This window comes from Indicator indicator, chromosome 14 (genome assembly GCF_027791375.1).
Source record: "Indicator indicator isolate 239-I01 chromosome 14, UM_Iind_1.1, whole genome shotgun sequence".
Taxonomy (NCBI): Eukaryota; Metazoa; Chordata; class Aves; order Piciformes; family Indicatoridae; genus Indicator; species Indicator indicator.
The window spans coordinates 4,809,314-4,936,821 of NC_072023.1; the positions used below are offsets into that span (position 1 = coordinate 4,809,314).

A 127,508-nucleotide genomic window follows, 5' to 3' on the forward strand; every position below is an offset into this window, starting at 1 on the left:
GGGCTGGGTGATGCCATAGGCACTCCAGAGGCATTTCTCTGTGTGGTGCATATGTGGAAGAAACAAACTGTAAAGCACCTCTAAACAGGGGAAAGTTTTGGAAAGACTTCTTCAAATCTATTGTCTTAATAAGTTATTTAAAGGCGACAGCCTTAAGTTCAACACCTCAATAGTTCAATTAGAAGCAAATGCAGTTAAAAATAAGCTCAATCACTGCATTATTCACGTTATGTAACATCTTTAGACAAGTTTAACTTCCAGAGCAAAGTTTGCAGGAAAGTTAGTAACACTTCTCCAAAGTGTGTGTTCTTTTGAGATATCCCAGCCACTCATCCAGTGATATTTTTGTTTCATTTGAAATGTGGGTAAGTAAAGATTTCCTTTTGTGCTTTTGTAAAGGAAGATAGGATCAGTGTGATCTGATGGACTGGGGGTTTATAATTGTAGCTGTAGTGTTCTTCTGATAGGCTGTGTGTTAGGGTGTTGCCAGGTGAAGTCAAGATGAGGAGACTCTTATTGTGAAAGGCAAAAAGCATTTATTGTCTATGTAAGCAAAGCACTAAGCACAAGCAAAAGCATGAGCAAAGCAAGAGCTTAAGCATAAGCCTAAGCCAAAGCCTACTACTGTGTTACATAATCAACTTACATACTTTTCTATTGCAGAGCTGTCACATCCCAGCTGGCTCTCCCTTTCACTGCCAGGGGTCCAAGCAAAGTACACAATAGGTTAATACTGACAAACAAGCTTCTCAACATAGCCACTCAACTTCTGCCTAGTCTTTCTCTTCAGTTACAAGGTGTTTACATTCTTTCCAACTCAAAGACAAAACATAGCCTTTCAAAAGTTGTTCAGAGGTTTGCTATCTTCCTACAGTTTGGGTTTTTTTTTTGTTTGTTTGTTTGATGTACACAGGGTCCTGTCAAGAACATTGTTTTAAATGCCAAAGGCAACTGAAAGCTTGACAAGGGGTTTGCTCAGCGAGCAGCTCAGCCAGCAGTTCATTTACAAAATACTACTGAAGCATGGGATTGTGTCTGCAGGAAAGCTGACAGCAGCTCATGCCAAGTGACTGCAAGCTGAACAAAAATCTTCCAAAAAAGCAGCAGCTGTTGTGAATTACCATGAGCAAGTTTCTGAAAAACTGGCTGGAGGACTGACCTGATGCAGGTTGTCAGATTTTTCCTTCCCCAACGCTCCTGATAGATGGGATTGTAACTAGGTCACAATACTTCCCATGGCATCCATCAGCATGTAACAAGATCTAGCACACAGTGTTGACACTGAGAAAGTTGGATTTAGGGTTTGCAGCTGTCAAAGGTGCACCTTTACTGTCATGTTGGGGCTGCTCAATCTGGAGAAGAGAAGGCTCTTAGGAGACCTTATTGTGGCCTTCCAGTATCTGAAGGGGGCTCCAAGAAAGCTGGGGAGGGACCTTTTAGGATATCAGGGAGTGATAGGACTAGGGGGAATGGAGCAAAACTAGAAGTGGGTAGATTCAGACTGGATGTTAGGAAGAAGTTTTACACCATGAGGGTGGTGAGACAGTGGAACAGGTTGCCCAGGGAGGTGGTGGAAGCCTCATCCTTAGGAGTTTTTAAATCCAGGCTGGATGTGGCTCTGAGCAACCTGCTCTAGTGTGAGGTGACCCTGCCCATGGCAGGGGGGGTTGGAACTGGTTGATCCTTGAGGTCCCTTCCAACTCTAGCAATTCTATTATTCTGTGATTTTCATTTCTATAGAAAGGGTGAACTGATCACAAATAACAATTGTAGTTTTAAAATTAAGAGATGAGCTGTGCTATAGTGCAGTAAGGGAGACAAGAACTTTGTTTCATACATTTATGGTCTCTTGTTCTTGTATAAATCAAAAGAAAGAAGTCAGGGAATTATCTCTTTGCAGGAATTAAGAACGTTTATGGCCTTTGTATTCACTGAATGTGAATGTAGCGTCCAGGAGAATAATCACTGGATTCTAAATTGTGGATATTCACCAAAATTGGATTAAAGCAACTGCTTTGAGATTGTTTTTTTAATTGGAAATTATACATAAAACATTTCCATATAATCACAGGATGGTTTGGATTGGAAGGGACCTTAAAGATCATCTAGTTCCAACCCTCCTGCCATGGGGAAAGACACCTCCACTAGACTAGGTTGCTCAAAGACCCATCCAGCCTGGCCTTAGGATGGGACATCCACAACTTCTCTGGGCAGCCTGTCCCAGTATCTCACCACCCTCAGAATGAAGAACTTCTTCCTTTTATCTAATCTAAATTTACCCTCTTTCAGTTTAAAGCCACTAGCCCTTATCCCATTACAGTATACCCTTGTCAAAAGTCCCTCTATCTTTTTTATAGGTCCTATTTAGGTACTAGAAGGTTGCTCTAAGGTTGCCTGGAGGCTTCTCTTCTCCAGGATGAACAGCCCCAACTCTTGCAGCCTGTATTCATAGGAGAAGTGATCCATCTCTCTGATAATCTTTGTGGCCCTTCTCTGGATTCTGTCTAACAGGTCTATGTCCTTCTGGACTGCTGGGGTCCCAGAGCTGAACACAGTACTCCAGGTGGTGTTTCACAAGAGCAGAGTAGGGAGGGAGAATGAACTCCCTTGACCTGCTAGTTATGCTTCTTTAAGACATATACCATTAAATTCTAAGAAGAAAAAAGCATTTATGGATCTGATAAAGCACCAAGTATGTTGAGGACATTTGTACAGCAATTTTTAGAAGTTAAAAATTCCTATGAATCATCATTGCATTTGATATAATACTGAGGTTCTTGTGTACTTACCTATAAAATGGATTTCTAACTAAAAAATCTGGGAAGGAAAATAAGGAAAGGTTCGATATTGTTGACAATGACATTTTCTTTATCTTGGTTGGTTTAGATTTACTTTTCTTCAAGTCCAAGTGGAGACTCAGAACTGAAAAAGTGCATCATGAGAAGAATAACTTTGACAGTTGCAAAGGCAGGAGCAAAACCAAAAGCCAGCAGTTTGTTAAAAAGGGAGAGGATGTAACAATCATTTCTTTGTCATGGCTTGGTCACTGAAAGAAGTCTTTCTGGTAATCATAGAATGAACACCATGCCCAATTTTCAACAAAGCATCATGTCACATAAGGAGACTGAAGATGTCACAAATTTCATCAGGAACTCAGAGGAAATGGTCCCTGCCAGGTTATATTCTTAGCTGATGTTCATCTTCTCACAACACTTTCTCCACTCCAATTCTGTTGCATCTACTCTTTCACTCCTAGGCACATCCTTTATTGATTGAAGCATTAAAATCATCTTTGGAGACCTATTTCCAGATTGCTCTTTGTGCAATTTTAATTCTGGCTGCTGTGATCCATTAATAGCCTTTTGTAAGCAGGCTCATACTGCTTTGTAAATGAAGGCAAATGGTTCTGGTTGCTTGTTAAGTTCTCAAAGGAATTTAACAAGAGCATTATCTCTAGACCAAACCTTTCCAGGATTTAGGTTTGTGTTCATACAGGATTAGGAAGAGATGAGTCCAGTTGCACCCATAATTTTCAGTGCTATTTTGATTTTGAACTTTAGGTACATATTGCTCTTTCTTTCAGGGAGTGTATCAGAGAATCACAGAATGCCAGGTTGGGAGAGACACCAAGAATCATCTGGTACAACCTTTCTAGATAATAGTGGAGTTTAAAGGAGATGGCCCAGCACCCAGTCAAGCTGAGGCTTACAACTACCCAGTGTAGGGGAATCCATCCTTTGAGAGATGATTCCAATGTCTAACTGTTCTCATAGGGAAAAAATTTCTTCTGGAGTCCAATAGGAATCTTCCTAGGATTAACTTGTACCCATGATCCCCTGTCTTTTCCATCTGACTCCTTCAAAAAGGGAATCTCCATCTTCTTTGTAGCCACTCTTTGTGTACTGGTCCATGGTAATAAAGTCTCCCTAAGCCTTCTCTTCTCAAGGCTGAACAAACTCAGTTCTCTCAGCCTCTCTTCATATGGCAGGGCTTCCAGTCCTCTGCTCATATGGACTGGAATGATCCTCCAATGAATGGAGGAGATATATAAGACAGCTTTTTGTAGTTACATCCTTCTAGGCATTTCTCCAGGGAAAGAATGAGGTAGATGAGTCAGTTTGTTGGGGTTATGTGGTTGGGTTTATGTGGTTGGGTTTATGTGGTTGGGTTTTATTGGCTATTCTAAACAAAACAAAACAAAACAAAAAAAGGATTTTGCATCTGGAAGGCTTTGATGTTATTTTTTTGTTTGTGTGGGGTTTTGGTTTTGGGGTTTTTTTTCATTGACTAGGCTGCTTATCAGGGTTAAGAGTCCTACTAATGGACTTTACTGTGCTCTTGGTTTCCCAGCACACTGCTGCTCCTGTATTTGAGTTTTCTCTCTGTGGATGGAATATCATCATGGGAGCAACCATCTGTAATTGTTCAAATGCTTTATATTGCTCAAAGACAGTGCCACTTAGTGACCTGTTAAGCTCCTCTCAGAGTCACTACTAGCAAGTTTCAGCATTGTATAGGCAGTTTTGGCAACAAAATTTCAGTTTAAGAGTGGTTCCTGAAAATCCCACCCTACACATCTGTTCATCTGCATGCTCTTGACTCCGGGCAAAGTAGTATCTGTGATGAGAAACAATCTCTCTTCCTTAACTGGTTGCTTTGAATCTTCAAACCTTCTGTGATACTCAGAACAAATTCAGCAGCATTCTCATATTGGGATGTTCTTGAAAAAAATATAACTTTCAATACATTTGCAATGCTTACAACTCTGAAAAACTTGTTCCATGTGTCTGAGGTGGTTTTGGTTTGGTGGTTTGGGTTGTTTTTTTTCAATTTTTACTTTCTGTTCATGCTTTTCAAAATGAATGAACAATGATTGGGCATGGAGTGTCAGAGGTATGAGTGAAGAAAGGAAGAGTTTTTTATGAAAGATTATTTGTGAGTGTCCTTCCACTGAGAAGACATCAGCCACAGGAGCTAAATTTAAGCACATTTCTTTTTATAGGCTCTTTCTGTAATCAGGATGGCTTAGCTGGATTCAGAAAATTTGTGTCTCTTTTGTGCCACTTCTTAACTTTTAGGAACATCCAGCTAAACATCCAGTGTTTTATTTAGTCCAGAAAAGCAGCTTAAAGTTTATCTTGCATACTTCACATGCTTTTCTGAATTGCTAATGTATCAGATAATTATTTAGACATGAAAGAACAGAGGGCTTTGCCCTTGCACAAGGCTGTTCAATAAATGAGCTAGAGCATGGACTTTACAAAAATAGATCTCACATCCTGCCATGCAGTTGTTGCATTTTTCTGATTCTACTATGAAGAGCTCATGAAATTACACCAGTATTGATCAGTTTGTACTCATGTCAGTCACTGTCCCTGGAGGTGTTCAAAAAAGGATTGGATGTGGCACTTAGAATCATAGAGTCAGTCGGGGTTGGAAGGGACCACAAGGATCATCCAGTTCCAACCCCCCTGCCATGGCCAGGGACACCTCACACTACAGCAGGCTGGCCAGAGCCTCATCCAGCCTGGCTGCAAACACCTCCAGGGATGGGGCCTCAACCACCTCCCTGGACAACCCATTCCAGGCTCTCACCACTCTCATGGGGAAGAACTTCTTCCTCACATCCAGTCTGAATCTCCCCACTTCCAGCTTTATTCCATTCCCCCCAGTCCTGATAGCCTAAAAAGTCCCTCCCCAGCTTTCTTGGAGCCCCCTTCAGATACTGGAAGGCCACAAGAAGGTCACCTCAGAGCCTTCTCTTCTCCAGACTGAACTGCCCCAACTCTTTCAGTCTCTCCTCATAGGAGAAGTGCTCCAGCCCTCTGATCATCCTGGTGGTCCTTCTCTGGACACCTTCCAGCACCTCCATATCCCTCTTGTAATAGAGGCTCCAGAACTGGATGCAGTACTCCAGGTGGGGTCTCAGCAGAGCTGAGCAGAGGGGGAGAATCACCTCCCTTGCCCTGCTGGCCACACTTCTCTTGATGCAGCCCAGGCTCTGGTTGGCTTTCTGGGCTGCAAGTGCACATTGACAGCTCATGTTGAGCTTCTTGTCCACCAGCACCCCTAAGGCCCTCTCCTCAGGGCTGCTTTCCAGCCAGTCACTGCCCAGTCTGGATTTGTGCTTGGGGTTGCCTCGACCCAGATGCAGGACCCACTTGAAGCCATGGTGTAGTTATCCATGAGGTGCTGGGTGATAGGTTGGACTTGATGATCTCTGAGGTCTTTTCCAGCCTTGTTGATTCTATGTCCTCCCTATGTACACATCTGCCAAATTCAGACAATCATTTGGTGATTACCGTTGCCCTTCAAAGTTTCTTGGTCTTCTGTCAGCAGCACAATCTAGCTCAGAAGTGAAATAAGCAAGATCTGTGCTTTGTTCAATCCAGATCAGAGTAAGCTGAGAACAGGCAGTGGGATCCCTGTGAGGAAGGTGTGTAAGAACACAGCAGGTTTACATATTGGCAATTGCCTGGAGCCTGGCCAGAAAGATGAGGTGACAGATGAGCACAGATTGTCACTGGCATCTGCTGCACACTGCAGCTGCCATCCCTTCTGGGGATCACCATCACTTTATGACCATTTTGAAAGCTTGGCACTGTAGACTTTATTACAACAAAAAGCATGACTTGGAAAGAGAAAGAACATGCTGGAAATTAACATGCTGGAAATGAACAGTGCACAAATGCAAGAGCAGTAGTACAAAAGGGCCTCAACATTTCTGGTACACTGGCCTTTGTTAGCAGGTGTTTTCCATGGAGGAAGCTGTGGTGGGTTGGAAATTCCCTTCCACCCCCTCCCCCCAACATGAAATTTGCCAGACCAGCTCAGTTGGAAGCGAATGGAAGCTGTATTTACAAGCAAAACTGCAATCTCCAGTGGAATGTAATGAATATGTACACATATACAGTATTTACAATATTGACAGGGATTTACAAGTAATAAACAGCCCCTGGCCAAAGACCAGGGGAAACTGCAACAGCTTCTCCCTTCCCTGCCTCCTCCCCTACCAACTTGTACACAAGGGACAAGAAGCAGAGAAGTTAATAGAAGTCAAAACAATGCAGCCAAGGTCAAGCAGAAGCAAGTTAGTATCTCCCAGCCTGAGGAAGCAAGCAGAGAGAGAGATTGTTTTGGAAACCAAATCTTGTGGTAGATATCTCTCTGATGGGATTGTTTAGAATTATCTTTGTTTTCCTTTTTACACCCAAGAGTGATTTATTTATATTTTACTACTTTTTGTTCAATATCTGTTAAAAATTTTAAAGGCTTAGCCTAAAATTACCACAGAAGCTGATGGTAGACTAAGATGTTTCAGTAACTGGTTTTGGAGGGTGGTATTTCTTTGCAGAGTGGTGATTGTCCATGGTTAGATTGCACCACAGCATGTTCTTCTAGCCTGCAGCACAGCCCCTTCTCCAGGAGGCAGTGGGACATGTCTGAGCCTCTCTCCCCCTTCCATAGGAGGGAGGAAGAGGCTTCTGGACCTGTTTCCAGCTGGGTTCTGGCTCCAGATCCTGGATATGTGAAGTACTGGGTACCTGGGATCTGCCCATGTGTCCCAGGCTGTAGAAACAGCCTGTATGTCTATAATGGAGAGTCATTTCAGGTCAAAACCTTTCCTACACATCAGACTTGACCCAGCATGTGAACTTGTTTAGTCAGATATTAATCTGACTTTAGAAGTATTTTATTCAAGCATGATGCTTTTCTACAAGATGGGATTTAAGGTGATTTTGTTGTTGTCTAAGATTTAAGATGATTTTGTTGTTGTCTTAGATTTAAGATGATTTTGTTGTTGTCTTAGATTTAAGATGATTTTGTTGTTGTCTTAGATTTAAGATGATTTTGTTGTTGTCTTAGTCACTGCCCCTGAATACATTAACTGTGCAGGGTCTAATTACATTTATCATCAAAGTTAAAGTCAGCTGATGGCTAATAAAACTACCTGTGGGTAGAAAGCATTTTTGATGCCAAACTTGTAAAAGGCTCCATGGCTGAGGCCCAATCTGGCCAAAGATGGGAGTGTGTGTTCAACCTGCTGCTTGCAGGCTCCATGGAGGCTATGGCTGGGGCTGGCCTGGTCTTGGAGAAATGAGAGTAGCAGTGGTGGACCAGTTCCTTGAAACAGGACACAAAAGGACAAAGTTAAATTAAGCCTGGTTTCTGTGCTGCAGGTCATTACTGTTTGGACCTTGAAGGCAGACACACTGAGATATATCCTGAGCTTTCTTTTTCCCATCTATGAACTCCCCTGCTTTTCTTCTTTTATTCTCCTCTTTCACAGACAATGTCTCAGATTGATTGCACTGTTCTGCATTTTAGAGAATATCCAATTAAATGAGATAAAATGAGACTTGTGGTATTTGAAATGTAGCAGTTGACATTCAGCAGCATGTTAAGATGTAAGGGGAAAAAAAAAAAAAAAGAAAAAAAGAATTCTCTGCTTTTAAATCTACCTACACTGGAAATAGATATGCATGGCAAGTGCTTCACTTCATTCTTCAGCCAATAAAATGCATCTGGGGGGTGGGCTGTTGCTTTGTTTCACAGAGTTTATGATTTTCCCTCATGTTTGTACTAGGGCTGTGTGTGCACTTAGCTTTTATTGTACACATATGGGCAGAAGGCTCAAAATCAGCACCATGGGCTTGCAAAATGCCCCTAACAATCACCAGTAAGTCACCAGCAACTGAAAAGAGCTTTATATTCACTTAGCTAAGCTTTTCTCTTCATTCCTGCCTAAGGAAGACAAGTGGGGCTTCAGACTGTCATGCAGACCATTAAAGTAGGACTATTATGATTCTCTCAAGATGTTTTCATGACTTCAGGTTATTACCTTGCATCTCTGAGAGTACTGCAGGAGTTTTTCAGTCCTGCTAGATAATCATTGCTGAGTGCTAGCTTGTTGTCATTTACTAAACCACCTTTGGGGCTATAAAAACAGCTCTCTGATGGTGGGCCTAAGGTAAGCATGATCTTTTTATTCATTAGGACTTTGGCAGACTTAAAGTAACACTGGCTCTGGATGCATTTATATCACAGGTAATGTGGTCACCTTTGTAGGGGAGAATCAGCTGTTCTGGCCTAAAGCACATTTGCAAGTGCAAACCTATGTTCCTCTGCAGTTTGTGGCTCTTGAACTCCTTGTTTCTAAATCTGTGCAGATAAAGCTGTGTAAACCCAGCATGTGCACAAGCTCCTTCCCCATGGAGCCCTGACTCTCTCCTCTAGAACGTGCCTTTGATCACAGCTCAAAACATAGATCCTAACAACCAGCAATGACTGGCAGGCATGGGGTGAGGCTGCTCTTCTCCTCTTGAAGGAGGGTAATTGGAAAAACAAATGCAGCAGCAAGAAATACATCTTCAGGAAGATTTGTTTTGCTGATGCCAAAGGGCTCTGCAGTGATGCTCTTACATGAGACCTAGAAAGCAAGTGAAGTGGAAAAAGATACAGCATAGAAATGAGAGGAATAATGTGATATTGTTTCCTGTAGCCTTTGCTTGACCTCGAGCAGTTGGGTTAGGAAGGAGATCCCTGGTTCACTGGAAAATTGCCTGAAGAGCTAGCAAATGTGACAGGGAGGCAGAGCCCATCTACAAGTAGCTTGGGCAAATGAAATTGCAAGGGAAAGAACAAACCCAGATACATCACTGTGCCACTGTGTAAATCCTCATTGAAAACATGGCCTGAGCATCATGAGCGTTGCTGGTGCTAATTCTTGAACCTTTCTTAATGTGCAGTTCAGGTCTTCATTTCCTGAAAAAGGAAGGGGACAGAGGAGTGACCAGGGATGATCGGAGGCATCCAATAGCTTAGTGGTGAGGAGTAACAGTGTAAACCAGGTTGCCTAATCTTGGGAATAGAAACAACAGAAAGGGAGTATGATGGAGCTCTGTAGCATCATGAGTGGAATGGGGAGGTAAAGGGAAGTGGTCATTCATGATCTTTTTCAATGCAAAACTTTGGGGATGAGAAGCTTTAGAGAAGAAGAGCTATTCCTTCACAGGCTGTGTATTTAAGCTCTGTGGTTACTTTTCATGGAAGATTATATATGCTAAAACTTTGTGTCAATTCAGAATCCAGCTGGGCAAAACTTTTTATAGGAAATGGCAACAAAAAAATAGTATCATCTAAGGAACAGCTTTTGGATCTTCTACAGCTCTTACAAATCCTGTCAGCTTTCCAATATTTGCAAGGGATCAAGGAGGGGAAGGCCATACAAAGCCTCAGACAACTGAACTTTTCAAGTGTCTTTCTCCCCAGCCAGTCCTGTTCCACCAAAGTTCTGTAACTAGTAGCTTTTCTCTTCCCTTATTTAAAGGTTTGCAGCTGTGGATTTTCTTTACATCTGATGGAGTCAGAAGTGTTTGAACATTCTCAAAGCTCTATTTGACATGTAATCTGGGTTTAGATAAGATTTCATGAATCATTTGTTACCAGTGGCATGGGACTTGGTGCTGTGGTAGAGAGGTGATATTTAAACTTCCAAAAATGATTTAATCTCACTTGGGAATCCTAACACTGTTGTAACACTTGTCCCCAGGGTATAGAGAAAGACAGCCATGCTTCTCTGTATGCATTTATCATCTAAGTAGGGCATAAGGTGGGGGAGAAAAGGGGTCTGCCTTTAGCCTCTGCTGTCAGGCATGTGTACAAAAGGTGAATTTTTCTCTCATGCTCATTTATTTCCACCTAGGATTCAAAGCAAGCAGGAGAGTCTGTCATGGCAACAGGCAGAGGTGCCTCTGCTGAGTCTCAGATGAAACTGGGTTTGCAGGGGAAACCTTTTATGTTACTCAGCCTTTCTGAGCTCTGCTTTATCAAGGCTAGCTTTAAGAGGTAAAAAAGCTGAGGTGCCTAGAGAGCATCTTTGACTTGCATGGGAAATATGGCAATTTGCACAAAGTGAGGAAAGGGTGCTCAGCTTTTTAAGGTGTACAAGTCAGCTCCTTTTCTCCTTTCCTGGACATAGAAGTTGAAAGGAATTAAATATGTAATTTGCCTATTTATACACTGCACCTTAAAACCTCGTTTTCTGCTCTCTGCCCATGCTTTCAAAGTGCTTTCTTATGGCCTGTGCCTTGATAACTGTAGGCTTTCCAGAGAAACTTTACATGTGGCCTTATATGACACTGCACTGAGATTTTCTTCCTCACTTCTTGGTGTGTGCTTGCTCTGCTCTGAAAGGGGCCTCAGAGAAAGGGTCTACCTCGGTCTGCTCCTAGGGCCTCCACATAGGTCTGGAGCAGAATAGAAAACCCACATAAAAAAAAGAAATAGCTGGAGTAATTTGTGTGCAGTGTGAGCACTGACACTCTGATAATACCAGACTGAAAGGACTTAACAAACTGCTGCTGGCAGGTGCAGTTATACCAGACAGGGTCTACAAAGGGGATCAGGGCACTTGAGGCTAATTAAGCACAGTTAGCTGAGGGATTGTTTATGCAGCTTCATAACTCTGCAGTGCATTAATACTGCTTATTCATGCCCATATTGTCTCTGGTTAGAGACAGACACATCAGGAAGGAGCCTATAAATACATGCCTGTACCTTAAAGTGGTAGAGGATGGAACAGAACTGGAGCTGATCCAAACCTGACAATTGCTACAGGGAGGTGTTTTCCCAGGTGGAGAGGTGTCTCCAGTCCTGGCACAGTATAATTTGGATAACCAAAACAAATGCCCCATCAGATACCTTGGTAGAGTGACTTCTGAGTAGTGCAGGATCCTGTCTTTCATCACTGTAGCATCTGACAAGTCAACAAAACAAATATCACCATCACATGAAAATTTATGCTCAGGCACATTGGTAGTGTTTTAAACTTTTAGTAATTCCTCCCTCCTTTTTCTCCTTTATGTTTGATTTTATTACTTCCTGACTTGGAAGTACTTTATTTACTCCTCTTTTGAATTTTCTTATATGCAGGTTTTATCTGAAGCATTATAAATTCTTTAGTGCCATAAGTACACTGCCACTTTCTAAAAGGCTCAATGTAAAATAAATGTTGCTTTAGAAAAATGTCTAATAAAATGGCATAGTTGGGAGCAATAGAAGTTAGCCAGAAGCAGGACAGAAAATGCTTTTTGCTGCTGCCAAGCTGCACAGCTGAGATGTGCTGGTGGGAAGGGAGTGAAAGTGTTTCTCTTACATGAAACTGCAAGCTCTACCAGAAGCTTCAGAGGAGAACAATAGGGCAGCAAGAGGAGCAGCTCCTCATGGAAACAAGAAGCTTGTATGAGGAAAAAGAGATATAAATATAGGTAAGGAAGAGAAAGATGTGTGAAGATTTGAAAATGCAGAGAAAGAATTTTGCTGCATGCAGGAAAAGAGATGAATGATACCTGTAAGATTTGAAGGTTCAAACCTCATCCAACTTCAGAACATTAAACTACTTCCCACTTAAATCCTTAGTCTGCAGGTGAAGGAGCCTTGTCCAGAAGCCAGTCCTCCAAAGTGAATAATCAAAATAGTGCTTGTGATCCATTCTATTAAGTCAGAGAGAGAGAGACAGGAGAAACTCCTGGGTTTTGTCACATCTCTAGGTGGCTATCAGAGCATGGCAGTGTGCTCCTACCCAGCTCCTGAGGCTGCCAAGCTCACTTAGAAATGACCATGTTGCAGGAACAGGTACGGTAAGAGGCCACATAGGCAGGCATGAGGCTGCACTGGGATTTTGGTGTCAGCCTGAAGGCAGGAGGAAAACTCCACCAAACATAGACTGAAGACCCACTCTGCAGTGCACTGCCGGAGAACTTAGCTTTCTTTCTAGATATCTTGTGTGTGAACATTGCCATGCTGCAAAAATGTAATTGAAGTCATCCTTAAATTCTAGGCTTCAGAGATCTCTGCACTGTTTTCTCACATCTCTGACCCACAAAGTCAGGATTCAGCAGCAGTGTGGGTTGTTTGCAGGAAGGATAGGGCAAGTTTACTCTAGAGTTTGCTCAGTGCCAAGAGTTCACCAGGGTTTCATCTCCCAAAAGCTACATGCGCTATTTCCTGTAGCTTTTCTACTTCTGATTCCCTCTCCTTTTGCCTCTGCTGTTCTGTATGTTATCTGAGGATGTATTTTCAACTGTCTGTGCCTTTTAAAAGGACTTTCACCCACATGAGAACAAGGTAATATCACAGCTTGCTGCAACATTACTGTCTACACCTTTTCAGGCTTTTAGTTTAACAGAAGAAACATAACAAAGCAGGATTTGGTCTCCCTCTGAAATGGGTTACTATATAAGCACACTTGCATCTTTATCCTGTACCTGGTTCTCAGGAAAATAATGGAAGCTCACTCTCCTAGTCAAGAGAGAGAAGTTTCTTCACGTAAGTGAAGAAAATAACTGCAGTGTCAAGGAAAGTGACTATATAAATAGTTTACACCTTTGCTGTAAGCTATGGTAGGTTTTGAGCACTTTTAGGCATTAAATGTGTCCAAAGAATAGTCTGTAAAGTTCACAATAATGCTGGCACGTTGTTCCTCATGTAGTTTGGTGTTCTAATTTAAATAGCACATCTCTTTAGTGGAAGAAAAAAAGAAAAGGTTTCATATAACCAGAGGCAAGTGTTTGCTTTAACATCATTTTAGATATCTTCAATCTGCAAATTTTGCAGTTCTTAGGGACAACAACCTGGCTGCAGTATCCTTTATTTTGGTGTCTGGGGAAAAAGAAAACAACAAACCCAAACCCTGCTGTACCAATAGCGTAGGAAGTTGAGTCACAGCTGCACAAGAGTTTATAGACTGTTTTTGGAAAGTGAAGAAGCAATTTACTTGAACCTCAGAAAAATGTAGCAGTTTATGTTCAGAACCAGTTCCTAAAATAGCTCATTCATTTCACAACCAAATGAAAGCACAGCCTTGCTGAGATCCAGCCTAGTGAGTGTGTGCCTATGCCAGGCTCATGCTCAGCACTGGCAGAGTAACTCCCTGTCTGCAAGCTTCAGAGGGATGGCTGTTTTAAGTGATATGACAACCAGTGGTGATGCTAAAAGGAAGCAGTTGTGGTTAATTTTTGAATCCCTTAAGGATAACTGCACAATATTTTGAGCATCATGAGATTCTAGTGACTGCAGAAGATGTAAAGATCTCATTTTACAGCTGGAGCTTAGCTTCTCTCTGTTAAAAGCTCCTTGTGGCTAATCTATATGCTAACATGGTCAAAGAAATGTGTTGTCCAGACATGCTCATTGTCATTCTGCTCACATGGATTAGATTACTATGCTGCCTTTCCCAAGATGAATCAACTGAGTAAGGTGACTGGGATTGGCTGGCTGTGCTCAAGAAGATGTGATTTCAGCAGTCTAGAAACACCTGGCAGTTATTTATGCCCTGTAAGGAGGAGGTGGGTAAGCAGTTGCTGCGAGGAGTCCTACTCCCTTCACACTTCCTGCAGGAGCCCAGCTCTGGTGAAGGGCAGCACAGTCAGGTAGTGATTCTGAATACACAAAGCCTTTCCTCACCTGTGCAACCCCACTCTTTCCATAATTTGCATACAGAAGTGGCAGCTCTCTTCCCCTTGGTGTAATGTATTATGGATCAAAGTATATAAATGTTTCAGAGACTCAAAACCTCTTCCATGACCTGACAGTTCACAGACATTGACTTTCAGTGGAACTGGAAGAACAGAGTGGTTAAGGCAGTCTTGGACCTTTCAGTGAGGGACACCTTTCACACAAAAATGAGCAATCTGATCAGTTATGTCTAATTATTTTGAGGTAGTGCAACTTACAATATCCGTATTTCCAGCTTTTAAGGTTTGCCCTTCTGTCTGCTTCTCAGTTTGTCAATGTTCATCTGAGTTTTTTTTTTTTTGTTTTTGTTTGTTTTATTTTATATTATCAAAGAAAGAGTGGTTGCTGACAAAAGCAGAGCTGCAGGTTAAATTAAACATAAAACATTCAGCTTTGTTGCACCAAACAGGTTGTCTAAAGGTTTTCACCAGAGTATGCTGAGAGGAAGTAAATTTAAGTTGGAGCAATTGCGTCAGTGGGAATGTAAGGAATTTAGAATCATCATTTCTCCTTGTCAGGTAGTATTTCTTTCTAAGAACTGTGCAATGGACACACAGGAAATGTCAGCTTTGCTTTTTCTCTTTGGAAAAAAAAAAAAGCAAGCCTATTTCTCATTGAAGTTTCTATTTAGAGATTGGCTATTTGACAAATTTGAGAATGTTTTATGAGAAAGCCAATTTCCAGTGTTGCAGGTGATGTTTCACAAGACAGGTGAAAGTGGAATTGTTTCTCAAGCTTAAGGTCATGTAACTGTTGCTTGTAGCCTTCCTCTTTTCATCAGAAAACAGACCTTTATTTTTTTTTTCTTAAAAAGCTAGTGCCCACCTAAAGTGTAGCAGCTTTTCCATATAGTAAGAATTCTTAACACTTGTGAATGCTCAGAGAAAAGAAACCATTCGTACCAAGTTCTGGTCCATCAATAAGAAAACTGCCATTTAATAAACTCTGTCCTGAGAGCTGCATTAGTTTTTTGAAGGGATGGAAAATAATTCCTCCTGCAGGCCAGTAATGCAGCAAACCATGACTGTGTATTAATTTAAATATCTATTAGTGTGGCTGACTCTGGTGTCTGCAGCACAGCAGAAAAGATGTTCACATTTTTGATTTTCATAGCAAATTCATGGGGTTTATAGTTTTCTTAAAAAAAAAATCAAGGCAGTTTACAGTTTAAACCACGGTAAATTTTTATATTTTACTTATTCCATGCTGCTCCCTTGTATCTAACAGGACTAATTCTTATTCCTGTCAGGTATAAGTTTATCTATTCATGGGGCTGAAAAGCAAATCTGTCAGAGGAGAACTGCAGCAAGCTCCCCAGTGTCACAGCGTCTGCCTGTGGACGGGCATCCTTCGCTCCCACAAGTCAGAAGGTCAATAAAAATGGAAGCCTCGTCCTCTGGATCCAGTATTTCTGGAGTCACTGGTGGAAAAACAAAAACCCAGCAGCCAGGTAACAGATTTGCCTTGACACCTTGTTCAGTTCCATTTCTTGTGTGATGTGCCCATGATGATGAGAAGCTGGTGTTATTAGTAGCACCAGATCATGCTTGCATGGAGATGAGTCTGTTGATCATCAGACCTACTGATTGATGTCCTGTCTATGTCTGATACGTTTTTGTCAGTTGTAGAGCATGGAAAGTAAGAACAGTTGAGACAGCTGAAAATGGGAAATTAAAAATGTACATTTAATCATTAAAAAAAAATAAAGAATACAACACAAAATGTTGTGTTAACGAAATGTTAACAAAGAGAGAGCTTTGAGCTATTGTTTTTTGATGCTGCTCCACTAATGTACATTTAATTCTGATCAGCCTTGAGCTAATGGCAATGCTCTAGAGGCCACAGGCATCCCCAGTGGAACTCACTAATTGACACTAATGTTGGTTTTGAACAAAGGCACACTCCAGGGTGTAAACCAGAGTCCTGCTGCTAGAATGCAAGCAAAAACTCTAGATCTGGAAGACATTTTACAACCTACATCAGCTGGTTAACAAAATGAAACTTCTTAAAAGAAAGCCAGAACCTCCTGGGAGCCATCAAATTCTAATTGACATCATGAGTTCATCCCTTGTTATGTTAATTGGCAGAGCTATTTTAGAAGCATCTTTTCTTATGACAGGGGAGTACATTTGTGCTGGCCATGTTCAGTCACTCTTCACAGTGAAAACTAAACTCCTAATTTCATTCCTTGGTACACCACATGAAGGCTGCCCAAGAAGTCATTGTGTAGCTTCTATGTTGGAGATTCTGCATAATTATCCAGCATTGCTGCCTAGAAGAGCACATGATGCAGCTTGTGTGCAGCTCCCCAGGTGCTATGGGACAGAGTCTATTTGTGCAAGACAGAGAGCTCTGCCTGCAAACCTTTAGAGTGTTTCTATTACCTTGAAGATCTAGGGAATCTCCTGATTTTTGTACAAGTGGAAAACACAGATTATTGTTGGTGGTTGCTATGCAGGTCTGCTGCTATGAGTTTCATGCACCCATACTATTTAGTCACCATAGTCTTTGTCAACATGGATTAATTAAGAAATTGGAGTGACTCATAACCGTATGCTTTGTTTATTTCAATTCCTCTGTTCACTTGTTTTCCTTCTATTTTTTTTGTTTTGTTTTTGTTTTCAACTTCTATGTTTTTCCTTTGAAGTACAGAAATTAGTAGTGCAGAAATGTGGTTGCTGAAGATGTGTGATCATGACAGCAACATGTTAAAAGACTGACAGCTACCACCACCTCTCTCCCAGATCACAATTTGTGGGGAAAAAAAAGCAGATATCTTCATCATGCAAAATAACTATGCTCATTTTGAGCTGCTATACATTCTACAGCTAGGTGTTGATTTAGTATTAAATAATGTACAGGCATTATATGCAGGCTTCTGAGAGAGAAAAAGATCCTTTTTTAGGGTGTTTTCTAGGAGTATCCTAAAATGGAACTCATTAGTGAGCATCATTTGAATGATGATACTCTGAGGAATTTAGAATGGCAGAATAGCAGGTTGGAAAGGACCTCAAGGATCATCTGGTCCAACTTTTCTTGGCAACAATATGACCTAGACAAGCACCCTGTCCAGCTGAATCTTAAAAATCTCCCATGTTGGGGAATCCACCACTTCCCTGGTGAGATTATTCCAGTGCCGGATTGTTCTGATTAAGAAAGATTTTCCTTTTGTGTCAGATCAGAATTTCTCCAGAGGTGACTTGTACAGATTACCTCTCATCTTTTCCATGTTTTCATGAAAAGGAAGTCTCCACCTCCTTTGTAGCCTCCCTTCATACCCTGTGACATGGTGGTAAGGTCTACTGTAAGGCCACAGAACTGTCTTAAGAGGCAAAGCAAATGCATGGCTCTTGAAAAAGTGGCAATCAAAATTAAAGAAAAGAAAAAGAAAATGTATGTTTAATGAGCTTAGTCACAACTTAATGAACTTTGAGTCATCAAGGAAGCTAGAATTGAGTCCTTCAAAGATGATAATTTACCATACAAAGATATTCTTCTCTCCTCAGAAAGTGTGCACGTGCTTGTCAGTGCTCACATTTTAGAGTGTCTGTGTCACTTCGATGTGATTTGTTGGTTAAATCACATTCTCTTTCCTTTACTGTCTGGCAGGATGCACAGCATCACAGCATACATCTCTTTCAGACCACAAAAAAAAAACCAAGAATAAACTCCTGCAAATAATTCTGCCAGAAAGCTCTGTCATGCAAATATTTCTTGGCAGCAAACTCATTTGTGAAGTGGGAATAGTGATGTAAACTCACCTGAAATTTGAATTCATGCTGGCAGTAGTGCTCTTGTCTGTCTTGTTTGACCTTAGGGGAGTAGACTGTTCCGATATGTCTTCTGCTGGCTGTATGTAGAACTGCCTCCCCTGTGGAATGAAGCATGGAGAAAGCCAAGCAGACTTCAAAAAACTTTTGCTATTCCCTTCATTAAGCTAATTTTTGTGTTACCAAAAAGCATGAAATGTCACTATGCAGGAGGGACATTAATGTCAAAGAAACAGGATGATCAGAAAGGAGGTTGTAGACAGGTGGGGGTTGGTCTCTTCTCCCAGGCAATCAGTGACAGAACAAGAGGACACAGTCTCAAGCTGCACCAAGGGAAGTTTAGGCTCGAGGTAAGACAAAGTTCTTCACAGAAAGAGTAATTGGCCATGGGATGTGCTGCCCAGGGAGGTGGTGGAGTCACTGTCCCTGGAGGTCACTGTCCAAAAAAAGTTTGGATGCAGTGTTTGGAGCCATGGTTTAGTTGTCAGGAGGTGTTAGGTATTAGGTAATAGGTTGGACTTGATGATCTCTGAGGTCTTTTCCAACCTGGCTGATTCTGTGTGATTCTGTCCCTTCCAACCCAAACCATTCTATGAATTTGAAGTTATCCTGCATACTTAACTTTGCTCTTTATTTACAGCCTGTGTTCAACACAAGGCAAATTTAATGCAGCAAATTTCTCCTGTGTTTATACCTCAAGCATCAGCTGGAAATCCATCCTGATGAACACACAGGCAGTTCATTCTCCTGACTAGAGATGCTCTGGAGCATCGCAAAGCTCCTAGTGAGTTTGCCTCAGTTACAAGTGAGGACCTTTTGTCACTGAGCTGAGTGACAGGTTGTCACATGGTGATTATGCAGTACTTTGAACTTAAGAACTGAACTAGCTAGCAGGTGATGCAGAGCCTGACACCTTCTAGCACTTTGCTTAGTCATTCAGCCCATTTCATTCACCACTTCACTTTTCTAGGGCAAAAGCCACTTCTTTGAACATTCCTGTTCTTAACCTAAAGTCTCCTAAAATGTTCATTCTAGCACTTTGAAAAACAGTTTTGCAAACACTATGTTAGGAAAGGTGGCGAGGGGGAAAGCCAGGGAATAAAGCCTTGTCTGCTGTTTTTCAAAGGTCTCTTGTTTAATTTAAAAATAGTTTATTCAGGAAGAAATTGCATCCTTCTCTCTCTGTTTTGATGCTCTCCAGAGGTCCCTTCCAACCCCTACCATCCTATGATTCTATTTGTGCTGTATGTTACACACACAAGCACTGATCCTACCCAGGACCTGTGCCTGCCCTCAACAAGGGGCTTCAAAAATAATATTAATTATTTTAAGTGGTGGCTTTGAGAATGTTCTACTTCTCTGCAGAGTGTGTATTTTTAACCTCATCTCTTTTCAAAGCCTTCTGTTCTTCCCTTTCTGCTTTGATCAGTCTCCTATTTGCTGCTGTAAAACGATCTTTCATCCACTCCTGCAATCAATTATACATGGCTACTTTAAAATCAGTATACCCGCCCCTCAAAAGCTGACTGCTCTAGCTGTTGTTAGTTTACTACATGTAGTTGCCTCATGAAGACTGCAAATGCCACTCTGTGGATGTTCTTCATTCCACCCTCATTCCTCTCTCAAAGGAAAACAGGCAGCCAGGTGTTGCTTGGCACCAAAATCACTGATCCTAAGGCAAGGTTAGAATGTCCTGAGACCAATGTACCATAATTTTCTTATAGCAACTAAGAAAATTCTTGGCCACTCCAGCTCTTGGTGAAGAAAACAGGCAATATATACACTTTTTTTTTTTTTTGCCATGCTTCTGAGGGAGTAATGACCCATTGAAAAGACAGCTTATTATTCTAGAAGCAAAGAGAGAGACTTGGTGTAATCAGTTATTACATTCCTGTAATGCTTGACTTGAAAGATGTGGCTTTTTCTTATCTCTACAGTTCTTGCTTAAAGGCACCTTAGTGTTATGTAAGCCTCTATTTCTAATGTAAAATAAATTCCATATATTCCAAGGGGAAAAAAAAAATCATTTTTTCAGGTAGATTGTCAAAAGATGGAACAAGCTGGCTTCTACTTTGGCAGAGATGCTTTTAAGATCAGAAAATAGATTTGACTATGACAGGGCTGCACAGCAATGTGAATTTCCACAAAAGGGTTTTTATTCCAGTCCAAAAACCAGCAAGACCTCTTCCCTATCACCAAGCCTCGTGGTTCATTCTGAAATCAGAAAATTAAGCCAGACCTTTAAAAATTATTATTATTTTTTAAAAAGGGAGGGTGGGGGAGGGAGGGAAAGTGGGGGAGGCAAGGAGGGAGTTGCCTCCTGGGTAAAATGATATTGTATACAAAAGAGCATCCAAGCCTGGGAACTCACTAGAAATTCCAACTAGTTCAAAGAGCTGTGGTGCCAAAAAAAGCCCAAAAGAATTGCACTAAATTCAGCATCACTGCTTACAGCAGGTATAAGGGCAAAGCCAAGCAAAGGTGGCATCATTTTTGATGAGAACTCCCTTTGGGCTGTGCAGGCCACTGCCCTTCCCTGTGCCATGAGTGGCTTAATATCTTAGGAAATCAGAAGTCATCTGAGTAACTCCACAGAGGCCCAATATTTGCTAGACACATCCTTGGGGGATGCAGTTCTGTACCATGCTATGCTTCAGTGGAGCACAAAGAATGTGCATTTTTGAGGTCTTCATTACTGATAACATCCAGGGCACTTAAACAAAACAACAAAAAAGAAAACCCAGGGAGATGGCACTGCAGTTTATTACTTTATTTCAAGCTTGCTTTAGGAATGCACCTAGCACAGGAAAGGAATTCAGCTCCTGTTAGCCTGGTGGCATTAAGAGGTAACCTGCACTTTGATGAAACAAAAAGTTTTTTCAGGGTCATCAAGACTGCACATACCTGCAAGGTCCTTTGTGCTGCCAGAATGCTTGAAAACGATCACCCTCCCTGTTTGGATGTTCTCCTGCTGCCTTGTGAAGGAAACTCAGTTTAATGGCACGTACTGAAAATGATCTCTTGTGGATAGGCATTCCAGGTGAACAGCCCAGAACTTGTCCATGCATTTTAATGGCAAGGTGCTTCACTGCTCCTTTAGCAGGTCTTGGTAATTACAGAAGGTTGCAGACTGCATGAGGCCAACTAAACCAATATTTGGGACAGGACTTTTCCACAGTAAATGTGCAAATGTTGCCTCCATTCTTCAGCTCCAATTTGTAACTGAATGATTATATTTATCTTACCTTATTGGACACCTGACATCGTTGTAGGTAGATGGTAACTAAGGAATTTATCATTCCCAAGCAGTTAGACTTTTCAGACATGGACAAATGGTTAAACATATGCAATAGTGATCTGTGACAGCTTTGTGTTTAGATGTGTGCTCACAGTGGAGAAGGATGGAGGTGGCACTAAAAGACAATCATTCTTACTGTGGTTTTCATATAAATGAGAGTAATAGGGAGAAGACTGAACTCTTTGGTTCATTTAGACCTCAGACTTCTTTCTAGACTCTTATTTGCAGCTTACAACTCTGCAGAAATTTCTCTGCTTAGTTACACACCACAGCTTTGTGCCATTTGCAGGCTCTCCTGTGCACTTGTTCCAGGCATTGAAAAGAATATCTTGTGGCACTTGAAAAGAATATCTTTGTTCCCAGTAGGAGACCATACACTTTGGTGCCTTTCCCTTTGTATTATGAATGAAAAGAATTGCTTCTAGGAGGCAATTCCAAAGCTGGATGATAACTACACAGTGTTGGTGGGTCTGACTGTTCCCATGACCACAGTTCTTTCTTGGACCATGACTGAAGTAGACAGGAAAGAATTGAGGGCTAACAGTACCCTGTGTGCAGGCTGTTTTGGCAGTAGAGGAGATTTTAAAGGTATGGCTCTGCACAAGGTTTTACCCATGGTTGTCTAAGGAAAAGGCACACACAGCATGAGATATAAAGCACAAGCATGTAGGACTTCCCACCTCTCTATAATTAATTGGCTGAGTGGAATTCTCTGTGTCTGATGCCAGCCAGGGTCTAATGGGAGGGGAGAATGGACACCATTTGCCTTCAAAATATTGTACTCTGTGATTATGTAGTTATATTAAGTGTTTAGAAATCTCCCTTTCACTGCTGCTGCTTCTGGAAGATAAGACAAGAGTTTGTATTAACATAATTAAAGATATGTCATGCATTACAGTGTGTTGCAGTACAAAGGCAAACTGTTTTAAATTGCCTTGCAAAAATAATTCCAGTGCTGTTATTACCATGCCCTTGACATGACCATGCGCAGAGACAACTATCACATAGGTTCTTCATGCTAAAAAAGAATGACTTGGGGGTTGAGCATTTATTTGTTCTTTGTATTTGTTTTCCTAACACTCATTATTTTATCCATAATCAGTGAAGCCATGAAGATGAATGCTGTTTTCTATGCAGTGGGAGATTTTATTAGCTGTGCTGAATAGTGACAGAGATCATCCACATCATCCAGTCAGCGACCCAACACTACCATGACCACTAAGCTATGTCCCGAAGTGCCAGGTCTCCATGGTTTTTTGAACACCACCAGGAATGGTGACTCCACCACCTCCCTGGGCAGCCTCTTCCAATGCCTGACCACCCTTTTGGTAAAGAAATTGTTCCTAATATCCATTCTTAATTTCCCCTGGTGCAGCTCGAGGCCATTTCAGTGGCAAAGCTCCTTAAATTGATTGCTGTCCATTGCTTATTCCTCTTACCTCCACCCTATTATTCATAAGTCTTTTCCAGCAGCTACACTGTTTTATCTTGGTCCCTAGATTCTCTTTTGGGGCAAATCCTAGCTCCCACCTCTGAGGCCATCTGCAGATTTCCCTAGGCTGCTATTATATGAATAATCAGCTGTCTCACTTGAGAAATTCTCTTTGTTCTACATCATTAAATGCTGACTCCTGCTGCTGCTATGACAGATCACTTTGCAGGAATCTACAAGAGGAGCTGTCTCTGATGTTAGCAATGGGTCTTTGCTGTGCAACTAAAGAATATGCTGGGGCAAGCCTGAGGTGGCTTGATTTCTAATATTTTAACACTGGAAAATAAAAAAGACTGAAGCTGGTGTATTTATACGCATTTTGAGGACTGTGTTTCCAAGCAGTGAAGAAATAGAGTTGAGTAATTTTGTACCCAGGAATTAATTAGTAGCTTTTATCAAGGCAGTGGTGGCATAGTCATTTGGCAAGGGGAAGGGGTAGATAAAATGGACTAGAAATGAATTCAAAATATGACCAGCTTGTTAGAGGCAGAAGAAAGGAAAACACTTCCATCAAAAGCATGAATGAGAGCCTCTAGTGAAGGCACAGTAATGGACTAAATGACCTGAAGGTTTCCTCTTCCATCATGGCCTTTCCGTTGTGCAGTCCTTTCTCAGATCTCTCCCTGACTGCTGCAGCCCTTTGCTAGTTCTGTATATTAGTTACTCCAGAGCATCACCTCGAATGGATGTCTTTGTGAAAGGCTCTGCTGCCACTCTTTAGAACCAGCCATATTCCTAGCAGCAATCTCTCTTTCCCTGGCTGCCTCCAAGTACCCTGTAGCCAGCACCTTCAGCCTCTTTGTCCACTTCCTTTTGCTGTCTGCTCTTGATGTGCACCTCCCTTTCTCTCCATGGAAAGGACGTGTTTTCAGAACCTCCTGCTTGTTTTGTTCATGTTGTAAGAACATAAAAATGGGCAAATTTTGTGCCTCTCTGCATTCACTGTGAGCCACTAGCTCAGGTTTTCATTCTGCAGTGCTTTTAAACAGCAGCCATGACATACCAGTGACACCTTTTGAAATGGGCTGCAGTACTGAAGTGCTTCCTAGCCCATGGCATGCCACCAGCTTGGCACGTGAGAATTAAGGTGTCCTGGGGCTGAAACATGCTCTTTTTGTCCTAGTTGTTGTTGTCTGTCTTGAGATTGAATTCATCCTTTGTGTATTAGTGTGTTTTATTTTAGCCTGGTTGTTTCTGTAGTGTTGTGTTGTCTGTTTGGTAGTTTTGTAGATGGTATGGTGAGGGAATCTCATGGCATGGCAGCATGTGTTGATCTGAACAAGGGGCTTGCCAGGGGTGACTCTGCATCACTGCTGATAGCAGAGGATGTTGCTGTTTCATTCTGTTTAGTTTTGAATCAGTCCATGTTCCATCTAAAGTTGCTTGGCTTGAAGTAAAATTAGTTCTATCAGAGGAAAAAAAAAAATTAAGTAGCTTTATTCAATGTGTACATTCCCTCACCTGAAAGCCCTTTGGCTGGATTTTCTGCTCCACTGTCACAAACCCCATCAATCTCTTCAATTTCTTCAGAAGGAAGAGAGGATTTGCAGGTTAACCAGCTGGAAACTCAAACATGGATAAAGCCAGACATGCAGAAGACAGACGTGGACTTTTCAGAAATTCTTAATGCAATACAAGAAAGTAAGTTGTTCCTTGGATGCAAAATTTGGTTTATGGTGGAAGAGTCAGCTAGGATGAATGGAAATTATAACTGAAAGAGCATAAAAAGTGATGAGCTGGGTGATAAGTGAGTATGCATTACTAAGATCTCTGAGAAAGATCAATGACTTACTGAAGAGCAGTAAGAAATCTACAGTCAGAGGAGTCATAGTGATATTGGAATTGTTATGTGCCTAAGGATTCCAGCAGTATATATTTCCCACGCAGAAGGATTAAGATTACTGATACTTTAATCCATTCTTTATACCCTTGGGTGGGTGTCTGAACTACTAATGTCATGCAAACGCTGCAGTTTAGGACCTAAGACTGGATTGGGAGTTACAGCTGTTCCAAAGTGTTTGCCTGTATTCACAGTTTAGCAGCTGCTAGTTTGGGGAGCAGAAATGAGGAGCTTGTCATAACTGAAGGTCTGTGTATCTTAGATCTTCATCAAACCATCTCTTTTTATGTCTAAAGTGTTCTTGTGGGTTAAGAATTGCTTGGTCCACCCTTCTTACATCCAACTACTGAATGATTTCAGGACTTGTGCTAGAAGGACAAGTGAGGGACTTTTTAGGATGTCAGTTAGTGACAGGACTCTAGGGGGAACAGAGCAAAACTGGAAGTGGGATATTCAGATTGGATGTTAGGAAGAAGTTTTACACCATGAGGGTGGTGAGACACTGGAACAGTGTCTCCATCCCTGGAGGTTTTTATGGCCAGGCTGGATGTGGCTCTGAGCAACCTGATCTAGTGTGAGGTGTCCCTGCCCATGGCAGTGAGGGTTGGAACTAGATGATCCTTGAGGTCCCTTCAATCCAACCCTGACAATTCTATGGTTCTAAATACTGCTCTTGGTAACCACAGCAGAAGACACAAAAAACTAGCCCCCTATCCCAAACTGGAATCCAAAAGAATCTGGAATTCCCAGTGGGCTGAGAATCACCATGCACGGCAAGGCTTCCTGGTTTCCCTCTTTTCCAATTTTATTTTATTTTTGTGTTGCAGTTTTTAAGGTGAGAAACAGCAGCTCCCATTCTTGGATTGTAAGAGATGTATAAGAATGTGCAAAACTCTTCACTTGATTTTTGATAGATGAATAAGGGATCAGGTAGGATCAGGTCATTTAGTGATGGCATTAGTTCGGGGGTGGAAGGAAAACTCTGAGGTTAATATGATTACAGAGTAATCATTTGAAATTGAATCACCTCTTTACTTCAGCTACAGGTTTAGGGAGAGCCCTCTGTTTCCTGACTTAAAAAACTTTTCCCATCAGGAAATCTTAACATGAGATTTTGCTTTCTCCCCTCTTCTCCATACCCACATAGCTTCTCTTAGACTGAAGATAAAGATTTGCTATGCCATGATTTACTTTCTTGTGACTTTACTACTAATACAAAAGACCTAAAAGTCATTGGTACTGCATTAGAGCTAAATTCTGCATTTTAGTACCATAGCTCATGATAGAGTCTTATACATGTTTTCCTAAAGTCTTCTGGGAAGTCCTTCATAAAACAGTTTCTTCTTCACCACAGGATATTCAGAAATTATCTCTGAGCAAGCAGAGACAGTCCAGAAACACTAATCACTTATCTGAAACTGCCCATAGACATACACTGCAAAACAGGGGATTTGCACTGGGTGTAAAATTGCAACCTGGAAATCCATCTGACCTAAACCACACTTGCAGACTAAATAGCTGAGACAGTTGAGACTAAATTGCAGACTACAGAGCTGTCCAGGTTCCACATGAACCTGTCAGATATAAAAATTCCCTCTTGTTGCCTGCTCACAGCCTGTGTCCATACTACCAGGAGCCTAGGAGCACCAGGAGCAGACCCAGACAAAATACCTCCCTAGTACAGTCGAGCCTCAGCCAGGCAGGGCAGTGCTGTGAGAAGCTGTGGGGTCAGGAGCTGACAATCCTGGGGGGCTGAAATGGGGTCCTGGGACCTGGGCAGGGGAAGGGGAACCCTGTGCAGGGGAAGGACAGTCAGGTTTCAAGCTTGTTTTCATTGCCATTGCAGCAAAGTTAAAACTCTTGGGTTTTTTAGAATATTGTTCAAAAACTTCTGTCCTCCGACTCTATTTCATAACAAATAATAATAATAAAAAATATCTGATTTTCTCTCTTTAATTGTCATCATCTGGAAGCCAGAACTTAGTGAATTTGCTGAGACAGAGTTGCTAATCCATCGTGTAGTTACTGAATTCAGCATTTAATGTAATAAAAGGTTCTGGGCTGTGTGGTATCTGTAGACTTCCTGAAGCAAAGATTTGTAAATTGCATCTGTCAGCCTTGCTGAAAAGTGCAGAAAAGTGTTGTGTTCCAAAATCCAAACAGATGCTGTAAAAACACAATATGGTCCAAAAAGATACAGAAAAGTGCTTGAGTTTTCATGCCTGGCACTTTAGGAAGCAGCAATTCTAGTATCTTGAAGGCTTCCCCTTTTGTACTAAGGCAGTCTTAATGGCAGGGAAAAGCCAGTTCAAATTCCCTTGAGGTTAGCATGCAGGCAGAACTTTCATTTTTAGATCTTTCATTGCCTCTGTCTGCAACAGACATAAATCTTGCTTAATCTTCAGAAAGCTTCACCATTTCATTATTTCTATATTTGTCACAGTTGTTTTTGGAATGTATTAAAGTGTTGGTCATGTGCAGGTTCATGTGTTGCTCTGATGGAGGCAGTCTGCTGAGTTTCAGTTCAGTGCAGTTTCAAGTAATTAAAGCTGTTTTCTGTTTCAACAGTTCTTTCTTTTGAGTGTTCAGATGAATTCTTCTCATGTGAAGGTGAGAAAAAGCTGATCATGAGATCAGATTATTATCTGGTGGGGTGGAACTGTTCCAGTCTTGCCCTCTGAAACAGCCAGGCCAATGAAGAGCAGGGTTAGTGTGTGATGTCTCTTGGTGGTTCTCCTGTCTTTGATAATTATCTCTAGTAGGATATGTGTGAATCAACGTGGCAAACAATGCTTTAGCATCACTGCTGTGTGTGCTGGAAATTGGAGTCTGATTTTTGCTTTCTAAGTCTCCTAAAGCCTCTATAGTTTAGCTTGTCCTAAAACCTCTATAGTTTAGCTTGTCCTAAAACCTCTATAGTTTAGCTTGTCCTAAAACCTCTATAGTTTAGCTTGTCCTAAAACCTCTATAGTTTAGCTTGTCCTAAAACCTCTGTAGTTTAGCTTGTCCTAAAACCTCTGTAGTTTAGCTTGTCCTAAAACCTCTGTAGTTTAGCTTGTCCTAAAACCTCTGTAGTTTAGCTTGTCCTAAAACCTCTGTAGTTTAGCTTGTCCTAAAACCTCTGTAGTTTAGCTTGTCCTAAAACCTCTGTAGTTTAGCTTGTCCTAAAACCTCTGTAGTTTAGCTTGTCCTAAAACCTCTGTAGTTTAGCTTGTCCTAAAACCTCTGTAGTTTAGCTTGTCCTAAAACCTCTGTAGTTTAGCTTGTCCTAAAACCTCTGTAGTTTAGCTTGTCCTAAAACCTCTGTAGTTTAGCTTGTCCTAAAACCTCTGTAGTTTAGCTTGTCCTAAAACCTCTGTAGTTTAGCTTGTCCTAAAACCTCTGTAGTTTAGCTTGTCCTAAAACCTCTGTAGTTTAGCTTGTCCTAAAACCTCTGTAGTTTAGCTTGTCCTAAAACCTCTGTAGTTTAGCTTGTCCTAAAACCTCTGTAGTCTAGCTTGTCCTAAAACCTCTGTAGTCTAGCTTGTCCTAAAACCTCTGTAGTTTAGCTTGTCCTAAAACCTCTGTAGTTTAGCTTGTCCTAAAATCTCTGTAGTTTAGCTTGTCCTAAAATCTCTATAGTTTAGCTTGTCCTAAAACCTCTGTAGTTTAGCTTGTCCTAAAACCTCTATAGTTTAGTTTGTCCTAAAACAGATTGGATGCAGCCACAGTGACACTGAGAAGCTGCTCCTCATCACATAGAGCAGAACACCATCAGACATGATCTTCTCTAGACCTGTCAGTGAGTTCACTCCTAGCTCGGGACAGGATGGTGTGAATCCAAAGCTGGGTTTAAAGTGAAACACTCCCTCCTGGGTATTTCTTCCTAATGCTATCCTGACACTTCTCACAAATGTAGGATAAGGAAAATAAACAGACTGACAGTAAAGCCAGCTGCAAAATGGCAAAAGAAACTTAGTAGTTGGGGAGGAAAAAAATAGAGAGATTTTATCTCTCTGATGTATTCACAGACTATGATAATACACACAATATAAGAGAGAGTGAAGCAGGTGAAGTAGTTGAAGCTGTTACTTCCAATATCTCTACAAAAAGCTGGATGAGATCTTGCAGAGCAGAGGGAGCTGTCTAAAACTGATGAATTATGATATGAAGTGTTAAGCAGGGATTAAAGATTGCTCAATACTAATACTCATGTACAAAGAATGTTATGCTATCCACCTGAAGAAAAAAAGAAAAAAAAAAAACAGAACAGCTGCTAAAAGTATTAAAAACTCACAGTCTCTGTTAAAAAGTATCCTGCTTTAGTTAGTTCATTATCCTAGTATCAGAGTAGATTCATTTGGATGTGAAGGCTTTCCTGTTGTTTCTGAAATTTTAAGTGACTTTCTGTGATGAAGTATTGCAATCAAAATTAAAATGTGTGCCATTAACCTTGGCCTTGTTTTAAACAGAAAAATGAAGAAGGCTTCCTGAATATTTTGATAGAACTCTTTTTTTTTTATCTATCTACATGTGTAATAACAGACTTCAAGTACTGTAAAAGACATGTACAAGAGGGATGAAATCTCTGTGTTAATGATTGATAGGAGAAAGAGGAATATGTTTAAATTACAACATAAAAGCATATTCAGGAGAAATATTCTTGAGAAAATTTTCTCATGATTGTGATAGTGAAAAATAGGCCACCTGCAAACAAAGTCTGTGGAGTTGATAGCACTGGAGACTTTTTTTAAAAAGGTTTCTTAAACTGGGCTGTGGCCCCTGAAGAAGGGAAAGGTGAAAAGGAGGTCACAAAAAATGCTCATAGTGGCATTTAATTTCTGGCAGGTCTTCAGTCTCTCTACAGTGGGAGAATGGATTTTTTACACCTACAGCTATTAGTTAGAAATGGAACTAAGTTGCTGGCAGCAATTAGAGAATTTTGTGTGTGTGTGTGTTTGTTCCCTGTTAAATGAAATTCTCATCAAGAGGAATTACAACTGCCTGTCACTAAGTTCAGAGGAGGTGTGGAGGAGCAAAAAAAAAAACAATCAGGAGGTTATTGCATGAAAGATGAACAGTTCCACAGATCAGTCAAGTCTGCAAAAGAAGTGTGAGGAATAGTAGGTTAGACAAACTTCTGTCAAGAGCTGCTAGACACTTGATCCTGCTTTACTCAGGTGAATAGGTTCAGTAGCTGACCCTTGGGGAGGTGTTCTAACAGTTATGACTGCTGCCATAGTTCTTGAGTGTGCCTATGAAACATGGAGGTGGAGAGATGAAGTCTGTCCATAGTTTAAGCCTGATCCTCAGCTGAGGGGTTTTATTTCTTCCCACACACATTTCTGCATTGCCCTTTTGCACCAGACCTGTGTGGGGTGAAACTGTGGACCTCACTGGCTGCACCCTGCCTGCTTTGAGTCTCTTATCCAAGCAGCCACTCAATAGATCAGTGGCCCTGATGTGGGGCTGTATACTTGCAGCAGCTCTTCCCACAGCTTCTTCTTGTCTCCTTGCTCAGCAGAGCAGGGAACATCACTCTAAATTTAACACTGCTCTAATCTTGAGTATAGTGCCAACCTTTGACTCAGCTTTACTTTAACTTCTAGGGGTTGGTTGTTGATTGTTTGGTTGGTTTTTTTTAATCAGAGTAAAATTATCACAGGATGTGGCATTACAGGAAAGATGGAGGAACTTTAACCCACTTACAGAAGCAGAAAGCTCCTGTCAGGGCAATGCTGGGGCTGGGGATTTCAGATGGAGGGTGACAGAACCAGGTCTGTCCCACTTGACCTGGGCACAGAGGATGCCAGGCCCTGCCCTAGGAAAGAACAAGCCAAGACAAGGCTAGGACATCATCCCATGGGTTGACATCAGAATCAGGCCTGATCAGGAGCACCAAGGTCAGAAAAAAACCTGGGATGGCAGGGCAAGGAATCCCCATAGTGCTGTCTGGGGGCCTCTCAGAGAGCAGGGGGTGCTGAACCCCAGTGCCAGATCCCCAGGCTTGGAGGAATGTGTTCTCCTGTAGCTCTTCACTTGTTATCAGGGTTGGGTTTACTAAGCACATCTGTAGATTTAAGCTGTAGTTTCATTTGTGACCAAAGACTGCAGTAGACAGAGCTGAATGTGCCAGATTTCCATGCATCAAACCATGCTGAATTGTGCACACCCAAGCTTCTGCCCAGACTCATTTATTCAATGCCTTTCAAATAACAGAATTTATTTGAGGTCTTCTGCCTCTAATTGCACTACAGGTCTGTGCAACTTTGTGGTGGGTTGAAATTCCCTTCCCACATTAACAATACCAGACCAGCTCAGCTTGGAAGCAAATGAAGCTGTATTTGCAAACAAAAACTGCAACCTACAATGGAATGCAATGGATGTGTACAAAATATACAGTGTTTACAAATATGTGTGGCCAGCAGGTCAAGGGAGGTGATTCTCCCCCTCTACTCAGCTCTGCTGAGACCCCACCTGGAGTACTGCATCCAGTTCTGGAGCCTCTATTACAGGAGGGATCTGGACATGCTGGAAGGTGTCCAGAGAAGGGCCACCAGGATGATCAGAGGGCTGGAGCACCTCTCCTATGAGGAGAGACTGAAAGAGTTGGGGCTGTTCAGTCTGGAGAAGAGAAGGCTCTGAGGTGACCTTCTTGTGGCCTTCCAGTATCTGCAGGGGGCTCCAAGAAAGCTGGGGAGGGACTTGTTAGGCTATCAGGTAATGATAGGACTGTGGGGAATGGAATAAAGCTAGAAGTGGGGAGATTCAGGCTGGGTATGAGGAAGAAGTTCTTGCCCACGAGAGTGGTGAGAGCCTGGAATGGGTTGTGCAGGGAGGTGGTTGAGGCCTCATCCCTGGAGGTGTTTAAGGCCAGGCTGGATGAGGCTCTGGCCAGCCTGATGTAGTGTGAGGTGTCCCTGCCCATGGCAGGGGAGTTGGAACTGGATGATCCTTGTGGTCCCTTCCAACCCTGACTGATTCTATAAATCTATGTACAATTAACAAAAACAGCACAAAACCCTCCTGGCCAAAGCCAGGAAAGCTGTCCCTCTGCCTCTCCCTTCCCTGCCTTCTCCACACCCTGGCAAGAGGAAGAAAGGCAAGAAGCAGAGAGGAGGTTAGCCAAGGTCAGTGTGCAGGTGTGTTATCTCTGAAGCAAAGCCAGCAGAGAAATGCAGAAGCACCCTGCTAGACTGCCCAGCACAAAAACACCAGACAGACGGAACTTTGTTTTGAGAACTGAATCTTGAAGGTTTCTATCTCTCCAATGGAAGTGTTCAGAACAATCATTATTTTGCTTTCTTACATCCAATTGTGATTTATTTACATTATTTTACTTTTCTGCTCAAACTCTGTGAAAAGAAATCAAAGGCATAGCCTTAAAACCACCACAGGCATCTAACTTGATATTTTATGTAGGTAGGTTAAAACCCTGCTTCTTTGTAAGATATTTTCAGGCACTTTACTAATCCAGAAAGTAATTGTTTAAGCCACTTACCCCAAGAGATTCTGAGGAAATAGTTAATGTATTGCTCTACCATGGCAGAAAATTGCTTATTTATCATCAAAGGAGTGTTGTGGTATTCTAAATCTTTGTGCAGCTCACTGGTGAAGAAAGTGCTCCACAGGTATGCATCAGACTTTGAACTTCACATCCTATATTCTTATACCAGAACTAAAAAGTGGACTTGCTGATGTGTTCCTCTTGGTGTCTCCATTTGGTTCACTGCTGATTTTAATGTTGTTTTTTTTTAATTTTTTGTTTTTAGTAGCTAAGGATGTCAACATTTTTTTTGATGAGTTAGAAGGTGTGAACAGCCCTTCCAAAGATGATGACTCCCTGCTTCACCATGGTAACTTGACCAGTACTTCTGATGATGCCAGCAGGTTGGAAGTTGTGGGAGAGGTAAGGACACAGAGAGTTTTTTTTAATATAAGAATTATTCACACCCATTAGAAAAAGGTAATAAGTTTCATTTGATTTAAAATCTCATTCTCTGTGAGTCAACTTGTGTCTGACCTTTCCAAGGGGGCCTAGTTTTCCATCCTGAGATTGCAACACTGAAATGTAAAATCTCTCAAGTTAAAATTGGTTTCATATACCCCCAGTGAGAAGTCTATGCAGGTATTTGTTGTCTCCTTTTCTGACCCATCCAAGTCCAATGCTTGATTGCTTCTGAAAATAATGGACAACTTTTCCCTGACAGGTTTTGTGGGCCAGAGGGGTGATTGGCACCGACCAAAACTGGCAGGGACCATACAAAAATTAAAAAGCATGGAAAAACACAAGCAGTTATGAGGAAAGACTGAGGGAGCTGGGTCTCTTTAGCTTGGAGAAGATGAGACTAAGGGATGACCATGATTGTTAATGTTTATAAATATGTAAAGTGTGAGTGCCAAGAGGATGGAGTCAGGCTCTGCTTGGTGATGCCAAATGACAGGACAAGGGGCAATGGGTGCAAGTTGAGGCATAGGAAGTTCCATGGAAACATGAGGAAAGAATTTTTTACTGTGAGGGTGAGAGAGCCCTGGAACAGGCTGCCCAGGGGAGTTGTGGAGCCTCCCTCCGTGGAGATATTCAAAACCCACCCAGATGCATTCCTGCTCTGGCAGGAAGATTGGCATTGAGTGCACCCTCAGCAAGTCTGCTGATGACACCAAGCTGTGTGGTGCAGCAGACAGGCTGGAGGGAAGGGATGCCATACAGAGGGACCTGGAGAGGTGGGCACAAGCCAACCTCATGAGGTTCAACAAGACCAAGTGCAGGGTCCTGCATCTGGGTCGAGGCAATCCCAAGCACAAATCCAGGCTGGGCAGTGTCTGGCTAGAAAGCAGCCCTGAGGAGAGGGACTTAGGGGTGCTGGTGGACAAGAAGCTCAACATGAGCTGTCAATGTGCACTTGCAGCCCAGAAAGCCAACCAGAGCCTGGGCTGCATCAAGAGAAGTGTGGCCAGCAGGTCAAGGGAGGTGATTCTCCCCCTCTACTCAGCTCTGGTGAGACCCCACCTGGAGTACTGCGTCCAGTTCTGGAGCCCCTATTACAAGAGGGATCTGGACATGCTGGAAGGTGTCCAGAGAAGGACCACCAGGATGAGCAGAGGGCTGGAGCACTTCTCCTATGAGGAGAGACTGAAAGAGTTGGGGCTGTTCAGTCTGGAGAAGAGAAGGCTCCAAGGTGACCTTCTTGTGGCCTTCCAGTATCTGAAGGGGGCTCCAAGAAAGCTGGGGAGGGACTTTTTAGGCTATCAGGTAGTGATAGGACTGGGGGTAATGGAATAAAGCTGGAAGTGGGGAGATTCAGACTGGAAGTGAGGAAGAAGTTCTTCCCCATGAGAGTGGTGAGAGCCTGGAATGGGTTGTCCAGGGAGGTGGTTGAGGCCCCATCCCTTAAGGCCAGGCTGGATGAGGCTCTGGCCAGCCTGCTGTAGTGTGAGGTGTCCCTGGCCATGGCAGGGGGGTTGGAACTGGATGATCCTTGTGGTCCCTTCCAACCCTGACTGATTCTCTGACTGAACTAGATGATCTTTCGAGGTCCCTTCCAACCCCTAACATTCTGTGAGTTTGTGGAGTTCCCTGTCCTGACCTTGTTTTGTTTACTAGTTTAGATAAAGTTTAGAAGATATAATTATAGAGTACATCTTTTTCATGAGCTAGAGGGTTTTGTGGTGCAAGTTCTTTTGTGAAACACTGCTGAGAAGAGAGAGTGATTCTCGTCGTGCTAGAAATTCAGCCCATAGAGAGCTGCACTCGTGGAATGTTTAGATAGATAATTAAAGCAACAAAATTTAGGGCACCCAGAGATATGTTTAACCTTGCTCACAATTTCATCTTCCCCTTTACTTGTGGTTCTTCCCCAGCTTCACATATCACTCACAAAGGGCCTGATTTCCCTGCTTACTCTCTAAGAGGTTTATCTGATGCTATATTCCTGTGTTACATTTTGGGATCATGTACCATATAGCCTTTAAGGAAAGGAACACACATAAAAGGCACATAAACTTTGCAAGTTAAAGAAGAAAAATGAACAGAAAATGGTCAGGAGGCCAAGGGATGATACAGAGCAATGTATTTTGCTCTTAATTTAACAATACTGCAAAGGTTTTTTCTTGGTTTTGTTTTTTGGGGTTGGTTGGTTGGTTTTTTTAACTCTGAGGTATTCTTGTTTGTTGTTTTCAAGGAAAAGAGAAAACACCTGAGGAATGTAGGAAGTACAAATGGCAATTCTGTTTTGCCAGTGGAGTCACTGCTGCATGCAGGAGATGAACCATTCCTCGTGGTGCTCTCTGGATGGGTCTATGACAACATTTTAGTTCAGATCAGGAGTGTGTACATTTGAAGCAAGTCTCCCAACTTTTATGCTTTGTTTGCATTCCAGAACAGCGTTGGATTTTAAACCTGCATTCCTTCTGTATGCAAATGAATTGTGAGATGCACTCCAGTGTGTCTCCTAGACCAAACAAACTAAAGTAGGGCCAATGCCCTGAAGTCTACATAGTGTGGGCAATAGATCCTCAGCATAAATTGCCTTCTGTACAGATCCTTCAGCAAGCTGTACTTGCTGAAATACAAACAGTGGATCTGGGGCCTGCAGAACAAGAAGAATCTTTCATCAGGAGGCTAAGAAACCAGAGCAGAACTCCTAAGATGCCCCACTGTCTCTAACTCTGCACCCTTCCTTCACTGAAATAACCTTGAATACCCTTTGGGGTTGTTTTGTGTTTTGTTTTGTTTTGGTGTGTTTTTTTTTAATATCTTCTCAACACAGATTTTTTTTTTTAATGGAAAATCATAAACTGTGCTTTCTGAGCTGTTTTCATATTTAATGCTCTGTGAAAAACACTTGTGATATCTTGATAATATAATTTGTCAGCATGATGTGAGGTATAGATATAAATGGTTTGTTACTGGTTTTTTTTTTTTTCCTTAGGGCTTAAATCTTTCTACTTGCCTTCTTTTCCAGTTCAGAGAACTGTTCCACTATATCAAGTCTGCATTAAGCTGTGTCAGGACTAAAAGAATCTTAGAAAAATTCCTTCTTCTGCCTTCAGTAATCTGAATGTACCAAAGGGGATGGGACCTCTGGGATATTTTGTTGAGTTTTCCACTTAATCAAAATGCCTGCAGAGAATCAAGAAGATAGCTTACACTAAATTCTTTGAATTGGAATATTTGTTTGTTTGGGTTTGGTTGGTTGGTTGTTTTTCTTTTTCCCATAGGAATCATTTGTCCTCTTACTGTGTTCACTTTTGTCAATAGCATCAGGAAAATAGCTTACACTGAATTCTTTGAATTGGAATATTTGTTTAGTTGTTTTTTTTTTTTTTTTCTATAAGAAGCAATTGTCCTCTTATTAGGTCCACTTTTTTCAATTAAATTCAAAAGCATTTCTCCTATAGCAAAACTATCTTGGAAATTCCCTACTTTTCCCAAATGTGAATGGTAAACTATTCAATTTTTCAGAGATTTTGATCATAGGGAATGGCTGTTTCTGGCAGGAATGGTTGAGCAAATTCTGCATAAGCAGAGAGAAATTAGCATAACACTCACTTCAGCTTGAAACTGGACAGGTCTTGAGATTTCTGAAGGTCTCTGCCCATCATACTGCTCTGACAGAGGGCTGTTTGTTCCCATTGACCATTCACAGGGTACCTTTTTTGCAGGAAACCTTTCAACTTGCAGACTGCCACACAGTTTCAACTGGTCTGAAAGTGAAAGCTTAACCCCTGGGCAGCACTTGTGTTATCTGCAAGAGTTAAACTGTGAGGAGGATCTGTAGAGAGCCTCAGCTCATTAATTTCAGGGGGAAAAATAGAAGGAAAAAAAAGACCAGCAGTTTGGTCTTTAGATCTCAGGAGAGAGACCTTGATCTCTTCTTAACAGTGAAATTCAGTTGTGGTTCTGCATCAGAGCAAACACTTGAGCAGGCACATTCCTTGCAAACTTGAGCATAGAAGATTTCACCTCAACATGAGGAGAAACTTCTTTACAGTGAGGGTGACAGAGCCCTGGAACAGGCTCCCCAGGGGGAGTCTCTTTCTCTGGAGACTTTCCAAACCCACCTGGATGCATTCCTGTGCAGACTACCCTCAGTGATCCTGCTCTGGCAGGGGGGTTTGACCTGATGATCTCTTGAGGTCCCTTCCAACCTCTGCTATACTGTGAAACTGTGAAATAGCCAAGGAGCAGTGTTCATTGTGTTTATGTACTGCTAAACCAAACACCAGGAATTACCTTCAGAGAAATCCAGAGGGTTTCCTCAGCTCTTCCTTAAATCATACTCTGTAGTCTGATGGGGTATGGTGAGTTATGTACAGGATGTACTACTGTCTGTGTCCTGTAAGACAGAGGTATTAGAGTCATTACAAAGCAGTGAGAATCTGCACCAGGTGTGTTAGTGTTTCTTGCATTGTATATTCTTCTCACATGTATATTCTACCATGCTGAGTTCTTCATTTTCAATTTATGCTTCTGTAACAGTATTCTCTGCTTCATTGTGTGTGCAAGAAGTTAATTCTAACTTTATGAGAAGTGGGAGGGAGGAAGGTTGGTTTGTGCTCTTTATTCTCTCCTACCCCATGTGCCTATATAACCAAATATGTATCTAAGGCCTCTTGCTTTTAAACTGAGGAAGTCTGCACTGCTTTCAGCTAACCTCAGAGGCACCTAAAAACTTGCACAGGTGTAAAGCCTAAGACCTAAAAGACCTAAAGATTTGATAAAGATTAAAGACCTAAAAATTTGAACAGCTTGTTCCAGTTCCTTATATTTTCCTGTTGAACTGGCAAGAAACAGAAATGAAGCAATTACCAAGGCAAATAAACCTCACTGAAATGTCTGACTCTCCTTTCTTACAGGAAGTACCTGATAAGAACAAAACCAATGGACTGTATTTTAGAGATGGGAAATGTCGGATTGACTACATCCTGGTGTATAGAAAATCCAATCCACAGACAGAAAAGAGGGAGGTGTTTGAGAGAAATATCAGAGCAGAAGGGCTTCAAATGGAAAAAGAGGTAAGAGGACTTCCTCAAAAAAACTGTTCAAGATTTAAAGCTGTGTAGAATCTGAGGGTATGATTTTTTTGTTTACTCTGAAGTCCCTTTGCTCTGTTGTAGCACTGGGGGAAATGCTTTTAAGAGTGCCTGAACTTAGGCTGGTTTATTGCCAGAGTGGTTGGAAAGGGTAGCCTAAAGGAAAATCAGACATGTGGACTGAAGACCATTACAGACAATTACAGTCATCTTTTTCAACAACATCCACAGGCTTTTCCTCACCCACTAAGAGGGTTATCTTGTGGAAGGAGATCAAGTCCTTCAAGCAGGATCTGCCCTTCATGAACCTCTGTGTGTTAGACTCGAGACTTGCGCTAATATGCTTTGGCATGCTGCCACTGATGGAAATGGTAGAAGAATTTCAGGTTACAGGCTCTGGTCGTTTCTGTAGGTGCTGTACATTCTCTCTCTTTCTTTCATGGAACCCCTCCTACCTGTGTGCTTGAAAGGCACACTTCTTTGGAGAACACTGGGGAGGGAAACATGGAAGCTGCTTCTCTCTAGAATGATGAAAATGTTTCTCTTCTATAACTGTTTTTTAATAGATATGGGCACTGGTGGGTATAAGTGTATCAAAACATATCACTGGTTACATCAACCAGTTGCCATCAAGTACTTGTTCAGATAACCTGGAAGTTAGTACCTCTAGTGCTGCAGTAGTTGATGGATGTTTGCAGTGGCAGCCATTCTTCATTTATTGTCTTTCATGTAAACATACCACTGACCACAGTGCTGTAAGCCAGTATCCACATGACCCAACTCAACAAGCAGCTGTTCAGCTTCACATCCTACAGCTCTGTCCTGATTCCACCAGGAGAGAGGTTTCTAAAGTTTGAGCAGTGTAGAAAATGAGCATGGAATTAACCCTCCCTATAGATAGATCTGCCCAATGGTTTTGAACCAATTGCAGGTCTATTTCTGGGCTAAAGTCAACAGTGAAAGGTGTGAAATCACTTTATACTTTAAGCATTATGAAACTCATTGTAGTATTTTCCACAGAAAACTTTTTCAAGTTGATGATTTAAGTGCACACTATAGAATTTTCTTTCAAGCCCGTTTAATTGGACTTTGCTGCCTAGGCTGCACGAATGTCCTGCCTGTTTGATTATTCATTCCAGTTTCTGTTATGACACTGACATGAAGTTTAATTTCTTAATAACCTCATCTGGCCTTGGTGTGACTTCTTGCCAGCATCAGTAATTGCACATTTTCTAAACTCAGAATGATCAAAACGAGATTGTGTTACATAGGCTAATGGCTTTCAAATCTAGGGTAGCAATCTTCTTTAACATACAAGTCTGACCTAAAATTTGGCCCTACCATGTATATTTTATGATCATGTTATAGTTTGCAAATTGAAGGATAATCCTGAAGGAAATAGGTACATTCTTGGTCCTCTCCTTCCCTCTCCCTGCAGAGTTGCAACTGTGCTACGTAACACTTAGATTTAGCCTAAGCAATGTGACCAGTTAATGCCTAGATTATTTCTTATCAAATGTTATTTCTCATTTTGGTATGACTGTGCATCATTCTGAATTTCAGCTCTGGAAGATTTTAATAGCAGGTCTGTTTTCTGGTTGTTCATACATAATATATTGCTTCCCTGTGAAGAGTTTTCCCCTGAAAAAAATGAGAGAATAGTTTGTGGCTTTGGCCTCAGAACTTACACTTTCTCCACAGGCTGAATAATACTTTTTGGCTTCCATGAATTTTGTGTGGTTGATGGTTCATTCTCCTCTGACTATGGCTGTTCATATATTGTCATTCAGTGGTGTTAGTCCTGTCTTTTTCATGTGAAGGAAAAGAAAGGAAAACCAAACAGAGCTGTTCACACTGCAGTTTCCAAATCACATTCCTCAGTGGCATCACAAAGAGAAAAATGCACTGCAGTGGCTTGCTGACAGGCATAGCACAGCAAAATACCCAGAAAGTGGTGAATGCAGGGAGCAAAGTGTTCACTTAACAGCACGAAATGAGAAAGTGAGTTGGAAATGAATTCATAAATATTGAGATCACTTTGGGCACAATGTCAAGATCAGGCAGCTGAGAAAGGTCTGAGCAGGTATATGTTTCTGACCCTAGAGAAAGGTGATAACATTTTGCAGCTATTTCCCAATGCATTCACACTCTTCAGCTATACCACACCACTCTCCTGTGGAAGCTTTGCTAGGTTTGGTACTCTGTATATCCAGTAGTAAACAGTTAAGGGATTCCAGACTAAGGAACAGATCACTGAAGTAGTGAAAGTATGGAAAACAGAGCTCTAGGGGTGAATGCTAATCAAGTGGAGCAGCATAGATAATTTTCTGACCCTTTTCCCAGCTTTTCAATGTGTTTTGGGTCTGGATAGGATAACTGTGTTGTCCCAGTCTGACATGGATCACATCCAACAGGTCTGATCACATGCATAGAAGCTCTGGGTAAGTTAATTGCAAACATAAGTCACTCCAGGAAAAGAGACTGCAGTTTTCTTTTCACTCAGGTACAAAATTTCCTAGATTGATTTATACTTTTTCACAAGTGAGATAACTAACTATGATATTCTGATTCTGGGATTCTTCATGATCCTACTGATTCCATATTTTAGGACTCTTTGAAATAGATTTGTGTAATGGGTAGAATAGAGAGGGCAGTCTCCAAATGGAGCAAAAATATCAGAGATGAGGTACACTGATGCCTTCTGGAAATATGACATGAGACCCATACCTCCCAGAGCTGACTGGCAGATGCTTAACAGCAAGCAAAATACTACTTTTTACATTCTGAGAGTTAGTTTCATATTTATCCAAGTGCAAGTTAAACCTGAGATGAAGATCAGCCACTGACACTCAGGGCAAAAAAAAAAAAAAGGGGGGGGGGGGGGAGAAAACAACAACAAAAACCCCCAACCAAACAAAAAGCACAAACTTAGGATCACTTTTATATGAAGAGAAAATGCAGGTAGCATCTATCATTCCAAATACAGTGTTCAGCCTTCTGGGGACAGCAAAACCCCAGCATTTTTTTCTGGAAAGCCAGTCTTTTCAAGAGAGAATGAGAAAGAATCAAAACTAAACTGTGCTTGTGGTATTTTTCACAAGAATAAAGATTTATCTTGGCCAAAATCCAGCTAAGTCCTCTCATCCCAAATTATTCCTGGGATTTCATTTAATATGTTTTATTCCTTATCCTATATGGCCAGGTAGAACTAAGTTTCTGTAAGCTGGGCTACACTGTGCTGCTTCGTGGATACACTATCATAGACATCTTTCAGTAAGGTGCTTCAAAGTATCCTGCATTAGCAGGGCACCCACAGAGGTAGCCAGCATGAAGCAGCTAAAATACATAATAATTCACTTGGACCCTATTTAAACTGCAAATGCAATGCAAAAGTGGGATGGAGGTAAGGTAGGTCAAAGAAATCTATGCTGGATGAACAAATACAGAACACCTTTGGAGTTAAAATTTACAGAAGAGAAGCAAGTGATCATCTCAGACTTCAGTAAAGTTCAGCATCCAACATGAACTTGATGTTGAGTAGGATCTGATCATGCACCCTAGGTACAAGGCTATGCTTTGTTTGAACTTGGCATGTTTGGGGGTTTTTGTTTGCTTCTCATAACTGCACTAAACTAATTCATACTTAGTAGTTCTGCTACTAAAGGTACTTGGTCCAGATGGCTTAATGATAGTGTCCACAGTTCTTCATGAATAATTTATGTGTTGGTTTGATACAGTTTGTTGGAAAAGACATTTGACATGCTGCTAGAAACTGTAGTAAAGGGGAGCTTGTCACATAAGGAGTGAAAGTAGCATTCAGGCCCTTTTTTGGGTGTGTTTTCCCGATTTATGTCTACTAGTGTTTCAGTATAAAAGCAATGAGCTGCTTTAAAGGAATGCAATTCCTTAGTGCTTTAAAAAGCAGCTCTCCTCACAGCTACTGGATGAGGAATGTGTTTCAGGAACTAGTTTCAGATATTTCACAAAAGCAGTCTTCTGCTTTGGCTTCTACCCACACAATGATCTTTGCATCTCCCAGAGGTTAGTGTGATGAGCTAGTCCAGTTTTCAGGAGCAATCCAAACTGGTTTTTCTGTTACCATGCCTGATTAAAAATTGAAACATCACCACCACAAGCGTCAAGTTGTCACCAGGGTGTCTCTAATTGCTTTCTCTCCCAGCCTCAAGCAGTAGCTGACATTTCTGGGACAACATCTGGCAGCTGATATGCAGCTGGTGTGTACTATGGGCGGTAGAAATAAATATACAATAGGCAGTAGAAATATACAATAGGTGTTCTCTGGGGACAACACAAAAAGATAGGGTAGAAAAGCACAGTATAAGCTTCACTTTCCTTGTAGGAATAAATGTCTCCTAGCAGGTATAACCTGAAAGTTATGCTAATCTGAGTCTGAAAGTTTTGTTTGGAGATCTTTTTTGATGCCATGTCATTACAGGACACTGCTGTTTCATGACTTTTCAAGTTTGCAGACACAGATGGGTTCATGGTGAGGTAGTAGGAGTTCTACAAAGCAGTTTCTCTTATTGAGGCTGTAACTTGGTGCTAATGGGACAGGACTTCAGAGGCTGGAAACATGCATTCAGTAAGAAAGAGACTTATATTTAGCAGCAACTTGAAGCCTGGTTTAAAATGATGAATGTTGAGAGAAATTACAGATGACAGAAAGAGCACACAAGGTAGCATCTCTGTGACTCTTGACTCATCCCTGAGTGTAAAACCAAAATAGACATATGACCGTGTCAAAGTGGGGCAAAAGGTAGATATAAAGAATGAGTATGGGAAAAAAAAAAACCAAAAACAAACCAAAAAAACCCCAAAAAACCAAGAACTTCAAAGACTGAAGCTTTACTTTCTGGGCACAACTATATTTAATAGAGGTGTTATAATCAACACCTCTTGCTTCTGAGCATAGTCAATTACCATCTTTCTTTCTGGCAAAAATGGCATCTACTACTACTTGTTATTGTTGTTGTGAGTACTGCATGGCCAAAACAGTGATGTGAGACTGATCTGCTTTTCTCTGGTTTATGAGTCATCACTTCAATTGTTCATGAGACTCCTGTTACATAAATGCTATTGCTGGTTGTGATTCATAGGCAGAAAAGAGGTTGACATCCAGACCCCAAGTGGCATTAGCAGATCTGCATGAGATAAGGTGTTTTATAAACTAAGCTTATATAATCTGGTTCTCTGAGCAGCAGTGCACAGTAAAATGTCCTTGCCTTTGGAGTTTCCTCTAAGTTTGTTTCTCAGTTATAACTTTGGTTTATTCAGTTACTGAAAGAACAAGAACTTCTTTCTAATTTATTGCTGCTATAGATGTTAATTTGACCAACCATGCTTGCAAGTTCATAAAAGAAAACCCAGCCTGTGGGTTTGTAACTCTTTGCAGCTTGCCAGGAGAGTTTGTGTGATGGCCAGGAGAAAGCTGCAGATCAGCTGGGGAATCTTTTCCTGGCTGCTAGTTTTCCTTTGGGGTTCATCTCCTTTCCCTGCCACGTTGAGCTTACTCTGCACATACTAAAACCCCTTTATCCACTAAAGAAAAGGATGGCCACCCAAATTGCATTTGCTGTCCTCTGAGCTTTTTTTACAGAGAGAAAGTGCATGCCCACAGGTATCTATGTGAGAGGCATGCTAGGAAGCACTAGGACAGCTGTGCATGTGATGATCATCCATACTGTGCAGGCATGCTGGGTCAGGCCACATGGAGGATGTCATCTGTCACTAACAAGCTTCCCTTTAGGACAAACTGGCACTTGGCAAAACTAAGCCTTCTTGGTCTTTGGAGAAGATCAGATGTTGTAATGAGTTTGCATGGCTACATTCTGGTAGCAGAGGAAATTGAGGTGGCTTCTGTGAGCAGCTGCTAGAAGCTTCCCCAATGTCTGATAGAGTCTTATGTCAACCAGCTTCAGGATGGACCTGCAGGTCTGTAGCACATTCAGAACAAATTTCATTGGAGAAGTTCATGGAAGACAATCTCCTGTGGGCGAGGACCCATGCTGAAGGAGGGAAAGAGAGCAAGTAGAAAAGAGCTGTGTAAATAGTGATGAAGTGACTGTAACCCCCTTTGCCCTGTCCCTCTGCACCACTTTAGGGGAGGAAGCAGAAAAAAATCAGGGATTGAAACTGAGACTGGAAAGAAGAGAGGACTGGGGGAAGATCTTTTTTAAGACCTGATGTTTTTTGTCATTACCTGACTGTGATTTGATTGGAAATAAGTTACATTAGTTTCCCTCAGTCGAGTCCGTTTTGGTGACAGTGACTGGTGAGTGACCTCCTCTCGACCCACAAACCTTTCATTGTGTTTTCTCTCCTTGCTGCCCAGTTGAGGAAGGGGATTGACAGAGCAACTTCGGTGGGCACCTGATGTCCATCCAGGGTCAACTTACCACAAATTAGTTCAGTGTTAATCTACTACTCCAACTAAAACCAGGCATTCATTCAGCAGCTTTCTTGCACTTCAGTGAGTTGTTTCAGTCTCTCATTTTTCATATCCTGTTATTCAATATGTAAATATCTACAGTTAATGAACTTATGGTACAAATTATGCAGCCTGCAGGAGCTATGGTTTCACAAGCAGCATAATATTCCATTATTAGCAGGTGCAGTTTGTTATTTGATGTTTAAGCACTGTGTCTGATTGCATCTACAAATCATGGATGGAGACATCGAAGCGACATAAACTATGACTGCAACAAGGGAACTAAACTGCAATGCAGCCCCACCACATGTATCATGAGTGAAAGTACTTCTGTCTACGTAATTTAAAACACTGAGCTGTTCATGTCATCCAAAGTCAGTCAGAGCAAATTAAAACCAGACTGGTCTTCCAGAGATTTATTGTTAGTTCATTATCTAATGCAGTTAGCAAGTGGAGTTTCTTACAGCAAACTGGATAGGTATGAACAGAGCAGTGTCCTCTTGCAGAGAGTGCTCTGTACCCAAAGGCATTGCCACTAATCAGTGAGGGACCTTCCAGCTGCCTGGACTTCTGAGTCAAAATGGTCTATATTTCAAATCCTGTGTCCACTGTGTAACAGAGTGGTGATTTTGAAGAGGAGTGTGAGGAGGCAGAGGCTGGATTCAGATTTCTGTGTGCAGTTTATAAGTGTAACTTTCTTGAATGTCTGTGGCAGCCCAGAAATTAATATATTTCCAAGTTGACAAATTCCAGCCTTTAACGGGGTTTTGTAACAGTTAACAGACTAAGAAATTGTAGCTGAAAAATGGATCTACATTAAAAAAAAAATAGCATTTTCTTGGGATATGGAGGTAATGTGAAATATGTGTAGATAACTAAAAAGTGATTAAAAGGCCCTTATATTTCTTTTCCTTCAGAAATGTCAAATAGGATGGTCTTTTGGCAAAGAGTTTCCTAGAATCATATAATCATAGTGAGGGTTGGAAGGGACCTCAAGGCTCATCCAGTTCCAACTCCCCTGCCATGGGCAGGGACACCTCACACTAGATCAGGTTGCTCAGAGCCACATCCAGCCTGGCCTTAAAAACTTCCAAGGATGGGGCTTCTACCATCTCCCTGAGCAACCTGTTCCAGTGTCTCACCACCCTCATGGGGAAGAATTTCTTGTGATCAGTCTTCACAAATCATAAAGTCAGAAGCCTTTGAAGGGCACCAAGCTCATGGTGAAAAATAGGCAATAAATTGAAAGGTTACATATGAGATGTCCCCTTTATGTCAGAAGTCACCTTTCCCTTTACAATAATTGGTCTTAAGCTGCCGTTCTTTTTGAGATGTTGTTTGCCTGCCAGTGGCATCAGGACCATGCACAATGCACAAGGCTACAGTCACTTAATGTGCAGGGAGAGTTTTCATTGCCTGAAGGTGACATGGCAGTTTTGCAGCAATGCTCCCTGATTGTACTGACTTAATGAGCAGAAACCTAGAGCTGGCTTTTGGGAACAGAAAGACAAAGAGTGTATAAAAATGCCAGCAGTACATTTAATGTTCCCAGTTCCTGTTGATGATTTTGATCTTGAACTTCTTTAAAAGGTGGCACTGTATTTACAGAATTGTCCTTGAATGGCTTAGGTTGGAAGGGGCCCTAGAGATCATCTACTCCAACCTCCCTGCTATGGGCAGGGATGCCTCTCAACTAGACTGTGTTGCTCCAGGCCTCATCTAACCTGGCCTTGAACACATCCAGGGAGGAGGCATCCACAACATTTCAAACTATTCCACCCTTGTACTGAAGAATTTCTTCCTAATATCCAGTCTAAACCTGCTCTCCCTCAGCTCCAAACTATTCCCCTTACACACCCTTATGAAAAGTCCCTCTCCAGCTTTCCTTTAGCATGAACCTGTAAGGGAAATTGCCTTTCTCACCTTCTTTTGGCACTTCAGGTATTGGAAGGTCAGCTGTAAGGTCCCCTCCAAGTCTTCTCTCTCCAGGCTGAACTACCCCAGCTCCCTCAGCCTATCCTCATAGCAGAGGTGCTCCATCCCTTGGATCATCTTTGTGGCCCTCCTTTGGACTCACTCCAGCAGTTCTATGTCCTTCTTATGATGGGGACAGAACTGGACACAGTATTTGAGGTGGGGTCTCACAGGAGCACTGTAAAGGGGCAGAATCACCTCTCTTGACCTGCTGGCCACACTCCTCTTGATGCAGCCCAGGATACAATTTGCCTTCTAGGCTGCATGAGTGCATTGCCAGCTCATGGTGAGCTTTGCATCAATCAGTACACCCAAGTCTTATTTTACAGAGCTACTCTCAACCCACTCTGCACCCAGCCTTTATTTGTGCATGGCACTGGCCAAATCCAGATGCAGGACTTTGCACTGACCTCATGCAGTCTGCACTGTCCCACTTCTTAAGCCTTTCTGAGGGAGCTGGGATTGTTCAGCTGGGATTGTTCAGCCTGGAGAAGAGGAGGCTCAGGGGAGACCTTACTGCTGTCTACAGCTGCCTGAAGGGAGGCTGTAGCCAGGTGGGGATTGGTCTCTTCTCCCAGGCAACCAGTAGCAAAACATGAGAACACAGTCTCAAGTTGTGCAGTGGCATTCAGCCTGGATGTTAGGAAGAAATTCTTCACAGAGTGATTGGCCATTGGAATGGGCTGCTCAGGGAGGTGGTGGAGTCACTGTCCCTGGAAGTGTTTAAAATAAGACTGAATGAGGCACTCAGTGCCATGGTTTAGTTGATTAGATGGTGTTGGGTCAGAGCTTGGACTTGACAATCTTGAAGATCTCTTTTCCAACCTGGTTAATTCTGTGATTCTGTGGTTCTGTCAAGATCCTTCTAGATGGCATCCCTTCCCTCAAGTGAGTCCATTATGCTCTGAACAAACAGTAATGGTTTCAAAGAGCTGCAGTGCCACCTTGGTTTAGGGGACATTTGCATCTTCCCCTGTAGCATGAAGTGGTGTGGGGCTGCCCTTCTTGGAAGCAGTCCCAGAAGGGAAGCATGAACCTGTAAAGGACAATTGCCTTTTGGCACAAGGTCTCCTGAACCTCTTGTTGTCTATTACTTCCTTTATTATATCAAGTTATCAGTCATGGAGTGAGTGGAGCATTGGTGCTGTGTGCCTTGGATTAACTCTATTTTAATTATGGCAAGAGCCTTCCACGCAGAGCTAGGCAAATTACCCCAGTGCCCAGACTTTATTGAAAAAGATGTTTCAGTTTATGGCTCTCTGGGTACAAATTAAATGCAGCATTATCCACTGCATATTTGTTATTTGTTCCTTGCTGTCTGAGAGGTAATGAAGTGATGTTGTAAATAAAGTTTAATAAAGCCTGACCTGAGGGGGGAAAAATGCTCCTGAGGTAGCCACATCAACTGAAGCCTCTGTCAGCCAATTAGTTATGTCCCTCTGTTTAAAGTCTTTTCAGGTTTGCAAAACTTCCTTCTGTGCACAAATATCTTTTCTTATAGAAAAGCTTTTAAAAGACTCTCTAAAAAGTGCCTTCTAGGCTAAACTGTAAAGGCCTTTGTCCTTGCTCTTGGAGATCTTCATGGTATAGTGCTTAGGACTTTTCTTAAGTACAGCTTGTTTCTGATAATAGACTCCAATAGATCTTTCCATTTACAGCAAATAAGATTGACTCCACTTTCTAAAGTCTTCACTGTCAAGCACTAATACAAGAAATTTGTGCTTCTTTTTTTTTAATAGCATCTCTTATGCATTTTCAAAATTCCAAATTTTCCATCAAGGAGAAAAACCTCCACGGTGAAAGGTAGATAGGAGAAGAGCAAAACAGAACGAATAAGGTGAGGTGGGGGAAATAAATGGCAGACAAGGTCTTGTAAAATGTTCTGAAACACAGAGAGAGAGATTGGCCATTGGAATGGGCTGCCCAGGGAGGTGGTGGAGTCACCCTCCCTGGAGATGTTCAAGAGAAGCCTGGATGAGGCACTTGGTGCCATGGTCTTGTTGATTGGATAGGGCTGGGTGATAGGTTGGACTGGGTGATCTTGGAGGTCTCTTCTAACCTGGTTGATTCTATGATTTGCTGTCACTATGCTGTGTCCAGGCAAGTAAGCAATGAACTAGAGCCACCCATGAAGGGGCAGCTGTAGAAGCAATGTGCAGAAGTTGAGGTGGATGACGAGGAAGGTAACAGCAGTCCAGGGAAAATGAAGTGGCTGTACTGCAGAGCCCCAGAGTGAGAAGAACCATCATACTGACTGTAGCTGTTGGCAGTGAAGATACCTGGCTGGGGAGGAACAAACCCTTCTGGGCAGCAGGTCATTTAAATCTGAGGCAAACAGAACAAATTAAATGTACCCTGAAGGTGCCTGTTCCTCTTCACTGCAGACATCTAAACATATTTCCATCGTTGCCCTGAGTCACATCTGTGATGTCTGCTCTGTGAGACAGCCTTCAGGCAACTTCTCAGGATCAGTGGGCTTAGAGACATGATAAAGCCAATGTTTTGATACAAACACAGCAGCCTGACAGTGTTCAGCAGGGCAAACTGGAGCAGATATGTGGTACACACCATATCTATAAACTACTAAAGATAAGCAAATTTGTTTGTCCTGAATCCAATTGATATCTATGGACTTACCTGAGTGCCTCTGGGGATTGCAGGATCTACCCAATCCTGGTAGAGTGTCAAGCAAGCAGTTAACAGAATTGTGTGACAACTGGAAAGTTTAGTTCTAAAAGCCCCAAGCTGTGCAATAGATGAATGCTTCTGCAGATTTCCCGTTATTTGACACTTCTGTTCTTTGCTGTTTTGACTGTGAATTGATGAGTGCTTGCTGTGCCAATTTAGATTTTCATCTTGGCCTTTTTTTTTGTTTCTGTTGTGAAAGGAAACAGAATTCCTTCATTTTACTAATGCCAAAATGTACATGATGTAAAAATGGTGTGGGGAATGTGAGCATTCCTCAGAAAAGAGAGGGAAAAGGATAATGGTCAGAAAGCTTTAAACAGAAGTTAGTATCAAGATGTGGAGGCACATCCACGTTAAATCATGGCAGAGGAGTGAAAAAAGAGCCCTTCTCACTATGTAAATCCCCCTATGAAAAATCTAAGCATTAAATCTCTTTGGAAATGCAACACAAGCCCTTAACAACTTGAAACAAATCTTTTGTATTTACAGAGGATGTCTTAAGAGAAGGCAGGGAAGGGGAAAGGCAAGGAATTATAAGTCATTAATATAGATTAGATCCAGCCAACAGTTTTAGCTGAGGAAACTGGGAAGCATTTCTAAAATGTTGAAATATTTAATTTAAACAGATGCAAAATTAAGTGCCTGATATTAAAATGCTATGCTAGTTGATCACAATGAAGTCTGAAAAGAAATGCAGGTTTCTGTAGTTTGTTGTGCTCCAGAGGCTGCCATTGACAGAGGTCTGACGCTGCAAATGCCTCCATAGAGTGTCAGGCAGTGAAAGGTAGGACCAGTTGTCTTCTGTGGTTGAGTGGGGGACTTGCTAAGAGAAAAGTCAGGTTGACTTGGGGGTGCTGGTGGACAGGAAGCTCAACATGAGCTGTCAACGTGCACTCGCAGCCCAGAAAGCCAACCAGAGCCTGGGCTGCATCAAGAGAAGTGTGGCCAGCAGGGCAAGGGAGGTGATTCTCCCCCTCTGCTCAGCTCTGCTGAGACCCCACCTGGAGTACTGCATCCAGTTCTGGAGCCCCTATTACAAGAGGGATATGGACATGCTGGAAGGTGTCCAGAGAAGGGCCACCAGGATGAGCAGAGGGCTGGAGCACCTCTCCTATGAGGAGAGACTGAAAGAGTTGGGGCTGTTCAGTCTGGAGAAGAGAAGGCTCTGAGGTGACCTTCTTGTGGCCTTCCAGTGTCTGAAGGGGGCTCCAAGAAAGCTGGGGAGGGACTTTTTAGGCTATCAGGTAGTGACAGGACTGGGGGGAATGGAATGAAGCTGGAAGTGGGGAGATTCAGACTGGAAGTGAGGAAGAAGTTCTTCCCCATGAGAGTGGTGAGAGCCTGGAATGGGTTGTCCAGGGAGGTGGTTGGGGCCCCATCCCTGGAGGTGTGTGCAGCCAGGCTGGATGAGGCTCTGGCCAGCCTGATCTAGTGTGAGGTGTCCCTGGGCATGGCATGGGGGTTGGAACTGGATGATCCTTGTGGTCCCTTCCAACCCTGAGTGATTCTATGATTCTATGACTAATCTGGGTTTTGATTAGGTGACCTCTGGAAGTCCCTTCCAACCTCTGTTATTCTATGATGCTATGATAAGCAGTGTGTTTAGTTCCTCTATGTGATTTGTATGCAGAAGTTATAATGAGCTTGCCTTCACATTTTAGGTGTTTGAATGATTATAAAGTTTGTGGAATTAACTGCTGGACAAATAATAAATTGCCCTTTTTTTTTTTTTTTTTTTTTTTTTTTTCCAAAGCAATTTTTCTCCAATAAGCCTCTAAAAGCAAACATGAATATTTAATAGAAAATTCATTACATGCAAGTATTTTCACCTTCAAAAAGTGATTAATGGGACATAATATTGGTTTTATATTTTACATTGGAAATCAATCACAGAGGAAGCTGCCTGATAAAATGAAGTCCAAGGGTACAATGTATTTTTGAAGGCCTGTAATGCCAACAGTAAAATATTGCACAAAAGAGACCTATTTTTAGGCCCATAGTACATTCTAATATACAAACATTTCTAATTTGAAATTGCAGTGTATATCTGATGCCTCATGGAAAGAGACTTAGTGTCAAATCAAATGTTTGTGCATGACTCTGCTCAGAGATTTTTAGCTCTCTGCATTTTTTAACTCTGCAAATAACTAATTTCCCATGTTTATGCTACCTACCAGCCCACAGGAATTAAAAGATGCCTCCTATCTGTTTGTCAGATGAAATCCATGTGATCAGCTATTTTAATTTTCACAGAAATCTTCACCAGATGGGACAAAACTACCTTTATTCAGTATTTACTGTTGGGATCATCATGAGATGTTTTATCACTGCTCCACATTCAGATCAACCTGCTCCTTTACAATGGTCATGCTGCAGGGATTTCTAATCTTCTTCTGTAGGAAGTGGAGCTCAAGCCAGGGGATCTTGTTTCCATGGTAGATTTAGTTCATCTAAGTTGCCTTTCCCTGAGATCCATCCTGTGCATCACAAGTGAGTTCAAATGACATTAGTTAGAATTACCAGCATCTTCTCTCATGCTCTTTCTTCTCCCAGATGAATTTGTATATCTCTATTACAGGCTGTAAACTCATCATTGCACAGTAAACTTGAGCAAAGAGATAGCATTTGCATTTATTTCTATTTAAGCAACTTACCCTCTTCTTTCAGTTGCCCTCTCACTTGCACAGTTTTGCCTGCATGAAAGGACATTTGCAAACATTTCCCCATGCTACTAACTGTTCCTTTCCAGCATTGAGATCCTGTCAGCTGCTGCCAGAAATTAAGTACTGTAACAAAGACACCTGCTCTGAGCTGGATTAGATGACACACTGCCTGAATGGTGGCAACAGCCAGCCAACTGCCCATATTGCTAACTCCACTGGAGATGAACCTCTCAAAGTATTTTGCAAAGTAAAGATAAAGCTCTACCCCATCACCAAATTTTCTCATGAGATATCATGGTAAAAGCATTTTGCATTGTAATCATGTTACTGCCTCCTTCTATCAGGTTATTCTGAACTTGGTATGTCAGTGTCCTCTCATTTTAAAATGGTTTTATTAACAGCTTTCTAATTATTAGGGCTGTGTTTGTTAAAATCATCTTTTCATCCTTGCTCTACAGTTCCTTGAAAGTCAAAAGCTTCTCAAAATCCTAATGGAAATGTGAGCATTATATTCCTCATTCTCACTTAAACCTGTGACTGAAAGTATTTATGTGAGAGATACTGGCACTGTTATTCACTGGGTTCTTCCAATCCATCAACGTGAAGGTTAATGCTTGTGCCTATGCAATATTTTCCCTGAAACTGGACACATATTGACAGTACCTAAGTAATTACCCAGTGGTAATTGTATGCACTTTCAAAAAGTATTGGCAGGGTGTTACTGCTGCTTTTCCAGTTCTGCAGAATTACCCTGGTGAATTTACATTTACTTTGTTGGGTTTTTGGTTGGGTTTTTTTGGTTTTTTTTTTTTTCAGAGGAAGAATGGTTTAATCAACTAAAATTTGCTGGGTTTTGTTTTTCCACTTCATTCACCAGATGGCACTCAATCAATCTGTGCTCTTAACATAACAGAGTAATTCTCCAAAACAGTGGAACCTGGAGCAGTTACTATTTACTGGAGCAGTTACTATTTATTTTCTCCACTCAAACGTCATAGGGAACTTGATTACAGAAAGCATTGTTACTAGAGAAAGAACATTGATTTTTCTCTCCTTTTCTGGCTTTTCCTGAATTGTAGTCTTAACAGGAATAAGCTGTGTTTGCTAGAAATTAAAACACTGTTCCCATTCTGGTTTTTCAGCTTGCCTTGCAGAGTCTTCCTGAAGTAAGCAAAGTTTAATTCTGGTTGATGGACCTGCATCCAAATCTTGGTTTTACCTCCTTTTATGAATAAGGCTTTAACAGATGAGGAGAGCCCCAGTTTAGAATATTTCCCTCTTAAATGATGGGGAGATTCAGGCTGGATGTGAGGAAGAAGTTCTTCCCCATGAGAGTGGTGAGAGCCTGGAATGGGTTGTCCAGGGAGGTGGTTGAGGCCCCATCCCTGGAGGTGTTTAAGGCCAGGCTGGATGAGGCTCTGGCCAGCCTGATGTAGTGTGAGGTGTCCCTGCCTATGGCAGGGGGGTTGGAACTGGATGATCCTTGTGGTCCCTTCCAAGCCTGACTGATTCTATGATAAGGGAAACACCTTAATGGTCAATCCTGATTTCCATGTTAAAATGCATACATAAATGAGAGCATTGGGTTTTGGTGGTTTTTTTTTTTTGCAATTGCCTGCCTAATAGCCTGAAGGCAAATAAACAATTAGCTCGTTCAGTTGGAGACACTGTAATTTTATCTTTCTTCAAGGTTATGTGCTTGAATCTCTTTTCTCACCTTTCTTAACTCTCAGACTCAAGAAACATTTTGTATTAAGGTGAGCCCTACAGTTGCTTTTGTCTTAAAATGACTTGACAATATTATTGATAATGAACCAAAAAAATGTCCCTGTTGGAGGAGAATGTTGAAAAGGGTAATTGACAGAAGATACTCATCTCCAGCCTTGGTTCTGGAAGACAACCTGCAAATACAGCAAAATGTGGGCTTTTCAACAGATATTTGATGTCAGCACTTTGCTTCTATTCAGGCTAAGAGTGGTAACTCCAGAAGGAGCAATCAGGTCAATAGTGCATATAGGTATTGAAAATCTGCCATCAAAGGAGTTAGAATACCTGCAGGAGCACACATCAGTTTAGTAGCTGAGGCTTACACAGCACTTAACAACATTCTGTGCACACTTTCAGAAGGAGAATGAGAACCTGCCCTTTCCGTGGTGTCCTTGCCCAGCTGATGACTGTAGCTCACCAAATAAGGTGTTTATGCTTTTGGAGTTATGTAAATGGCCCCTGCTTTAATTAGTCCCACTCCTTATCTGGTGATACTGGAGAAGACTATGGAGTTTGATTTTAAACACATTTGTAGCTGGTTTGCTCTTTTGGGGAGGGGGGGGCAGATATGAGATGTCTGCCAAAACTTAAGGCTAAAAGAGAAGTCAGTCATTCCAAAAGGACAAGTCTATAATACATGGACCTATAGTAGTGCCTGTATTTTAGGGTTTGCAGTACTGAAGGGGGTTGTCAGTGAAGCTAGAAATGTTGGGAATGGATTGGTATCTCTGATATAGAGAGATGGGCTAGAGAATAGCCCATGCAGATTAGCAAATGCTGATCTAATATTTTCAGGAATTATGGAATATGATTCCCAGCTGCAAAAGGGGATTGAAGAGTGGAAAAAAGAAGGAGGAAAAATATTAGATTCATGGCACTGAGGAGTGAAACTAATTGTATATTGACTGGCTAGCTCAGTCCTACCATACCGAATTGTTTTGAAGATCAGGGAGTCATTAAACTCAACACACCTTGCAGGTGCTGCTCAATCAGAATAATCATTCTTCTAAAGTTCTTGCAAGAAGCTATCAGAAAGAATGCCGAACCTTTGGAATTTTCATGGATCTTTATGTCTAGAAACTTGTAGTTTTCAGCCAAGATTTCTCTAGAAAAGAGCACAATTCTTCCATAGGAAATACTCTTTTCTCCAGTCAGTTTCAATGTGTTGCCCAGAGGCTGTGAAATCTCTGCCTATGGAGAGAGTCAGGACTCAATGGGACAAGCATCTGAGCAATCTGATCTCACTTGGCCCTGCTTTAACTAGAGAGTTAGCCCAGGTGATACCTGGAGGTCCCTTCCAACATAGACCAGACTGTGTTCTGGCAAGTCTCTGCTTACACTAGGTTTGCACTGCTCCCAAGAAGATCAAGAATGTTATTACTGCCCAGAAGAACATCTGATTTGCTATAGGTATTCCTCCTTAAGAAATCAGCTTGAAACAACTGATTTATGTGAGCATTGTTGCCCTGGCAAGTAGCATATGGTGATAACTCTGCAGGCCTTGGTGCTGCAGGTCAGTTCTAAACACTGCTTTCATTTTGGTGTTTGCAGAGTGGTTTATCTCACTCTCTGTCCCCTTTGATTCCTTTGTTTTTCTTCCTTCGTTGTACAGCCATCTCTTTCCAGCAGATTGCTCATGTCAATAGTTGTCTTATTTAAACTTCCAAGGGAATAATGTTGCATTGATTTTTGTTTGTGTGTTCCCACAATGTGAAATTGAGTTGACTTCTCCCAATCACTTAATGAGCCAAGGCTCAGAAGTCAGTTACAACAGAAGGCTGTTCCTCTCCTCCTTATTTAGAAGCAGAAGGATACTCTGTCTAAATACTAATCTAATAAGGAGAGTTTAGCAGATTCCATTCACTACAGTATTTTTGTAACTAAGGTGGCACTCTTTGTATACATTTTGGTTTGGTTTTGGTTATTTTGATTAGCTGTTTTCTCCTTAGATTGAGCAAATGTTACATTTCATTCAATTACTCCTCCATCTGGATTTGTGCTTTCCCATCTTGTTTTTTTTCTCAGTCTTTCTTAGTGCTTTCCTTTACAAATACTTAACATGAACAAACCCAAGAGGAACAGATTGCTATATCAATAATTTAGCATTATTACCTCTTTCTTCTGAAAATAATTGAACCTTCCAAAGGTATTTTGGAATGTTCTTTTGACAAAGAGAACAATACCTTCTCTTGACAAAGCTGATAAAATAGCATTACATGATATTGAGTTAAATATATATATATATATATTCTTTAAGCATCTGAACTTATATTTGTGCGAACTATACAGATATTTTTCATGTTTCTGAGTGAAAACATATAACACATAAGAAATAAAATGCAGATAAAGACAGAGTTCACTTGTGAAACAGCATCTCCACAAGCCATGCCACTGTAGCTGCCATATCTGGTATGGATTAAGCTACAACGTACTGGAAAATGCCTACAAGCTTCCTGGTTAACAGCTCCCACTAAATTTCCAGGGTGTTTTTCATGAATGGTGTGTCAGGACCATAATTTCCCTCTTTATATTTGGTTTTTCAGATTATTTTTTTTGAGTTGTGGTAGGTTATGTTTGATCTATGTTTTTTTTTTTTAATCCCAAGCTGTTGATTGCAAAACTGCCAGTCCACTGCTGACTTCAACTCATGTTTGAGAGACTGCCTTGCAGGAAATTTTTAGAGGAGCAGAACTCAGCCTTGATTTCGTGGTATCAACTTGTAAAAGTCTCATGGGAAAATAAAGGATAATTGGTGAAATGTACCTAGAAAGAAAAACATCATTAAAGGCCTGATTTAGAATCCATAAAAGTCAATGAAAAGAGTGGAGCTGAATTCATTGCCTCTGAAGCAAGTCTCTTGGGGCTGTTTTGTTGATGTTTTATCATTTCACATTGAAATATTTTTTTTCTGAAAGTCATCAGCAAAAGAGCAACAAGATTTTTTTTCCTGCAGTTTTTAATACCAGGATGTCACTTGTTCCATTATCTCCTAAATCCTTTTTTTTTTTTTTTTTTTTTTTTTTGGTCATATGGGTCCAAAAATTTCCAGGTCTGTTTTTGAAGATTCTGGTACTCTATTCATTTAAAAAATTTTTTGTTTGTTAACTGTAGTGACTGGGTTGGTGGGATTTTTCTCTTTTTCCTTTTTCCTTTTTCCTTTTTCCTTTTTCCTTTTCCTTTTTCCTTTTTCCTTTTTCCTTTTTCCTTTTTCCTTTTTCCTTTTTCCTTTTCCCTTTTCCCTTTTTCCTTTTCCTTTTTCCTTTTCCTTTTTCCTTTTCCTTTTTCCTTTTCCTTTTTCCTTTTCCTTTTTCCTTTTCCTTTTTTCCTTTTTCCTTTTTCCTTTTCCTTTTTCCTTTTTCCTTTTTCCTTTTTCCTTTTTCCTTTTTCCTTTTTCCTTTTTCCTTTTTCCTTTTTCCTTTTTCCTTTTTCCTTTTTCCTTTTTCCTTTTTCCTTTTCCTTTTCCTTTTTCCTTTTTACTTTTCCTTTTCCCTTTTTCCTTTTCCTTTTCCTTTCCTCTCTCCCTCTCCCCCTCCTTTCTTTTCTTTTTTATGTGTTAAAGAAAATCATATACATGTATTTTAAGTGTTGGAGTTTTAATTCCTATCACATCTGGTGGTTTGAGGCTTTTAAGGAAAAAAAAAAAAACAACAAAACAAAATCATAGAGTTGAGGAGGACCAGAAAGGTCCAGGGATGGACTGGAAAATTGTAATTTTGTTATTAGGTGCCACAGTCCTGCTATCTCTTTATAAATTGACATCAAGGCCTGATGGAAGGGAAGCAACAGGACAGGGGAGAACATGAACACTGGGATTTATGGTTTACTTTGGCTGGGGGAAGGTTTTTTGGGGTGTTTCATGTATCCTGTACATGCATTATGTGTTAAGGATGCACCTATTCTGTCTTTTCCTGTATATTTTTGAATATAATTCTGTGTTTCTCTCCAATTCAATGAGAGTATCTTTATTTTTACCTTTTTGGGGAGTAGAATTATTTCTGCCTGCTCTTTAAATTATGACATCCCATTTACAGACTAGTAATAATATTTCAGCTGCTCTGAGGACATGAACATGCTGTGTCAGTGTTGATAATTTCAGCATCTACCAGGATAGAGGCAGAAAGAATCAAATAGGCATAAAAAGCATAAATGTCAGCCTCCCACACGTAGAGTCACTGAAGCATTCAGGTAAACAAGATTAAAGAACTCAGAGTGATTTCTGCTAACCAAAAATTAATATGAGAAACACTGAATATAGTACAATGTCTAAAAAACTAGGAAATCATTCCTAAAGCATACAATTTTCGTGCCTGATTTCCTCAGGCTTAGTCCTTGCCTTTTCTTATACCCTTTACACCTTTGCCATTTCCTTGGGTATTCCTCAAACTCAGCCTGTAATGATTGTCCTGCTAACATGATCTATTCTGTCCTTTGAAGCTGTACTGTGTAGTTCTGTGAGCATTTCATTGATTTTCATGGAAAACTAGAAGGAAACAGGTTGGACTTTGATGATCCTTGAGGTCTTTTCCAACCTTGTTGATTCTGTGATACTGTGAAAGCGAGTTGACAAAATGCAGCTGGAACTGCATGTGCTGGAAGAAGAATCACAAAGTGGAAAAGCTCACACAAGACCAGAAGAATAGATACTGACCATTGTACACAGTTTCTTTCTGCTTCACTTGAAAAAGTAAGCCCTGGTAGCTGTTTTGTTTTTCTTTTGCAGTCATCTCTAACAAACAGTGATATCATCTTTGTGAAGTTGCATGCCCCTTGGGAGGTCCTGGGCAAATATGCTGAACTAATGAATGTAAGAATGCCTTTCAGGTAGGTGTAGTTGTGTTTTTATCTCAGCCTCCAAAGTCACACTGTACTGTAAAGCTTAATGTACCAAAATGCACGTGGAAAAGCTCTTCTTTAAGTACCACACATCTTTAGAAAACATAAATGGAGTACCTTAGGTACCACATTCATTGCTCTTTCTTGTTTGTTGCCTGCCATTTCAGTGCAATACTGGTTTGAAATTAAGGTGAGCTGTGGAAGTGCAGCTGTTTTCATGGGGTATTCTATCCTTAGGCCCTTTAACCCCTTCAATGCTGGAGCCCCCTGCATACTTGTGCGCTGCTGTTTTTTATCTGGACAGTTCATTGAAATCAATGGGAGGTCAAGAAGATCCAGGTACGTAAGGCAGCGCAGAAGGTGCATGTCTGTTGGACGTATCTGGTATGTTCAGCACCTGCAAACTGCTTGTATATAGTGTGTAGTCATGGAAATACAGATCTTAAATAAGTATCCCCTCTAACAGGAGAATTGTCTGAATGACATTTCAGACTATAACTGCCTTTTTTTTTTTTTGCCTTTCTGTGGAGAAAATAAGGACCTTTCATCAAATCATCCTGATAAGCAAATTCGTTCCACGTTGTCATTCAGATTATTTTTGTCATTTATTGAATATTATTTGCATGTTCGGCTATGAAATCTTCTATGTAGAATGCTTATTTTACTCTGCTGTTAGAATAGCATAAAAGATTGCCACTGGAACTGACCAAAAGCCATGAACTGAGAGGTCTTGACTCTTCTTTCAATTAGCAGGGTTTTATAGATGTATAACTCCATTGATTTTAATGGAATAACTTCTGAGCAAGAAAAGGATCAGATCCAGAATATGGAGCTCCTGAGTTGGCATCCTTGTTAGGATTTCTTCTGCTTGCTTCTTACTTAAGGATGCAAAATGCCTCTGGTGTGAAACAAGCTGTAGCAGTTCAGAACTTGCTTGGGAAAATGGATATGAATTAAGGACAAAATTGCAGACTTGCTCTGTATGTATTTTGTGTTTCGTTTTCACAGCAAATCTTCAACTGTTCTTTTTTGGGCTTTAATGCTAAAGAGAAAACCAGAAAAGCTATCACAAGTCATGGCAATAGATCATGCTCTTTCTAAAAAGTGTTCTACTCATAAAATCAATGGACTGGAACAAAACTCTTCCTCCTTTGACTTTTGTTGCATTTCTTGAGATGAACTTGCCCTAGTGGGAGGATAAGGTCTCCTGATCAAGAAATACACCAAAACCTCAGATTGTAGTCACTGGCAGCAGCTTGTCCTTTCCTGATCTGAAGTCCCTTTTTTGAAATCCATCTCTCAGCAGAGATAGCAAAGTAGATGTCAGCGGATTATATAAAAAGCACTGAAAGTACTCAAAGTTTCTTGGCCTCCTTCAGGACCCCTGCTTCATTCTTTCCACAGCCACAAAGACAATTATTACAGTATTATTAGGAGGAAATCACAGTGATTTACTAATAACTGTTGGCCAGCATTTAAAACCAAGGACCAGCCTTTTACAAAACACCCACTAGTCTAGACTGCCTCTTTCCACATGCTCTTGCCTAACCCCTTGGTTTAAGGGCTGCTGATGGCCTACAGCTCCCCATGTTTGAAGTTGGAATTGCCCACTGCCCACCCATCAGTAAATAAAATGCTTGTTGTTTCAAAGCAGGGATGCCAAAAGACTGGATGCCTCTGAATATTTAAAGCAAAATATTGGATGGCACATTCAGAAGCACTTAACTTTGACCCTGCTCTTGCTAAGGAGAGTGAGATAAATCAAACTGTCTTGTGGAGGAGTTGGCCAGTGGAGGCTGATGACCATGCAGAGGTTTAGAAAATGTTACTTCACCAGCACAATACTGACAGAACATCATGTTGAAACATTAGGCACTATGTAAATTCTAAGTTATGAAACTTAACCTGGAATATTAATTTCCCTCCCCCTATAGTTTATAAAGCATCAGTACTGTCTTATTTTAGAAATGTCCCAACCATGCTTGCTTCCAAGGCACTAACAGCATTCCTACAGTATATTTATTATACACAATATCCACAATGCATGGGGTGTGAGCCCTTCATTTTCCAGAAGTGGTTCAGTTCAGTGTTACACGATGGAGCCTCACAGAATAAACAGAAATCACCTTGATTTAGCAAGGTCAGCCTCTGGAGGAGGTAACCAGAGATCAGGCAGGCACTCAAGTCTTCCAGTAAGGAATATCAGTCCCAAACCCACACCTAAAAGCCCTCAGTTTTGCTTACCTTTCGTGAAGATGTCATCTCTCTTCTGAAGGCAGTGGGTCTAATCCTGACAGCTGTGGTCTTATAGGCACATATGAGAACAAGAGCCACCAGCAGCAGAGTGGGATGGGAGATGGACTCCTGGTCCTGGATCTACACAGAATGGTTAGATCCTGCAGGGCTGGTCAGGAACCAGGCTAAAGGCGTGGCCAGCATGTGTCTGCTCCTGCACCCCTGTCTGCTCACTTGTTCCCCACGCGTGCTCCCACACAGCTTGTTGCACTGACAACAGACACCAGCTGTGCCTCTACAAGAGGCAGAGAGAGTGGCTGTGTACTTAGGAGGGATGCTGAGCACATACTCATTTGCTTGTGTCAGCCTACCTATATTCTGTTTCAAGGGATGTTTCCCCCACAGCAAGCACTGGTCCCTGTTGGTACTGCATGTGTTATGGCATACTGCAGCATCAAGTACTGCTTCCCTGGCTTTTCTGAGTGATTCTCCCATGTGTTTCACAAATGCTGCTCTAATAATTCACCAGTGGGTGTGAGATGATTTATCCATGTTTGTATCAGTCCTACAGAATCCCTGTAACAATTTTTGAACTTCTTTGAAGTAGAAACACCTTTGAGTCCCTGTCTTTCACACATGAAAAGGAGAAGACAATGGGAAAATTGTGATCATCTTGCAATTCAGATGCCACCAGCGTTTGTGTGGCTTTCCTGTGACAGTTCAGTTAATCTCTTTTTTAGTCTCTTCCTCCACCTCTTACAGGCTTCTGTCTTCAATCTCCTTTCCTTCCTTGCTAGTTCATACTGTAACTGACGATGGGTTTTCTTCTCGACTGGCTTCATTTTTGCTGTTCTTCCAGGAGAAAAATCTATTACCTGCACCGCCGATACAAGTTCATGAATAGGTGAGTACAGTTCTCATGCCAGACTACTGTATGTCCATTTGGATCCAAATATAATGGCTAAGGTCAAGCTGGAAGGAAAATGTTATTAGTTGTGTGTGTAGGAAGGGTAGAAGGAGTGTTTACACTCTAGGACATCTGCAAAAACAAATATAGACGTTGCATTTTTAAGGCACCTGAAATGTGAGTCATAGAGTCGTAGAATTGGTTTTGATTGGAAAAGACCTCCAAGATCATCCAGTCCAACCATCAGCCTAACACCACCATGGCTGTTAAGCCACATCCTGATGTGCCGTGGCGATAGGTTTCTTGAACACCTCCAGGAATGGTGACTCCACCACCTCCCTGGGCAGCCTGTTCCAATGTCTGACCACTCTTTCAGTAAAGAAATTTTTTGTCATATCCAACCTCAACCTCCCCTGGCACAATTTCAGGCCATTTCCTCTTGTTCTGTCACCTGATACTAGGGAGAAGAGGCCAATCCCCACCCCACTCCAACCTCCTTTCAGGTAGTTGTAGAGAGCAATGAGGTCTCCCCTCAGCCTTCTCCTCTCCAAACTAAACAACTCCAGTTGTCTCAGGCACTCCTCATAAGCCTTGTTCTTTAGACCATCAGTTTTGTTGCCCTTCTTTGGACACACTCCAGCATTTCAATGTCCTTGCTATAGTGAGGGGCCCAAAACTGAAGACATTATTCAAGGTGCAGCCTCACCAGCGCTGAGTACAGAGGCACAATCCCTTCCCTACTCCTGCTGGCCACACTACTGCTGACACAGGGCAGAATGCCAGTGTTGTCTTTTCTAGGAATAAGGAAATATTTTTCAATTGATGGAGCCTTTTAAAGAAGGGTAAATGTGTTAGTGCAGACTTTATCTCTGTATTTTCACGTAGCCCATTAGGGAGGTTCTTGGGGTTAAAGTACCACAGTTGCAGCTTTATTTTTCCATTTTCATGCACCTTACCTCTAATAGTGATGGCATTATTTATTTATTGCTTCCTCTGTGGGGGGTCTTAGTGCTTTGTTGGTAAAAAGCAAGGCAGTGAACCAAGTTCATCCCTTGTGTAACATTATTGAGCTTGAGAGATGAGCACTTTGAAGGACTTTCACTCAACTATTAAATACCTTCAAGGTTATGTTTGATGCCTGTTTTATGTCTGACTTAATGCAATGAAAAACTTAGTGCTGCAGTTTGTCTTTTCTTTTTTTGATACCTTGGACCATTACATGAAAAGGTCTCCAAAAAGCCTGAAAAATATATAGGCTTGGCAAAGACCAGCTCATACCTTGGCATTTAATGCCACAGTGCTGTTGATGCGGTTTTCATGGGTTTCTAACATTCTATTTGCTGTGTCACTCTTGAGGCCAGTGGATAGATTCCCAGGAACCTCTAAGAGACATGAGTTAAATTTACCAAAATGTGCATTTTGGAGCAGACAGCTGTATCACGATGCAGGTCATTTCAGTAGAGGAACATCCATGGGAAAACAAATCACATCATACCACTCTGCTGTATGACCATATTAAAAAGCAGTTTCGTACTTGAAATTGAATCACAGGTGCTGGTGACTTGAGAGTACCAGCACTGATCTCACTTTCTGGTCTTTGTTTCTTTACCTTAGTAAGCTCTCAGTGGACATTTTGTGGAGTTGAGGCATTTTCATCATGTTTACCTAGTCAGCACAGGCTAAGAGACTTACACAATTCTTCTAAAGACATTTGTCCTTTTGCTCTTCCAAGGAGATAGCTAGGGAGTGTTTTGCCTATGGATGGATGTGCTCTGTGTTCTGGGCCTTCCAGATAGGGTTGGAACTTTCTCAGAACCCTTTGCTAGCTTGGGAATGGCAAACCAGTCAAATTCTGGGTACAGACAGTGAGAAACCAACATGAATAATGCATTGCTCTTAAGTGGGGGAAGCACTCAGTGCCTGCGTGCATGCGTGTGTGGTGTGATAAACCTGCAGCAGGCATATCTCAAATGTGCACCTTGACTTCCAGGATGAATGGGAAAGGATTGCAGATTAGCAAGGGTGTTAATAGCTCAGAGAATTCAACACTGATTTTAGTTTAAAAATAAACATGGAATGGGATATTTAGACCTTTCTGCCTGATTCTTCTTCCTTTTTCCTTAAGGAATCACTAAGCCTGCTGAATACACAGTAATGCAGAGATTGTGGCCTTTACAGAGGAAAAACTGGAAGCCAAGGGACAGGGAATTTCCCTGCAGAGAACTTATTTTTTCCTTATCAAACCTATTTCAAGGCTCTAAGCCTGAATGCTGCAGCTGGAGGGTTGTAATTGATCAGGCAACCCTTTGCAACCCTGGGGTCTGACATCTTTCTTGCACTCAGGCACAAATGTTTGTAAACTCCTCCTGTGTTCTGAACTGCTGGGACAGTGCAAATACTGCCCATGAAGAGTTTATGGTAAATTTAGTGTAAGGCTTATATTATGTTCAGATACACACTGAAACAGGCAGAATGAAATGTGCCTGGGTCTGAAAATTGGCATTAGCTTTCTTATCCAAGATAAAAATACTTGATGGGAGAAAGTTGAATATTCCAGGAAATATTACATGTGTTTAAAATGAAAGCATGAAATAATTTTTTGTCACTTTCCCACACACTCAGCTGCTTGGGTATGGATTGCCCTTCCTCAAAGTGACTATGGAGAGCTTACAGAAATTTGGTGGCCACAGAGTTACTGCACTGACTTCTGTCAAAATGAAACAAACAGCTATGTTCCCAGTTCTTGAGCTTCATCCAGAACTGGATTTGAAGTTCAAAGAATGTTAATTCATGCCCTTTATCTCCACTCCTTGGACAGATTCATCCAGTGACTGAAGCATGTGCATAGTCCATAATTTGTGGTCTATGATTTCTGCTGCCAAGGGTCACTGGTTAATACCTGATGGTGTTGGGAGCTTCTGAGAGAGTAGGGCTCGTTGTGCCAGACATATCTCATCTTTCTTATGTGTTTTTCATTATAACACAAATTCAGACTTGAATTTGGTTTAGATTTAGCTCTGATGCTTCCCTTTCCTTTAATTTCCTTGTGCATCTTTGCATGAGTGCATTTCCAGTTAGATCTGCCCCTTTTCTAGCTTGATCTTAGTTTACTTCCACTTTCTAAACATAAGAATCTGTGTAGCAATCACCTCTAAATCTAGACACTGAGCATTGTGGTTTCATGGCCATTGTAGCCTTGCAAGAGACTACAAATTCAACCAAATAAAGTAACACCTTTTTTTTTTATATAGCATTAATTGTGAGGTAAGAACCTACATGGAGTGCAGGGACTGCTGGGATCTAGCTGCCAAAGCTCTCTCTCAGTCTTTGCTGTTCTCACATTTATGAATCCAAATTCTAATGTGGTAATTAAGCGTTGAAAATTAAACTGACTGAAAAGCTACAAAATAAAGCTTTAGAGAGTTGCCAAAAGCTTGCTGGGCTCAGTAAGATTTGCAGTGGCATGTACCATCAGCATTGCTTTTCTGCTGAGGCAAAATAAGATGCTCCTCTGCCGAAAGCTGGTTAGGATGAATTAAGTTCAGCATGTATAATCTGGTCTACCTTGAAAAAAGTCAAAACCCAGTGCATCTTTTCTAGTTCTGAACATGAAGTGGCCTAGTTTGCCAGCATGTGTTCTTTGTAAGTGCTCTGTAGTACAATGAAAAAACCACTGTCTCAAGTGCTCACGCTTTCCATGTGCTGCAGGATCGAGAAACAAATAAGCAGGTTTCGAGGATGGTTGCCTAGAAAGCCAATGAAACTGGACAAGGAGACACTACCAGATCTGGAGGAGAATGACTGCTATACTGCTCCATTCAGCCAACAAAGAATCCATCAGTGAGTATTTTATTATATCTTAATTTCAAGATGAAAACTTTTTTTCTTCTGGATTGATCTTGGACAAAATTGATTTCTTAGTTCATGTCCTGAAGTCTAGTGCTTTCAAATTAGTTCTTTGTCACAAAAAGGGAGTTCTGACAGAGTATAAAGTTTGTCTATGTTCCTAATAATTAAAGGTCCAGCTCAAAGCTAAAGGAAATCAATGAAAAAAATTTCCTTTGAATTCAGTGGAATTTCAATTACACCCCTAAAGTGGTCAAATGGCTAATTCTCTTGCAGGTCAGAATTGCACTTTGTTAAAGATGTGATTAAAACTCCCTAATCAAAATCAGTCATTCCAACAGTGATGGTGAAAAGAAACTGACGCTGCATTTTATTTCTTGTTACAACTAGAACAAACAGAACTCTAAAGAAAGAAGAGGATTTAATTTTGTTTGTATTTCTCTGGTTTTTACTTTTATTTAAGCAAAACTGCTTCCAAAATGCCACTGTTAGAACCTGCTAGTGACTGCTGTCCAAGCATACCAATGGCACTAATGTGACTAGAGAAATCAGCTGAATATTTGAAGCCTTTATTGACTTGCAAAATGCACAGCAGAAAAAGCTCCACATGATGTTCACATCAAATGCTGAATTTCAGGACTGTCAAATTTTGGACAAAGAGAATGTCTTATGGGGAGTTAGGATATTTCTGATAAGGGAAACAAGGAAACTGAGAACAAAATCACAAAGAATAAGCAGCAGTGGCCAGAGTAGAAACAGAAGACACAGAATTACAGGCAGCTCAAAGTGCAAATATCTGAGGTTATAATCAGGGAGAAGCCAACTTGATACAAACAAACAATTTTTCAGGGATTGGATTTATCAGCTGTAATTAGATTGAATAAAACAGACCTTCTCTGCCATCAGTAGCATCTTTCCAAATACAGCAGAAAACCAAACCCAGGTGCAAATCTCCAGGGATATGTCAGTAGATGGCTGGTCCTAGCACCAATCACCAGTCAGGGTTCTCTCTAATGACTGTCTCAGCCCTAAATAGTTATCAGGTTCAGACTACAGAGTATCTGAGCAAGGAGATGGGTCTGTGGTTGTGCCATGCAAGAGGAAGAATAGGTACAAATTAATTTGGGAATAGACCAGTGATTTAAAAAAAAAAGAAGAAATTGGGACATCCACAATGTGGGGGGGTTTAATAGTAATTTTGCCTGGGACCCTCAACATAAAAAGGCCTGAATGTGATGGAACAGGTCCAGAGAAGGGCCACAAAAATGATTAGAGGGCTGGAACACTTCTACAAAGTTAGGCTGGGAGAGTTGGGGTTGTCCAGCCTGGATAAAGGAAGGCTCCAGGAAGACCTTCCAGTACCTGAAGGGGATCTGTGAGAAAGCTGAGGAGGGACTCTTTACAAGGGCTTGTAGTGACAAGATGAGGGAAGAGAAATGAGGGATAGATCTCAACTGGATGTTAGGAAGAAGTTCTTTACTATGATAGTGGTGAGACACTGGAACAGGTTGTGCAGAGAGGTGGTGGAGCCCCATCTCTGGAGACATTCAAGATCAGGCTTGATGGGACTCTGAGCAATCTGGTCTAGTTGGGGATGTTCCTGCCTACTGCAGGGGGGTTAGACTAGATGGCCTTTAAAGGTCCCTACAATTCCAATGCATTCTATGATTCTGTGGTAACTTCCCTTAAAACTACAGCACTCAAGAAAGGATTTTTGTGACTGAAGGAGAACTGGTGTACATGAACCAAAACGTTTTCATTCTTCTGCCTTGCTCGTGGTTGTGTTGGTAAACAGTAAGAAAGGGAGTTGTTAAACACTGTGTTCATTTTATTAATGTTCCCTCTGTTGTTTGGCACTTCCCTTACATCACTGCAGACTTTGAAGCTCTACTTCCCTGCAGGCCTGACATTTTCTGTTTTGCTGTGTACTCTTCTTTTGCTTCTGTGTGGAGACTGATTAGATGCTGGCTAAGCTGCCTTCCTCCTCCCAAAAGGTGCTGGCTCTGAGAGGGTTCCTGTGTTCCTATCATGCTGTTGTTGCCTGTTGGCTGTGACTGTCTTAGTCTGCTTCACTAGAATTTTGAAATAAAATTACTTGTTCAATATAAAATTACTTGTTCCATATTCCTCTAGTGAGATGCATGCAGGTGTTTTAATTGTTCCAAGAATTTCAGTGGTAAGCAGAGCATGGTCCCAGTACCACATCAATGCTCAGCTGGGTGACCTCAGTGCTCAGACTTTTCAGCCAACATAAGGCCATTTTCTGAGGATCAAAACTGTGAGTAACACTTTGAGTTCTCAAAGTCCTCAGAGAACAAGGAATAATTGCAGAGCTGTCGCTCCTTGTGCATTGTGTTAGAGTGGTAGCTGAAAAATGTCACTAGTGTGACATGTCTGCTTTTTATCTGATGTTATGTACAGATTTTGAGTTCCAAGTTTATAGTAGAAGAATAACATTTGCTTGCAAATCTGGAATCCTAAGCAAGAAAGAAGAAATTACATGAGTGGGAAGTGCAGTAAAATAATTTCTAGGAAATAACCAAAGGAGCCTAAAACATTTAATCAGTCTTTTAATTGCACTAAGAAGGAGGGGGCTACAAGAAAGCTGGGGAGAGACTTTTTAGGCTATCAGGTAGTGATAGGACTAGGGGGAATGGAATAAAGCTGGAAGTGGGGAGATTCAGACTGGACATGAGGAAGAAGTTCTTCCCCATGAGAGTGGTGAGAGCCTGGAATGGGTTGCCCAGGGAGGTGGTTGAGGCCCCATCCCTGGAGGTGTTTGCAGCCAGGCTGGATGAGGCTGTGGCCAGCCTGCTGTAGTGTGAGGTGTCCCTGGCCATGGCAGGGGGGTTGGAACAAGATGATCCTTGTGGTCCCTTCCAACCCTGACTGATTCTATGATTCTGTGTTTCTGGCTGTTGTACAAGTATTTATGGAGAGCAAGACATGTGCCTTTGCCAGCTGAACTTCTCTAGGATTAGTGTGCTGTCATACAGCAACGTTTATCTAAGACATGCTGAACAATTGCTTAGTGGGCATTCACAAATACAACCATCTTGGAAGCACAAAACTCCATATACTGAATTTTCAGAGAAGATCTGCATGCCCTCACTGTAGGTTTTGCCCCATACCATGGATGGAAGTTTCAGAATTCTTCCTCTTTCCTGCTTTTATGTACTTCTCATTTTCTAAAACATCACTTAATACTGGATGATCTTCAAGGTCCCTTCCAACCTAAACCATTCTATGAATCTATGAAATGGTCATGAGAGCTTGTCCATGTTTCATGTTTGTCCAGTAGTGCAGGATTGCAGTTTAGGTCTGGAATTCCTTATTTAGTTCTTTCTTCATGGCCTCAGGGATTTTCAACTCATCAAAGAGTAGGCAGTTTATCTTTCTTAATCCAGCCACAGTTTTCACATCCAGCTCTCCAGTCTGATATAGATGATCTTTGTAACATCTTCAAGGGGAGGTTTAGATTGGATATTAGGAACATTTCTTTATCAGAAAAAGTGGTCAGGCATTGGAATGTGCTGTCCAGGGAGGTGGTGGAGTCACTGTCCCTGGAGGTGTTCAAGAAACATGTGGACATGGCACTTGGGGACATGATTTAATGGTCATGGTGGTGTTAGGTTGATGGTTGGGCTGGATGATCCTAGAGGTCTTTTCCAACCAAAACCAATTCTATGATTCTATGATTTGTGACAGCTGCTTTCAAAAGCATGAAAAGGCAGATAACTGACAATATTTACAATACAGATTCTGGGGAGGAAAATAGTTAAGACTAAAACCAGCAAGATCTTTTTTTTTTTTTTAATAGAAATTAATATTCTTGAAATATGAATATAGAGTGAACCTGTGCAAATTTTTAGATTCTGTTGGTGATCTTTTTATTCTTGCATTTTTCTTTCTCATTCCAATGGAAAAGGACAGCTGTTGAGAAGGGTTAGCTCTCAGAAGAAAACTCAATTTATTTTAAGAGGCACAGCTAACCACCTACCCTTCCCCCAAAACAGGCAAAGAAGAAAATGCAAGAATCCCATTTGTAAGATGTTCCTTTAACTTTTGCTGCATAACTTCAGGTTTTCTCTTAAAGGGATTAATGCATACTTTATATCACAAAATTGTCAGTACAAGAGAAGACCAAAACTCATCTTATTTCCTGAGTAATAGAAGATCTCAGAGGAAAGATTCTCTGCCTGGCTGAGGCAAGCAATTTTTTTGGAACTGTGTGGAATTCAAAATAATAATTTTCAAGATAGACTTCTGAGAGTATCTCTGCAGCCACAGCTTGGGAAGGGCTTTATTTATGCCAAAGCATTTCTTCTGAAAATTATCAGTTGCATGAACGCACAGTTCACAATATGTGAAAAATGTTTTCCATCAGACATAATAATAATTAGTCATAATAATGATAAGTTCTCTTTTTTTTTTTTACTACATCTTAGTTATTTTATGTAGTGAGCTGTTAGTCAGTTGGGAATAGTAACATAGTAATTAGCTTCAATTTCTTAGATAGCTCCACACTAGCTGGAAAATACTTTTAATTGCCATTTAGAGATTTCAAACTTTATAGCAGGAGCTACTTCCATCCCTCCCCATCCACCCCCACCCCTTGTTTTTTTTTCTTCTAAGGGCAATAAACTCTGGTTAAATAATCCACTTTGAATATGTGTTGCTTCAGTGAAGATTAGACTAAAAAGTTATACAATTAGCATGCCTGGGACAGTATCTGGAGCAGTTTTCAAAATGTCCTTTCACACCAATGACTGATGGAACTGTTCTCATTTGTCCTCTGTCCTCTTGTGATGCATGAGGATCTTGCCCTGCATCTTTGCCAGATTTCCAAGGTATATGTCTCTCAGGGTGGAGTTGCATTTGAAGCTTTCTCTGATGCTCAGATTGGCCTTAACAAACCTCATCCCTACCAATATCCATTCCCACATCCCTCTGAGCTCCTTCACCTCAAGATCATGAATGTGTCCAGAGAAGGAGGGGAGAGGCCTCGAGCACAAGCCCTATGAGGAGAGGCTGAGGGAGCTGGGGGTGTTTAGCCTGGAGAAGAGGAGGCTCAGGGGTGACCTCATTGCTGTCTACAGCTACCTGAAGGGAGGTTGTAGCCAGGAGGGGGTTGGTCTCTTCTCCCAGGCAACCAGCACCAGAACAAGAGGACACAGTCTCAAGCTGTGCCAGGGGAAGTTTAGGCTTGAGGTGAGGAGAAAGTTCTTCACAGAGAGAGTGGTTGGCCATTGGAATGTGCTGCCCAGGGAGGTGGTGGAGTCACCATCCCTGGAGGTGTTCAAGAGGGGATTAGACATGGCACCTGGTGACATGGTTTAGTGGTCATGAGGTCTTGGGTGACAGGTTGGACTTTGATGATCCTTGAGGTCTTTTCCAACCTTGTTGATTCTGTGATCATAGACGAATCAGGGAGCTGCTACCACAAGAGGTGAGGCACAAGACTGCATGGACACTTACTTGTTCTGAACCAGGGTGGTGGCCATTCTTGTGTTTAAGTACATCCACAGTGTAACAACTCTATATTTGAAAATGGCTTTTTATAAGCAGGGAATCAGAGTTCTGCCTACAAACACCTCTTTGTGAAATCAAACTTGGAAATACCCTGTAACAGGCTTTTTGAATTCTCTCTGAGTCTGGAAGTTTTAATCGCTTTTCAATCTGAATGGAATAGGGCATCCCTGGAAAACACATAAAGACCATTCTGCCTCAGATGAGTATTCCTGAGTGAACCAGTTTAAATTAAGAAATTATTTGACTGGCAGGGTGATTTTAGGTGAAGGTTCCAGAGTAAACTGGATCAGAGCTTCAGCAGTTTCCAGGGTGATTTTTGGGGGAAGGTTCCAGAGGAAACTGGATGAGAGCTTCAGCAATTTCCAGGGTGATTTTAGGGGAAGGTTCCAGAGGAAACTGAATGAGAGCTTCAGAAGTTTCCCCCCATTTCCCTCCCTCTACTTCATGTCAGCACTTTTGATACTGTGAGGTGTCAAGTCTGAAACAAAGCCATCAATACAATTCTTCATCCCAAAGTTATCCTAGCCACAAAAAAAAATCCCTTGTAAACATTAATAAACATTTCCTTTTAGTTAAACAAAAATGTTAACTGCAGCCTTAGAAGCCAGACAAACTGAAAACAAACAGAAAGTGATAATAATATATCAAATTTAAAACAAATGCACTACAAAGACATGTGGCAATGTTCTCACTGGAATACTATAGGCTCATCTTGTTGCTGTTTATACAGATGATGATTTTCTTTCTCTGATGTTAAATGAGGTAAGAATCTACTATTGCCTCAGCCAACAACAGCCAGCTTCCACCAGCTGTCTTCCTGGCAATACAGAGAATTAGGCATTTTTCCTATTTAAAAGAATGCACCTCTCATATGGTGATTATTGCTTCACCCAACAACTGTGCTTTTAGCTTGAACTGCTCCCAGCAGTAGGCATTTGCTTGGAAGATAATCTTTTGGTATGGTGAGTGTCAGACATCCACTGTTGTGGAGCAGAGATGCACATCAACACATGCATGCAGGCATCCTCCCTTTCTAACTTTATGACCAGATCATGAGTGTTCAGCTGGCAGCTTCTATATCTCAATACATTTTTCCTGCCTTTTGCTTCTCCAAAATAAGCTGAAAAATACAACTTTTTTTTTTTTTGTCTCTCCAAAGTGATATTAGACAAAGATTCAAGAGTTAAATTTAGCCCTAAAAGTTTTGTACAACCTGAAAAATTACCAGAGAGAATATACAAACAGGAATTCATTGGCAGCTTGCTCTTGGTTGAATTCACAATAACTCAAGGTCCTTCTTTAGACAACAGTTAGCTTTGCTGTGCTTTCCTATCCTTGGAAAGATAGTTTGTAATCTCCAGTTCATAGTCTAATTATTATTAGACTATTAGTCTATTATAGCTACAAATATAATTTCAGTGCAATTAACCTTCACTGACTCTCTGTGTGGCTTACAGTAGGAGTGCACAAGCAATATTTCCACAATGACATTTTTTTAAAGGGACTTTAATTAAGGATCAGCTCTGGAACCTTTCCTGCCAGAAGCATTCCCATTATCTTCATTGGGATTTTATTTCTCAATGAGGACAGTGCACACAACTAAGACTTATGGAACCAGCTAATGGTTGCAACTGTGTCGTGGTACAAATCAGTAGCTTTATTAGCTACCTATACATTAACTTCATGGGTAATAAAAATGATAGTGCATTCATCCTTACTTGTTTTTCATCCTAAAAATGAGGTGACAAAGTGATCAAGACCTTCAATGATCTGTCTCCTAAATAAAGCCTAAACCCTTACAGAGCCTGAAAACAAACTGTGTTGCTCTTATGAATATTCAGGCCCTTCTGCATGCTGAAATTCTAACAAGGGCAGCAGAAACAGAACAGCTGAAGAAACTGTTCCTTTTGAAAGCAACAAGGGTTAAAAACCTCTCTAGCAAGCCTCTGCCTTATGCAATGTAGAGCTCAGTAATAGCTGATGAATGTTTATCTACACCTGGTTTGGAAGTGTCTTCAGCTGTGGTCTCTGTGAACTGAAATTTTAAAGATGAGATTCTCCATAGACTGAGAAAGTCTTTTTCTGAGTTCTCCATTGGATGCTGTAGACCATGAAATAGCCTTCATGGCTATTCCTTGAATATGGATTTACTACCCACCAAACTTTTGGAGGAAGAAATGCCCTTGAAGCATGGGGGGAGAACGGTGGTAGTAGAAAGGGATAAGACCTACACCGACACCGATTTTCACTGTGTAAGAGCAAGTCCTGTGGTTTTTAAGTTAAATTGGCATCTCCCTGGCATTGTCCTCATTAATGCCAACCTCTAACTGGGATGTTGTAACACATAGTTACAACTACTTTGAGACATTCTCAGCCTTTCAATGCCTCCCACTCATGCCTCTCTATTTTTGTTTCCTGTGCCAGAGCCTCCTGCGCCTTTGGTTATGGTGCTGCTGCTCTTTATGGGGCTACTGTACAGACAACTTCACAGAAGTTATCTGAGTGCATGGGGAAAAAAAAAATCCTATGATTTTCTGTATTTAAAATAATAGATGAGGGTTATTTTTAACCTTTACCATATGAAATTCCATCCCAAACCAGTTACATTGTTAGGGATAGTCCAGGACATCCAGAGGACTCATTTTAGCGCTCCCTTTCACCTTTGGTGAATTCTAGCATTGCTCCTGCATCCATGTCTCCATGAATAATGTTGGAAAACACCGAAGGACATGTTCCCAGCCTGCTCCAGCCTCCTCCAGCCATGCTGAGTTCTCTCTCTCTCTCCTCTGCCACTCCTGCTCTCAGATGCCTTTCACTGGCACAAGGACGAGCAGAACAGAACCTCTGCAGCTCTTCTGGTTTAGGGCTGCTTCAGCTAGGGCATAGTCAGAGTTCTTCATGGCAGTTATGAAAGTAAGGTGTCTGCTTCAGACACATCTGGTTGTTCCCTCTCAAAGAGCTGTAACAACACAATTGTTAAGCTTACAAATGAATGCACATAACTAAATATTTCCTTTCCTCAGTATATACACAGGACTGTTTAATCAGAACCCCCACCTACTTATCTGCTTATTCCAGTGTCTGTTTTCACAGTCCATCCTGAAGCCCTGCACACCTCAAGAAGCTGCAGGAATTCTTTAGCAGTGGTTAACTGACAAGCTGAAATAATATTTATTGTCTGCATTTTCCCAGTATTTATGATGATATGCTAAAATGTCTTGTTTTTCTTGAGTTTTCTTGGTTTTCTTTGCATTAAGAAATCTATGTCAAATATAGTATGCCAACCAATCTAATAAATACAATTTATTTTGTAGCTTTAAAAGAAAAAAAAAAAAAAGATAAATGTCCTGGACTCATTACAATTCTGCCTAAACTATTGAACCTGCATTCATACATAACCTCAAAAGTAGCTTTTGAAAGCTAATTTTCTGCTCTTTTTCAGCTTCTAGGACAAAACATAGAAGTATAGCATATTTTCCAGTTACAGCATATTTTCAGTGAGAGTGGTTTGCCAAGTAGAAGTTTCCATCTGACCTTTAATGGTCAAGCATGCTAAAGAAGGCCTGAAACAGAAATCAAATGCAAACTTCTACAACTGCACTTACAAATCTTATGCCTTTGCAAAATTTTGTGCAAGTATTTTGCAGTTTGCAGTGAATTATATAAAAGTGATGCTTATCATAATGAATGCTTAAATATCTTTGATCTTTCTCCACACTTCTCTATGTAATCCTGTGTTAGGGAATGAGTAGTGTTGCTGACATCATCTCATCTGGTGAATCATCTCACTTAATCTGGTGTCTTTTAATCTTCCTTGCACTTGCTCACATCCTGTAGATTTTTAGTGTGCAGTGGGACTCAGTATTTGCTGTAAATGTGCTGCTATACATTCCTGAGATGCTCTTTGTATTTTTATGTAGCTTCATCATTCACAACAAAGATACTTTCTTCAATAATGCTACCAGAAGTAGAATTGTACACCATATTTTGCAGCGAGTGAAATACGAAGAAGGCAAGAACAAAATTGGTAAGTGCTGAGCAATGTTCTTTTAAAGGTGAGTGCTAAGGCCTTAAAAAAACAGTCTGCCTGGGCTCACCTGAGTTTTGAGCTGTTTTCATCTCACCTGCTGCTGTTGTAGGGGCTTTGCCTGGAACACCTGATTATTTCCCTCTAATACCAGGCTGCTTTTACAGCCACATACATCACCATGTGGGATTTATCACCTCTGCAAGAAAAAAGAGTGAAGAAATACATACAGAGCAAGGGTCCCTCAACAGAATAAAGACACTGAGATGCTGGAGCATGTCTAGAGAAGGGCAGCATTGTGGTAGTTTTAGGCTGATGCCTAGAAATTTTCCACATGCATGCAGCCATTGCATCTAGCACAAACCCTTGCAGTCTCCCCCTGCCACAAGATCCCAAGCTCCCTCACATATCTGTTTGTGTTGTACTTAGCATCAACACAGCCTTGCATTGATCACTGGGCAGAGCAAAACCTGGATCTGCTGTAGAGGTTTTGCTTTTCTGCCAGAAACATTGCTAAGCAGATACTAATGCAATCACTGAAAGTGCTATTTGTGGTGAATTAGTGCTTCCCTCTCTGTCATTCCCCTGTGAATCAGGACTGTTTGCTTCTTGATCAATGGAGTTCAGATGCCTTCAGGCTATTAGTGCCAGTATTTAGTTTTGCATTGCCTGATAGCTCTTCAGTCTTATTTTAGTGACTTTCAAATCAAAAAGTGTCCACATCTCAGGAATCATTCATTATTTCCCTGGTAGCTGTCAGTGAAGAGAGACAAAGCCTGCCTGAGCTGGGTGTATGATTACTTTTTTGTGCTAAGTTGCACAATTGTTCAATTAAAAGTGTATTTTCTTGTGCTGTAGTCTTTATAGCTATGAAGTACATAGTCTTGTGTTACTGCAGCCTGTCTTGTTCTCATTCTCTTAGTCCAGCAGTTTTTGTAAGACATAAACTGAATATATCTTACAATGTTGTTACATGGAAATTAAAGACTTTCAATTGCTTTAATGGCCTTCAGTTCAAAAATGCAAAGACCTGCTGTGAAGTCTTCATCTCTGAACAGATACAGCCTTTTGCCTAAATAGCTTCCTTAGACCATAATTTATGGGGTCAAACTTCAGTCCTGGTGGGAGCTGCCTGATTTCACTGAAGTTATGCTAAGGATGGGTTTGGCAAATGAATGTTTAAACACCCAGCATGATAAATGATTAAACGTAAATTATGATTAATATTTGAGCAAGTCTTTGCTTGCATTATGACTTAGTTTATCAAAATCTATAAAAGATGCATTTTTCTACTATGTGTCCTTTACTGTCAATGAGATTCCAACTTCTTTTATCCAGCTCATTGTGAAAATGTGTTTTGCTTTATACTTAGCAGGTTTTTTTCTGGTCTTGCCATTCATAAATAATTGGATACTTTTGATTCTTAGGTCTGAATCGATTGCTCAGTAATGGCTCCTATGAAGCTGCATTTCCTCTTCATGAGGTATTGTTCTCCTTTTTAAATTTTAATTTTTTTTTATGTTTCCCACAAAGTGATTTCTTAGTTGTGTAATCATTAGCAAACAGAGATGAATAAGAGGAGCTGTTCTGGATCTGTTCAATAGAAAGGGCTCAGATTTGATAAATCAGCATCTTTTCCAGGAGAAAAAAAAATATCATGTTGTGGTTTTGTCTTTGAGATTCTTACTTTGACTTGGACACCATTTATTATATTTTTTTAAGGAAGAATAAGCTCAAAGCTTACTGAAGTCAGAGGAAATTGTCCTTTTAATGTCATCTTTAGCTTTTCAAGCACAAGTATGGAGTTTGCATAAATATCTGAAGGGGGCCTACAAGAAAGCTGGAGAGGGACTTTTTAGGATATCAGGTAGTGATAGGACTGGGAGTAATGGAATAAAGCTGGAAGTGGGGAGATTCAGGCTGGAAGTGAGGAAGAAGTTCTTCACCATGAGAGTGGTGAGAGCCTGGAATGGGTTGTCCAGGGAGGTGGTTGAGGCCCCATCCCTGGAGGTGTTTAAGGCCAGGCTGGATGAGGCTCTGGCCAGCCTGCTGTAGTGTGAGGTGTCCCTGCCCATGGCAGGGGGGTTGGAACTGGATGATCCTTGTGGTCCCTTCCAACCCTGACTGATTCTATGATTCTATGAAATTGTGTTATCCATACCACTAAACAAGAGAGATTCCTTATTCTTTCTTCTTGCTGCTGTCATCCATTAATATCCAGATTTGTATTTTAGGGAAGTTACAGAAGTAAAAATTCAATAAAAACCCATGGGGCAGAAAACCACAGACACCTGCTCTACGAGTGCTGGGCTTCCTGGGGAGTGTGGTATAAGTATCAGCCACTGGATCTTGTGAGGTAAGAGTTTCCTGCTTTTAATATGTCACACTAGGAATGCTTTGAGCATAGGTTATCCCTCTTCTGACAAAGCAATGAAAAGCTCAGGTAATTAATGTGTTTTTTCAAATTTGATCCTGAAGTCATGGGAATCCATTTCATTCATGGTGCCACTGCATCCAGAAAAGTCTCTATAGAGCAGCTTGTAGGTGGAACTGAAAGTGAAGGAAGTTTCCTTTTAGAGTTTCCTGACATCATAACTTCCCATGAAGGATTTGCAGAATACTAAAGAGGAAAAATATAAAGGAGGAGAGCAAGGTGTGGTGGCTGGGTAGTCTTAGTTGCATGGAGGAGGTCGTCTTCCTCCTGGGAGCAGAGGTTTGGTGAAAAACAGGCTCTCATAAACTAGATCCCTTTTGTCCCCAAAATGCAATCACAGAAAGAGCCCTGGATGAACTTTAATGATGTTTATAAATGGCATGAAGCAGAGGTCACAGTCTGAGTGACTGCTTTCAACAGGACAAGTGATGGAGGGGTGGAAGTCTCATTGTACCATCTCCCCTAAATTCAGCCCAGCTATGTCACCACAGTCTGAATTTGCATTCCTCTTGGGAACAGCCTGCAAAGAAGAAATACTGAGAAACCTGAGATGTGACTCTAAATTCTTATAGCCTGTTTCAAATAATGTTTTCAGATAGCCTTGCACATGCTAATAGAGGATTACTTAATTTGTATGCATCTAGAGAGGGTCACAGCCTTTACTGATCATTTTGGCAGAACTATTATTGGGTATTAACAGGTTTTTTCTACTGGAGGAGAGGACTGTGAAGCTACAGAGCCTATTAACAAAGTTTTAAGATGTACTGGGTTCATTGAAGATATTGACACATTTGCCACTGGGAAGGGTCATACAAAGCATGCAAATACTCCAACATGCTAATTTCCCCTTTTGTAAGTTCTATAAGTGACAGAAACCTTTGGGTTTATTGATTCTCAACATTGTTTCTAGATGAAAGATTTGTAGAGGGTGGCCCCAGAGATAGAATTATTGATCAAGGCCATATAAAACCTATCAGCTTCATAAAACATGAGGTGTTCAGGCTCTATGGAGAAAAAAAAGTTTACAGAGAAATGCAATTTAAACATTTTACCAAGACATGAAACTTTTTTAATGCTTTAGGAAACAAAGCAATGTATTTGTACCTTATAATTTAAACCTGAAAGCTTCTTATTTCTTTTTTATTACACTGGCCTGGACAGAACTATAGAATTTTTGTCAAATTACACTATGCAAATTGCTGATTTATGGGGAAGCCAATGGTTACACTGAAGGGTTTTACTTTTAGTTTCTCAGTGTGCAATAATATGTCAGTGTTCCAGTATAAACAACTTCTCTCTAGAATGTTTTTCAATCATTTGCCCACAATATTTCTTGTTTGTCAGAGTGCTGTTGAGCTGATAGCTTGGGTTTGGTTTAATTTGGTTTATTAATGTGAACACTAAGGCACCTGGAAAGTTGTGGGGTTTTATTTATGAGAGTAAATGGTATCAGAATGATAGCTCTAGACCTTGGTGGAAGCCTTCTTGAGTAACCTGGGTTTGATGTTTAAGGTTTTGTAAGATGCTTTAGCTTTTTCATCAGTGTCACCCATAGATTTTTCCACAGCTGTTTTACAAACACACCACAAAATAAAGCAATCAAAATATCAAACTCCCTCGCTGGGGTCATGGATGTCCTGTAGTTGTTCAGAGTAGTTGTTTATGTGAAGAGGAATAGGGCAGGGAAAGCTGTGAGGGTCCTTGAGCATTCACAGGAGCATGAGTGAGTCTCAGTACTCATGAAGCTCAGCAGGGTTCAAAGCTGCAGCCCCAGCCTGCCGTTTGCTGCCTGGAGTGCAATGAATTCACCAGAGGAGAGGTGAGGAAAGTCTTTTTCTTCTCACTTCACAGATGCTAAAACCCTCTTATTTCCATTGTTCCTGCCAAATCTTTGCTATGTACTGTCATTCTCAGCAGCTCCTGTGTCTAGTGAGCTGGAGATTTTTCCTTGAAGAGCTGACAACAGCAAGACCTGTTGTTCTTTTCACTCTTAGTATCTCAGTGTTCATACTTTAAACAGAAGCTTTTTAAGTACCAGTTCTGCAGCAGGAGCAACTCTTTTATTTTTTTTTCCCCATACTAGAAGCTATGTAGGGTGTGTTTAAAGGATGTAGTCTATAGGAAAGGCATTGTGTACAAGTAGGACACTGAGGTTCTGGAGTGTGTCCAGAGAAGAGCAATGAGGCTGATGAGGGGCTTGAAAGATATGTCATATGAGGAGTGGCTGAGGGAACTGGGGTAGTTTAGTCTGGAGAAAAGAAGGCTGAGGGGAGACCTTATTGCTCCCTACAGCTACCTGAAAGGAGGATGTAGTGAGGTCAGAGCTGGTCTCTTCTCCAAAATAACAAGCATTAGGAAATGGGCTTAAGTTGTGCCAGGGGAGGTTTAGATTGGAGATGAGGAAAATTTCTTTACTGAGGGAGTGGTGAGGCATTGAAACATGAGGCACTTCAGGATATAGTTTAGCAGTCATGGCATTAGGGTTACAGTTGGACTCAATGATCTTAAAAGTCTTTTGCAATCTTAATGATTCTAAAGGAGGAGTGGATGGATGGAAAGTCTTCCACAGACATCTGGCCAGAACTTACTGCTGCCAGCTGTCATTCCCCTTTACTATATCCTTTAAAAAGGGTAGTAAGTTAGATGTAGGTAATATAATTATCTCACTTAGGTATGGTTATTTCCACCTTAAAGTCAAGTTGCCACAATATGAAGTGAAATCATGCACACCTCAGTGCCGGTTTAGTTTTTCCTTAGCTGTTAAAATGAGACCTTCCATCTCTGCTGCTGTCAATTTCATGCCTCCCAGATTTCATTTAATCTGATCAGCTGGCTGTTATGGAGATATTAGTCAGTAGAAATAAATGAGGAAAAGTCATCTGAGGGGAGCTGCAGGATTCTGCTTTCACTCTGCTTTGAGACACATGGCAGTAGGAAAGTGCAGGCTTGGCACGATTGCCAAGGCACTCATTAATCAACAGATGTGGTGCTATGATTTTAATTACACTCCTGCTGGAATTTAGTATCCTTGGTTATTTTACAAGAGTAATTTAAGAGCCTTAGAATTGGTAGCAATTGGAAAGAAGCAGGATTTAGTCTCCATGCTCAGGGACCATGCAAATAAAAGGAAACAGTTGCAGTGATTCCTGGGGGCTTTGGGTCACCTCCCTCACAGTTCTGTGAATAGCTTCTTCCCTCTAACTTGTGCACAAATAGCTTCTGCTGCTGCTTGCCCATGTTATTTACAGGACAAAAAGGGAGGTAAAAATTATATTTATAAAGTGATTGTAAAGCAAAGTAGATGAGCCCAAAAGCAAAAGTAATGCCTGAATAACTTGCATTTTATACCATGTTTATATGAAATTATTTGGTTGCAAGCTGATAACTCCCTTTCAATCTTCTGTCAAGCTTTCCTCCCCACCCCATTTCTCCTGATGTAACATGAGAGCAAACACCTGTTGGAAAACTCTAGCTCCTTCACAACTTTTTTTCCCTGTGGTATAAAATTTCTGTATAGGATTTTATTCTGACCTGCAAAAGGATTAATGAAGATAAATCAGTTATTGGCTTAAGTCTAAACCTGTCTATATTCTAGCTCCATCACTTCCTTCTAGGCATCCTGAAAGCAAAAGATAATATAATGAAGGCTGTTAAAACAGAAGAATCCAATATCACATTTTATGGGTCTCAAAACCAGACTTTGTAGCTTAATACTTTTCAGAAATGTTCCTCATTGATAAACCCTGAGATTGGAATCTTGGTTCAGTTAAGTCAGTGATAATTCCAGTGCTGGAATGGGGGGGAGGGAAGAGACAGTTCATCATAAAACAGGTGATATTAGAGACTAGTATGCATGCTGGCATAAAATTGAGAAGCTGAAATTGTTGTTTTATTATTATAACAGTACAGAATATGTGAGTATAGGAGAGATGGATTATTCAATTAGGTGCTTACAGGATTTTGCTTTTTAGTTTAGAGAGCCATCAAAGACACAAAATGTGGTTTTCTGTTCTTAATAGGAGTCTGAAAAATTAGGTGTTGATAAGGTAGCAAAGTTAATAAAAATGTAAATATCAGTGCTGGAAATTTTCCCAAAAGATCTTCCATGAGCAGGCACCTGGTAGCAGGTGAAAATTAGGTATAAATAATGCACAGTGATGCACCCTGGAAAAAAAAATCCCTGGAATTCTTCATGTACATTACTGAGTTCTGGCTCAAGTGGCAGCCTGCAGATAAAAGAGCTGCCATCACTGTGGAAAGCATATGAAATTCCTGTTGTGTATATAGTGACAGAGAAGAAATAAAAAGCTTGTTCTTCATATCTGGTGCACCTTGAAGGCAAAGAGGGCAGAGCTGTCTGTAAAGCATCTTCGTCTCCTGAGGGTCATGACAGTCCAGGCTCAACCCAGTCCTGGGCTGGAATAAATGTGGCACGTAGGAAGGTCTCCAAAGACCTTGTAACTGCCATAGTTTGTTTCTATAGCACACAACCCAGTGGTATCTGAGCAGACTTACAGAAAAAAAAAATGCTGCCTATGGAGCCAGAAGAAGTGAGATAGGAACCTGAGCCTGATTCAGACTGCAGCAGTACAGCCTGTGGAATACTGTGAAGCAAAGGGATGTGGTGGGAGACTGAGGCTGTCTGTCCATATTTAAAGCAATATGTATCAAAGTAATGTCACCATCCTGCACTTCTTTTTAAAATCAGACTCACAAATGGCCTCAGATGTCTTTTCCTTACATTGCAGAGATTTGGGTTCCTCCCCATCATGCCCATTCCTCTTTCTGCTCATACTGAACTCTGCTTGGGTCTTCATCTAGGATGAAGCTGTTTGGTTGCTAACATCAGGAAAGAGTTTCATCAACAGCCGTTCTCAAATTCAGTTCATATGCAAGTTTAAGTCTCTGAAGTGCAAGAATACGATCTTGCCTCATTCTTTAAAACTAATCTTGCAAATAATCACCTGAAATCTTCAATTTAATCAAGATAATTGCATCTTGAGTTGCAAAGCATCCTCATCTCATCATCAGCCTACTGTGGACAAGACCCTGAAACACAGGACAATGCATGACCCTGCTCCTCTGCTGATGAATTCAGCAGGGGAGAGGGGGGGGGGGTGTTCTTGATATATTCTTTACCACATAAAAAAATGTTTGGTTGCATTTGGAAGGAAGAAAAATGTTAATGAATATGTAGCAAATAGGAGCTTCCTGACCACTTTGCTGTCAGTTTTTAAGCAATATAGCTAATAAGTTTAATTCAGACTACTTGAATCGGTGCAAGATGATACGTCAAGATATTTGTTGGACCTCACTTGCACTTTGCTTTCCACTTGTGGTAGAGCCATGGGATGAGTTTCTCAGGAACTGAGCTAAGAAAAGAAATAATCAAGTGAAAATAAACTGGATTGGAGAATAACCTCTGGTTGATTAATTTCTTTGAAATAATTTGAGCCCAATTTTTCCCCTTGTACTGATTTTATAGATGAAACTGCAGTTATTTGGGAAGTACAGCTACATAGCCTCGAGGCATGAAAGCCATCAATATTCCAAATACAAAAACCTATCTTTTTTAAATTAACTCAGTGTTTCCTTTCTGAAGTCTCCATTCACCACACTGTAAACGGTGGTCAGAGACATTTTTTGATTCCCTTTCTAAGCTCATTCACGAGGCAGGTTACTCACTGTGGATTTAGAAGCCCAGTGGCAGGATGTTCTTTGGGAAATTCCAACTCTGATCTGCTCTTCAGATGTGATAGAAATATATTTTTTTTGTATGAGCAAACAAGATTGAACAGATGTATTCTAATTAGCTGGTAACATTGCTGTGTTGTGTTTTCAAACAGACGGTACTTTGGGGAGAAAATTGGGCTCTACTTTGCCTGGTTAGGCTGGTACACAGGGATGCTCTTCCCAGCTGCCTTCATTGGATTGTTTGTCTTTCTGTATGGAGTCACCACTCTGAATCACTGCCAAGTCAGGTAATGTGAGCACTTTTATAAGGGAAATTGCAGCTATGGGTTATTGTGAATAATTTAAAATATCTTCACATGAATTGTGGAAATTATTTTGTTTTGAACTGTTGAATGAATGCTCAGGAAAAGACTGGCCTTGATTCTCATCATGTGCTCAGTGTGGAGATCGTCTTGTTTTGTCCTCCTGATATGGCATGGGAGTCAATGTTTCTTGCCCAGCACCAGTTGCTAATGGTGATAGCAGCTCAGCATGAAGCAGGGAAAAAGCAGGGCTTCTTCGTTACTGTTGTAACAGAGTGACACAGGGGAATTTCCGCTCTCTTCAAGGCCTTTCCCAAAGCTCCACCACAAAGGAGCATTCTTCACATGAAGAACCCTCTGTACATTCTGCTAGGTGCTGCACCTCTCCATTCTTGCACATTTAAGACAAGTCACAAGAAGTCAAACTTCACTTCCTCTACAATCATCCTCGCCCTCCTCCTACCAAAGGTCACTTCTGACTCAAGGAGAAGCTGGAAATTATAAAGAGATCCAGCTAGTCTGGCCTTGAAGAGCTGCCCTCTGTAGTTATGACTATAAGCTCAGAAGTCTTAGTCAACAAATACTAATTGTCCACATCCAGTTATGAACATCTTGGCTTCAGTTACAGAACTTGGTTCAATAAATAACTGAATGTGAGTGATACCTATCAATCCATTTTAAAACTGATTGGTGGGCACCAAACTACTAATTTGTATCTTTTCTATTTTTCCAGTAAAGAAGTCTGCCAAGCTACAGATATCATCATGTGTCCTATATGTGATAAATACTGTCCCTTTATGAGGTTGTCAGACAGCTGTGTTTATGCCAAGGTATGCTACAAACTATGCAAGTAGAAATGCTTTCCTTGTAAATCATTGATTTTGCCCTCTGCATTTATCTTTAGTGAGCCTGGGTAGATAAAATCTTGAAAGAACAGATCAAGTCCAGCCATTATTAACATTTAATGTCTTCTGCTAAGACTTTATCTGGGTGGGGGAAACCCAGGCACAAAGCAGGCTGGGTGCAGACTGGGTTGAGAGTAGCTCTGAAAAATAAGACTTGGGTGTACTGATTGATGAGAAGTCCTCCATGAGCAGGCAGTGTGCTCATGCAGCCCAGAAAGCAAATCATACCCTGGGCTGCACCAGAGGAATGTGGCCAGCAGGTCAGGAGAGGTGATTCTGCCCTTTTACTCTGATCCTATGAGGCTCCACATGGAATACTACATCCACTTCTGGTGTCCCCATCATAAGAAGGACACAGAGCTGTTGGAGCGAGTCCAGAGAAGAGCCACAAAGATGATCCAAGGGCTGAAACATCTCTTCTATGAGGATAGGGTGAGGGAGCTGGGGTTGTGCAGCCTGGAGAAGACAAAGATGAAAATAAAGGTAAAGGCAAAGACAAGACTCTGGGGGGGACCTTAGAGCTGCCTTCCAATACCTGAAGGAAACCTAGAGGAAGGCTGCAGAGGGACTTTTCATAGGGTTGTCTAGTGACAGGGCAAGGGGGAATAGTTTTAAGCAGAGGGAAAGTAGATTTAGCTTGGATCTCAGGAAGAAGTCCTTCAGTAAAAGGGTGGTGAAACTGGAATAGGTTGCCCAAGGAGGTTGTGGATGGCTCCTTTGTGGGTGTGTTCAAGGCCAGGCTGGGTGAGGCTTTGAGCAGCTAAATCTAGGTAAGAATCATCCCTGCCTGTGGTGAGGAGGTTGGAGAAGATGATCTCTGAGGTCCCTTCCTACCTAAGCCATTCTATGACTTAGTTTGACTTGTAAAACACTTGAATGCAATTTACACTTAAAGATTCAGCATTTCCAGAGGTCGTGTCCTAGATGCATGTGCTGGGGTGTCCTTGACATCAACCTTTCACTCACGAAACATCCTTCATAAGTAGCTCCATAAAATGAATGCTTTGGGTCTAAAATGATAGTGTTGGCAAGAGTCAGTCCCAGGCCAGGCTGGCAAGCAGTCCTGTCCATGTACAGGTGCAGCTCACACACCAAGGGAAGGATCCTCAGGACTGTCAGACCAGCTGCACTCGTGATCACAAGGATATTATTAGGGGAAAATACAAAACAAAGCCTTATTGTCACAAACTGATCCCACTCTTAATATATCCCCCAGGTAACCCACCTTTTTGACAATGGAGCTACTGTCTTTTTTGCTGTTTTCATGGCAGTGTGGGGTAAGTTTTTTGGTTTGATATTAATTGCACAATCCTTTTTTTTTTTTTTTTTTTTCTTCAAGGTTATGATGTGACATAGGCTTTTGTAATTTCCAGGACGCTTTTTTCAGACACTGAGACAAACAATATGGGCTTGATTCTTTTCTGCTGATGCAAAAGGAGGTGGTTGTAATCAGGTTTTGATGTGCTGATAAGTTCAATTAAAATTAAAACATGACTGCATTATGTAGTGTCTATGTAGGTGGTTATATTCTGGGGCTTTTGTAATTGTTTTTCAATCTGTCAGCTCGAAGACCTTTTCCCTGCTACTGTTTAGGTCTTCTTTTAGCCTAAGGCAGCTCAGTTTAGTGTCTGCACTAAAATTAATTTATGATTTGTTTCTCCCACCTTGCAGAAAGGCAGTAAAAGCTTAGATACACGTCAGCAGGTCGTAATTAAAGCAAAGCTCTGACGAAATGAATGAAAGATTTAGCTGAATGACAAACTGATCCCAGAGTGGTCGAACTGTTGCCATGGAGGCTGAATTTTGCCCACAGGACAGGTCTATTTCTGGCTCAAGTATTTTTCCTCCTGTGGTCTCGTAGGCAGAATTGAAGGCAAGAGGAAACAATCATTTCTTGTAGCACAAAAAGCCTTTCAAACATGCCCTGAGCATGCCCAGGCTTTTAGCTGCTACTGTGCCATTCTGAGAGAAATTAACACCTTTAGAAAACGCCTCAAACGCCATGCCTCAAAAATGACATCCAGCTCAGGTGCTCCCAGTGCTTGAGCTATCCTGAATTAGCCATTGTTCTCCTCTTCTTACTCAGACATCTCTAACTGCTTGGGAAAGGTGTCCAAGTAATCCTTGTAATCTCCATTTTAAACTGCAGATCACTTTTTACTGAGCCATGAGAGATACCCAGGAGACAACATCAGAGCCACCTAGAAGTGTGTTTCCTTTGATAAAGGAAGTTGGTTTAGAATGCTTGATGGAAGACAAATAAAAGCCTAGCATGAGGAATTTAACTCTTGTTTTCAAGTAACAAGAAATGACAGCATAAAACTTTATTTTCTAAATACATGAGTTAGTCTAATGAAAATATATTGCTTCCCTGCAAGCTTTGCCTCTGGCATAAGACATTCACATTTATCTCCTGTCTGAGGGTACAGAATTTAAGGAGGTTCTTCAGCAGTATTCCTGGTACATAGACTATCCCCCAGAAATCAGGATGAATATATTAAGTGGTGTTCTGAAATACAGTAGGGAGAGGATTGCTGAGCAGCAAAGGTCAGGATTAAGCTATTTGCTGGGAGAAGGCATTTGCATTACTAGCTGAGATCACAACTTCTTTCAAAAAGCATCTGAGGAAATGATGCCAAGACAACTTTGTACAAGTGGATTTTGAGGACTGAACCACAAGGTGAGTTCTGAAGCAGGGCAAGCTTAGGACAGGGAAGCTTAGTAAAAGACCTGTGAATTAAGGCCAATGAGAAATCCAAAAATCTAAGCAGGATTTTTGGAGAATACTCAGCATCTGGTTTAAACACAATACCAGTTGGGAAATGGGAGAGCCAGAAGTTAAACTCTGTCCTGTTGAGCTGCCAAAACTCAGAAAAGAATGCTGAAGTGTGATCTTATGGGTCTAGAAAGGAAGCAGAGACATTTCAGAATGCAGTGCTTTTCAGAAGAGCTCAGCAGTGCAGTGTAACAGCCAAAGGTGGTTCTTTACAGCACGTTTTAAAATATCTAGCAAGTCAAAGTGCATGCTGACCTGGATGCAGGGAGAAAAGTGCAGCACAGTCAAAGTTAACCAGGGTTGTACAGATCTCCCTATTTGCTACTCAATGATTTGAAAATAACTTTCTAAAGAGGCTTCAGACACAGCACATACTTCCTCTGACAAGAGCTAGGTTTGCTGAATATAATATGTACAGATCCCTCGCTGCAGGTGTGTGAAAAACAAGAAAGAGTTGAAGTGCAGCTCAGCACAGACACACCTGAGAGGTTCGTGCCTGTGGGCTCACACACCTACGTGAGTCCTGCTCCCCCCTTCTCTTTGGAATGGAAAGAAAGTGGTAGTAATCAATCAGGTTTGTTGCTCCCAGGCCTCCAAGAAGTGCAGAGCTATTTGTTTAGCCTATACAAAATAATTCAGTATGGGCTGATAGGGGAGAGGCAGCTCCACAAGCCAAGGAATGAACAGTGGGGTGGTTCAGTAGTAGTGGAGACTCATTAGTCCTTACTAGTTTTGAGAGAGTCCAGTGGAGGGCTAAGAGGATGTTGGAGGGACTGGAGCACTGCCCTGTGAGGAGAGGCTGAGAGCCCTGGGGTTTTTTAGTCTGGAGAAGAGAAGGCTGAGAGGGGATTTAATAAATGTCTATAAATACCTGAGAGCTGGGGGTCAGGAGGGAGGGGACAGGCTCTGCTCAGTTGCACCCTGTGATGGGACAAGGGGCAATGGATATAAACTACAACACAGGAGGTTCCACCTCAACATGAGGAGGAACTTCTGCTCTGTGAGGGTCACAGCACTGGAAGAGGCTGCCCAGAGGGCTTGTGGAGTCTCCTTCTCTGGAGACTTTCAAGACCCACATGGATGCATTCCTGTGTGACCTGCACTAGATTCTATGGTCCTGCTCTGGCAGGGGGTTTGGACTCAATGATCTCTGGACTTCCCTTCCAGCCCCTAACATCCTGTGATCCTGTGCTGATCTCAGCTAAAACACTGCAAAAAAGTTATACAAACATTAGGCTCAGGAGATCATGTTTGCTTCCTTTATTAGATTAAATCACAGCAACTGATAACCTAGTGTAACATATCTCAAACTTTCAGAAAAAGGATGACATGGTATATGAAAACATCTTCAAGCCAAATAGCTGCCTCCTTAAACATGCTTTCAATGCCTTATCTGCTTGCAAGTGTTCATTTTCTAAGCATATGTTAACTGCATTGGCTACAACATTAAAATATAGTAAATAAAAACTGGTTTAAAGTACACTTTCACCAAACTAATGTCAGTGCTTAGTATCACTTCATGTCATTATTAGTATGCTGCAGTAAGGCAGATAGTCCATTAAGGAGATGCTTTAGATGTGGAAAATATTGGCAGGCTATTGTAACTCTATTAGAGCTGACACTGTGCTAGCTCATGAACAAAGAGCTTTATGCTCTCTGTGGTTATCAGCCTGATGTTTTTCCATGAGCAAGAAAGGGAAAAGCCAAACCTCCTAGAGGAAGTTTTTCTGTTGATTTGTGTCAGCTTTAGGCAGCTTCTAAATGCTTTTAACAAAACAAATTTTTAAAAACTGCAAACCATAAACAGGCTCAATATTAATCATGAACATATTAGTGTATGACTGAGTGCTTCCTTGATTGTTCTTTTCATCACTAAATGGAAGCAGAGTCATGTACAAGCAGATGAGACTACTTTGAACTCTGTCAATAAGAGCTGTACAGCACAAAATATTTGTCAGATGTTAATGCCACACACCACACACACACACACACACACTCATCTAGTGTAAGAGAAATTACCTGAATTAGAAAGATATAAGGCAAAAGTTCCCTTTTCCACGGATTTGCACATGCACTGGAATGTGCATCCTCTGGATTCTGTTTTCTCTGTACTGTAAATGGTCTTCAAAGAAGGAAAGTTGTTACTTAATCTACAGTAATCCCAAGAAACCTTTAGCTTTATCAGAAATCTGCTATATCGAGTCATGATGAGTCACAGGAACAATTTTACTCTTTGAGATTCCTCCCTTGGCTGGTTAGAAATTAAACATTCTCATTTAGCACTAAATGAAATCTCTAGAGCCTCAGTCACACTTGGAGCAAGCAAAGTAATCCTTAGAAAGGGATGCTTTGTGAAAGCAGTTTGATCACCAGCATGATTTGCTGTTCAAAGGAATCCTCTTATGCAAAGAAATGAAAATGATGTAGCAGCTTCATTCAACAGTTCTGTGATAGTCTTTAGCATTTTTTTGACTTAAAATTAAAAAAAAATTATGTGATTTTTTTTTTTTTTCTGTTTTCCAGCAACTGTGTTTCTGGAATTTTGGAAAAGAAGGCGAGCAGTGATTGCTTATGACTGGGACTTGATAGACTGGGAGGAAGAGGAGGTTTGTATTATAGAATGTACTCCTAAATCTGTAATACAAAGAGATTTGGTTTAAAATGCAAGCAGTCAGGTGCCCTGGGGTGATGATGAGTGTACCTGCTCCAGACCTATTCATGGCACCTTCTCAAAGTTCTAGAAGTAGTTTTTTAAGTGTCGACAGCTGGAGGTAGCAGTCTTCTCAGGAGCAGTATAGCAGGTAGTGCCTTTCTCTCTCAAATTAGAGGTTAAAAATGCCAATAGGAACTCTAGATGTCTGCTGCCCAAATATTTCTGTGAACAGTCATAAGGGCATCAGTATCTCATTGGCATCTGAGGTACCAGTTCCTCCCCTGTTCAGTGGGATCCCAAGTGTGGGAACTGATTATGTCACAGAGATGTCTTCCCTGAAGATGCTCCAGCTGCCTGTGCCCATATCTGTAGCACAACTGAAGCATGTCCTTGCTTTAAGGTCAGCTCTATGGACCGCTGTCTCCTCTTCTTCACTACCAAATGCTGCATTGGCTCTAGTGCCTTTGCAGGATTTTGCTTCTGGAACCAGTCACAGTTTGGCAGCAGGTGTCCCAGGTGAACAGGCATTGAGACCTTTTCCCTGTTTTGTGGTTTGAAGTCCACCTCTGCACTTTGTCATTGCCTTTAGCTGTAAGCCAGATGACCTGCAAACTATAGGCTTTGGAAGGAGACTTACTTCTGGGGGTGTTACCACTGTCCCAGTGATCAAGATTCAAGTTTTGAATCTTTCACAAATCCCTTTTCTACATCTGGGCTATAAGACACAATATAGCCTTGGGCTAGGGAGGATAGGGCATCTGCAAGAATTTACCCCTTGGAGGACCTCCTGAAAGAAAAGGATGTATTTCACCAAGACATTTACAGTAGCTCTTCTAGTTCACAAGGACCTAGCCTAAGGCATTGCACATTGATCCATACTTGATACTGCAGAAATCAGGGTTGTTTCACCTGTGAATAGAGAACTGGATTGATTGATGTTTGAGAAGTGGGAAGGAAGGAGAGCAGTTTGGTTTATGAGGATTGAAAGAGACACGTCCTGTGGAGTCTGATCATGATGCTGTACATGTCAGTGAAACCTCAGTGAGAGAGAATTTTTGCCTCCATGAGAATTTTACTCCTGCAAGTGCTGCTTTCTAATAAAATCACTGCTAATTGAATTTCCAACCCAAACCATTCTATGATTCTTCCACTCAGTTATCACTGGGCAAAATCAGCCAACTTCTTTTATTTCAAATAAATCAATTAAAGAGTTCTAATTACCATTTTAAGTCACAAGCTTTTGTTAATGAAGATTGTTATTTTTATTATCATTATCTGCCATGCCTAACTTTTGATTGCTTTAATTTGCATTATCAAATTGAAAAATAAGGTTTGGCTATAGAGGGAAACTTACTAATTCCTACCAACAACAGACCGGGGTGGGGGGGGAAAGACAACATTTATAAGACTTCCTGTCACTTCATTACCAATTTTCTGTTCTAAATGAAGAGACAAAGAAATGAAACAATGGAAACAATGGAGAGAATTTGTCCAGATATGGGGAGAATTAAATTTGTCCAGATATGGGGAGAATTAAATTTGTTCAGGTCTGCAATCTCGTGAATTGCTCACCACTTCAGAATTTCACCCAAGGAAGTCATGCAGCAGCCCCTGCAGTGTCCAAGTCCTCCAGCCTGGGTACATGGGCTGAGTATGTTCTGACTTTTTTTAGCCTTGCATATCTGGATTTCCTTTTCTTGTAAGTGAGGTGCAAGGAGGGAGACATGGAGAGTAATTTGTTCTTGGTTGGGTACACAACAAGAAACCAGCTGCTCAGACTTCCTAGCACTCCCAGCTGAAATATGACTTCTGTTGCTATTTATAGTGTGCTTCTTTCTTTTTCTTCAGTATTACTTTCTTTATATCATTAACCTCAGCCAGACACAGTACTGCTCACTCCCCACCCTAAACTGTGCTCAGCATTGCTGAGTGCCATTAACCAGGTACGAAGGTTCGTGCCACAGTTTCAGTTTTGTGTGGAGATGTATCTGCAGAAATAACATTTGCATTATCTTAATTGACTGAGGATCTTAGGAGACACCTAGATGCGTGGCCGGGTGGATATGATAAGGATTCCAGTGCAGATTGTAAAAGGTAATAAAATCTTAGCATAAAGAGAGCTGCAGAGAGGAAAGGATTCCTCATGTCTAACTCAGTAAGTCAGCTGGCAGAGCTCTTGCACAGTCTGCAGGGTGCAGTTTCAAGTGCCCTGCTTCGGTGCTATCACACTATCATTCTGCACATCCCTGGGCACACAGGAATGCTACTTGCATAGTTTCTCTTTCTAGGTTATGGTCTGCTCAGCAGCCCTGATATGGCAGGAACAGCTTGAGCAAGGGACAGCAAGAGCAAGGTGTTACCCTGCCTCAGTAGAAACATGCTTAGTGTTTGTAGATGGCTCAAGTAGAATTTGTTCCCTCAAGCACACAGTTAGTTACACAGGCATTGAATTGCAGCTGAGCGTGCCTCTTAACTTGTTTTAATGCCATGCTACCAGGTTGCTCCTTGAATTTGGAAATTTATTGAGAAAATGCCTTCAGACTTTGAGAAAATGAGAATGAGGCATTTCTTCTTCTTTTTTTTTTTTTTTCTCTCTCCCCGAGGAGAATGTTATAAAAAGGATGTAGGATTTTAGGATATCTTATTTTTATTCACATTCTAAAGGCTTATATAAGCAGTTAACATTCATCTAGGCAATGCAGTCATTTAAGGTTCAGTTAGTGAAAGTTCAGTTAAATGCAGCTGCAGGGTTGTAAGTGACTGAAATTGGGAAGCTGGGTTCTTGGCTGGTACAAAAGAAAAAAAAGCTCAGCAGAGGCCTGATGGATAATGTGCAAAGGCATGGCTGCCTCTGTGCTCCCTTGGAGCCAGCTGTACCATGGGCTGACTCTCCAGCATGCAACTGTGCATCATAGAACTTGATCTAATGAATGTGGACTGCCAGCAGCTCTGAGAGTCCATCACAGCCTGGTGCTTTCTCTCATCTCTGACAGCATCCTTGATGCCAGACTTGGGTGAGGGCACATGGCTCTTGGTGAACTCCTGGATGGCAGGGCAGTGGGGTAAGCCCTACTGCAGCTGAAAGCCATCAGGTCTAAGCTGAACTAAGGATGAATCCTGGCTTGTGACAAGGCTGTAAAGAGATGTAATTAACTCTCTCCCCAGGTTTTATTTCAGAAGAGAGGCTTTTATAGCAAAGCAGAACTTGACATTGCTGCTACTGCAAGCTGATCCTTCTAATAACATTGTCCAAGTTAGGAAGCAATGGAGCAGTATTAGATGGCATGGCTCCTTCTTCAAATGAAAAACTTTTGCTGATAACTGGGAAGGTAGCCAATAACCTAGCAAACAGTAACTGGATTTGGAAAAGAGAGTTTCTTCTTTTTGTTTTCTTCCCCCCCCCCCTCTTTTCTTGTTCTTTTCTCCTCTTTCTTTTTCGTTTTTCTTTTTCTTTTGTCTTTCTTGATTTTTGTCTTTTTCTTTTTCCTTTTTCTTTTCTCTTCTCACTTTCTTTTTCTTTTTCTTTTCTCTTTTCTTTTTCTTTTTCTTTTTCTCTTTTTCTTTTTCTCTTTTTCTTTTTCTTTTTCTTTTTTCTTTTTCTTTTTTCTTTTTCTTTCTCTTTTCTCTTTTCTCTTTTTTCTCTTTCTCTTTCTTTTTCTTTTCTCTTTTCTCTTTTCTCTTTTCACTTTTCTCTTTTCTCTTTTCTCATTTCTCTTTTCTCTTTTCTCTTTTCTCTTTTCTCTTTTTTCTTTTTTGTTTTTTCTTTTTTTCTTCTTCTTTTTCTTCTTCTTTCTTTTTTCTTTTTTATTGTTCTTCTTTTTTCTTTGTTGCAGAATTCCAGTATCTGTAGGTTAATATCAGGCTTGAAAAGTCTGTGGTATCAACTTTTAAATGACTTCTCTTGCAGCCATCTGAAAGACCATGGCTTAGATGAGTGGCTAAGCAGGGAGTTCACTAAGTACTTCCAGTATTGCTTTATGGGTGCAGTGATTTATTCTAGTTCTCATCAAGGTAAACCTCATTTCCCAGCTTAGCTTTTACAGCAGCTGGGCCAGCTGCTGAAGATGTAATTCCCAATAGCAGTGGTCTGATAAATGATTGTGAGTTGCCTGTAAAATGTTTCCCAACTGTGCTGTATGTGAACATTCTCTGTCTGTTCTTTAGGAGGAAATACGTCCACAGTTTGAAGCCAAGTACTCCAAGAAGGAAAGAATGAACCCCATATCTGGGAAGCCAGAGCCTTATCAAGCATTTGCAGACAAATGCAGCAGACTCATTGTTTCTGCATCTGGAATATTTTTTATGGTTTGAGAACTTTTATTTATTTACCAGTTGAAAAAAAAAATGCCAAGTAACATTATCTCTGCTGAGAGAGTATGGAGATATTGGATATGACTGCTTGAAAGTTAAATAATCTCTTGTATGTTCACTGTAGGCTGAAAATCTACACATAGCAAATCCCCTGGGTTTCTGTAAAGTCCTACATGAGCTCACTCTTCACAGAGTCTCACAGATAACTGTTAAATCCTTCCTTCAAGGCTATACAAGTAACTGTATGTAGCACCACCCATGCTGGAGTAGTGATGTTATCACATTTAAACACCAGCTTCATCTGACTTAATTAGCTCACTGATTTCCTTGCTTTCTCTGTGTAGATAGTGTAGAATGATGGGAAGAAATGCCATGGAAGAGGTAAACCCTTTGTAAACCCTGCAGAGAACCTAACTAATATGCCTTAAGAGCTTAATGATATTAATACATCCCAGATTTGAGTATATTGAGTAGATAAGGAGAGAGAATTCACACTTCCAATGGAAATGGAGAAACCAATGTTCCTTGGCTAAAATGAAGCAGCTCTCCCCTCTCCAAAATGCAAAACTAAATGCAGTAGCCAAGTCTTTCCTAACAGATTGCTGCATGTCTTCCTGCTGAAATGTTCCCATCCTCTGACTTCATTGAAGCTCTGACTTGCTGCTGTTCACATGAAAACAGTAGTGATAGGACTGGTCTTGAAAACACAGCTGGCACCAACTTAGATCCTCATGGAATTTACTAGGGCTTTTCCAAGAGGCTAGAAAATGATCTGTGTGTATAAATTCAGGAGCTGTGGAGAGACAGGTAGGTGAGCGAGCCCAGCAACTTTGTGTTTGAATGAGACAGGAGGGAGCAGGGAAGAGGGCTTGTAAGAAACTGGTGCCTTCAAGATTGTCCAAAGCACCAGGGAAGTGGTGGAGTCTCCATTTCTGGAGTCATTGAGAACCCCCCCTGAACTGCCCTGTGCAACCTGCTCTAGGTGACCAGCTCTAGCAGTGTGATTGGACTAGACTATCTCCAGAGGTCCCTTCCAACCTCTAGCTATCTGTGATCCTGTGAAGGCCAAAGCATTACTAAGATGAACTCTTCTCTGCTATGTCAGGTAGAGAAACAGAGACTCATGGAGGAATACTGGGAGAAACACTGGGCATGAGGAGTCAACATATACTGAGTGAGACCTGGAAGTCCTGCTCAGAATTGCTTCTAGACCTGCAACATTTTGCATACCTCCTCTACTTGTTGTTTGGTTGGTTTTATTTTCCCTGAAGGGGGGCAGTTTTCACTCCCTACACTTTGCAAACAGTGATCAATCTTCTCAGCTTAGTGACAGATCATGCTCAGGCTGTCAGAAAGGGCAGCCTTGCTCTGAATTGAATGCACCACAAATTGTCCCCATACAGCCCTTGGAACAGGATGAGGATTATTGTCACTGAAGATATTTTTTTATTGCTGACATAGCATGGGCTTCCAGTGAAACCAGAAAAACCCTGAATTTTCCACCCTTTAGGTAAAAATATTCCTTAAAAATGGAAGCTTTATGCACAGGAGGTACATGCTTACTAAATCTTCTAGTTAGAGCAGTGCTCAAAATTTCACAGCCTTGACTCTCACAGTGCCGTTACCAAGACAGCTTGAACCAGTTAGTGGCTCCCTGCCAACAAAGGGAAGTGGTCCTTCTTCAGCAGGGAATCCAGAGAACATCCTTCACATTCACACACACCTTTTCCTTCTGTACTGTCACTATGTTAATCCATTTTGTAACTAATAAAACATGAACCCAACCTGGTTAGCATTCAGTGCTCTCAAAATGGTTTTGTCCGGTCGGTGAGCTCAGCTTTGATAGGTTTGAGTTGTTTATGCACAGCCTTGGAAAACACCAATCTTTTGCAAATAATCATCTGCCTCCTCCTGAAGAATCTCTCTTGTCTAATGGATGGCTAATGGGCACTGGGTCAGAGGTTCTCTGAGATGAGTCACCCATGCTAATTTCCAGCTGTCTGTCCTTTAGGCAGCTTGCTAAACTGTGACATAAATTGCCCAGGACGGAAAACAGTTGCCATTTAGTGCTCAGCTGTTGCATATGGAACATCAAGTGATTTAGCAGCCCAGCTCAGCTGCATGGCTTTCACATTACAACTGTCAGATTTGCAGAAAGTCTCATCAGAGAAGAAACTACAAGGGGAATTGAATTTGTTACCTTCCCTAGACAGAATCTCTCCAGAACTGTAGCAAGGAACATCTTACGAGGGTTGTTGCTGAGGTAGTGCTTACAAATGGAGACCTTTTTCCTGCAAGTGTGAAGTCCCTCAAAGGACAATATCCATCCCAAATATCACACAATCAAGCTGGGAGAGCATCCTGAGACTAGCCTTTGCACGTGGTAAAGAAAACACCTAATTCCCAGAGCTGGCACCACTGTTTCCCACCTTAATGCTACTGTTTCCCACATTAATGCTAAGGAAGAGGTACACTTGCAAGAAAACATTTAAAACTCAAAGTTATTTTTATATGATTTCAAAGATAGTTTGCATCATGGAAAATTTAAAAAAAAATTAAAAATACTTCATGATAAGAGTATTCATCTTGAAAACTTTCTTTGGCATCAACATGGATGTGATCTTCAAGTCTTTTGCTTCACTGTTTGCAGTACCAGGGAGAAGTTAACTCCTGTTCTGTTGAAAGCTTTCAGGTTCTTCTCTCTGATTTTTTTCCCCCCTTTTAGATCTGTGTGGTGATTGCTGCTGTTTTTGGCATCGTTATTTACCGTGTTGTGACTGTCAGCACTTTTGCTGCCTTCAAGTGGGCTTTAATCAGGAATAACTCTCAGGTTGCAACTACAGGAACTGCAGTCTGCATCAACTTTTGCATCATCATGCTACTGAATGTGGTGAGTAAAATTAATATAGCCCAAGTTATATACTTGAGCCATCAATGAGTAGATAGAGATTCACAGGATTGTTTTGGTTGGAAAAGACCTTTAAGCTCATCAAGTCCAACCTTCATCTCATCCTGCAGACCACCAAATGCTGTTGTTTCCTTTTTCAGGAGGAATGGAGTGTCTTGCTAAGCCAGATATTACATTATTGTTTATGGATGTCATTCACTATTTATATAAAGTACAATTCCAACCCCAAAACATTATGTTAGATGTGTTTGAATGTTCTAAAAAACATTTTAGGGAGATATACTCATACTTTAGCTTTATCCTCTCCCTCTTTTTTACCTTCAATATGTCTGCAGGTTGCAGACCACTTCCTTAATATTCATGGATTTATTTAGTATTTTGATATTATTTGTTAAACACAGTGGCCAAGCTTCATTCTTATTTATACTGCTTTCAGTTATTCCAGATTCAATTTTCAAGAGCAGTTTACCAGTGAGGATATGCACACACAGACACGATGTCCATGTGTAGAAGAACTCCCTTGGGCGGAAAACTTCACAAGGCTTGAGAGGACATGGCTTGTACCATGAGCTGCCTGTAGGCTTGGCCAGGGGACACCAGAGACATGGTCTGGGTGCATTGTAGCAGGGCTGGCTGAGTTCAGGTTATTGTTGTGAGCTGGTTTGGAATCAGACTTGGAACAAAGGCAGAAATGGAATTTCTGGGTAGTCTCAGCCCCAGTAAGACAGTATAGCATAGATTAAATGGGGAATGAGTTTCAGGTAGAGAATTCTGCATATTGCTGTGATAGCAACATGTCTTCTGTCAGCTGCTCTTGTCAAGAGATGTCTGGCCTTTTGCTATCAGCTTTCTGTCATTTGTGCATTTTAAAGGGGGAGGAGGGATTCAGCTACAAACTGTTCAGGTACTGCAGCCAGAGTGGAGTGGCTTTACCCTGTCAGCAGCAAATGTGTTCTGCTAAAGCACATTAGGTCTTTGCTGACTGAGTCCCTAGGGGAAGTATGAAATGTTAAGTCAGACCTGCACGTTTCCAAGTGCTAGCTTGAAGACTGCTTTCTTTTCTGTGCAATACCCAAACATTTCCATCATCTAAAAATTAACTAACAGCCTCTCATTCATATAGCAGGAAATTCCAAGAGGTTTTGCTTCAGGACTTCTCCCTTTGGCATAAGCAAGACTGGATTGGTCACTAGGACAGTCTGTCAAGAACCATTGATTTTCCTGTATTTTCTCTAAGGTGGAACTGTAGGCTGAGAAAGGGCAGAAAGAAGAGGTGGATGCTGTTATTCTCTCTGAATTTCTACTCAGGACCATCTTTTATGTGGTTTATTTTTTTAATTATTATTTTATATACTATTCAATGCCTGCAGGGTTTGGGGGTTGTCTGTAATCCACTTAGGGTGCACAGTAAGCATAGAGAAAATAAAAGAAAACTATAAATATCTATGTCAGTACAGCATCTGTTTCCAAGCTCTCAGTAAAAGTCATTGCATCTGCAGTCAAGCAGCAACAAAGACATACTGCAGATATGAAAATATTTAGATCTTAGAGTTTTACAGCTTAAAGAAATTTTTTAAATAATGGAAGATGGCTTGAAGGTGCCTTTTTGAGAAACTTTCTTTCCTCTAATACATCAAACAAGTAAAGCACTGCAAAGACAGACTTCTTAAGCCTTGTATTCATTACCATGCAATAAACCACAGCCTTAGAACTGGATATAGCTCATGGAAACAAAAGATCCCCAAAATATGAAGCTGCAGGAGCTTTTCAGAAGGGCTTAGGAACATAAACCCTCACTTCCCATAATGGATTAATGAAGTTTATTGAAGGACAGTGGTGGAATTTCTACTGGGGGGAAAAAAAGAAAAAAATTCCTCAGGAGTGATTCAGGGAGTTGAATCCCCCACAAACCATGACTCAAGAAAAGTGGTAGAAGAGCAAGCAAAGATATAAATAACATCTGAGTGGAGCAGGATGGACACAGTAGGGAATTCACTGCTAGGAAGCCTGGACAAAAAAAAAAAAAAAAAAAAAAACAATGATCCTGATATGAGCTGACAACCTCTCTAAGCATCAGGGGAAAGGTCTAGACCACAGGTAACTTCTAGACTGGATGATCTGAGAGCTAGGCACTGAAATACACTGAAATATCCATCTGAACAAAACAAAATTACCTTCAATCATCATGTCTCCCAGCTAATCCTGCAGCCTGACCTGGGAACAATCATTGGCTTTCCCTAGGTTAATAAAACCTGTTAATTCCAGTGATATCACCCATAGGAAGAATGAACACAGAACAGAATATGATCAGAACCAGGCCCCCTGGGACTCATAGTGATGTAGCAGATAATTATAGTCAAACATTGTTAACAGAATCTCTAACACAGTCTTACTGTTCCAGAAGGAACAGCAACAAAAGACAGTTTAAAAACTCCCTCTGCAGAGCAGTGTACATTTGTAAAATAGCACATTCCCTGCCGGGATCAGGATATAAACCACCTAGAAATTTAGCACTTTCACAGTTGCCCTTAAGAGATGCTCTTAAACCACAAGAAGAAACTACATTTTTCACTACTTGAAACAAAACTATTTCCTCCAAAAGCAGCAAAAAGCTATTCTAAGTAAGAAGCTGTTAAAAATGGATGAGAGAATTCAGGATTACTTCACTTATTAAGCAGGCATCTGAGCTGTAAGTTGTGCATATAACACTATTTTAGCAAGAGTTTGTAACTGCAGATGGGGAGAAACACTGCCAATATGGACCTTGGGAGCGAGTACTTGAGGCTGCAGTATCCCTGTATGCAGCAGTGAGAGTTAAGGATGTTTAGTGTTTTGTGGGAACAGGCTCCAGACTCATTTGAAGCAAATGGAAATCACTGTATTCCTTTCCACCAATAGTGATATTGGTGGTGATGTACTTTCTAGGTTCAAAACCCTCTTTGCAAATACTAATTGTGAAAACTCCTCCAGATCAGTTTATGTAAGCATTATGAAGTTTAGCAGTCTCCTGGAGAGTTTGAGAGCAATGAATCCCTTCAGGATTTAGAGCAATGCCACTGTCTCAGAGTAACAAATGTGTCTGTTGCTGAGGATTACTAAACACTTCCTCTGAAGCAGCTCTGTCTCCCCAGTGTCTTTCCTTTCAGCACCAAAGTCCCAAACAACCCCCCAACCTAAAAAAAACCAAAATACCTAACACGGTAGAGCATGATCTTACTAGGATGGATTTTTTTGGTGGGATAAACATTGCAGAAGTAGCTAAACCAAAAATTCCAGTTAAGCTATTGCTCTGCTTTGTGGTTTTGGAAATATTCTCTCACCCTTTTTCACTGTGTGTGTAAAATAAGGACAGTGATAACGTTTTTTTTTTTCCTCCATATAATTGTATGTGAAAAGAGCTGAGTATAGCCTTACAAATATTTTTGTTGGTTGGTTGATTGTATCATTGCCTTATGGTTTCATTATCATATCAGAACATCACAAAGACCATCTGGATGTCAGATTGGAGGTGTATGAGCAGTTAATCCACCTAAAAAAGCAGTTCTGTGTTTTTGAGCTGATCACATTTCTAAGAGGCTGTTTCTTCTCTGTTACAGCTGTATGAAAAGGTTGCTCTTTTCCTGACAAATTTAGGTAAGCAATTTTTGGGTCCCTATACTCTGCTAGGATTTAGCCTCTATAAATATATGGAAGGCCTTAATTAATTTGCAATCTATATGAATAAATGGGTTTATGAAGTTTATAACAAAGGAGCATATCATCTAAATTTTAGCATCATTCAATCAGTGGTGGCATCACCCAGCTGCCCTGCTTGTTCCTTGTTCCAACCCCCTACTTTGTGAGAATTTCAACAAGTTGTTACTCTGGGTGGGGGGAAAGCATGAGTTTTCAGAAAGGCTCAGCACTCACAACCTTGGAAATCACAGGATCTCTTCTGGAAGCCAAAATTCTAGCTTAAAACTAAGGTATTTCTTGACAATCAAACATATGCCTTTAAGAGGAGCAGTAATCTGGAGGGAAAAACCACAAGGTGACTCAACAACTCTACCAGCACCTAAACTCTACTGATGTTCTAAGGTTCAGTAATCTCTTTTCAGATCATCCATAAAAGTGATCTTTATGCAGAGTAAGGGCAACACTTTCTAAGACCAGTGTGTGCCATCAGTAGAGTGGCAATGTTATTACTCATTAATACTCATAGGCATAGATTCACAGACTGCATTGGGTTGGAAGGGACCCTCAAAGGTCATCTTGGCCAACCCCCCCTGCAGTGAGCAGGGACATCTCCAACTAGATCAGGCTGTCCAGGGTCACACTAAGTCTGGTCTTGAATGTCTCCGGGGATCCCAGTTGATTGGATAGGGCTGGGTGATGGATTGGACTGGATGATCTTGGAGGTCTTTTCCAACCTGGTTGATTCTATGATTCTAAACACATCCATGGCCCAGGTAGGATCTCTGGAGATCCTCATCTTGATGAGAGAATGTAGTGGTTGAGGGCAGTTGGCAAGGGCTCCTTAGTATCAAGAAGCCTGAAATGAGACTTTTCCAGAAGGTCTAGGAAATGACCCATATTCTAGTACATGTAAAAATGGTTTGGGGAGATTACTTGGAGTTTCTGGAAACCTGAGTACACTGATGATGTTCACTAAGGTATTTTGGACCAGGTGGACAGATTCAGATGTCTGCTCAAAGAAAACACACAGCTGACTTGAGCTATTGTCAGGGCTTTTCTACATCTCGGAAGCCACAGGTGATATGTTCAGAGTATCTCTGTGTAAGATAGAATGTTATGTTGTTGGGTTTATTACAGGGAGAGGCCTCATTTGTATGCTGTAAATTTAAAATATTTTTACCCTCCTGTATCCATGGAAAAAGTATAGCTGAGAAATATGTCTTTCTAGTCTGTAATTTGCACAGGCTGTGCCTTTTTACACCCTGTGGACATTAAAATACGGTCTAGAGACCTTGAAGCTTGATTACTTTCTGCCAGGTTATCATCAAGATAAGTCTGCTTCTTGTAGTCTGTGCAAAAAGCACTTGTGTGGAAACTCAGTGGGTCAGGCTGCTTTGACCTGGTGCAGACTGGTTTGTGGGGTTTTATTCTGATGGCTTTAAGTAGCTGATTTGTTTTGAATGATCTTTACCAGTGTAATAAACTCAGAGTGGGACTGGCTGCAATTACATGACCTTTTCAGAGCTCAGGTCTGTGCTACTCCAGAGCATTGCCATTGTCTCTGATGGGCATATGAGCAGAGCTTCAGCTGCAGCAGCCTTTGTTAAAGTCAGACTTGTCCTTCCCACGGGCTGGCATCAAAGATCCGTGATCTTTTCTTTCTTCCTGATTAGCTAAGCATTTGTGTACTGGCACACACGCACAAACTTGGGTTCCTTGACAGGCATTTCCAAAGCACTAAAAGGGTTCTTAATTTGTGATCTGCTTTATGGTTTTGTTGATGTCTTTATGTGAAATGTCCTCATGAGTAAGGCAGATCTAGTTAAAGAGAACCCAGTTTATTCTTGCTGTTTCTGTATGCCAGTACTTTACTGGAGGCTCCTATGGAAGTAGTATTTGAGCACTACCATTATGCTACTCAGAATCACCATTAGCACCTCCACTACTCCTTTGATTGCTCTTGTTCACAGCAATGCTTGACTGTTGGCTGCCACCAGCTGGAAAGTACTTCCAGGATGTGGTACTGATGTGTTGGTATAGAAGTTGTTTTGCTAACTTCTCTCTTGATATCTCTTTAGATGGAGATTAAGGGCTTACCTGAAGGGAAGAATATATCTTCCCCTTTCCCTTCTGCCACACCCCATCTGTTGCAAAATATTTTCTCTCAAGTCTTCTCTAAAGAGTTCCCTGACACAGGGAAAGAGAGCCATGTATTCCACTGATACCTCTGTGGAATTCTTATGTGCCAGCATGGTGGGAAAATCCATGAAACAGCATTGGAAGGAGGATTTGCTCCAGTTCAGAATGCCAACTCTAAGAAAAAGGCACACACAGAGCTCCTAGTGGGGTGCTTTCTGGCAATGTCAGAGTCAAGGCTCTGTCTACTATAGGAGAGTGCAGCAAAGGAAACAAGAGCCTGAGCCTGTAAGAGCACACAGAAGTCTAGGAGGGATGTTTAATGTACAATTATATTGACCACATAATTACACTCTGATGGGAATGTCCTTATCCAGATATTAAGAGAGATTTCTAAGTCTTTACGATCTCACTTCTTGTGTTCTGATTTTGGGTACAATTTCTTCCATCATCTTACATTTTGAAATCATCAGGCTAATTTACAAACACACTGCCAGCTCTGGTAGGTGTGTGCAGCCTTTGTGCAGAGGCAAATTGTTAGCCTGACCAAAGCCCTGACACTCTGCTCTCTTTCCTCACAGAGCAGCCTCGTACCGAATCCGAGTGGGAGAACAGCTTCACTCTGAAAATGTTTCTTTTCCAGTTTGTCAATCTGAACAGCTCTACCTTTTATATAGCATTCTTCCTTGGAAGGTAGGATTGCTGTCTACACCCCCAAAATGAAGTAGAGAGATGAAATAAAGTTGTCTGTAGGGAAACAATATGGGGCCATGTCATCAGACAACTCAAAATGCAAATTCCACACAAGCAAAGCAGGACAGATTGCAGTTTTATTTTCCGTCCTAAAGCCTAGAGACAAATGTAGTTTTCATCTCCTAGCATCACATTGGCTCAGTGCTAGCTTTTAACAACTCCACTAGTGGGAATTGATGAGTCCCACAATACTACATGTGTGTGGAGTGGGAAGGGATGGGATGGGATCGGATAGGATAGGATGGAATAGGATGAAATGGAATGGGATAGGATGGGATGGAATGGAATTGGAATAGGATAGAATTAGAATAGGATAGGATGGAATAGAGTAGACTAGACTAGACTAGAGTAGACTAGACTAGAATAGACTAGATTAGACTAGTCTAGACTAGAATAGAATAGACCAGACCAGAGCAGACCAGACCAGAATAGGTCCAACTGCCTGAATACTTTGTTGCTCCCATTATATGATTTGAACTGGTAAGAATTAATTATGAGCTATCATTTGGGGGTTTTTTTCCTGCAGAAAATGAATTTTTTTTTTTTTTTACATCTTTTTCTGCAAGTCCCCTAAAAGCAAAAGAAGAGTCAGAGAGAGTTTGAGCAGAATTCTTCTTCAGTATGGATTATTTGCATGTGGGGAAGCTGTGGGAATCTTTCTGGGAGAACACATGGGAGAATAGTGAAAAAATTGTGGTTTTCCTAATGAAAGCAAACATTTTAATTGATTCCTCAGAGAAGTAGATATCACAGCCCACATTGTGGTGTAAAGAAATTGACTGGCAGTTGAAAGCTATTTCCCAAACTGAAATTAGGAGTTTGATTCAGACTTTCTCTCTTCTCTATGTACACTGAACACCCAACAGCAGGATATATGGTATTGAAATAAAACTTGAGATAAAAATATACTTTGTCCTCTATGAAGATTACTCCAGGAATTCCCCAAAACATTTTGCAGCATGACATCTTTTTTTCAGTTCAGTCAATCAGGCTCAGAGGACACTAGGTTAAAGCAGCAGTGTGAGCTTTCTTTTGCTGAGGTGAACAGGCTGTTTACACAACATAGCTGATGTATATTCCTGTGTTAAAGATTTACAGGACACCCTGGTGCCTACTTAAGGCTGATAAACCGGTGGAGACTGGAAGAGGTGAGTGCTCACTAACTGATTTATCAACCATCCACAGGTGCAGTGAATGCAGGCAGGGGCAGGTCTAGGTGGGTTTGAGTGTTACTGGGTTTTCACTTGCTGCCTAACTCCACACTAATGACACTACCATCTGCTAGAAAAACATCTATTTATTGATAGATACTGAGATATATAGATATATATAAAGAGGGGGGGGGGGAGGGGAGAGAGGGAGAGAGGAAGAGAGGGAGAGAGAGAGAGAGAGAGAGAGATAATGTCCTTTTCAGCTCTGGCAGTTTCAGTGCTTGCATCACTTTTGGATAGTGCTACCAAAAGGCTCAAATCTTAAGTCACGTTTTTACACAGGAAATATTTCCTCCTTGAAATGAATCATTCAGTCATGAATCTGGCAACTTTTGGCTTCTAAAAAATTCTTCTCAGCTTTTCTAGCATTACTGCTCAGGGAGCTAGAACAGTTCACTTAAAAATCCAGACACATAAAATGTACTTGAGAGTTGACTGAAACAACTGAACAAACTTCCTCAAAGACCTACTGGCATAGTGTTCCATGTCTAGAAAACCAAGTGGATTTGAGAGCAATGAGAAGTTGGCTTTGCAAGTCACTCAAGAACCAATCTCTTTTTCTTTTTTTTTTTCTTTGTGCAAATACATTCAGAATTCAAAATCCACTTGAAAGTAATTAGAGGTGAACAGCAGCAGTCCATGAACCAATCATCTAGTTTCCAGGCTGCTGTTTGCACACTCAGATCCCATCATTTCTTTTCTGCTTTTAGAGCTGAACAACTGAAGCAACTTTGCAAACCTATGACAAATGGCAAGTGGAAAATACAGGTCTTACACTGCCAACGTGAATTTACCAACAATTCCAGAAATATAGATATTTTGGTTCATAAAGTTTGGTTCATAAAATGGCATCCAAATACTGTCAAAAATAAGAAGGGATTATTTGAAAAAGCCACCCTAATTTTGAGTAGTGAATTCTGTGCATTCAGTGAAAGAATACTCTATAAATGGGCAGACAGAAATAAACTGAGCATCCTTTCAGAGTCTGAAGGGGTCTGACCTGGCCTAGCAGCTTGCTGCTGCCAAAGGAAGACAGTTTTGCTCTTCCTTAGTGCCTTCCCCCAGAAATTTGCCTCCTCTTCTTCCTTCACACTGGCTCTGGCTTGTCCAGCACCATGACAAGCTCATTCAATTCAGCCTGTATCAGCAGGGAACTCTTCAGTAATTCTCTCTGAATTACTTTTCTTATAGATTACTGGGTTGAATCATCTCTCAGAAGGATCAGAGAACAGAGAAAGAACCTCACCTCTGTAGAAGCAGAGATGGGAGGAAAAAAGAGCCAGGCTTTGGAGGGAAGTGCAAAATTGAGGTGTTTCATATTGGGTCAGCTGCTGGTGGAAACTACAGTTAGTAGTCCCTAATGTTTTGCTTTTTCTCCAGGGGAAGAAACACTAAATAAAAAGGGGGGGAAAGTCTAATAACAAAAGAAATGTTAATTTAGAAAATATTGACTTTATTGACCATGTCTGTGCTAAGTCTTCTTGGGAACCTAATTGACAGTGTACTGCTTAGATACCCCTCCAATAGTCCTCTCATCATCTGTTGGATGAAGTATAAGACATTTCATAACATGATATAGTGTAGTCCAGTGTCCAGAGGCACAATCAGACCAAAATTTATACATTAGTGATGTTATGGTTGTTAACATCACTGCTTCTTCATTAATATTGCACCTACCTCTCTCAGGTTGTATTGGCTCATGTGACTGAATCCTAAGAATGGAAGCATGACGATTTAATAACAATGCCCAAAGCAAAACAAAATCAAACAATAATTATCATCGACCCTGATAATCTAAGAAAGCTGAATGAGAAACCTCAGCAGGACCCAGGTTCTCAGCACTGTATAATGCAGTATGTATAAGAAATTCATATCACATTTTGTTACAGGTCATAACTAATTTTTCTCATTAAAAGCTGCAAAGAAACCCTTCCAGTTCTATGACAGTGATCTGTTCAACTAACCCATAATACCCACGTTTTAACAACACAGCTTGGACTCCACTGTTTGGATGCACACAGTAAATTGTGCAAAATGCTCTTTGGAGGGCAAAAATGTTTTGGTCCTTTTATGTTTCTTCCAATACTAGACAAAAAAAAAAAATTATACTAGCTGAGTGTTTCTCCCAAAAGCTGTACCACTTCTTCAAGGTCAGGAGCCACTGCTAAAGTGGGCAAGCATTCAGCAAGAGTCATTAGAAACTGGTTTTTGACAGAGATTTTTAGTTCTTCAAGGAGATAAAAGATCTGCATGGTCCACTCAGTCATATGTATCAAATAGTACTCAATAAGCAGCATTAGGTCTATCCTCTAGGCATAAATTGTCTGTTCAGCCAGGAGGAATTTTCTCTTCATTCTCTGTATCAGTAAAGTCAACATCCCCAAAAACTATGGAAATCATCAGAGAAACTTGGTAGCCTCTGCCTCTGTCCCACCCTCAGCTGCACAACACTGCATTGTTTTCAGCTCATTTTGATCTCTGCAGAGAATTAGAGGACAGGCTTAAAAAATCTTGATGATATGATAGAGTTTCATATGTTCCTGTGAGCTTAGGGGGGGCTTCCAAATGGCATTTAATTTCCTTTAAGTAAATTACTTTAATATCCATTTCCAGTTGTGGTAGTTTGAGTTTCAACCCACCACACTAGTCTTCCAGAAATGCTTTTAAAATTCAGCATCACTGCTGCTTCAGCTTTTGTTTCTTCCTTTCTCTAGTGCCACCCTAGTGGATGCCTTATTGATCTCTGTATGCAGATGGGTATTATAATGGTGTTAAAGCAGACCTGGAATAATTTCATGGAACTGGGCTACCCGTAAGTAAATATAAATCCACCAGAGGTCACAGAAAAAGGCTAACTTTATGCTTGCCTTCTGACCAGTTACATAAAATGAAGTACTCATTGCAACAGAACATTCCCCCTAGGATAGAGAATTCTTAAGACAGATTCACAGATGTGTAGAGATAGATGGTATTTCATTGGGGTGGTTTGGGTTTTTATTTTTTTTCATTACCTAGTTTGCAGAAATCAACCTGTAATATGAATATTAACAAATACATAAGATATGGGAAGCACTTAATTTCACTAAACTGTATTCCGTGTTTTGAAACTCCTTCAAAAATAGCTGTAGGAAGGAAATATTTTATGTATCATTTTTTTAGGCATGCCGGTAAGTTCTAAATTGGATTTCTCTTTGGTGGGCAATAAAATATGCTGGGGGGGGGGGGGGAGAGATGGAAAAAATGCACTACTGGAATATACACTCTCAGAGACAGAAAAAACCCACTGACTGCTATGTAGACAAGTTCCCCAAGTGATCTTCAGGGTATTATGGAGCTCTGCCCTAGCTAAAAAGGTTGATGAGTATTCATTCCCTATTGGTTCATTTCTTACAGATTAGTACTTAATGAGCATATTCAGTATTTTTAGTATTTAATGAGTATGTATGATTAATATAGACAGTTGATGCTGGAGACAGTGTGGCAGGTCATCAAGGGAAATCAGCAAGTGTGAAAATATTAGAGAGAGCTGACATTGTCAGAAAGTTTGCCCTTGCAGAGTTCAGAGGGATTTGCTTTGCTGCAGGATCCACAGCAGAGCTGCTGCAGAGTTCAGCCCCTGAACTGCAGAAATGTGTTGCAGCAGTGATTTCAGGCAGCCTCCGTGCTGATCACATCTGGCTGCAACAAGAACTGAGCAAATTATTTAAATGCACAAAATAACTGGCAGTCAAGGTGCTCAGAGCTCACTATCTGTCCTCACAAGTCTGCAGCTCTCACTGCTTGCCAGGATTTTGCAGCTGTTAAGGCTGGAGAAGGATGGAACAGCAGCAGTATTGATCATCCTCTTACCAATCCCTGCCCCTTCATTAGAACTTTCTGTTACCTACTAATAGGGATTTCAGAACCTAATAAAGAGCAAAGAAGGAGATTAAAGAAGATGGCTGAAGGAGATGGGAGGTGATAGTTTAAGAACAAGTGATTTCATAGGAGTAAATAGCTTCAGGTGACATCAGTCTTTTCTCCTTAGAGTCACAACAAAAATCACAGTACAAAACACACAGTCAAAACAATGGGGGATGCCTCAGCTTCCTCTGATGAGAGACCAAACCAGGCCACCCTGAAGGCAAAGAAGCGAAACACAGTCAGAGAAAGGGTCCAACCACAACTTTGGAGAAAATCTCTGTCATGGCTTCTTTTCCCCTCACAATCTGTACTAATTGCAACTCACAGAATCACAGGATATATCTGGTTGGAAAAGACCTCAAAGGTCATCCTGTGCAACCCTCAACCCAGCACTGAAGGGTCAACACTTAATCATATCCCTCACTGTCAGGTCCTTCCTGCAGGGTTGTTGACTCACCCACTACCCAGGGCAGACCATTCCAATGTTTGAGAACCCTCTCAGTGAAGAAATATTTCCTAATATCCAGTCTAAACCTCCCTATGTTCTTTGTTGGCCAAGCCAGTGCAACTCCCTGACCTAGAGAGGCAAGGGTGTTTATTTCAGATGTGAGCACTCATTTCTCTTCTGGTTCAGTGCCTTACACACTACTGTGTTTCTTCAGGACCAAGATCTTGTCCCTGAAATCTAGCATAGCTCCCCTGTTTCTTGAGGGGAAGATCAAGCAAGCATTAGCATTCTATTTACTGATTTCTCAGAGCTCAACTAACTCCACACAGAGTTGCATTCTGCCATATAAACAGAGCCTGAAGTGACTTGGCATTCTGTGTGGAGGAAAAAGAAGGTAAATAAATAAAGGTGTTGAAATCCCTCCACCATTGTGACAACATCTAGGCCTGGATTAGGGCTCATCATCCACATCTGCTTTCATACCTCCTATGTCATGCCATCAGCCACATGTATTGCTGAGGATCTGTTTTCCTGTGCATTGGGAAATTAATTTTGCAATTTATGTTGTCCAACACTATGATAAGTAGCCACTAATATTATTTATCTTCTTTTTTTCACTTGATTTGGAAAAAAAAATGTAGGCTAATTCAAAACTGGTGGACCAGGAGGAAACTACGACAAGAGTATGGCACACAGAGTAAAGCAAGCTTCCCACAGTGGGAAAAGGACTACAACCTGCAGCCTATGAATGCTTATGGACTCTTTGATGAATACCTAGAGATGAGTATGTTACTGACCTTACTTCTCTCTCTTTCACTAGATTTTGATGGTGTTGCTTTTTTTGTTGATGTGGGCTGCTGTACTCTTTAAATTATTACTATATGGAGCTACAGAGGCTGTGGAATGGTTTTCATTCTCATGGGTCAGATGTGAGATGGAATGGAAGTGAGTTTGTAAGAACCAACCAAACCAGTTGCTGCTGGTTTGCTATCTTTGCATCTATGAAACCCTTCTCATTCTCACTTTGTGTGGAGAAGGCTGTTTTCCAAACCAGAACCCACCTCTTTGACTGCATACATTTCTGAGGCACTTTGCTGTTGGTTTTTGAAGGAAATTCCCTTGGGCTTTTAATTTTTAACTGTGTGGCACAGACCTGCATGCTTCTTTATGTTCCGAATTTGCCATCATTTACTAAGCCACACTTAAAAAAGTAGATTGCTGCCAAAAGGCATTGCTCTGTCCAGAGAAAAGGGGAAGAGAACTGCTCCAAGAAATGTTAAAGAGCAAGCACCTTTGCACTATGTGACTGCATATGTCATGACTACTTTTTTTGTCTTTTCTCCCTCACACAATTTTTTTTAAAATTCGTGGGAAATTCAGCAGTGTGAAAGCCCACCTCTAGCAACTTACACAAGGTTTCAAACTGCTGCCCATCTGTGTTAAGAAAGCAATGTTTTCAGCCCTCATATTTGCAGGCATCGAGAGATCCTTGTTGATGCTGGAATAAAAATGCCCCTTTCTAAATACACAGTTTGTCTACCTCCAAATTTTGATCCAAATTTCAAAATCTAAATCACAGAATTAACCAGGTTGGAAAAGACCTTTGAGATCATCAAGTCCAACTTATCACCCAACACCATCTAATCAACTAAACCATGGCACTAAGTGCCTCATCTAGGCTTATTTTGAACACTTTCAGGGGTGGTGACTCCACCACCTCCCTGGGCAGCCCATTCCAATGGGCAATCTACCTTTCTGGGAAGAACTTCTTCCTAACATCCAGCCTAAACCTCCTCTGGCACAGCTTGAGACTGTGTCCTCTCACTCCGTCACTGGTTGCCTGGGAGAAGAGATCAGTCCCCACCTGGCTACAACCTCCCTTCAGGTAGTTGTAGAGAGTAGTGAGGTCACCCCTGAGCCTCCTCTTCTCCAGGCTAAACAGCCCCAGCTCCCTCAGCCGCCCCTCACAGGGCTGTGCTCCAGACCACAGCATCAGTGCTATGTTCTATGACTTTATGACTCTGTGACTGCTTACTGCAGAGGGGGTTGGACTGGATAACCTTTGGAGGTCCCTTCCAACCCAGACCATTCTAAGATTCTATGACTCTGCGATTCCATGGGTGCTTACTGCAGAGGGGGTTGGACTAGATGACCTTTGGAGGTCCCTTCCAGCTCAGACCATTTTAAGATTCTATGACTCTGTGATTCCATGGCTGCTTACTGCAGAGGGGGTTGGGCTAGATGACCTTTGGAGGTCCCTTCCAAACCAGACCATTCTGTGATTGATTCTACCTCTGGAGCACATGGAACCACAGAACTAACAGCTCTGGGGATGTGATTGTCCCCCTCTACTTGGCATTGGTGAGGACACACCTCAAGTACTGGGTTCATTTCTGGGCCCTCACTAAGAGAAGGACATTGAGGTGCTGGAGCACATCCAAAGGAGAGCAGCTAGGCTGGTGAAGGGTATTGAACACAAGTCCTAGGAGTATAGCTGAGGGAACTGGTGATGTCATCCTAGGAACAGTTCTGCATTTGTTCCTGTCATTCTTGCTGGCAAGGAGTTGCTGCAGAAACATTACTAGGCAGCATAAGAAGAAATGTTTGTATATTTATACATAATGTTTGCATGCATGTATGATCTTAGACTTTGAAATTAGATCTCAATAGTTATACTGTAACCTTTTCTTGGTTTTCCTTTCCCAGTTCTCCAGTTTGGATTCACAACCATTTTTGTGGCAGCTTTTCCACTGGCCCCACTTCTGGCCTTACTTAACAATATCATTGAAATTCGGCTTGATGCATACAAATTTGTTACCCAGTGGAGAAGACCTTTAGCTTCAAGAGCCAAAGATATAGGTGAGCTCTTTGCATCTGTGTCTGTTATGTGTGTGTGTTCTTTTTAAGGCAAAGCCTTGATCACTTCAAGTAAGAGCAGAGTGAGGTATTTTCAGTCACTTTCCTTACTAACAAAACACAATTTAATTGTTCAAATAAAACTTCAGGCATCTAATGCCAGTCTACTTGGGCAGTTAGTAGTCTGTATTGGAAGATGCCTTTTAGTGATTTTCTGGGTGACTTAACAACCAGGATATTTTAATGGAGTGATCAGTGTTCTCTGCAAGTTTTCCCCTGTGGCAGACACACCGTGTGAGCACATCGCTGCTCGGGTTTGAATCTAACAACCAGGCAGAGCAGCTGAAACATGAAAGTCAAGTTAAAGCAGGCACCATCCTGTAAGGGACCTGTGTTTTATAGTTGCCTGGCCAAAACCAAGCTCCCCTGTGACTCAGAGACTATGCCCACTAGGTCCTTCCTCAGTCAGACAGGGTGGGTCTAGATCTAGATCCAAGAGACAACTTGCCCTTGGTGAGGCAGACCTGCATTGTTAAACCCAGGGTTCACATGATTGTGAGTTCACCCAGCCACACAAGGCCTTTCTGAATGTATTTTTGACTATAAATCTCTTCTGTCCTTGCAGTGTGCAGAAGCAGAACACCTTTAAGAAGGGCTCTGTAAAACAAAACCATCTGCCCAATGCTGAATCCCTGGTGTCTTTGGAGGGGTCGATAGGATACCTTAACACCCATCTGCATTGCAAAAAATTCATGCCCACATCATAAATTAGCAGAAGCTCAGGCTTAGTGCTGTCAGAATGGTCTACCATGTACCTAAAATCTGTGTCTGAGCATAGCTTTGTTTGTGAACAGTGTGGATCTATGGATTTAGGTGCAAGCCTGGACATCAGCCAGTACAGAACATGCACAGAAAAATAGATATTTTTTGTTTCAGCTTGATTCAGAGGTGATTTCTTAAAATAAGTTGCATTCACTCCCTGTACAGCAAAGGTTTCAGGAGCAGCTTGATGCCTCATTAAAATCAAGTAATGTCTTACCTTCCTGTGATGTGGTGCTCTGTGATGATCCTCATGACAGAAGGTGTCCCTGACATGACATGGGGTGTCCCTGTACCACAAAATCTGTCAGACAGTTGAGGATGGGCCAAAAATCCCGGGTGATGCCTGGGGGCTATGTGCCATTGTGCAGCATTAGCAAGGCAAGAAGATTTGATGGTGAGAGCTACGTGCTGCCCAGATGTGTGTGAGTTACACCAAGGACCCTGTGACAGACAGATCAGGGACTGCATGATCTGTTGCCCTGGAGACCCTCCTTAAAGGCTGGATAGTCATCATCATAGGCAGGGAGGCTGTAGAGTGTTTCTTAAAAGTGCCCACATAGAATGGCTCAGGTTGGAAGGGACCTTAGAGATCATGGTCAGGGACACCTTCCACTAGACCAGGTTGCTCAAAGCCTCATCCAGCCTGGCCCTGAACACTTGCAGAGAGGGGCATCCTTGGGCAACCTGTTCCAGTGTCTCACCACCCTCTCAGTAAAGAATTTCTGATACCCAGTCTAAATCTGCCCTCCTCAAGCTTCAATCCATTCCCTCTCATCCTATCACTACAAGCCCTTGTAAAAAAAGTCCCTCCTTAGGTCTCTTGTAGACCCCATTCAGGTACTGGAAGGCCACTATAAGGTTATGTGATGGTGAACACATGGCCTCCATGAGCATTTTTGTGGCTTTCTTGAAATTGCTTGAAGGATAAACAAAACTCTCACCCAGTGGAAACAGAAAGCTGGTCCACAGAGGTCCTGCTGTTCAGTAAGAAAAGTTACTTTTATTCAAGTGACTCTCAGATAGAAACTACATAAAGAGACCTTGAGCGGTGTGGACAACTGCTTCAGAGCATGCAGTGTCTCAGGCTCTTTGGTTCTGTTTTTCTTCAAGTTAACATACTTGCCTTGTTGAACAGGAATCTGGTATGGGATCTTGGAAGGCATTGGAATTCTTTCTGTTATCACAAATGCATTTGTTATAGCTGTGACATCAGATTTCATCCCTCGCCTTGTTTATGCTTACAAATATGGACCTTGTGCTGGCCAAGGAGAAGCTGGACAAAAGTAAGCTTTTGGGGGGGGGGTTGGTGCATGAACAATCACTTTACTACAGGAACAGCTGCAGCAGTGTCTGTATATGTTCTGATTCCACTAACCAAAATTTGATGTTTGTGCTTAGGTAACACTTACTGCAAGTGCTCAGCCATAGATATCGATGCTTTGCATATTCACAGAACATGAGTGACTGTAATTTATGACATTAATTGAAGGAAAACATGGAAAACTGCTACAGAGAGGTGGTGTGTGCATCAGGAAGCTGCACAAGCTGCACTTCCCAGCTGGTGCACATCAATATACAACCCTCTTTTCAGTCTGAAGTCAATGTTGATATTTATCAGCTACGGATTTAATGAGCATTTTAAACTTACTCACTAGGGTTGGGTTTTTTTCCCCTGATATAGTAGTCAGCATGTATTGCTCAAAAAAAAAAACAAAAAACAAAAAAACCCCAAAAACAAAGTAGTGTCTAACAATTCCCAACTAATAAATCAAGATATACTTACAGAGGAAAGTAATTTGTTTTTCTTCTAAAACTGGAGTCCCTAGATTAAATCTTTCAGGAGACATTTGTGAGCTGATTGCTTGCTGCCTAAGTGGATTTTCTTTCAGTGTTACTAAACACTGAGATTATATTACTGTTTGCACACCACCAGTGAGCTGCTACACAACTTGTTCAGTCCAGGCTGTTGGACTCGGGGAAGGTCATTGAATCAATCCAGCTGAACAGAGTTTGCAAATGATCTCCTAGCAGCATTATTAGCAAAGACACTAGTGTTCAGAGGCAGCCAAGCTGAAGAGTAGACAGTGATAGAGAGCTTACATTCTGCTGCTGGACATATGGCAGATTGATTTTTATTCCCTGCTCCAGAAGGTGAGTTCTTCTGTTGCTGCCTTTTTGCAGTCTCTTGGTTGTCAGTACTGTTTAACCATACTGACAGAAGAAGGGCAGCTGGTACAGCAGCTCCTGATTAGCAGTGCTGCTAAGTTGTCCTGCAAGGAGTTTGGCATTTTAGTCAGTGCCAGGGGAGATGTTCCATTTGTTTTGATGAAGCTTTAAAGTCCCTTCATGGGTAAAGTGCTTGGTGTGGTGCCAGCCTTTCCCGACCCTGTGCCTCTGCTTGGGCCGTTAGGAAGATCCCTAGGACACTGTCAGCAACTTTCCTTGCTGCTGATTTTCTCAGGACATGAAAAATCAACACCTTCAGACATTTTTATGACAACTCAGATATGATTTATTGGCTTTTAAACTAATTCTGCATAGGGGAAGTAGCTTGGCTCACAGAGGAAGCTCTTCCCTTTTCACAAACCTCTTGTACAGTGTTGTCACACTTCTACTGCTTTCCTGAGTGGATTTCTAGATAAAACCATCAGATAGAAATCCTTTGAAGTAGCCAACTTGGATAAAAACTATTGGCATCAACATTCTGGATTTTATTGTTAATAAATACTGTTATAAAAAGCAGGAAGCTGTTACAAAATCCACAGAAATGTTGAATTGTCTCAAATTGAGGAGTCAAGAACATCTGCTGCTGAATAACTTTGATGAGAGAGGTGCTTTTTTATTTTGCAAAAACATCTGTGCATATTAGAACCATAGAACACCCAGTGATACCAGGAAAGTATTGTAATTAAATCAAGTTTCAAATCCAATCAGTATGGAGATTTGGAGACAAAGGCAGATGGTGTTTAAATGTAGTTTCTCAGAGACCACACAACCCATAGTTTAAAATAAACAAAGCAAACAAACCTGAACCTTACTGTGCATTATTCTCTGCACCGTGCTGAGCACTGTGCCCAGACTTACCTGTGCTTGGGCAGTGCAGAGGGAACAGCACAAGAGTCTTGCCTTGAGGACTGTGTCCAGTTTGGGGCCACTCAATTTGAGAAAGATGTTGAGATGCTCAAACCTGTCCAGAGAAGAAGGGCAACAAGGCTGGGTAGGGGTCTGGAGCACAAGCCCTATGAGGAGTGGCTGAGGGAGCTGGGGGTGTTTAGCCTGGAGAAGAGGAGGCTCAGGGGAGACCTTACTGCTCTCTACAGCTACCTGAAGGGAGGTTGTAGACAGGTGAGGGTTGGTCTCTTCTCCCAGGCAACCAGTGACAGAATGAGAGGACACAGTCTCAAGCTGTGCCAGGGGAGGTTTGGGCTGGATGTTAGGAAAGAATTCTTCAGAGAAAGAGTGATTTGCCATTGGAATGGGCTGCCTGGGGAGCTGGTGGGGTCACCATCCTTGAAAGTGTTTTTAAAAAGACTTAGTGCCATGGCTTAGTTGATTGGCTGGTGTTAGGTAATGGGTTGGGCTTGATGATCTCAAAAGTCTTTTCCAACCTAGCTGATTCTGTGATATCTCTCCTCAGCCTTAACCCAAAACTTGAACCTTCTCATGACTCCCACAGCACTTGGTCAGGCACCATATATTATCCCACTTGGTGTTCTCCAAATTCTGCCTGATCCTCCAAGTGCTCATCCTCCTTGGGGTCTTTAAGTACTGAATTCCTCTAACTGGACACTATGTAAAAGGCTGTTTTAGGTGTGCTGCCTTTCCGTCTGATTTAATGTCCCTTTGTGCTAGTACCATGAGGGTAACAGTGGGAATATGCTGATTATCTTCCTCATGCTACTTGTTATTTTCTTTGCCTCTATTCTGTCACGTTTTAGGTGACTTTTCTTTTCAAAAACAACCAGTCCCAGACTTCACCATTCCCTCTTCCATAGAAATCTACCATTGCTTTACTTTTGTTGTCCCTCTGACCTACTTGAGCATTTCTTTTGTATTGCCTCAACATCCCTTTCGAGTACTAATAAGCATCAGAGTTATATTGTGGATTTCACAGAACCACAGAATCAACCAGGTTGGAAAAGACCTCAGAGATCAAGTCCAACCTAATACCTAACACCTCCTGACAACTAAACCATGGCTCCAAGTGCCACATCCAATCTTTTTTTGAACACCTCCAGGGATAGTGGCTCCACCACCTCCCTGGGCAGCACATTCCATGGCCAATTACTCTTTCTGTGAAGAACTTTCTCCTCACCTCGAGCTTAAGACATGACACCCAGAGAGCATCCTCCTGGGTACAACAGTTAATAGAAAAACCTTGCAGTGTTCTGACTGCAGGATTTTTTTCCCCTCTAGGTGTATGGTTGGCTATGTTAATGCCAGTTTGTCAGTGTTTCTGGTGTCTGACTTTGAGAACCGTTCGGAGCCAACATCAAATGGAAGTGAATTCTCTGGTTCCCCGTTAAAATATTGCAGGTAAGCACCTGGTCGAAATACCACTTTGCTTTAAGGCATTGCAGGGGAGAAGCATTGTGGTGAATTTGGGGTTGCAACTAATTTTCAGTAATGGAAGGAATTAAATGTGTTGTTCAGGGACATGCTTGTGGTACTGCTTGGCTCTTACTGCACGATTCTCTCCTTAGATAAAGGAGAAGCTGAAAAGTGGGTAGCTGGCAGGTGTTCCTGATAGAGGATTTCTCTGGTGCCATGGCTTGAAACAGACACAAACATCATGGAGAAATATGGTATCAACGAGCCAATAATAGGTGACTTGATAGGTGAGCAGTGAGATGAAATAGAAATTAGATCACAGCACATGCATGAGGGACTCAAGGTTGCCCAAATGTGACCGCACTGAGTTATTTCACAGGTCTGCCAGGCATAAAGAGGGTCTGTGGTAAACCACCTTTACAAAACCTCCACTCCAGCACTTCCTGATTGTTGAATGGTTAAAATGTTTATGTCACTGCTTACAGGTATAATTCTCAGCAATAATCACATACTTGTGGTTTGAATCAAAATTGAATCAGCAGTTAATTATCTGTGTCTTTGTCCTCACCTGACAGATTAGAGAAACAGCAATCTGAGACTAATCTGTAGCAGCAGATTGATTTTAACAGTCCAAAGAATTGGGCACCTACATAAAAGTCTTAAACAGCTTCCCAACCTAAAATACCGAACAGCCAATATAATACCTTTTGTTGTTGTGACACTGGTTTACAAGCACGAGTCCTAGAAACTGCAGATACACTTAGCCCTGATATTTTTTACTGTGAAGAGTTAAAATATGCCTTCATGTGTGCCTAAAGAACAAAAGATACCCTGTGATGCACCAAACATCTGTGATAATTTGTGATCTTGTGGAATTTTTATGAAGAGTTTGAGTGGTGTAGGGTAATGAACTAGAGGGGGGATTTGGCACTAATGCTTTGGTTTAACTAGCTCATGTCTGAGATTTGCAATTTGTTTGAAAGAACATCCCAACATTGAATCCATAGATAACAATATTCTGTGAAGCAGAATACTCCATTCCACATTGTTTGCCATAGCACCATTTAATAATCCTTTGTCATGCTGATTCATTCTCTTCCTTCTCTTCAATACCTTTATTCCCCAATTTCAAACATGAGGTTGCTGCTAACGAAAGCCAGCGGTGGAAATCCCATCAATAATGATGTCGCCTCAATAGCCCATAAACAGAACAGTGTTAAAGCTGGTGCCATAAATCTCCAGAAGAGAAATCTGTTCTTTGGGGGGGAATACTGAATTGTTATGTATATCTATCCTTGAAAGAAAATGAACATCTTTCTTTAGCTGAGATTATCAGCTACTTAAGCCACCCGAGCTCAGCTCCAGCATCAGTCATGTTAATTGTACTTCAAGCCAGGTATTGATAGCAAAGTAAAGAACCATTGTGTTCTGCTGTGCAGCAGTGGAGGCATTTTTCCAGGCAAGCAATCTGTCTGAAAACAAACAAACAAACAAACAAAAAAAAAAAAAACAGTGGCAACATTCAGTTAACTTCTGCTCATCTGGAACCCAGGCAGATGCTGTTCTGGTTGGTTCTAAAAGGTTTCCTCGCTGCTTCTTGTGTAGCACTTGGTTCCTAGCAAAGAAAAAAATGGAGACCTACTCTACTGACTTGGGACTTGGTCCAGAGACTTCTGTGTGCAGGATGCTTAGGGTGTCATAAAAGATCCTGAGCTATAAAGTCAGAATGCTGCTTGCAGAAGAGATCATCTCAGTTTCAAGAACTTGCACCAGAGGTATTGCAGTTTAACAGAGGTTTGTTGCTGACTTGAATGTAAAGACAGTTTATTTCATTTTGTGCAGCACCTTCTGAAGTCTAAGAAGGTGAATCTTCAGGTTATGGAGTTTCTGTCTCTAGAAGCATTCAAAACCCACCTGGATGTGTTCCTGTGTGATTTACTCTAGCAGGAGGTTTGGACTAGATGACCTTCAAAGGTCCTTTCTAACTCCTACCATTCCATGGTTCTGTTGTTCTCTGTGAAAGTGCTGTGCACCAAACATCCTCTGAATTTCTTTCACCAGTTTCACTTCATACAGGCAGCAGCTGGAGCACAAAGCACACTTGTGGAGTGTATATTACCATTGGGTTTCATCTGAAAGTAAACTCATCTGGGTGAGTTTGCTCGTCCAAACCATGGTAAGTGGAGGTGATCAGGACACTCCCTTCAAAAGCATGCACCTGATCTGAAAAACACCACTAGTGTGGGCAAGAATCAAGAGCAGCTGAGGTTTGGTTTTGCCTTCCTTCCAGGCAGCAGGGCAGGAGCTTGTTGACTACCACAACTCTGCTTGTCTTTCAGGTACAGGGACTACCGGGACCCTCCCCACTCCCCAGTGCCCTACGGTTACACGCTGCAGTTCTGGCACGTCTTAGCAGCACGGCTGGCATTCATCATTGTCTTTGAGGTCAGTGACCACTCAGGTGGCAAAACCAAAAACAACAAAAAAAAGAGAAACAAATCTTTGAAGCTTTTCATTGGGGTGATCTACGATGGCAGCTGTGTTTTGTTTCTGCTGGTTTATATTGTGCTCCCTGTTCTCAGGTCTGTTTTCTCAACAGTCACAGGTGTTTAGGTTCTGACAAAAAGGGGAATGCAGCACTTGGAGAACCCTAAGAGTGACTTGCAGAGAGGAGAAATAAATGAAGTTTTATTTACTTTCTGAGGTCTGATATTCTGAGCTGCTGAAGGGTCTAGAGAATAAGTCTTATGAAGAATGGCTGAGAGAACTGGGGTTCCCAGGGAAGGGCCACAAAGATGATCAGAGGGCTGGAGCACCTCTCCTATGAAGACAGGCTGAAAGAATTCTCAGCCTGGAGAAGAGAAGGTTTTTGGAAGACCTACATTATAACTACATTTAAATACCTGAGGGGGACCTACAGGAAGGCTGGAGAAGGAGCTGTTTGGAAGGGCTTGTAGCAATAGGACAAGAGGCAGTGGTTTGAAACGAGCAGGGTAGATTTAGGCTGGGCAAAAGGGGGAAGTTCCTTACAATAGGAGTAGTGAAATACTGGAACAGGTTGCCCAGAGATGTGGTTGAGGCCCCATCCCTGGAGACATTCAAGATCAGACTTTATAGGGCCCTGAGCAACCTGCTAACTGTAGTGGGGTTGGACAAGATGACCTTTGAGGGTCCTTTCCAATGTGATGCCATCTGTGAGTCTTTTATTTTTCCAGTCTAGAACGAGTGTCCTTTCTGAGGTGGAGTTTTTTTCCTGTTTTTCTGCTCCTCCTTTTAATTGGAGTGAGTAAATCTCCAAGCAGCATCTTTGATGAAACAAAGACAAAAAATCCTGCCCCATCACACTCAAGCTTTGCTGTGGCATGCTTAGTTTGCATTTAATTGTGATGTTTCGTAAATGGCAGCGTGAGAGACAGAGCTTAAGGGGGGGAAAAAAATCTTTCATTTTGCATAGGAAATTCACTGGTTCCAATATCGGTGCAAGGGTTTTCTGGCAACAGGAAAGCGTTGCATCATTTGATCCTCCTGTTCCTGCAGAGCAATCCATTAATACCATACCCTGCCCAGACAACCTTACAGCAAATCATAACTTCAGGGATTTGAGCAGAGAGGGCATAACTTTTGCTGTGATCACATTTGAGTCCTAATCTAACCCGAGCTGCCCAGAACCTTGGCTGCAATCCATGCACATCTTGACTTTGGCTGGAGTTTTGTGGGAGAAAAGGGTCCTGGATTTGGTTTCTTCAAATTTGGTAGTGGATTTATTTGTATCACAGAACCTTCTTTTGTGAGTTGGAAGGAGAGTGCTTGCAGGAGATAAGGAAAACACTTATTTTCTTCCTAAGCTTTTAAAATTTTCATTGTGTTTCTCGTTGTTGTGTTTACAGCACCTTGTCTTTTGCATAAAGCACCTGATATCCTACTTAATCCCAGATCTCCCAAAGGATCTGAGAGATCGGATGAGGAGAGAGAAGTACCTGATTCAGGAGATGATGTATGAAGCTGAGCTAGAACGGCTGCAGAAGGAGCGAAAGGAAAGGAAGAAGAACGGAAAATCTTATCACAACGAGTGGCCATGATGGGGTGAGGAAGAAACTGCTTACAAGAAGATAGGAACTCTATTGATAAACATTTTCTGGTTTTCTACAGCTGAGGTTGGACTGCAAGGGACAGTCAGTCAATGTTGTGTGCCCTTGGCACACGTACACCCATGTTTGACAGGGTGCATAGTGTCCTAAGGCTTTTGAAACGACAAGTCTTGCAAGGCTTAGTCTTCTCCAGAGCTGTCAGCATGAGCAGACCAGACCAATGCTTAACTCTCTGCACTCTTTCCAGGAAGCTCCAAGGCCCTGACTTAAACTCAAGGCCCTTGAACCTAAAAGCAAGTTATATATTTCACAGTGCTTTACAGAACTCAGTGGTCTTATAGCTCCTTCTCATGACTGAGTTGCTACTTCACAACCAGTGACTGTGTGCTGGCAACATGGCAGTACTTGGCCCATGTGTGTGGCCACCACTTGCAGCATGGCAACGTTGCCCTCTTCCACAGAGGACTAAGCTGTGCTAGCTTGCATTTACCACAAGTTAAGGTTGCATATGTGGAACAGTTCCATTACTCCAGCTGAAGTATTTTTTAGGAGGAGATGCTTGAGTCTAATCAACTGGACTAACAATGCTGAAAAATCTAGGTATGCAGAAGTGCTGAGAGATAGCCAAACATTTAAATGTAGAGTCAGTTCTTTGGAAATGATGCTGGGAAATGCTGGTAGTATGTTTGAAATATTTGAACAGTGCCTTTTCAGCTATAGGACTATCTGATCTCTGAAGGGAACAAATCAAGCTGGAGCATCTTGCCAAGAACTGCCCATGGAGTAGTATTGCAAGATCACATTGAGGCCTCAACAGGAATTAGGGTGTACAATACATGTAACAGAAGACAGACTGTGTCCTAAAGACCTATCTGTACAAGTGAAATAAAAAATGAAACAGCTGATGAACAAGGTCAGCAGAGCTTGACCAGCTTGGCACAGTTGTCCAGCACCTCTAATTTTCTTTACTTAACCTTCCATTATCCTTGAAGGGGTGGAGGGGAAAAAAAAAACATCAGACTGTAGCATGAAATAGCTTAAAATCCTTTATGCAAAGCAGTTTTACACAGGCTGCAGAATTGGATTTGTCCAAATGGGCCGCTGTCTGTATCCTTTTGCAAATTCATTAACCCAGAATAGTGGAGTTGTAGGTCTAAAGACTGCAGAAGTGTTAAATGGAGTGACATGAATCAAACTGCTGGGTGTTGTGAAAGCTCTACCACCTCTTGTCTCAAGGTGATAACTCTGAAATTCTTGCAGAACATGCAGTGACATAAGCAGCCACAACACAAACTTCAAAAGCCAAGACTGTAAGAAGCCAGGTGGAAGCATGCCTGTGTCCTGGTGGGGATACAGCTAGGTACAGAATACTGGGGCTGATCTATTTGCTTAACCCTTTTCCACACAAGTGGAGCTCCAGAAAAGTTATCATTTCCTCAGAAAGCAAGGAATTGTGACCTTGTTAGTTTGAAGACATTTAAGAGAGGAAAATTCAACAAGTTGTTTCTACAAGTCCTCCTGGAAATCATTCAATAGAAGGGGTAGGATTTGCACTTTTGGACAGACCACATAATGCAAGACCTTATGGATAGATGTCTCAAGCTCCACAAGGCATCAAGTCAGCTTGCACGAAGACCTTGTATTGTCAAATTAGATCTTTTAACCTCTTGCCTGTGCTACTTCCATGCAGGAGGAAGGTCTTAACCAAAGGTAGTATGGCTTGAGGAGGGGGTGGGGTGGAAGAAAATGTGTTCACCCTCATCTCTGTAGCCACTGCCTGCCTAGGTTTTGCTTCTTCACAGCAAGAAACCTCCTCCAGTAATGACCCATTATCCTACATGAAGAGGATAAATGGCACAGCAGCTCCCATCTGCCATGTGCTCCTGGCCCAAGCCTGAAGATTCAATATGGCAACATAAATACTGAAGGAATTTCATGATCAATCTGTTTTCTGTTGACTCAGTGCCAAACTGAGTGGGGGACCACAACCAGTGCCTGTGGGGTGTATTCCTACCTAATGAGGAAGTAGACTTGTTCATCTTTGCTTCAGCTTACAACAGCAGCTGTGGAGACATCCCATAGGCAGTGCAGACATCCCATAGGCAGTGCAGAAACAGGGGGATTTCTGTCTCTGGATAGGAGGTGGGGATTAGGCAATGTCACCCTCTGATATACAGATGCCAAACAGGTTAGCATTTGCCATCCACTGAGGGGTGTCTACTGCACTTGCAGTCTGGGGACTCTAAGGCTGCGAAAAGTCACACTCAGACCAAACTTACCAGAGCACTTGGAGTCGTTTGCATACCCTCTGTTTAGTATCCAAAACAGCAGATGACAAGAGCCTAGAAACTGTTTGCTAAGTAGTAAAGTGAGCTGTGAGTCATCCATAAAATCAGTGCCACCCACACGAGTGGGAACCTGCAAACTCCTGCAGGAAATCAGAGCTTGGTCAGTGTGGATCTCAGTAACTTCCAAGAACTGAACTGAAGCCTAGGAGAATGTAAAGTGACTTCCAGTCCAGAGGAACACCACAGCATAATGTGCCAAATCAAATCAAGTGCAGCAGATACACAGCAGACACGAATGGCTTTTGAGACTCCTTTTCAACACAGCTGCACTGTGATGAGTTTTCAGGACAGTGCGCTGCTAGAAGCTGTGTCCCATTGTGCTCTACACGAGAACACGAGCTGGCTGCTTCCCTAGCTTGTGCCGAGTGTGATGCTGAAAGGGGCTCTGCCCTGCCCAGCAAATCCTCAGTAAATTTCTGCCTCTTGCTGTTGACCACTCAGCCCACTGAGGTTTCTGTGCTGCTGGTCTGCTGAATAAATTTCCCTTGAGTCCCTCAGAACAGAACACTTGGGAAAGGTGACCCCTTTTTATTTTTTTTATACACTAGAAAACTGTTATACAGCTAATAGGCTAATAATAATAAATGGGATTTTGATGACCTCTAGATAGCAAATTTATGCCATCCCCTTCTTACTGATCTGCTGATAGGTTTTGTTTCAACCTCCAGGTGATTGTCCTATATGTTGTTTACCTATTCCAGCTCCACAAGAGCCCTACCTTCAAGGAGAAAAAATAACTGCAACCTCAGTGCATGCCACAGACATTTTACCTAGCAAGCAGGACAGCACCCATCAAAGAATTTACTGTGAAATCATCTTGCAATCAACATAGGATTGATCTCCACACTCTTGACAGCAAGCATGTACTTCATGAGCAATCACACAGCAGTTTTTAGAACCAAGGGGGGGAGGGAGGGGTGGAGAATTGTATATTGGGACTGGTTTTCAGCCTGTTTGCTACGTTTGTTTGCATTCTGTCCCATGTTGGTTCTACAGCTCTTTGAAAAAATAAATAATAAACCAAAAAAAAAGGAAAAAAAGAAGTAAATTAACAACCTGGAAACTTTGACAAAAGAAAACTCCTAGGTGTAGAACATCATTAAGGTCACCAAATACTACAACAGAAACTGTGTTTTTACAAATCCTTTTTTTTTTTTTTATTTTAAATCTTTCTGAGGGGAGTTATGTTCCTTACCATATATATATTATATATATATATATATATATATAAAGTATATAGAGAGATTGTTTATTTGTAAATAGAAAAATCCTATGGAGAAGAATGTCAAGTTTTCACACTTTAAGAACAAAACAAAGTCATCAACATGAAGCCATGTTTAATGCTTGTATAATGTATGCAATAAACCTGAAATAAATTCAGCATATGAAAGGCTTGCTATCTGGGGCTTCATCAGTTACTTTGTTTGCCTTACTTGATCAGCAAGCAAACAGACCAGGTAGGTGGAAGCAAATTCAATGTCCACCAAAAAGGGCCAAAAATCTGTGACTGCTTTCTCTCTGTGGATCATGCAGTCTGTGTATTCATGGAGTCAAATGTTGTTACCGTTGTGGGTTTAGTTATTTTTTTCATATTCCTGCTTGTTTTGTCTCTTGACACTGACAGGTGCTGCCTGTAATTTGGACAGTGTGAAGTGCTCCCAGTCCCACTGGAACTGGTTTTAAGCATCCTTTTTATTTTTGAGCATCCTGCATGTGAGTCAGGTGAGCTTTTAGGATCAGGGTGCCGGGAGCGTGATCGAGGTACCAAAAAACTATCTTGCTGCTTTTACACAGACTGTGAGTCCAACTAGCAGAGGACAGTATATGATCCCAGAGAAAAATATTATTCAAAATTAATTAATTGCTTTAATTGCTGATGCCAATTAAACCAAAAAGCATATAGGAAAAAGTAAAGCAGAAAGAGTCACGCTGTAGCTCTGCAGCAAACACAGGTCGGTTAGCAAGAAACGAGGTAGTTGCAGGGGTCACCTGCAAAGCTCAAGAATGTTTATCTCAAAGCATTTACAGCAAGATATTCTCTCCAGTGAAAAGTCACCTGGATGTTGTGCTGTGCATCAATGGATATCACTTGGCCCAAATTTTCACTTCATACCAAGATCAGAGTTAAAGGATTGCTCTGTGACTTCAAGAGTAAGCGAAGACAAGCTGCTCACTGGTGTGCCTGCTTTGTTTTCAACAACTGTGTGCACTCAGAGCACTGAGAAAGAAACTCTGGTGCTACATTTTGCAGCTGTGGTAACTGGGAAGACAGGTCTCCACGGCATGAACTAAACAGGGGGAAGCCACAGCTCTTCTGGTCAGTCTAAGGCAGTATCAATTACAGCACAAGCAGCAAAGGCAGCAGAGTGGTGTCACAAAGGCCACACTGATGTTGTTTAACACAGCAGTGAGCAGTCACCCTCCTGAGGAGCACATTCAGATGGGAGTTCAGCATTTGTGCTGGGAGGGCTGTGGCCACATCAGCAGGCACTCAGGTCAGGGGCTTGCTACAGGCTTCTGTTTTCTCTCTGTCTACAGCTAACTGCGCCAAAAAGCACAGATACACAGAGGCACACTAGAGCTCTTCCTTTCAGCACTCTGCAGCAGTGTGAAGATAGCAGTAGTTTTCCTTTTCAGATCTGTGGTACAGCAAGTACAAATTACTGTAATTCCAAGCCTCAAGAACTATTCTGCAGCAAAAAGGCAGTGTCTGTTTCTCTGTCCTGAAGCTGAAGCATCTGCACTTATCTTCTAAGACTTGAGAAGCATAGTCAGCTTATTCAGTCAGTAGACTAGTTGCCTCAGAGTGACTAAGACAGTTCCACAGCAGAGATCCCTGTCCTGAATCCCAGAGGACTTCATTCAGGATGCTATTGTTTATCTCAGATCTTAGATACAGGGACACAAGACTCGTGGGATCTATGCCACTCACTCACAGCCCTTCCACACAGTGGCTTTAGGCACTTACTTGGTCAGAGCTGCAGCAGAGGAATGGGGGACAAAGGGCTGGCCCTAAACTCTGCATTGGATCATGTAAACCAGTGCTTCAGGAAGCAAAGGGGAAGCCTGCCCCCAGTATGTAGCTTTGCACTGGGTTAGCTGATGGAGACATGCCCCTAGTGGCAACCTGTACCGTGGCTGTCTGGCCTGTGCTCCTCTAGCAGAGGTCTGGTCCTTGGAGCCCATTTTTCCTTCATAACATTGTCTGATCCTGTCAGTTCATCATATGCAGTAGATCATCAAGTGCCCTCTGTCACAGGGGCATGGAATAAATTGATTCAGATGTTAAAGGGCCCCAGTCAAGGTAGATAAACTAGCACTGTGTCATCTTCCAAGTCACAGCAGCTCAGCACCTGGCACAAATGCAGCACAACTTTCAGGAAGCATTTAAGACATGCAGTTTTGCATTTGCTTCTCAAGCAGGACTGCTTTCTAAACTTCACAGCTCAACTCTCCTTTTCCAACTTGATCCTGCTGCTGTGAAGGAGTGTTAAACACCCATGTATAGCCACAGAAAAAAAGCAGCTGAAAAACAACACAGTGGGGCAGAGTCTGTTCCCTGCTGTACCAGAAAGCACACATGAGAGGGAAGCAATGGGGATTTTCATCCTCCAAAACAACCAGTACAGTGCATGGTCTGGAGTGGATGTGCTGTTCAGCTTCTCTTGGCAGCCCAGCCAGAGGCTGAGCCATCCCATGCCCTGCAGCCTTGGAGAAGCCATCACCATCTTCACTGTCCCAGGAGACTATGCAGTGGACTCTGCCTGCCTGCCTGCCAGAACACGACCTACTGGTGCCTCTCCTGGGCCAGTCCTGAATGTGAATCCTCAGGGTGACAACAGGGACTGCATGAACACAAATGGCTCAGTCTCTGCCACATTAA

At 41.5% G+C, this 127,508-nt stretch overlaps 1 protein-coding gene across 2 annotated transcripts; it reads left to right on the forward strand.

The window, feature by feature from the left end:
- Positions 1 to 15,897: 15,897 nt before the first annotated feature.
- Positions 15,898 to 121,268, forward strand: ANO4 (anoctamin 4). 2 transcript variants are annotated; one of them, XM_054386471.1, is made up of 27 exons: positions 15,898 to 15,967; positions 24,608 to 24,718; positions 32,669 to 32,805; positions 37,755 to 37,913; positions 58,192 to 58,292; positions 58,542 to 58,643; positions 61,399 to 61,443; positions 65,155 to 65,286; positions 74,745 to 74,851; positions 76,279 to 76,334; positions 77,086 to 77,207; positions 83,132 to 83,266; positions 84,015 to 84,111; positions 85,403 to 85,463; positions 89,486 to 89,568; positions 93,780 to 93,920; positions 96,652 to 96,816; positions 100,431 to 100,467; positions 103,227 to 103,338; positions 104,489 to 104,546; positions 107,324 to 107,421; positions 109,602 to 109,744; positions 111,667 to 111,819; positions 113,774 to 113,921; positions 117,055 to 117,174; positions 119,529 to 119,634; positions 121,077 to 121,268. In XM_054386471.1, the coding sequence occupies exons 1-27, from the start codon at positions 15,898 to 15,900 to the stop codon at positions 121,266 to 121,268; spliced, it is 2,991 nt and encodes a 996-aa protein (XP_054242446.1). The 2 variants fall into 2 exon arrangements, with proteins under 2 accessions (XP_054242446.1, XP_054242447.1); XM_054386472.1 differs by lacking the exon at positions 58,542 to 58,643.
- The last annotated feature ends 6,240 nt before the right edge of the window (positions 121,269 to 127,508 follow it).

What these genes read in the sequence shown, in the direction of transcription:
- ANO4 (XM_054386471.1), top strand. Translation starts at nt 15,898, where the DNA reads ATGGAAGCCTCGTCCTCTGGATCCAGTATTTCTGGAGTCACTGGTGGA. An exon ending in AGCCAACAAAGAATCCATCA is followed by an intron (nt 65,287 to 74,744) that starts GTGAGTATTTTA and finishes ATTTTTATGTAG; the next exon opens with CTTCATCATTCACAACAAAG. An exon ending in TGATGAATACCTAGAGATGA is followed by an intron (nt 109,745 to 111,666) that starts GTATGTTACTGA and finishes TTCCTTTCCCAG; the next exon opens with TTCTCCAGTTTGGATTCACA.